General features: G+C 39.3%; 4 protein-coding genes and 2 long non-coding RNA genes across 17 annotated transcripts; 2 read left to right on the top strand and 4 right to left on the bottom strand.

Annotated features, from left to right (window-relative positions):
- Nucleotides 1-13,471: 13,471 nt before the first annotated feature.
- Nucleotides 13,472-21,116, bottom strand: PDP1 (pyruvate dehydrogenase phosphatase catalytic subunit 1). 4 transcript variants are annotated; one of them, XM_088177254.1, is made up of 3 exons: nt 20,950-21,116; nt 20,487-20,521; nt 13,472-17,405 (listed from the first exon to the last, which is right to left on the bottom strand). In XM_088177254.1, exons 2-3 carry the CDS (start codon nt 20,515-20,517, stop codon nt 15,754-15,756), a joined length of 1,683 nt encoding a protein of 560 aa, XP_088033380.1. In that variant the 5' UTR covers nt 20,518-20,521; nt 20,950-21,116; the 3' UTR covers nt 13,472-15,753. The 4 variants fall into 4 exon arrangements, with proteins under 4 accessions (XP_088033380.1, XP_088033386.1, XP_014744173.1 ...); XM_088177260.1 differs by having other exon boundaries at nt 21,049-21,072; XM_014888687.2 differs by lacking the exon at nt 20,487-20,521 and having other exon boundaries at nt 20,950-21,082.
- Nucleotides 21,117-21,299: 183 nt separating this feature from the next.
- Nucleotides 21,300-22,335, top strand: LOC148225535 (uncharacterized). Its single transcript, XR_015808000.1, has 2 exons — nt 21,300-21,395; nt 21,777-22,335. It is a non-coding gene; the product is annotated as an uncharacterized LOC148225535 (long non-coding RNA).
- LOC148225534 (uncharacterized) lies at nt 22,119-33,227 on the bottom strand. 3 transcript variants are annotated; one of them, XR_015807997.1, is made up of 3 exons: nt 32,549-33,227; nt 23,434-23,497; nt 22,119-22,414 (listed from the first exon to the last, which is right to left on the bottom strand). It is a non-coding gene; the product is annotated as an uncharacterized LOC148225534 (long non-coding RNA). The 3 variants fall into 3 exon arrangements; XR_015807995.1 differs by having other exon boundaries at nt 22,119-24,126; XR_015807996.1 differs by having other exon boundaries at nt 22,119-23,497.
- An 11,798-nt stretch (nt 33,228-45,025) lies between these two features.
- Nucleotides 45,026-77,406, bottom strand: TMEM67 (transmembrane protein 67). Of its 2 annotated transcripts, XM_014888679.2 has the most exons (28): nt 77,217-77,406; nt 75,223-75,311; nt 73,738-73,831; nt 72,179-72,278; nt 71,660-71,729; nt 71,479-71,553; nt 70,193-70,255; nt 67,713-67,867; nt 67,491-67,599; nt 65,866-65,952; nt 63,780-63,845; nt 60,805-60,961; nt 60,306-60,429; nt 59,364-59,469; nt 57,493-57,549; nt 57,299-57,397; nt 56,710-56,808; nt 56,289-56,375; nt 55,539-55,638; nt 55,283-55,422; nt 53,654-53,794; nt 53,104-53,184; nt 51,812-51,928; nt 50,498-50,614; nt 50,311-50,415; nt 49,844-49,946; nt 48,697-48,839; nt 45,026-48,246 (listed from the first exon to the last, which is right to left on the bottom strand). In XM_014888679.2, the coding sequence occupies exons 1-28, from the start codon at nt 77,404-77,406 to the stop codon at nt 48,166-48,168; spliced, it is 2,955 nt and encodes a 984-aa protein (XP_014744165.2). In that variant the 3' UTR covers nt 45,026-48,165. The 2 variants fall into 2 exon arrangements, with proteins under 2 accessions (XP_014744165.2, XP_088033330.1); XM_088177204.1 differs by lacking the exon at nt 45,026-48,246 and having other exon boundaries at nt 48,697-48,923; nt 77,217-77,293.
- Nucleotides 77,407-78,961: 1,555 nt separating this feature from the next.
- Nucleotides 78,962-85,399, top strand: RBM12B (RNA binding motif protein 12B). Of its 2 annotated transcripts, none has more exons than XM_088177221.1 (3): nt 78,962-79,139; nt 81,994-82,039; nt 82,734-85,399. In XM_088177221.1, exon 3 carries the CDS (start codon nt 82,762-82,764, stop codon nt 84,859-84,861), a length of 2,100 nt encoding a protein of 699 aa, XP_088033347.1. In that variant the 5' UTR covers nt 78,962-79,139; nt 81,994-82,039; nt 82,734-82,761; the 3' UTR covers nt 84,862-85,399. The 2 variants fall into 2 exon arrangements, with proteins under 2 accessions (XP_088033347.1, XP_014744152.1); XM_014888666.2 differs by having other exon boundaries at nt 79,007-79,135.
- Nucleotides 85,400-89,101: 3,702 nt separating this feature from the next.
- On the bottom strand, nt 89,102-109,793 carry CIBAR1 (CBY1 interacting BAR domain containing 1). 5 transcript variants are annotated; one of them, XM_088177231.1, is made up of 8 exons: nt 109,318-109,793; nt 107,286-107,520; nt 104,797-104,865; nt 99,677-99,778; nt 96,008-96,112; nt 95,384-95,497; nt 93,725-93,844; nt 89,102-89,907 (listed from the first exon to the last, which is right to left on the bottom strand). In XM_088177231.1, the coding sequence occupies exons 1-8, from the start codon at nt 109,347-109,349 to the stop codon at nt 89,794-89,796; spliced, it is 891 nt and encodes a 296-aa protein (XP_088033357.1). In that variant the 5' UTR covers nt 109,350-109,793; the 3' UTR covers nt 89,102-89,793. The 5 variants fall into 5 exon arrangements, with proteins under 5 accessions (XP_088033357.1, XP_088033364.1, XP_088033373.1 ...); XM_088177238.1 differs by having other exon boundaries at nt 89,102-89,904; XM_088177247.1 differs by lacking the exon at nt 93,725-93,844 and having other exon boundaries at nt 89,102-89,904.
- Between the last annotated feature and the right edge of the window lie 34,386 nt (nt 109,794-144,179).

Here is a 144,179-nt window from a genome sequence, read left to right as displayed (position 1 = left end):
TATGCCCACATGCCCATTAGGATATGAATAATAAGTATTCCAGTAAATGTTGGGTCCCCTACTTTTTGGTACTTTTCTATGAAACAGCTCTTCACACAGGAATGGAGAACATTGTTCTCTAAGACTTCAGGAGATGAGGTGAGTCCCAGGAGAAATCTGGAGGTGAGAGGTTTACTGAGTGTGGCAGATGAGGACTGTTCCTTTTGCCCTACCCAGCACAATTTTCAGATGCTGTCAGGGGATGTGACCAGAGCACTGTGAAAAATTATCTAAAGCCCAGAGTCACGGAGAGTCTGCTCAGTACTCCTGTGTAGCACTGCTCTGGGGCAGTAGCTATGTGAGAAATGGGAAAAGGATTAATTCTGATTCTTTAGAACAAGCCATTACAGATTCTGCTGGAAGGATGGGCACAGTTCACTAAAATGTGAATTATTGCAAATTAATGAAATTCAGTACAATACAAGGCTTCAAAAAATGCCAACAATAGTGTCAACACACTGGAATAAGCCAATCCTTGTATTAGCCTTTTAACATTTTAATACTATTATCCTTCAACTTCTGGGAAAAAAAAGATACTTGAAATAATAATAATGAAATATTCCTGGTTATTAAATAATGAGGGAATCCTCACTAATAGCAACTGCAGACATCAACTTTAATAACAATTAATAAAGTGTCAAACTAATACCCAGGCTATACTGGTGAACTGACTTCTCTTACTCAGGGTTTGAGCCAAGTTGTGGCACACCAAAGAAGGCTAACAGAAGCTTCAGACGACAGATGTGACTGAAATAGAACAGCCATTTCAAAATGTATAGTTAAAAACAGAAGAAAAGAATTCTTGAGAGGACTCTTGCCTGTACGAGTGATAATTTAAAATTATTAAGGCTATATTGGTGCCATAACAAAGGACTCTCAGGCATATTAGTGTACCAAGCAAATAGGGGTTTTTTTGAGGTATAAAAATGGCCTGTTTGAAACAAATTTCCTGCTTCAAAGCTTGCAATTTTCATTTTGGCATACCTTGCATCCTTCTTCTGCCTTTACTCTTTGCCATACATTATGTAATTCTTTTATTCTTTATTTTGTTTTGTTTCACTACAATTTTTGTCTCTTGGAACTGCTTTAACTGTAGAGACAGAAAACATCCTAGCTGCTATATTTATTAGGATCTCCTTACTATACATGAAAACTTAATCTTTAATTTGTTTTGAACTTGTCATGTGCCAAGAAGGATGGAAGAACTAACCAGAGCTGTCAGACCTGCCAGCCCTTTGTGAAATCTGCTGCATATCTAAGCTGCTAGGAGGTAGAAAATGAGAGTAAAATTAAGGCCCCACTCATTAGAGGCACAAGCCTTAGTCCTAGTGTCTTTGCAAAATGGCCATATTTACATTCAGTATTGAGTAACAAGGTTTCCAATAATTTCCTCTAAAAAGATGCTTTTAAACATAACAAAGTGTTTATATTTTAAAGATCATCCACTGAAGTAATGAGAGCAAAGGCTAAATAATGGAAAGAGGGACTTGAGAAGGCCATAGCTGTTCATGTGCGAGGAAAAACTCTGGGCACTAAGTACTCTATTTGCTGCTCTGTGAAATGGAAATATTTGACAATTCCAGTTTAAACCAAAGAAAATGCCTGGAGACAAAACCCTAACTATTTTTGCACTCTTTGATGTCAGCTGAAAAGCAAAGGCCAAGCAATCTCAATCTGTAAAGCTGAGCTGAATCTGGAGGGAGGCATTCTTGACTCATGAGTCATTTGGCTTATGCCATCCAGGGCACTTCCACTCAGGCTTGCAACAAGCATTATGACAGATGCAGGAAATAACAATCAGAATGCTCTTCAGATGGTGCTTTCCAGCATGGAGTCACAGGGAGAAAATTCAAACACTGCAGATACTTTTTCAAAATTCAAAGCAGAATGTGAATGCTACAACTCCCCCCTGACTTCAGTAACTGAGCCCTTCCTTCCAGGAGCCAAGGACCTGGAGGGCAGCACACTGGGCATCATGCAAACATCATGCAGCCTTTGTTTCAGAAAATGATGGGGGGTGTTCTGTTGCCATTGAGAGGCCAAGTTTTGGAATGTCCAGAAGGTTCACAGATACAACACTAGAACAAAGTGCTTCTTACACAGTTGTACCTCTCTGGCCTTACATTTAGTCCCTATCATTACATTAAACAAATCGTTTTCTTACCGTGAACCTGATTCCCATAAGGTACCAAGAGGAGGACTGAGTTTTGCTAACCATATTTAGCAACATAATATTTTTTAGATAGCTCAGGCCAGAAGTCCATTTAGTGCAAGACACTAGGAAAATGTGATTTACCAGAGGATCTACCCAGTTATAATGATCTCAATAAATTCCCTTTCCAAAGTCAGCTTCTATCACAGGGGAGTAGTATTTCTTTCTAGGCTGAGATCTGGGTTACAGAAGCTCAGACAAATTTTAGCACTAACAGTTCTGTTACGTATAGGACAATGATAGAATTAATATATCACAAATGTCAGGAACAAGTTCTCATAAAATATAGGACTAATCATAGAGACAAAACTTAAAGAAAAAAACACCTTGCCATGAAGTGGCTGTTCATGTCCTACATGGTGAGATGGGCCGGCAGGTTATAATTTCATGCTTATGCACTCAAATACTAATTTCTCTCCTAAATCAGTTCTGTCAGTTCAAGTATTTTTCAATTCTTTATCTTGCTAGTTCTTCTGAAACGGTTCAAGCTAATTTATTCTTCCTTTGAGGAACAGTATGCATATTGAATTTTAAAAGGTATCTTTCTGCCAGTCTTTCAGGAAGATAAATTTGCATTAATTACAGTACAGTGACATTAGATTCTGCAGGAAAGGTTCGTTTGGATTATTGACTGAACCAGGAATACAACTGCCAATAAATCCACACATCATATTTATATATTTACACAACCATTATTCTCACATTCAATTATCCTCTATCTTCTATACCATCTCCAAAGCCAACATAATAGTTTTTTGAGAAAGTTAAAGGAAATCCATAGTTTGCAGTCAAAAATAACTTGTCATTAAAGCAATGTACTTCTTAAGGTGCTCAAAATAGCTTTCACCTTTAAAAGTACGGAAGTCGTTCTAATTTCTAAATGCATTTATAAAATCTTGCAAGTACTTCATTTGTTTATGATATCATTATCTCTGTGACAATGACATAGACACAAAGATAATAACTGATTCATTTCTTCTTGACAAGACTGTTGACAGGTTAATTGTAAGAAACCCTTTCTTTTATAGTTCTTACTTTTATTTCCTTTCATGGCTGTTGAATATACTCTTTCCATATTACAAAGAACAAATTGGCTTATTTTCTTAAATACCTGTACAGAAAAAGCTTCACCTATCTGTATAGGATAGTTTTTCTGCACTCAGTAGCATGCATAGTAGATAATGATTCAGTCAGATCACTTAGATAGGTTTTTTAATTAAAATTCTCATAGTGTATTTCTCCTGTTATAACTCTAATAAAAATGGAAAATTACATCAGGAGTGTGGCCATCTTCACAGACATACGCAGTTATATCCCATGAGAAATTAAAATTACTGGTTTGGTGACTCCTCTGGTTGCTCTGGTGGCACTCCAGGACTCAGTAGGGTGAAGCTACAACACGAGGAAAGGGACATGAGAAGTCCCTGGACTGTGTTCCTGCTGCCAAGCAAGCTGACAGGAGCTGACAAACATACAAATAAAGCTGCAGTGCATGAAGCTTACAGGCCAGAGCCAGCACTTGTGACTGCTCACACTTCAGGCACTTCTGGTCACAGGGTACTTCGAAAGACATAGAAATGTCATTGCCTGTGTCTTGTCTAGAGGGAAAATCTGACCAAGGGCAAAACAAAGGAGGACTGTGGAGGCTATTCCCTGTATTGGATCTTGTCTAATCACCTGCATATTGTTTTCATAGAAGTTTTGTAACAAATCCCTGATTAACATGTTCACTAGAGAATAAAGACAATGCATAGACATACAGTTTTGCTTCCTCTTCTCCTTCTGTCTCAAAAGTAAACAGTGCTAAAGTGAAATGTAGTTGAATGACTGCTTTTTCCTCCCCTCTTTCCCAAGTGAGTGTGGATGTTACACTTGCCATTTGCCAAAGGAGCTACACAAACACCCCACCAGGACCAGAACCATCCTCCACTGCTTTTCCTGCCCAGGTAATCTCAGTGCTAAGTTACAAAGAGAAGCAGTGCTCCCTAAAGACACGACAAAAACCCCACCAGTTAATATAAAAGAAAGGGAGACTTTTTTTCTTAATTTCTGTAAAGAATGTGCCAGTTTCCTTTTAAGAGTTTGCCTTTCACAAATAACCAGTTTTAAATGAATGAAAATTCGAAAGGGTTATATTGAGAAAATCTCAGTGTTCATTTCAGGTGGATCTAATTTTATTTTGACTTTTCATAATTAGATGGAGAACATGTTTTGTGATTGGAAGTACGTATAACTCAGGGTCCTTGCCCTTGTCAAACCTGATGCTGTTGATTGAGCAGCTCCAGTTAATGTAAAATTAATTTCACATTAACTGAAGAGTGGTGGATAAACTTGCTGGTATCAGCCATTGCGCCTGGCAGCCATTGAGCCATGAGCTGCTGCTGTGAATAAAAGGCTGGCTGGGCTCCTCTGCAGAGCATCTTGCTTTGCACCACCTTGGTCTGGCTCTACAAAAACACCTCCAGAGCTCGTAACCACCACCCAACTCTCGGGCTGGCACAGGAACCTCCGGTGTGAAGTGCTGGCACACCACTGAAAGGCTCTTTGCATATTAATCGTTAATGATTTGAAGGCTCTTTGCATGCTAATCGTTAATGCCTTCTGTGCCTAAACTCAGGCAGCTGCAGGACTAGCTCTGCCCGGCCGTGTGCTACGAACATCACCCACAAGGAGGAGCCCCATCTACAAATAATTCATTAAAAGACGAGAGTTCTGCCTTAGCCTTACCCAGGCTAAACAGATTTGCGAAGAATCACTTCTTGATAGAAGAAACAGTGGGGTTCTTTTCAACTAAACTCCCATCAGAAAGAAGATTCACCAGATAGGGGATGTTTGCCTAATTACATTATCCCAACTTTTCCCAATTACAAGAAGAACAGATGTTTTGTGACTGGAAATGAATCCGGAGGGAAGGAACATTAAAAACAAGTGCCAACAACAAGAGTGTACAAAATCAATTTTTTTTTCCTTACACTTGATTAGTTACGATGCCAAGCACGTTTTGCCCAGGCAGAAAGCTATGATTAAGTGAAACTACTTCCCTGGGAACGACAGGATGATGCTGAAAGAAACACAGTAAAAGTTAGTAGAAAGATTTACATAGTAAAGTTCCTGCATGAATGTGCAACAGCAGTTTTCATTTTGAATTTTACTGTGCTTATTTCACTATAACCCACAAAGCTTTGCTTAACTGAACACTGTCTTTGTGACTAGCCTCATCCCTATCTTACAGCTACAACAATCTGGAGAGGAGTAGGAAGAGCAAATGTACAAACAGTTGTGCAGTTGTGACTTCTCTTGCTCGATTTTCAGGTGCACTGAGATTTCTGAGGGCTCTTTGAAGCCAAATGGGTGCGTGTGCATTCTGAGCCTGTATGGACATGGGCTTTTGAACTGTAATCCAAAGCCTGAGATTTGCAAATTAAGTGACTGTGTTTCAAAACTTGATCTTGAGCAACTTGCCTACAGTTATCCAGTCATGCATGGTAGAATAAGGAACAAAATCCATACTGGTCAAAGATCGATAAAATGCTGCCAGGTACCTCAAAAGCACAAGCAAGGATTTCTCTAGATTTCACTTGAGGAAGAATTTAATTCAAGATTTCTTTCATGTAGGTGGGTTTTAGATCAATTTTCAGCTCAGTCACTTTAAAAGCAGTGTGGTTCTTCCTTCCTGTTTGTACATTTATTTTACACACCCAGAATTCACAACAAGGCAAGCAGTTTCTCTCTTTTTTATCTGCTGCTATCTTGATTACTTTTCAGTTTAAGTCGTTGCCTACTTTGCAAAATAAAATTACCTGAGCTGTTTAGATTTCAGAAAAAAAAAGTCAGTAGTATTTTTTCCTGCATGATTCAGAAACAAGTACCTTCAACAGACTGTTTTAATAAAATCAGTTAAATGCTATTTATGCATTCTAACAAAACTCTGCCCTGCTATGATACTGGCTAGAAGGTCAACCCAGAAGGACCCAAGCAATCTGGGGGTTACTGGAGTGAGCAGTTGCTAACAAATGTGATCATAGATCTAATGGGGGCAAAACATACTGCTGGACTCCACACTTAAAATCAAGGAATACAACCAAGGAAGAACTCATCAGCGATGTGAAGGTGACAGGCAGCCTTTGCTACAGTGGCCATGAAATGGTGGTGGATCCCACAGAAAGGAAACAAGGAAAATAGCAGGATCAACCCTGGAGTTCAGAAGAGCAGGCTATGGTCTCTTAAGGTGTATGCTTGGAAAAATCCTGGGCAATGCATCCATAGAGAGAAGAGGGGACCAGAAGAGTCAGTCGAGTTTCAAGTATCACCTCCTCCAGCTTCAGAATTATCCATCTCAATGTGCAGGAAATCAGTCAAAGGCAGCAGGCAGCTGCAAATATGAGCAAGGAGAATCTGACAAAGCTCAAATAGAAAAAGGAATTGTTTTACAAGAGGTAGAAGCAAGGATGGATGAACTGCCAGGAATATAGAAATGCTGTCCAAACACACACGGGCAGGGTTAGAAAAGGCAAAACCCATCTGGAGTTGAGTCTGGTAAGGAATTGTGGACAGCAGCAAAGACATCTACAGGTATATCACCTGCAAAAGGAAGACAAGGGAAAATGTGGGCCTGCTGCTCAATGGGGTAGGGGACTTGGTAACAAGAAAGCTGAGGCACCTGTTTTAACTGGTAAGGCCAGCCTTCTGGAACCACATGCTTTCAAACACGTGAGAAAGTCTGGAGCAAAAGGAAGATCAAGTTAAGAAACATTTAATTTTAAAAAAGGCATATTAATATCCATGAGGCCTTATGGATGTATCCATGCCTCCTGACAATGCTGGCTGATATCACTGAGGTCACTCTCAATTATCTGTGAAAGATTATGGTGATCAGAAAAAGTTCCCAAACTGTAGAAAAGAGTGAATGTCACTCCTATCTTCAAGTAGGGCACAGGGAACTACAGGCTCATCACCCTCACCTCTGTCCTCTGGAAGGTGATGGAGCAAGCATTCCTGGAGAGCCCCTCCAAATAATTGAAGGACAAGCTTAGTGGGAGCAGCCAGTGTGGACTGTGTAACCACAGAGCCCTGTAATACAGCATTGCTAGCAATGGGCCATAAGCTTTGTGCTGAATTTGCAAGGCCTCAGGATAAGGAGTCTTCAGACTCACTTTATCCAAACTTCTCTTGACTTGCCTGATGCTTTACCTAAATTGGCTGAGCTGTGACAGCAATTTTGCTAACTGACCAGAAGGTTAAACAGGAGAGTTGAACTAGATCATGCCCAGAAGTTTCTGGCAACCCCTACTATTCTGTGAAAATTGTCTAATGAAATCCACCTAGAAATTGCCTCCCATTCAAGAAATGTAGAGAGCATTTTTTAAATTGACTTAAGAAAATTTCAAACCACAATTTTCTCCTTATTTTGACCTTCTCTTTTTTTGACTCAAGTGAAGGAATGGTAAATAGAGCTGATGCAACATGTTTGGGAGGAGTTTTAGTCTTATTCAAGTTCTTAATTGAAAAAATCGATTTAGTTTAACTGAAATTTTAAGGAAAAAAGATAACTAGAAAATAAGGAATATTTAGTATTGCTCTTCATTGCTTCTCTGAAGAGTAATTCAGCAAATTCATTTGTTTAAATTCTTGGCAATGTATTGAAGCATATGAAAATTAATACATTTTTTGACTCAAAGATGTCTTTTGCAGCCATTGTAACTTATGCTGCTGCTTAGTTTTCTCTTACAAATACATCTGCAAAAACCTGCTTCTTGAGTAGGTCTATTGATATTTTTTAAAATCAAGAGTAGATCACAACTGGTATCAATCTGCTCAAACATTATCTCTGCCCTTATAATTAACCACCAGATTTTCGGATTTCTACCCTTCTTTTACAAGAAAACGTTGAACTTCAAATGGAAATTTTGTTCTAGGTATGTTAGGCTTTTTGTTGGTTTTGTTTGCTTGATTTTCATCAAAATCAAGGATATTTTACTTCGTATTTTACAAACTTTCATCTAGACCAATAATGCTTTTATTGTCACGGTATATATAGAATTGCCCATGAAATTATTAGGCTTAAGATCCAAGTCAAGTTTTCTTTTTACTTTGGGTTTTGTTTTCTTACTATGTTTTGCTGTCAGGTGTGGCTGTATTACTGTCTCTGCTAGTAAAATACTCTAGAATGCAATTTTTGCTTAGTTCAGTTAGTAATAATTGATCAGTTTGCAATTGCAAAGTCGAAATGTATTTTACAGTTCTTCGTGGCAGGTTCTGCCCAAACAATCACACCATCAATACAGACATTCACTGTTCTACTAAACTGCCACCAGTGGAATATTATGGCAACTAAATTTATCTCAGAAGAAGTTTCTGGGAATGAGACACATCCAAAAAGTCCTATTTCTATCCTATGATAATAATTTTAGTTCTCTGCCTATGAAGCTGCCATGCATCATGTGATGCTCCCTGTTTTGCAAACAATTCAGTCATCTGATTATTTACTCCCCCCTTGGTAGTAGTTGACCCAGCTGCCTCTGATGGACTGGCAGGATCTCCAAATGCCTTGAGGATGTTCGATTTACAGACTGCACACAGACAGTCATTTGCATACTTGCAGCATTGTTCTTGGGTGAGGACAATTTAAGACAGACAAAATGTACTTTCTTCAGGATAGCAGCATTCACCTGAGGTATGGAGAACAAGAAAAACTTGTTGAACAAGGGAATGCCACAACGATTAGCATTCATTTGGGCAGCAACTGGTGGAATGCAGGAGAGCAAAACTTCCAGTTTGGCATTTTAACAACTGTGAAAATGTCAGCATGTAGTAGCTTTTAACTACGTTCTAAGCCAAACTCTTCGTGGTCTACACACAAAGCCCCAGGGCTCAAAAACCTCTGAAAAAACCCACACAGGCATCATTCAAATTAGAAGACTGACAGAAAAAGAAAATGAAATTACAAGTTCTCCTCATCTCCAATTTTCTTGCCTCCACTTCGTTTTTCCTGATCTTTTTTCCTTCATCCCCACTCACAGCTTTCTTTCTGTCTTCTATACTGAGGTGCCATTGCAATGTAAAAATCAGGAGAGTACTGTTTTGTAATGTGCACTGCCCTTGGATTTTAAAATTCCCTGCACCCGTACATTTGACTTTTCTCTGTTTTAATATTTGCACAGAAACAGTAAACATTTAAAAATCAGAATAGCAGCTGTTCTTTGTTCAGCTTTTGTTGTATTGTTTTGATTTGTTTTTTTTCCTTCAGCTTAGACATTTAGTAATTTCTGATCTCTTGATCTGCTGTTTGTTTTTCTGAGCAGGACCATGTCACCAGCCATAACTGATGCACGACTTTTCTCTTCACAGCCATCTCTGACATTATTGCGGTTCACTGTGCTGCCTTCTGCAGTTGTTTTATGACACGCACCTAAGTTTTCTTCCATGTTTGTAATTTCAGCTTTAAAGACACATTGTAACAGGTTTTTCCTCCCTTACATTTTCCTACTTTATACTGATTTTTTTTTAGGATTCACACTCTTGTATTTCTGTTTTGAAATACTCCACATTCTGTTGCATTTTTTAATCTGTCTCCTAACTTCCTATAACCATTTCAGTCACTGCTTCACAGCTTATGACAGGATTTCTATGTCTCTTCATTAGCTAGACAGACTTTGTATCACTTTTTTTAAGAGTTGGCTGCTGCAGCAAGTGAGTTTCCAAGCACTCTTCCTGTAGCTACCCTGGGAACACTTGATCACATATTAAAGGGACTTTTATGATTTTCTGACTTCAGAACTGAGCTTTTAATATCACTGCTGTGATATGCTTCAAATGCTCCTTTAAACTCCAGCAATGATAAATAAGACCCATAACACTCCAATAGTTCTATTTTGGTTATAGATTTGGTTATACAGGTTAACAAATAGAGCAGACATCAGAATTGTCTTTTATCAATTTAGTCATTATATATTTCAACTGTCTGAACTCTTGCTATACCTCAGGCAATTTTAATTCCCAAAATTTTGTATGATACAGCAGTTTTAAAGTGCAGTACAGCAGCTTAAATGCTTGCCACCTACCAACCTGGAGCCCCTATGTTATTTTTGGGCCCTAATCTTGTGTCACCTTCTCACTGCATTTTTCTGTCAGTTGGATTTTCACAACAGTCCCTTACATACTCTTCACTAAGTAGTAGACAGGAGCCTTTCTCAGCTGTAAGAAGTGTCTCTTACACATCGATTCTATAGAATATAGATTCTTTTCACCTGCTTGAACATGATTTGGTATGAAGTTACATAAACATGACCCAAATATAAAAAAGTTCCAAATACTAAAAATACAGTGTCTGTCAAAAATCTACACACATTTTATGCTTATCTGTCTTTCTGACATTGAGCTAGACAGCTTTCAGATTTAGTGTCAGTGTTTGCTAAGCAGTGAATGGTACTTGAGTGCTCATTTCTAGATCAGCCCCAGAAGACAGACACTGCTGCCAAGCCACCCACTGGAAGACTCTCCTGCCTTCTGTACTACTAACTCTAAGTTCAGGCTCTGTTTTTTCTTTAATTACTGGTATTTCAGCCTTTTACAAGCTAGACTATTTTGATTAAAAGGCATTGTCCCCACAGTTTTGGATATTTTACTTCTTTTTCATATAAAGGGGGACTATGTAAAGACCTGGATCATCTTTTCTGTAAAGATGTTCTTAGGGCTGAGCTTTGTAAAAGAATGAATAGAAGAACAGATTCCTCTGATCAGCTGTGTTGGAAGCTTTACAGATTCCTACTCCTGCAAGCAAGGAGTGCTGAACAGTGTTCCAAGTGCAGGCTTCCGAGGTTATGCCAAGGAAATTCTATGTTGCTCATTTAACTGTTGAACACTGGCAAGGCTCTGGAGCAGGGGAGATGAAGAGGGTCCTTGGTGTAACAGCAACACCTCGCAGTGCCCAGCAGTGACATCCTACACACCATCTGTGTAGGTCAACACAAAAGATGACACAGGAGCTTGAGCTGCACTTCCACATACCTTAAGAATCAAAGAGCAAGAACAAGCCCTTAGAATAGGGCTAATTACAGGAATATCAGGCACAAGACAAAAACCCCAAAGTAATTATGCAAAAAGTGGCAGCTGCAAAAACTTCAGGATTACTGTACCTCTGAAGATCCAGGAAAAAAAAAGCTTAAGATTTACCTCCAGAAAACACCTAAATGGTGTGGACAAGGTAACTAAGCTTCTGTTGTGCTCAATGGAGCAATTTTGAAAGACGCATTTCATTAATATACAGAGCTTTTGAATGAAACTATGCTTAATGCATGGCTGTGTGTCAGCTCATGGGTGCTTTCCTGTTAACATCAATGATCTCTCTATTTATTATGCACTTTTCCTGTCTTTCAGTATCATATGACACAACACATGATGTCCAAATAGACAGCCCTAACTGGATTATTTTTGCATTTAAGATGTGAGGCAATACATTAAAGGCTACTCTAAGTACATATTTTGGGTATTAAAATGGAACAGTTTATGATGCTATAAAAATAAATTGGTATTCACAAGTTTTATTATAGAGGATTTTCTATCTAGGAAATAAAACAAAGCCTATAAAGCAAGCTAATTTTTCTGTTCAGAGAAAGATTCACCATGAGGATAGTGAACAACCTGCTGCATAAAAGATCCCCTGAAATCTGTAAGTCTGATTACTTACTTATCCAGACTAGGAACCATAACAGATATATACTTTGCAGTTCATCTTTTTTTCCTTCAACACAGAAAGAGATGATATACGGAGAACAATCCTAAAACAATCTGGTACTAGGTGGTCCTTATTTTTTGAGCTAGAGAACATTCATTTTATTTGTTAAGTTCGGAAAAAAAAATTTTTTAAAAATCTAATTTCTTATTAATTACCACAAACAAAATAAAGTACCTGCTTGTCATAGTATATATGGAATGGCACCTGTATTTTCTTGTGCTGTTGTATGTAATCCTGGAAGGTTTCATGACTTATTAGGTGGGTCATCTGCAAGAAATGCAGCTTCAAAAGACTTGCACACTGATCAATACATGAGATAAGTTGTTTGGGGTTTTTTTGCCCTCAGACCTTGCAGAACAGATAGGAACAGACCATTTATGCATCTCAGATTGCTTTTCATTTTGCCACATAATGCTCCTGCCAACTTCTACTTGATTTGTGATCCAGTTATGGAAGTCAGATTATCCTTTCCCTCTACCCAGAAATTTATTTTTAATACTCACAAGCAGCAAATAAAACAGAAGGTGTAACCAGCATAGTAACAATTGCATTCCAAATAAAACCACCATATCATGGACTTGCCACCAAACCACCATGACACTGGTGTGAGCAATTAATACTGAAACCTGCCAAGGAAGCTTTTGAATACAGTTCTACATAAGCTTCAATTAGAAACAATACTCTTAGTACAACTGACATTGGTTGTGCTTCGGCATTCAGATGGATGGGATGCAAATACAACACACATACCACTGAACACAAAAGGAACAGATTAACGGAGCCTTAAGTTGGAAGTACAGATGATACATCTCCCACTCTTGCATAGTATTACTGTTGAACTGACACATTTACCTAGAACAGTTTTCAAGATTAAAGTGAATCTTGTGTTGACTGCCATGATTCAGCAATCCTTCATGGTTGAACCAAATAGATGCAGCTGTGAAATTCTTATTTGAAAAAGTAATCTCAGCATCACCCTTACATACACAGTATCTGTACTGTCCACAATGCAGCAGGTCTGGAAGACAAAGCCAAGGTGTCCTCAGCCTGTCCAACAAGAGCTGTTTCTGTTTAGTTCACCATCAGCTCGTTCTTGCCCCACTTTAGTCTGTACATATTTTAGACTGTTTATAAAATGCTGTATTGCTTGATACAGAGTACAATACACAGCTTTTTAAGATCTGAAATGCTGCTGCTTCCTCAGCAGCACTGATCCTGAAGGTACTCAAAAGGTGCTGGGAACTGAGACACATAGCACTATTAAAGGAAGGATCTGAGCTTTGCTGTCTGGGGGAGGCAGCACCAGCTTTCCTGATGCAGGGTGGCACTGAGCCTCACAGTGGCAGTGAAGCACTCAAGTTAAATTCTGTTTCCATTTATACTTTGCTTTCATTGGCCATCTGATGTAGTCATAACAGAGATCACACAAAAGAACAAAGTCCTAGCAGAACAGATACTACATTTGACATCAACTCAATACACATGGATTTCTGCATAATTGATCATTTATTGGAATCTGTTAAAAGATGTTTGTTCAGATCACCTGTTCAGCAGGCAGTTATGCTGCATCTGTTCACTGCATACATACTGCGCAAGTCTCCAAGCAATACATAAATATTGTCTGACCCCATACTTAAGCATCTTTACTACAAAAAACAGCTCCTCAATGAAAGTCGTATCCATGGGACCAATGTGCATTTCTTCTAGCTACGACTTGTACCAAATCCATATCAACAATCATAGGTTAAATACATCAATGCATGTTAATAGAGCTTTAACAGTAAAAAAAGTAAGAAAAGTTAAATACTGCAACAGCTGAGATACATACTGCATTTGAATGACAGAACATCGTCTATTGACCTAGTTAATGACACAGTCACCAAAACACAACATACAGAAGCAATGTCAACAGCCAGTACTTGTCTAAGCATTTTAGAGTTGCCCTTTTCCCTTCGAATAAAGAAGGGTTGGGTACATCTTGAACGTGAACTTAGTCATCATTAACCTTACAGCAATATTGATGCTGATAGTTAAGGTCAGGTAGAGACATACTAAAGCTGCAGGCCACTGAGTACACATAACATTTGTGAGTTTGAGGAGCCAATGCTTACTATAGGACAGGTTCATTGATAAACTAAGTGCACCCTATGTAACAGTAGCATTAATTGGCAAGACATATTTGGTAGAATATGCCACTTTAGAAACCTAGCATATTTCAGTTAATTGAGTAAAGTGTTGACTTAACTAGCTATGATGAGGGCTAGGGAGGTATTTTAACTGAAACACCTTGATAATGTGAAATAAGCTGACCTATCATTGTTCTCTAGAACACAGGAATAAAGTTAAATGTGTTCTCTCAATCATCAAGGACTAGTATTTCAGCAGGCATTTCAGTTTTTAACCTAAGGGCAGGTTAAAATAAATCCCTATACAATGCAACATACTTAAAATAGATGCAATGATGACCAATTAGCTGTCAGTCTCTTACCCTTACAAGCCCAACAATTTTGGCACACAAGTATAGCCAATCTTTTAAGCTCAAATTCAACCATTCCAAGCCACAGAAACCCATTTCAGAGACTGCTCTGTAATAGCATTCTAGACTGTAAAAACATGCATACACCAGCTGCCCAGAAACACACAACTAAAAGAAGTTGCTAGAAATAGCCACTGAACATACACATGCATGCCAGTGAGTTTCCCAATTAAAATGCTATTTACAAGCCATACTTAAATTTTTTTTGCAATTTGTAGTTTTTAACCCAACTTACACATATGAGTTCAAGTGAACAACATATAATGTGACCTTTTGAAATATCCAAAGTGAAAACGAGTGCAAGTTACAAAGCTACAAAGAGGTTAGCAATGATTTCCTGATCTTTTCAGGTGAAAAGTATTTACTAGATAAGCCAAGGAGAGGTGGAATCTATGGAGGACAGGAAGGAACCTTTAGGAAAGTAAACACAGCCTTAACCAACAATACTGACTTTTTGAAAAGTCTGAATTTCTTTATACTGAAAACTGAAGTCCCCCATGAAGCTATCTTGCTGCATGTTGTAATGTGTTATTGCCCTGCAAGTTGTGCAGAAACCTACAGTGAAGTATTAATGCACAAGAAATTTAGAAATTAGCGTGCATAAGATATGATTTAGCTGTAACAGAATCTCAGGTATTGATTATGGCTTAGACCTGCATTGAAAGTCAACACTTAGACAAATATCCTTATGTGAATGACATTGTCCATATGAAAGTGAGACAATTTTGTTACACTGAAGACTTTCTTGGTTAAAGAAGAAACAATAGACAATATATTCACAGATAACCATTGCAAGAATTAGCCCTGTAAAAAACTCAACAATACTTTTTACTTTTCCTTAAGTGTATATATATGCAGATATTTTATAAGCAAGCTGTCTCTTGAACAGCCAGATCTTTGATAGTTAATTCTTTACCCTACTTCCTCCCTCATCCAAATTTATCAAATTGAAGACATTGTTCTAGCAGCATTCCCGAAATCAATAGTGCAAAGTTGTTATAAAAAACTTTTCCCAAGCTAGGACATCCTCTTCAAGTTTTGTATTGGGTCAATAGCACTTCCCATGTTTTTAGAGCTCTGGGGAAAGGCAGGAACAATAGATATGCTGAATCTAACAAACGAACAATTATTTGCCAAAGGCTTTTTAAAATTTTATTTCTGGGTGGATTTTTTAAACTTGCTGCTCATACTGGCCCTTGTTACAACTTTGGCAACTAGTTCACTGCATTAAATTCACAATTCCTCATCTTGATATGCACCTATAACACGTGAATTGAACTGCACCACAATAATTGTAATGTCATCTCTATACATTCGAGCCAGCTCTTCTGGAAGACTAAGCATCTTGGACAGTCGCTCATGATCCACAGTTCCAAACTCATTGTTACCCACTGCATGACGTATCAGGTGAGTTGCTGCATTCTGATCTTCAAATACTGAAGAGATTTTTGCTCTCCTTTCTGTTAAGAGCCCATGCATCTGTCCCAAAGTTACCTTATAGCCACCAACAGCTATTGGTTGTTGGTGGTGAACACCTGTGAGGTACTCCCCCACAATTCTAGCCACATCTTGCCTGTGCATTGTCTCCCACAGCCCATCTGTGGCCAAAACCAGGAATTTATCCTGTGGCCTTAACTTGTGATGTATGACTTCTGGTTCAGCTGTGAGGTATGGGGGAGTGAAATAGTTTGGAGGAATAAACTTTGTATATTCATTGTCATTCAGCTGATCTGGGCCTGATTCTACTACTCTCTTCTGCAGTTCAATACTCCATTTAAACTTCACATCACCAAAAGCTCTGAAAGGCATCAAGAGACCCAAGAGACGATCTTGTTTCACAAGACTTTTCTCTTCAGATTTTGGATGCTCCATTTTCACACGTTCCACTTCACGTTCATTTTGTGCATTGTGGTCATAGGACAAATTAACTGCAGACCAAGATCCATCTTCTTCCTGAACACCAAGCATGGCTCTACTGTCACCTGTGTTTGCAATGTGCAAGTCGATACCATCCACATGGGCTACGCAGGCAGTTGCACCAGAAAACGCTACTCGCAGTACTAGGTAGTTGAGAAAAGAATTTGGATCTCCTACTTGAGCTTCCAAAGAAATATCATTATCAAGCCTCTTAAAGGCATTAATTAAAGCTTCTCTCACATCAGTAGTCTCTCCACTGTTGAGATCAATCAGCTCCTGCCAGTAAGTTCTTAGACTGTTGAAGTAAAGCTTGGAAGCCTCTTTGCTAAAATAATCATTGGGATGCTTGTGCCACTGTAAAATGGGCAACAGAGCTCTGCCACTCTCCACAGCATTTTCTATTTCAAGTAAAGTCTCATGAGGTAACAAAGAGACAGCAATGTAGTAAAACAGTCTTTCACTGACCGCTTGAGCACAAGCGCAGCCTGCGTGGCCATCAAACACACCCAGAAGCATCCCTCTTGTCTGCAAACAAGTGGCAGCACTCCTCCGGTCCTCTATTGGAGCATTAGCAGGCAACTGGTTGCTATCGAAGCCAAGAACAGAACTTACATTTTTGCCATCAAATTCTGGGACTTTGAAACTGTATTCATTTGCCTTCAGAATGCTGTTGACCTGTGGAGGGGTGAGGTAAAACCTCTGCGGAGTAGAAGCATAATCCCTTGTGTGAACAAACTGATTAAAGTGCTCCTTTGGCCTGTAAAGTGCCGCAAATTTCTTCTGCGGTGCATATCTGAAGTGACTGTGAGCAAAATGAGATGACAAACAACACAGATGTCTATGGTGGCAGTAACACACAGTACTGCCTATTCTGCTAATCTCGCAGTTACGAATCAATGGGAACAGATGAGCTGGTGCTGGCATGGCATCAGACAACAATGGCAGCCTGGAGCTTCGGACTGGAATTGCTGAAAGACAAGAGAATAACTATGCTTAGCGGGATAGCTAAGAGATTTTTTTTCCCCCCAGAATTCTGTGCTAAGATGTTCACAGCTCCTAACCAAGCTGCTTAGCATATGGAGTTCATAGCTTCAAAGGACTTGACAAAGAAAGGCATTGCAGGTGCTTGTTTATAGACACGAGTTGGGCTGTAACAAAAGAGCTGTACCATGCTTCAGCACAGATATTTTAGCTCTTAGACCCACTCATATAGCAGGAAGGAAATGAAAGTATCACACCCAGACAATCAATGAAGATTCAAACAACTTAGCACAATGGTTAGCATGGAGCAATCTACAGAACTGCCACAGGACTTTTACAGATATTTGCTTTCCTGATGATTTCACAGCTGACAGAGACAGATGTGGCACACAAGAAAGAAAACTCTTTCTATAGGGCTGAAAAAGAAAAAGCACCTAACAAGAAGACTCAAGAAACAACTCTGAGATGACATACAATGAAGATGGCTTAGACAGCAGAAACAAGAAGTAGGTGATAGAGAACTGATATTCTTTATGCAATCAGAAGTCAGTAGCAGGGTTTTCTTCTTTTCCCCGCTTTCACATGTAAAAGCTCAAACTTGTGTGACATATACAAAATAGCCACAGCAGTCTATGCAGCAATTTCCTAGCTTAAGATATAAGAGGTACAAGAGGTAGAAAGGAAATACAGCTTTCCAACAGCTATTCCATCCCGGTACATTTTAAGATTATAAAACACTTAAAGCTATTCAGTTGAAGGTCTATATGTGAATTGTTTGCTTCCATGACTAGAATAGAGGCTTTGCACTCTAAAGCTAATTCAATGTTAAGATAAACCACTAGTATCTGAGAAATATTCTATTGCTACTCACCGCATCTAAAAGCTTTCCTTATTTTTCACTTCTCTAAAGAAAGTATGCTAGCATACTCTTTCTTGTCCCCATTTACATACCAAATCACAACATTAGTTAGAGTGCCTCTCAAAAGCCTTATTCACTATGCCTCATTATCAGCAAGTCTTTTACAATGTAATACTTGAGAGACAATTCCAGAGTGTAAATGGAGTTAAGCTGTGCCTTGTGTGAAGTACACACATTTAAGGCAAATGCAATTTTCTCTTTTATGATCAAGTTTCATCGCAAAAGCTTTATGTCAGGAAAGACCATTAGAAGGCTTACTGAAGTCATCTATCAGCACTGCTAGATGTCAAATTGTTTTACTGAAGAAATGAACATTGCTGTGTTATGCAAGGTGCTTCAGTCATTAAATGGATTTTTTTTTTTAGCCAAGTAGGCATATCAGGTATTTCAGATGAAACTCAACCCCAATATGCAACAAGCCCTAATACTCGCTCTAAAGACTCATGCAATACAGGAGAAATTGCATTTTGCATCATCCCATTCCATTAGCTTTCCACAGCTTCAAGCCACGATTCTGGTCACCTGGGCCAGCTGAAAAGTGTCTGGAAATACATGAAGCTTCACCCCATTCTCCTTGTTTCAAGAAAGGAAAGCAAGTCATATTCTTCCCTCCAAGCTTGTTTGTTCTTTTTAAATAAACCAGAGTAGAGCTCATTTCTCTATTATATGACATATAAATGGTGAAAGCAGAGCAGAATTCATGTTGCTGTCAGTCTGCTGATTCCCCAGTATTAATGAGTGACTGTTGTATATCGACAAAAACTCTCCTAAGTCTCCCACTGGCAGCTGAAGATTGGAGATTTCTGTCGTGCAGGTACCAGGAAGAGCTTGGGCTGTAGTCCAGACATCCATGAGCAGTGAATTGGCTGAAGCTTCCAGATGCATACTCAATTTATGTCAGCCATTTGCGTCTCCAGGCCAGGCTGCACATGCACACAGCATGACAGCACTAGACTGCAACTCCAAATATAGATTTTAAATTCTATTCACTGCCTTCTAATTATATGGGAGCTATTTTGGTAACAGGTATGCATATTTCTTCACGTGACATTTAAAAGCAACAATTTTGCTTAAGGTTCTATGGATGTGCCTGGCCTACAGCAGCACCTCAGCTTCAGCACTAATCTTCCATTAGACTCCACCTGGATCAAGCTGTCCTGACTGCTCAGCATTTGTGTTCAGTGCTGACCCACAGTGGTGCCTCAACTGTTCTGACAGTTTTGTTGGTCCATGATGAAGCAAAAATACAAATGTATTGCTGCTGTAACAGTTCTGCAGTACCACCAGAAGATATTTTTATAGTTTTTAATCATTAGTTTATCAAACATCACATGAAATCCAAGAGGAAGTAGTAAGAAGTTGGCCTTACTTTTTCCATGGCTCATATAATTTACAGTAGATCTATGCCAGCTTAAGAGATCAGTCTGTTTCATATACCAGCTTCAATAATTCCAAGTTGATTAAACAAATGCCTAATTCCAAGTGCCCAAACCTGTACTGAAATTAAAGTCTCTCCCACTTACACCTAAAACACAGTTGCTCCAAATATAACCAGACACTCCAGCTGCCCTTAAAATAATTAAGATCCCAGGATTATAGTTGATCAAAAGATGGCAGAGAAGAAAGAAGCAGAAAGCAAGACTACTTGAAGTCTGCTTCAAGACTGATTGAATACAGTTCAATCAAGATTTGCCAAGATATTAAAATCAATCCAGTGTAAATACTTCTCCAAGCCCAGAGCAGTGTACAAGTGCTATTTTTCAGACTGCAAATATGACCAATAATGAGTCAGATGCTCAACTTATGGTTTTGCAGTACTACACTAAGAAAACAGAAAAATGTTCCACCTTTCCTTAAAAAAGGCTCGTTATAGCCATACCATTAGGGCTAATCGGCACTGCACAGACAGATTCCTCCAAAACAGTGTGCCAAAGACAGCCATGGCTTCAGGTAAAAACACTCACTCGGGTGCCTTTCCTACACCTGACAGAGCCAGCTGGAGAGAACGGGGAGGAGGAATAGGAAGCATTCAAGACAAGCAGCACCGTTAATCCTTCTCTCGGGCCTCAGACACAGCCCAGCCTAGCAGCCCCTTCCCCGGGTCCCATCCGACCCCCGAGCCCGTCGCCCCACGAAGGGAGATACATACCGATCCGCCTGGGCCCAGGACATACACACATTCTCCTGTCACAACATGAAGCCGCCAACATCCACAAAGCAGAAGCCCGGGGGGCGGGGGAAGAAGCAAGGCAGAGAGTTTGTTAGAGAAGACGTAGAGCTCCGGCACGGAGGTGGGACAGCAGACAGGAGGAGACACGCACACACAGCCCTTCGGCGGGCGCACGGCGCCGCTGCTGCCGCTCGCCCAGCGATGGGACCAGCTCGGCAGGGACCGCCCGAACCCGCCGCCCGCCCGGGTACCGAGCCCCGCCGGCCCCGCTCTCCCTTCCGGCAGGGTGAGGGGCAGGGCCCACTCTCGCTGCGCGCCGCCGGGGCGGACACCGCTGCCCGCTCAGGCGCTGCGCGGCCCCGACATGGCCGCCCCTCCCCAGCCGCCCGCCCGCCTCCGGCACGACCACCTCCTCCTCCCTCCGCCCGTCCTGGGCACAGACCTGGGCCTTTCCCGGGCGGCTCAGGGAGGCGGGGGAAGGACTGTGCGGCACAAGAAAGGAAGCAGGCCGATGGACAGGACCGCGCCACCGCAAACGCACCCGCAGCTCCAAAACCCCCCGACAGCCGCTGCCTCACGCCCGCGGCCGCCGCGCCTTTATAAAGGGCCCTGCGGCGCGCGGCGCGCCGCCCATTGGCTGCTGAGGAGGGCAAGGCGGGCACGTGACGCGGAGGCCGAGGGAGCGCGCGGGGGGCGGGGGAGGAGGGGGCGCTGCGTGCGCGCGCACCGCGCAGGGGCGGGAAGGCGCGGCGGCGGCGCGCGCTGTGTCCGCTCCCCCTCCCCCGGGGTGTCCGTGAGGGCAGGGACGGCCCCCGGCGGGCCCCTCTGCCACTCGGAAATGGGGCCGGGGGCCTTTCCCCTGAAATGATCCCGGAGTGTCTGTAACAGGTACAAAGCACGGTAACTCCGCAAGACACCGCTAACGCCTGGCCCCTGAGCCAGTGACCACGCTGCCCTGAGAAAGCCCCCCACACTCCTTTGGTCAAGAGTCAGAGTCACACAGCTTCTGACTATTTCGGAGACCGAATATGGGAAATATTTTTTGGTCTAAGTTTTGTGGGTGTGTTGGCATTGACTCTGAAATCCTTTTAAAGAGTGGTGCTTTTTGGTTTTTTTTTCTTTTCCTCTTGAAATGCTCTCGAGTTGACGTGCAGTCCCAAAGCATGTTAACTCCGCAAGAGACCACTGAATCTTGTACTGAAACGTGAGGGGTTTATGTTTTTTAAAAAATTATTATTAATTTTCCACGTGGTGTTTTGTCTCCTCCAGAATCCCTCCCGGCAAAGCAGGTTGCCGTGGAGTGCCAAAGAGCAGGGATCTGCGCCCTGACATCGCCACATTGCTGCCGTCACTGCCAGCAAGGAATGGTTTGAGGGCGAAGAAGGAGCAGCCCTTCCCTGGAAGGGCAGCACGTTCCTGCCGGTGCAGCAGCAGCAGCAGCAACAGCCTCCCCTTCCTCCTTTTTCTTCCCTCTCTTAGTTCCCATCTTGTCCCTGTTCCACATCTCTAGGGCAACGCTCAATTTTGCATGTCCTTTTCAGGTACTCTGATCCAGACTTACTCTTCATGTACATTTCTGAATGTTATAAGTGAAAATCAAAAGTCTCGATATTCAGCACAATTTAGATTGCTTTATTTGATATAGACAGAGCAAGCTGGGGAACGTGAGGGGTCACTGCCCACTCCACGCTCCACCGAACCCCGGCCTGCAGTCCCTTCTTATACTATGGTTCCTCCTTGTAATCAATAATTTTTTGTTTTTTTGCTGTCATAATTTTTCCAGGTAAGCAGTGGTGGTCGAATAAACATCTTTATACAAATTCACAAAGTCTTTGGCGATAGTCAGTTTCACAGATAACTGTCTGGTCCTTGTAGATAACCACCAGCGAAGTTCTGGAAGCCTAGTCCTTGAGATAGGCAACATTGATCAGAAAAAGGCAGGAAGAGCTATCAGAAAGTCTGATTTTGCAAGCTAGTAGTAGATACAACTTATTTGGAAAACATAACATCATATAACAAGGTGATTTAAAACAGAATGGTTTTATCATATAATTTCCTTTATCTAGTGTTCATGCTTCACTTCAGAGCTTAGTATTCTGGTTTATACAAACCCCAATACTTTTGTGATTAACACACATCTTTTATCTATTATCACAAGGATATGGAAAATATATAAATTCAACAGTATTTTAATTTCCTTGGTCATCTCTCTGTTTATAGATGCCTGTGCTCTCACACCTTAATATTTTTCAGGGTCCCCACTTTGCTCTGTGTTGTTGGCAGCAGATGTTAGCAAGCCTTGGGATGTTGCAATTAGCATTCCCTCAGCAGCTGTAACAAAACATAGATTTTTGACTATACTTATGTGTTTACTTGGTAGGATGTGTACAGCTGTGTACCAATACCAAGAGAAGAAAAAAAGGAAAATCTGGACTTAGTACCCAGAAGACTCAAGAGCTCTACTTGAAATTTTAAGAGTGTGGAAAGTACTGCTCTGTGACCTGCTGTGTGAAAACCAGCTAGAAAGATAAAATGATGCCATCCTTAGAAATGCAAGTCTTTCATGGTAATAGTTGAAAACACTGAGTATTAAAATTTTCATTTGGTATTCTGGGTGACTTTTGAGAAATTAATTTGTTTATCCAGAATGGTACGCCATCATCTTCTCTTTGAGGCTTATTTTAAAAGTGAAAAAAAAAATCTGAGACACCATTATACATTAAAAACTTCATTAAACAGCATGAAAAACAAATTATTTACATTCCTTTTAAACTGTAGCATATGGTTAAAAATAGATTGCTAGCATGTGCTGAAATAACAGCCATTTATGTAATTTTCTACTTGCAGCAAGAATGACTGTAAAGCCCCAAGTTTGGAAATTTTCTTGTAGACTGTGTAAAGGTGCACTATCAAGGTACCTTCTTACCTTGTCAGGAAGAAGAAGGCTGTGGGAAGACAGACCTCTGCCTGGGTGAATTTGAATCATCATTCTACGAGTAGATACATAGAAATGGATTAGGATGAAGTCATCACTGATCACCTCATATTACTCTATGTGAGGAGTTTGGAGTGGCTCCATGTATGACTTTCACAGAGAATGTTGCTAGAAATGTACTTCGAAAAAAAATTCCACAAAATAGTTAGCATTTAGCACTTTTGGTCTTCAGAACATCTTGTGCCCATTAGTTCAATTCTCTGTAATTTGCTGTGAAATTGAAAGGTTAGTGGTACAGCTCCCTGTTTATTGATTTAATTATCCCTTTCTTCCTGATTTAAGGCCACGAGAGGAGCTACTTTTAGAGCTGGTCTTGGAAGTTGTAGCTCTCTGTCTCACAGTATCCTGCTGATACATCTGAACATCAGACAAAATTCAAATTTTAAAATATTAAATGAGAAAAGACTCTGGCCTAAGCAGCCGCATGTAAATCCCACAAATTAAAGACAAAATGCTAAAATTTTGCTGACATTTTGCTCCTCAAGCTTATGTGAGTTTGCTGGTATGCTGCCAGAAGTTGAATGTTGCAATTTAACTGGAAAGTTAGATTTTTTTCCTTCTCTTCATCTTGCTGCTGCCATGACCTTTTTGTGCACTTTGAGCAACAGTCCATTTTTGCTGATTCTAAGGAACAAAAAAAATTCTAATTAATAAAACCATGTTGTTCCCCATTTAACATTTTACACCAGAGATTGATGGAAAAGCAATTACTTGTAACTATTTCAAGGTATGCAAAGTCTCCCTGTTTCCCTGGATGAAAGGATTATCAATGGAGTGTAACACGAGACATCAGTTCTTGTCTTAATGTGCCTGTTGCCAGCAGTGGCTAATTCTGCACTGCAGAACCAACAGGCAGCTATGCATTATCACTGCAGCTAAAGTGCTGCAATAGTTCCCATAACACACATTAAAAAAAAAAATACATTTCCAGAGAAACGCATTTCCAGAGAAACATTGTTACTGATGATCAAAATCCATTTTCATTTGAAATCAAGTGTTTGCAATAACTTTCTAGTTTAATAGGTTCTTGTGCCTGATGTATAAATATTTTATTGATTCATTTTTATTGACTCATTTTTACTGAAAGCTAGTTCAGGACCATCATATTTCACTTGTTTTTGACTTGATTCCTTTAATATTCTTATGATATCCTTGCACACAATGTTACAGAAATGCCATTTTGCTCCTATGCTTGTTGAAAAAAGCAGTTGCTCATAAAACCTGTCTTAAAACTGAATGCACAGATCAAACACTTCCCCTTGGCAGGCTGCCATACCAACCTGGAGCAGAGAAAAAGGGCAGAAGAGTCATATAAGTTTTGAGAGCAGAAAGAAAAGCCTAACAAGGGAGAAAATAAGGGAGACAAACAAACCAGGTATGGAATAAACAGAAAGGATTGGACAGGAGTAAACTGTGTTCTTTCCTTTTCCCGAGAGCATTACAGAAGCAATGACAGCAATCTAAGTATGCTGTTCCACAGAGCAGCAATTTATTTTTAGTGGAAATCAGGAGCATTATGTGGCAAAAATAAATGTGTCAGTAGAGCTCAGAGCAGATGGAGTATCTGCAAACAGCAGTGGCCTGTGCTCTTCAGTCTGCTTCAAAGGGAGAGTTTGGTTGTACATTCAAGTTTCCTGCTGCCCTCTCAGGGGGTGTTTGCTGTGGGTGGTGCATCTGTACTGCCTCAACACAGCTGGGTTCCTGAGTACAGTGAAGATTTCTGAAGTTTTACAATGAGGCCTGCAAAAGGTGATTTTTAAAGAATGCCTAAGAGTATTAACTTTAGAGTGAGCCAGCAGCACTGAGCCACATGATTCATCTCTCCCCTGCCCTTTCTAAAGGCAAGTCCAATGGCAAATCACAGACAATTGCTTTCAGTGGGTATTTTGCTGTCACTGTGGGATTCACGGATAGTTTAATTTATTTTGTCTCCCCTGGAGGCCCTTTGTATCTTCACTCTTAATTCCTTTCTGAAATGAAGCAATGAGTCTGACTCATTCAACAGTTCAGATCCAACTTCCTAGACTCAGAGAGTAATTGAAGTCAGACATGACCTGCTGAAACCAGGGCCACCTTCAAAGCTAGGTCAGGTTGTTCAGGGACTTGGTCAGTCCTTTGGCCATCTCTGAGGACTTAGGTTCTCCAGTCTACCTGGGCCCCAGTTCCAGTACTTCATCACTTTCATTTTGAAGATTTTTAATTTTTAGCTAATCAGAATCTTCCATGTTAAGCTTGCATCTGTTGTTTCTTGCCCCTCAGGACTTCTTTGTAGCATCCTATATGTTGATTCCCATCGCCTTAGCAGAGAATAAAATGCATTTTTCCATTTGGTAGTAGTTTTGCACTAGTTTGCACTCTTTGCCTGGGCTGGTTTTTCAGGGTCTGCTATTCAGTTTGGGGAATACAGCATTCTGACAGTTTGATGAAAGGAAATTACGTAGAAAAATAGGAAAAGGAAATTATGTAGAAAACTAATATTTTGGCCAGCTTCCAGAATGATACTTAGGACATTATCAGTGTCTCGCTATGAGAAAGTAGGTTCAGGATATCAGGAAGCTGGATCCAGCAATTACCTCAGTTCTGAAGGGTCTGATCGCTTTTCCAGCTATGGTTCATCATGTGCATTTTTCATATTTCTTTGTTATAGTCATTTTAAGATGTAACTACATTTGCAGTTATAATGGCTGCCATGCAAAAGATTCAATAGACTTCAGGGGAAATAGTGGAGGGGAATCTGCCTGCATTTTTCCATGCAGAGAATAGCTTATACTTTTCAACAGATAAAATATTGTTTACCTAATGCTGCTGGAACAATGATATCCTGAGTTCATTTTATCAGATATAATACCCTGAAATTACAGATTGCTCAGACGCTGGTAATTGAATAGAGAGTTTTGTCTTTACTTGAGGTCACTGGAGTCAAGAGATAGAAGCCAATGGATGGTCTGTAGAAACAGCTGGTTTGAATTGAGATCTTTCTATGCAAATGTGAGAGATGAATAATTTCTCCAGCAATGAGGAAGAGCAACCACTGCCAGCTACTTGATATTGTCTTTGCATGAGGGGGTACTTTGAAGCAAAAAGTAGTTACGGAAGATAAATCAAAATTTCCGTTTAAAACCAAGAGTAGGCTCTGAACCAATCTCTTAGATGTCTTGGGGTCCAGGCTTAAATCAGGTCACATTTTTGCTTATAACAAGGAAGTTTAGAAAGAATACCAAAATAACCTCCTTCTCATTCCTCTTTGCCTTTCTCACTTTAGCCTTACCTAAATGCTGGGAAAATAAGACCTTGTAGCCTTTAGGCTTTTTATTTGACGAAATGACCAAAAGAAAAAAACAAAAAGGCTTTTTTTTTTTTTCTGTAGAAAAAAGATGAGTTAGGTTACTGTTTTCCTTGGTTGATAAATAGACTTATTCTCTCAAGTGACCCCATCTACATAAATATTTACTGTTTGCTTTATACTATATGTTTTATTTCTATTTTTAAAGAACAAACCGAACACATATTTGTTCTAACTTTTTCCCTTTCCTGACTAATCCAGTATGCTGTTCTTCCAGGCAAGTGTCCTGAGCAGAAGGTTACAGAGTCTCATTTGCTGCCTCTGAGGCAAGGAGTGGTGGATTCCTGTGTGAGTGACCAGTCTTCACTGCATGGTAAGGGCATTGCCCTCGCCTCAGTTGACCTGCAGCCAGACAGTAACAGGACTCATCTGGAAAAAGAGGCAGTGTAGAATGAAGGTAACAATTATACCAGCCTTTTACAGTTAAAAGCTTTAGCCATTAGGCTGTTATATGGTAAGATAGGAACAAGCAGAAGGAGCAACACTGTGTCTTAAAAGTGGATCTGGAGCTTTGTTTATGGTTTTCAGGAGCTGGAGGCAGCCAACTCCTTCTGAGAGGTCCTGGCCCTCTCAGCACAGCAAAGCTGTGCTCCTGTGCCAGGCTTTTAATCAAAAGAGAAGGTCTGACTGTGATCATTTCCAACAGGCCTGTTTTAGGGGTGCCTTTCTTCTCCTGGGGAATTTTTTATAAGGACATTTAGAGATTCCCATTCTAATTTTGCCCTGCATTGGCACTGGGGTGCTTTCCTGGAATCTGGATTCCAGCCCAGGGCTGGAATTGGCTTGCAAGTCTGAATAACCTGCATATTCAGTTGCACAGCTCAATGATGTCCCTGTGGCAGGGGCCAGGGAGGTGGTGCAAGATCACATGTTCCCCCACAGACAGGCTGTGCCTCTGAGTAACCTCCATAAAGATCTAGGAGCATTGGGAGGACATTCAGTAAGCACAAGATGACTGCTACCCTGCTGCTTCTCAGGAGCTCAGGACACATGTTTCCTGCAAACCTTTTGGGCTTGCAAGTTAGCAGTCCAGGCACCTTATTCCTTCCCCATTATCATTTTACTCAGTGTGTTTGAAATGCCCTGGAGCAAGTCCAGATTGCAAGCTAAGTGATTTAGAGTAGTATTTTAAGAAGAAGGATTATTTATTCTATTAGTATTGACTTTAAACACTGGGGCTAAACACCAGCCACATCAGGCTGTTTCTTTGAAACTTCTTTGAACTTTGGATGCATCTCTGGAGCCTGCAGCCTTGTGTAACTGCAGAGGTTTGTTCATTTTGTCTGGATGTTATATAAGCTGTCTTTTATTTTCCTTTTGCTTGTGATCGTCTTATGTAGGCTGCCTTCTTAAATTTCAGGAACCCTAAGGCAGCCTGAGTCATGTGTATGAGACTCCTTTTTGCACTGTTGTGTAAGGTAGTGAATTGCAAAGGTCATGGGAATGAGTTATTTAAAACTGAAACATGCTGGGCTCTATCCAGCTCAGAATAGATGAGCTCAGAAAGGCATTTGCGTTTTAAATTACAGTTTGGGTTATCAAGGACTCATTCACCTAACTCACTATTTCAGTTTCTTTAGCAAACTGCTGTAGCACACAATATTTTTGTTTCTTTTAAATGTGTTGCTGATATAATCATGCATTCCCATGAGATAATGAATAAAATAGTTACTTTCAATACTAGAAAAAAAATGCATTCACAAGTATTATCATCATAGGCACAGTCTTCATGCTCATTCATTTTTGCTCACAGCAATTAACCTCCCTTACCATTTGAGCCCAATGGAAGACGTAAGATTCATGGTCAAAGTGCATGGAAGGGCTTTGATCTACCCAGTGATGTGGGTTGTGATGTGTCACTGTACCCTTGTATAAACTGGCTCAGTCATACCAATGCCATGCAGGTTAAAAGTACAAGAACAGATAACCCTGGAGTCTCTAGGGCAGATCACTATTTTTCTGTTCACTCTGTCTACTGTCTGGTTTAAGCCATCCAACTGTACCATCATGACCTTTCTTGCTTCTTATGTCATGTCCCCTCTGAGGCCCTCCCAAGTCACCACCCATAGAAAAGTGTTTCCAGCCATACTTTAAAGTGAAAGTGCTCTGAACTCTCCCAGAAGTACTTCTAAACTTGCATCATTTCACAGAGCTGTTCAGGGCATGACTCCACCAGCTGCTCAGCACGCTGATCAGGGCAGGCAGCAGTCTCTGGCATCAGGGAAGGGCATTGCAGTGGGCTAGGGGAGCAGGAGGGAATACAAAACCACACCTGGGAGTGATTTTTGTTGTCTCCATCAGCCTGTGGAGCTGTCCCAGCATCATTTTGGCCATTTGCAAAATTCATGTGTGCAATTCTAATTTACTTCCCTTTTCATGCAGCAAAATGTAATCAATTTGTGATCACAATTACTCTTCTTGAAAATAGTAAGAAAAAGCTATGTGATGAGAAAAAAATACATGAAATTGGTTTGGCATGAGGAAGCAGTTAAATGACTGATTACTGAAACCCAAACCAGTACAATCCACCTCCCCAAATATTGCACCAATATCACAAAATTAAGTAACAGCATGTCCTCAGATAGGCTTGCAATGCAGTGTACTGGTAAATTATACAGACAGAAAGTGGTTAAGCCAGAAATTGTGGAGTCATACATGTGCATGTACATGTAGGAAAGGGGAAAAAAAACCTAGTAAAAATAAAAGGCTAGAAATGCAGCACAGTAAACTGAGGGCACAGTAAACTGAGTTCAGGGACATGACACTGAAAAGAAGGAAAATACTGGGGCAAAGGACTTCCTGGAAAGGGCTTGAATGTAAACACAGGTGGGGTCTTGCTGTTCACCTGCTTTTTGCTGTGTTCAGAAAAACAGTAACTTTTTAAATACAGGAATTTTACATGTGAGTCTCTTGCATTATACCCAGCATCATGATTTAAGGTGATTGCTAGGATTAAATAGGAACAGCTAAAAGAAGAGCTGGAATAAGGGAGGACAGGGTCTATGAAGCATAAGGGTTTAAACATGTTAGCAAAGAAAAAAAAATCCCAATTATTTTCTTGTATTCAAGTCATTCTAATTAGTATTTGCATTTATCAGTGGGTAAGATATATGAGTAACAGGGTGGGGGATTTTTCTTGAATGCTGATAATGGATACCTTGCCCTGAGTCTAAAAGCAGTGCCTTAGATTAATCCAGGAAACCCTTCTTGAATCTGCCATCATATGAAGACTGGCAACAAGCTCACTCTCCCCAGAAAAGAGCTGTAAAACCAAGCAAGAGATATGTGCAAACAGAAAATCCGTTCACTTCTCTGACACTGCTCTTATCCTCTTGGACTATCTTGGGTCGAGCAGCTGGAAGACAGCATGTTCTGTAGGCAGACAGCTCCTGGCAGGCAGTCAGTACAGCTGCGAACACCACACTCTGTGCCAAACATGAGTCTGTAATTTCTCTCCAATGCTCAGCTTTTTGAGGATAGCATTTAGTCGTTTCCTGGGAAGACAAAGGGTGCCCATCAAAGCTAATGATACTTTACTTGCTCATGCGTTGCCATGTGGGAGGTGGCTATAAAGCACACTTGGAAAATGAGCACAACTGATTCAAAATTACAGCAACGGCGTTGATGCAGGAATTTGCTGCCAGGCAGTTCTCAGAATCCCTGCACCCTTTGTGAGACAAGGAGGCATTTTCTTCTGACTTACTTTTCTCAGCCATCTGAATAGGAGAGCAAATGTGCCTCAGGAGAAATAAGTGTGTTAGCTTTCATTAACTTTTAATTTGAAGTCTGCATAACTGAGTGAAACCACTGTAGTAATCTGGAAAGGGTATCTGAAAGCCCTGTTGAATCAGAGAGAATTCCTCCGTTCTCTCTGCAAAGTACGTATTTAAAAGGTGCTTTGTTCAGAGGCACAGTATCCCCGCCAGTACTTGCAAAGAACTCAAACAGTGGGAGCAAATCTAAAAAGTCATTTCAGGCTGCTGCAGCATTCTCCAGGCTTTAGTAAAGGTCAGTGTGTGTGTCCTTCAGCCATGTGGAGTTTTGATTAGCCAATCTGTGTCGTTGACAGCTCTGAACTGTTTCCAGACAGTGAAAATCAGGACTCCCAAGTGCACAAGAAGTGCACTCCCCGTGCCCAGCTTGTGCTCAAAGGCATGGGACTTGATGCACAGTGTTCAGGCTGTAATACATACTGCAGCAAGGCTCACACCCAAACATTCCAGTCATGTCAGTAAAGTTCAAAAATCTTGTTTTGCTGCCAGGTCTTTCTTAAAAAAAAAAAAAAAAGAATTCAAAGAAATTTGAAAAAAATGTTTCAGAGAAAACTTAAGGAAAGGTACTATAGCATAACTGAGTCTCTTCCCACATCTATTTTCCATGGTCATTTCTTAAGGCCATCTTTACAGCACTCACAGTGCAGACCATCATGTTTTCATGATTTCTTGCCTGCAGCAATTGTAATTCTGCCAAGTGCCTTGCCACCTTTACCTTTTGTTACTGTGGCCAAGCCTGTTTGATCTTGCTACCAAGGCCAAATCACCAGATGTAGTGTGATATTGAGAAGCCAGATATCTCTGACCCAGTTGGGATTCAGTGATGAGTCCTCCCAAAAATGTGCCCATCCCTGTGAACTAGAAATGCCTTCTTTGTTGTGTTCAAGCACCACTAACCAAAGTTGTGTGGCTATGGATTAGCTTAAGCGTTTGTCAAACACATATATGGTTCAGTTGCTCTACATGATGCATTGGTATAGTGAACGTTGAAATAAATACAGCTTCCAAAGCATTCTCTGCCTTCTCTTGGACATCAATAAGTAGCAAGCAAAAACTTATTCACTGGCTGTCTCAAACCAAACACCTCTATTAAGAAAGGTTTGGTTTTGATGTTTGAAAATTATTATTTTTCATCCTTTTGCTTTATTTTCTGTCGGTTACTTTCCATACCGGAAGAGTAGAGAAAAATGCTGTATGAAGCAGAGATGAAAAACAGGCTTGTGCCACACACCAGGGAGCAGCTGGTGGATGAAGCACTCCCTGACAGCCCGGAACATCAGGGGAGCTGGATGCAGAGAGGAAATGTGCTATATTGATCCATTTCTTCTGTTTTGTTTTGTTTTCTGTTAATACCAGACTACTCCTTTATTTGAGCTTACGTATGGGGAACACTCAGAACTGTGACAATGCAGCAAGCTGAGGCTGCTGACGCCAATGAAGGTGGGAGGAAAAAACACATATAGAAGTGAGAGAAGAATTTGGCCCAGTGCCCCCTTTTCACTTTTTACAACCCAGGAAAAGCAAAATAGTGTTGCTGACAGTATGAGCTTTTAACAGGAATTGCAAACAGGACATTGTATTAGAATTTATGTTAATACTTAATTTTGTATTTTTTTGCCTGTCCCTTGAAATGTATCTCCCTTAATGCTTGGCTACTCTGAAAAACCAAGTCCTGTAGTCACTATGAACAGGCAATGCAAAGGTAATGTCAAATGATTTCTTCAAATACAAATTTCTTTTTTAAAAAGTTTTAGTTTTGTAGAAGTTCATGTCTTTGAAACATTTGTAAGCTGGTGAGGTAGTGATTTATTCAAGCTTGCTAAGTGCAGCATTTTTCTATAGTCTCAGTCAAATACTGTGAATGAAGATTGCTATAGTTACAGCTGGGTTCAGAAACTGGCACTATGGTATTGTAATTCTGGTTTCTTACCTTGCTTCTCTTGCTCTGGTACAGTGGGAGACACATTTCCATCTCTGTAATTAGCTGTGGTGTGAAAGATCTTGCAAATTCATTTAAAAATGCTTGAGAAAATGTGAGATGAGGGACATTTTCCATTGTCTTGTTTTCCCCAAAATCAATGAGCAACATGGTACTTCCTGCACCCAGTCTGCATGCCTTGTGTGCATATCTTCAGTAGAGTCCTTGAAATCCAGTTTGGCATTTTTATGCGTTGCAAAAATATAAACCACTAAGTAAACAGTCAGTGCACTGACGGCTTCCTTTTATATAGGACATATTGCATGTAAAGACCTGCATTACGTTGGCATTTATTTTGACAAAAAAACAGAGGGCTCAACGTGACTGCAGCTAGCAGGTCTTAACACTGTGTGGTTTAGATAGGTCTCAGGATGGTGGCTTGTAAGCAGGAATAGTAAAGGACTTCACGGAATATCCTCTGAAAAGCAAATGCCTTCTCCCCAAGCTGAGCAGCAACAAGGTATGTCTTACTGTCAGAACAACTTGTCTCCCTGAACTGCTTTCCAGCACATCAAAAATGACACATGAATAATTGGCAGTGATTCAGGCGTTTTGTCAGGCTCCTGAGTCATTACAAAGCAGGCTGGGAGCTGGGTCGTACCGCCCTGCAGGTGAGGACTCTGGATTTGGCCGACGCCTCCCCTGCTCACGGGCCGAGCGGGGCAGCGGCTCAGCGATACAGCAGCGACAGTGCAGCCTCACTGCGCTCCCGCATTCCTCACCTGTAGCCCAGCCCCTTCCTTGTGCCGGCTCTCATGCTCCACAGACTCTTTGCCAGGACAACACGACTTCTAAAGCTAGAAATAGATTACTATTTTTTTTCCCTGCATTGTATACTGCTGGTTCAGTGAATTGAATCTGCCCATAGAGGAGGCAGGGGGTGGCTGGGCTGGGGCGAGGAGAGTCACTGAACTGGGGAGAAGGAAAGGAGAGCTAGGAAAGCAGGTCTGCTTGTTCTCTTGGCTCTTTTCCATAATCCAGCTGTGTCTTTTGATCTTAAAGGTATGTGTTACCATAGGATTTGTTAAATAATCAGCATCTCTTCTTTAATACAGTAGTGAGAATAAATATGCTTTATTCTCCTGAGATGATGGGTGGGAGGGAACACTCACAGCACAAGATGGGGTAGGGCCAACCTTTGTCCTGTGAATATTTTCCTGTAATTTTATTCCCAGACAGGATTATGCATGTATAATCTGTAATAAATAAAATACATGTAAGGCATGTATGTGCCTTACAGTAGAGATCCTCTGGTCATTTGGGACAAACCACCATGAACTGACATGAACAGAACTTTGTTTTGAATATTTGATACAATACTGGTAGAACTTCTAGGAAAACCAGCATTCACCATGCTTTAATATTATAATCGAGCTCTCTGAGCTTATACGCCCAGCCCATCTGCATAGTGGACATAATGAAATATGCATGTCATACCCATGGTGAAATAAATCTTCAGTTTGCTTGCTGCCTGTGATTGTGATGCCATATGCTTGGCTGAGCATTGCTCCTGATGATCACTGTGCAAGGATGCCTTACACTGGGGACTGAGTTCCTTCGTGAGTCACTGCAGGAGAACGCACGGTGGAAAAAACTCATTTCCCCAGTTACTCAGAGGTAAAATATTTTTGGATCCATGCCTGGTTTGTGCTAGGAATATTAAGGATGTTTTTGTTTTTCTGATAAAGTTCCATTAAGAGAGTGAGTGATCATTGCTCCAGTTAGCACAGAATTCTCTCAAACTGTAGCTGAGTTTTCCTTTCCAAATCAGTTACGTGGCTGTGTCTGAAATGTGCCTTGAAACAATATGGTTGGCTTCTGTGCTGAACACACAGGACTGCATTTACTCTTTCATCTTTGCTTTATCTTTAGTTCTCAATGGCAAACTGGCATTGAGCCCTCATCTGAAACATGGACCATAGCAAATCTATAATTTTTCAAGCTTTGATGCAGTAATTAGAAGATGAAAAATCATGTGATTTTTTTCTTGAAGCTCTGTTAAAATTATCCACATTCTTCAAAATTATGAGTAGAATTAAAGCTATGTTTTTAATCAAAATTAAAGCACTGGAAGGAGTGCCCAAATTTTCCTGTGGTGGAAATCTGATGAGGCCCATAGTGAAGTACTGCAGGAGATGGACGTCAGTCACTAAAGGCATGTTCAGTGCACAGGTGTCTGTGCAAGGTGTTGAGCAGCTCTCATGACAATTGGATGCGAGTGACTGAGTACAGAACTTGCTCTGCCAGCAGCAAACACAACAAAAGCAGACAACCAAAGAGAAAGTGATGAAGGACTGAGCAGTCTTTTGTCTCTGAGTTCAGTAAACCTATGCCATCAGGAAGGGGAAAGGACAGGCCAGTCCCCAAATCAGTGTTTGTCTTCCATTTATCAAATGTTAACCTCTTCTTAACATTTTATTTTTTTGCATAGGTTCTGTTTCTGAGGGAGTTACCTGGTTACAGAGGGCAATATTGTCATCTGAGCTGCCTGTGGTTCTGATGGTTTTTTGACCAAAAAAAGCACCATGCTGAGCAAGTGATGATTTCTGCTTGTTTCTGCTGAAGATACAATATTACAACCTTGAGGCAGGTGCTTTTAATGCACAAGGTGATCTGGTAATCAAGTAATTATAAGAAAAATAGGGTGATGCATGAGGCCATGATTTATTTGACATCAGAAGTCACCTCATAATCTCTGCTGCAGGCACCAAGCCTCGGTGACGACAATGGGGAAACCTTTTCTCTCCCCATCATCTTTCCTCACGTTCTCTTCTCTTGTTCCCTATGTCACTCGTTTTTACTTCTCTCATGCAAAAGAAATGGGATGTATTTAGTGCCTTTCCTCCAAACCTTGTGGAACTATAGGACACCTTCTCTGCTCTCAGCTTGGGTCTGATACCCTTTGCAGCTGGAGCTTCTTTATGCCCACCAGCACCATGTGAGGTTGAACCAGAGCTCTGGTGGAATGTGTGGATATCTAATATGGTTGTTAATGAGGAGTTCGAGCTGGTCCTTATAGCTAAGCAGATAGCCACAGGTAATAATCCATAAAGAGCAATGGAAGCACTTCAAGCTGTGAGGGAGGTTATTGTGTCTTTGGGGTCTGGGAAGTGTGTCTGTCAGAACTAGGTACCTGCATGTTTACAAAATGCCCTGAATGTCACCTTTAGCGTGAGCCCTGGGGACCAGTTTCCTCTGAGTCAAGGGTTGGAAAGGCATCCAAACAGCTCTGCACAGGTAAGACAATGAGGGCTGTGGACTTGTCTCCTTGCATGAAAGCCCTTGGACTGCACAGAGTAGCCTTTGCTCTCTCCAGCAGCATTAAATGACTCACCCAATCGGACATCCAGTCTTGCCCTGGGCCGGTGGAAGGAAACATGTATCCAGAAGAAGAGACTATCATAGCCAGAGCAGTGAGTCCCTTATTTGCCCTATCTCAGGATCTCATACAGGCAATTTCACTCTGGCATACATAAAGGAAGCAACACCTGTTATTAAAACACCTTGGAAATCATTGGCAAATAGCTCTTATAAACATCAAACAAAGGAGAGATAAGCACTTGGATAAAACAACAAATTGTATGCCCTCAATACCATGAAGGCAGCACTGAGGGAAATGTATTTTCCCATAAGAAATATACAGGAAAACCTGCAGATGCTTCAAGAAGTGTGAGGAAACGATGGAGAGTTAGAAAGTACAAGCATTCTCCTTTCTCAGGGGTGGGAGGACAGGTGGTGGGTCTGTTCCTCACAACAAAGGAGATGTTCAATATCAAAATGAAGTTTTGATAGTATGAAACCTGAATGGAGATCCTGGTTTTAATTGGTTTAGGGTTTGATGTTCCTATAAACTTCCTTTAGTCCAGGGATTTCATTCTGTGTTATTCAAGTCTTTGTCAATGTGTCGGGGCTCCTTGTTCCCTGGGCATTGGAACCTTTATGTCCTCTGTTGGATAGGATATCTTCCACGATGCCAGGCTCTGTCCTGTTCTGAAGGGACCTATAAGCTCTATTTGTGCTAGGCCTTTCCAGGCTTCTCATCCGTGGAAAATAAGAAGTCTGAAATATTAACAACCCTGTAGAGCTTGTGAGTCCTTGACAACTGTGCAGCTCAAGAAACCAGGAAGGAATGAGGCAGGTCCTGAAAAAAATCTGTTTCTTTTTTTTTTTTTTTTAAAGTTCATTAGAAACTGCTCTGCTGGTTCAAAGCCTGCTGAATTTGATGAACTGGCATTTCCTGATAAAAACCCGTTGTTTTGATGAAAATTCCTGCCAGCTGTAGGACGTCCATTATTGCCTGGTGAGCTGCAGTAACCAGTGGGAGCCAGGCCAGCAAACTCTAAGCCACCATATCCAGTGAGCATAGCCCTGCTCGTTCTGTGCTTGGCCAGGGTCCCCGAGCTGCCTTCACACCAGGCCAGCAGCAGAGGGGCGGTCTTACAGGCAGCCAGGTCTCACATCCCCTGCAGTGGGGATGGAAGGGCCTGGCCCTCCTCTCCTTTTGCTGTTGATACAATGGGGCTACCACAGCTCTGTCTCTCCAGAGCAGTTTCTAATTTGTTTATTGATGTTGACAAAAGCCCATTTTTACTTCTGTCAGCAGAGGTGATGTGGCTGTAAATGAACAGGCTGCTCTGCCTCCCTCATTATCAGCAAAATTGCCAGCTAAGCGCTAACTTCTGGACCCTCTGTGGCTGATACACGGAGCAGAGCAGCAAAACAAGTGGCCTATTTACATTTCACTGTGCTGGGGGTGAGAAAAAATGTGGTTTTAACCCCTGAATTGACTGAGTTTGTGGCCAGGGAATGTAAATATATGCAGGTGTCTATATGATCCCACAGTTTCATGGAAGTGTATTTCTGATCATAATTGATCTAAAATAACTGCGGCTTTGGTAAGGTCTAGCTATTTTGCCTCAATTCATACTTTCTGAATAAAACTCATAAGATATAGATGGGGATGCCAACAAGCTGATAACCCCGAAGTGATTTGCATGTTGTTCCATATAACAATATATATAACATATACATAAAAGACGGTTAAATCAGATTATTGTAGGCACAAAATTACAAAATGACTATTAACTTGAGATAATTACAAGGAGATTTGCTTTAATTAAGACTATACTTTCACGTTTATGCCTTTCCCCCCACAAGATCCTATTCCTATGTTTTTTGAAGTCCCTTTAATATACATTTTATGCTTTTGTTGGGCACTTAAATAACTCGAATGGAGTTCAGTGGGGAGATTGTCACAAGCAGATGTAGAAGGCTGTTCTTTTGGCTTTGGTCCCTCAGCAGCCAGCAGAAGGAGGGTCTGACACACAACAGATGAATGGGGTGGTCAGGGGAGGTCACAGTTTTGTTCACTTTGAAGAAGCCTCAGTGTTGAAACCCAGCTGGCAGCACTGGGATCACTGTTGGAAAGGCAGTGTTTAGGCTGGAACTTGTCCTTGTATGAGAACAGGCTGCACAGAGCGGGCCTGGGCCAGAGATCTCCAAGTGCTTGGCAGATATTTGATGGCAAAGCGGTGATGATACAACATTTGCAAAATATTTGGGAGTATTTTGGAGTGTTTCAACCACCATTCTCTGGGCATCCCCAACTCTCTGTGCTGCAGTTGCAACACAGAAATTTCCACACCAAAACCTTCAGCATTCAACCCAGGTATTTTTTGAAAACAGCAGCTAATTTCATCAAAAGGCATTTCTCCTATGTTCCCACATGTTTTTACGCTCTTCAGCTCAGTCCTCTCTATCCCAGGAAATAAAATAATATCCAGCATTGGTCCTGGATGGAGAATTTCCCTGGGCCAAGCGTGGTCCTGTAATTCCTTTCTGTCCAAGAAAAAGCTTGGCTTTGTCTGGCCTGGCTTCTGTCAGCAATCGAGTGTAACTGGACAGGATGGTGGTGGCCAGAGCTGCCTGGTTCTCAGTGCAGCCATTCCCAGTGGTCATTCCTGGCTCTGTGAAGAGACTGCAGGACGGTGGGACTGCCTGCTGTGTGACATAGAGAGACACTTGGATTCTTGCAGCATGGTGGTAGTCAGAGACGTAGTGTTTGGAATAGGCAGATGTGTAAGGTGAGGAAGTGTCCTTAGGATGAACGAGTGGACTTGTGAAGGGAAGGGAAGAGGAGTTTGGGGCGACAGCCAAGCAACCCCCAGCAACATGTCCAAGACCAGTGTGACAGCTGCTCCTTGTCCCTCGGGTGCCGGGCCAGCTGCCCAGAGCTTCTGCAGCTCCTCGTTCTGCAGCTGCGAGGAGTTTCCTTGCAGAGCAGAGCTCGGCCTGACAGCAGAGCTGCTGCTGCGCCATGGCTTTGATCCTAACGCGGCGCTTCCTTGTACAAAGGGTCCTGTCGGAGGCGGCTGGGTGGCGCAGGGCTCTGCGAGCCATGCTGCGGCTGCGCTGGGAGCGCAGCTGGGGAGAGGAAGGGATGCGGAAAACACCCTTCCTCCTTCAGCCTCCAGCTTGTGCGCGCACTTGTGCGCCTTTTGTCCCACGGCTTTACACGCTCCCAGAGATGCCCCTGCATGTATCGCCCCTTTCAGCTCTCTTCCGCGTTTTGGAGTGCAGCTCCCTGACCCAGGAGCTAGCCCAACTCCAGCAGGGCTCCAGCACTAGCACAACCTTCCAAAATCACTGCTTTGAAATGTGTCTCATTTAAACCTTCATGCTCAGGTACAGACGAAAGGGGAGTTACCAACTACTTTAATTCGAGCTTTTCCAGAGCCCCCCTTTTTTTCCTATGATGGACCCGTGCAGCCTTCCAGCAGAAATAATGAGCACAGATGGCTGCCTGAGGAGTGCCAACCCCTGCCACTGCCAGGAAGAACCTGCACTGAGAGGCCCCCTTTTCTCTCCAGGTTGTGAAAGGAATTTAAACTTTTCCAACAGGTTACCATCAAGACAATATTCTTAAATCAATACTGCTCTGGGACTGAGCAAACAAGAGAGAGGTTGTTTGAAACAATTCTATTCCAGGTTTGGCTTGAGTACAACCTTTTTATGTCTGTGTAAACCCAGAGAAAAATTGTGTTTAGTTGTGTAGTTCGTTGGGAGCATGAACACCTTCCCCTGCTCAGAAATTAACCCTAAAAATAATTACCTTGGGAGCAAACTCTGCAAGAGCCTGTGCTATGACACAGCAAGTGGGATCAGGCCACCAGTGGGATTTCAGCATGTGCTTGGTGGGCTTCTTTGAGAAAAACATTTCCAGCCAAAGCAAATGGGGTGATTTCCCTTTTCCTTTAGCTAAATCACTCCTTGGCAACAAAGGAGACATAGACCTGCAGTATCTCCAGATTTTGGACAGGTATATGAGCTTTGGAATATTTTATCATTGCTTACATCTCTCCTTTAAACTCTTAAGCAATGACTTGGGGCCAGGAAGGTCACTGATTCCTACCAACTCTTGAGTTAATGGTTACAAACACCTGGGGGTACCTTTTACCTGCCAGCATGACCACCCTGCTGGGAACCATTGGTTTTGTTTGCAGAGGTGGTTTGCAGGAAGAAAGTGCACTGTGGGATTACTCAGACCCACTGCTGGGAGCCTTACAAGACATTGCTCTCTGCTTGCCACCTTGCTGATGGCTCCAGTCCTCCCATAGTGTTTAATTTGGTGCATATAGCCTTCTGTACCATGGATCTCCTTTGCCTTTGTCATATGGAAAAGCTGGAAAATAGCTACTTCCTGGACTGTAGGCACTTTTCTCAAGAAATGCCTTTCTCATGTATTTGCTGGGACAGGGGGATCTGGTAATTCTAGCTAAGGTCTAAATGCAAAACCATGTGAGAAGGTGTCAGCACTGGGTGGTTGTCTCCACTGCATTGGCTCGGGACCCTCACTGTAGTCCCAGCTTGCCCCCATTGGGTGTGTGGATTGCTGGCAGCCAGGGATGGGATGGTCACCTGTGTTCAGCATTCACATTTACTGCATGCTCTCCTTGCAGCAAAGGGGCTGCAGAGAAGGAGCACACAAGAATGGGCTGCCTTATATTTCTTGCACAATGCCAAAGAATAGCAGAAAGAGCTTGTGATCCTTGGCTGGTGCTGTGCTTTGCTCATGTGTCTCTGGGGAAAACTGAAGCCTGCTGCCCCAGGTACTTCTTCCCAGACCTGACTCCTCCAGTTTTTCCTCCCTGGGCTCTAGAGGTGTTTATTTTGAAGCACAAGCATCCTCAGAGCTGGCTCATTATGCCATCCTTAAGCTGAGAGATTGACAAGGGGTATGAAGAGCAGGCAGGATTTTACTCTCCTGCATACATACAGGCAGAGAACGTGAAAACTTCCACTTCCTCTAATTATGCACTGGTTTCCAGTACAGCTTTTATAACTATGGATGGCATGGCAATCACTGGTGGGAGGTGAAGCTTTCTGAATGCTCTAACTTTTGCCCTTACCTACTGCATTCATTTCAAGCTTTCCCAGGTAAAGCAGGAGACAGAAGTCATTCCCCAGAGCAGGTAACTCCTTTCTTTTCTCCCATCTAGATACATTTAAATGTCTGCTACTTAATTGCATCATAAAGAATCCCAGCCTTTCCCTGGCAATGGTCGCTGAGAAGGCAGCGTTTCCCTTGATGACAAGGGGTGGGGAATCGGTGTGACTGTGCAGAGGAGCCAAGAGCCCTGAGTGGCCACCAAGAGAGGTTCCATTACCTCATGGTCTCTTCTGGCTTCGTGTCTGCTGAGCATAGGAAATGAATGTTATTATTTCAAAGAAGTGTGTCATCAAAGCATTTCTCTGCATTTATTCAGAATGTCAGAAATAACCTCTGGAGAGCAATGCTAGCTCTAAACAGCTAAAGAAATTGAGGAAATTGTGGTTTGCTCACAGTATTTGGGGTGAGGAAGCAAAACTTCCTCACTGATAGCAGCCAGCCTTTCCTTACAACCTGTATAACAGTGGTGTCACAGCTGCACATCTGCAGCTGCAAACCAGACAGCATCACTGTAGGATCCTGCTCTTCCTGTTGATAAACCAGATGGTCCTGATCCACAGGCCTCAGACCCAGTACTTTCCCATCATTTTTCCCATGCTCACAAATCCCAGATCCTCATCACAGCATCTGCAACCTTCAAAGGAATTCAATTGTATTGCATGGTGCTGGGGTTTCTGCAAATGCAAAGACAGGGTGTCATCTAAGAGAAATAATATGCAGCAAGATCAGTGTTAGCCACCAGTGAGCTGCAGCTGCCTGTGCAAGCCAGGCAGTCATATTCTCTCTTTCTCTCTCTTTTGTATTTTTTTTTTAATGAACTGTAACCATGTCTACACAGATGAATTTGTCAGGCTTTGCCTCCATCCTTATGAAAAGGTGTACCTCCCTGTCCATGTGGATTTCAGATGATGTGGGGAGAACCCAGAGTCTCATCAAATTCTGCACTGAGCTTTTGGGTGCCCCATGTCACAAAATTCACTGCATTGTAATCTCCACAGAAAGCAATCTGCATGTCCTGTCATGTGCCTGACCATGCAGTAATATTTTCCAGTGTTTGTAGAGAGAATAACTTGCACTACAAGGTACAGGAGAGTAATTTTGGTCTTTTCAACAGTAAGCTCAGCTCTTAATACCCACATACACAAAAAAAAAGAAAATGTTGCAAATGGGAAATGCAGCCTTTTCCTTCCCTGTCTCAAACCGTCAAAAAACCAGAAACTGGTTTCTGACTATATTCTTTTAGGAGAAATGAACACATGAGGGGTCCTTCTCCTGGCATTATTGCTGCTCTGACCTTCTAGGATAGTGCAATAAATACCAAGCTTTCAGCACAGCTGTTATTAAACAAAGATTTCAGTTTAACTCCTGAAATCCCTTTGACAATGTTTCTGGAGCTTGGCTCTCTGCAGGCCCAGGTGAGCCTGAAAAGGAAGAGGTGAGGAGAAGGGCTGGTGCAGGTGGGGCAGCAGCCTGCAGATGTGCCCCAAAGTCAGTACCCAGATCCATCTTCCAAGAGGCTGTGGAGGGGGGATGCTGCCCCAACAGCTCCATGAAGTGTGTAGAGGATTCAGAGGGAATTGTAGCAAGTGAAACTGCAACATTTATTCATCCCAGGTTGGCTGCCAGTGGTGGCAGGGCATGGATAGGAAGGAGAATCAGGCTCTGGGAGGTACTGAGCTGTTTGCTTGGGAGGTCACTTGGTGCAACTCTTCTTGTCCCAGAGATCAGGCAAAGCCAAAAGCAAATATCTCCATTCAGCATTTGCAGGAAGAACTGGAGATTTATTTCTTGTATGATTTGAAGGGGATTCTTTTCCTGCAGATGTGATGTTCACCCTGTGAACCAGGGTGAGGAGATTAAGGTGACCATGGGGTTACAGTTCATTTTATTCATTCCAGTTTCCTCCATTCTGCATGAGCCTTTCTGCTTTGCTGACACACAGAGCTGTAAAATGGAAATTTCATAATTCTGTAATAAAAGGCTCTTCTGTATAAAACCCAACCACTGAAATAAACCATCTAAATCTGTCTCTTAATTGCTGCAGGTTTTCAAGGAGTAACTGCTTTAGTGCTATGGCAAATACATTTCCTTCTCTCTGCTCAGACTCAGCTTCTGGTTTGATTCTATGAACACCACAGGTTGTGAGGAGATTGACAGGTGTGGGCTCAGCTTTCACAGATTAACACAAAAACAGTTCTGAACATTCAAAGGGAAATTTTCCGTGTCAGCTAATGCAGTTCTGCCTCTTGGCCTCTGCAGGGCTATTCCACAGATAAGCTTTGAACATCAAATATCTCCTCATTGACCCCAAGGGTTGCCTCACCTCTTCCCAGTTCCCAGACTTGGAGCTACTCCTGCTATGACTGAAGTCACAGGGGAAAACTAAAGGGGTGACAAGTCTCGAATAGCATCAGTAGGTTGGTAAAGCAGTCTGGAACAGAAAGGGATACAGATGGTCAGGCCTCTGGACCATCACAGCTTACTGAAGCTCTACCAGAGTAAAACGTAACTCAGCTTGCAGAGAGCCAAATGCATCTCCCAAGGAGTTTCCTGGGGATTGTCCCACAGGCTCCAGGACCCCTAGCCCAACCTGTGGATCTAGGTGCTCCCCATGGGCACTGCAGCCCAGACCTGCCTGCACACCTGTGCCCATGGAGGCTGGCACAGCTCGGCCACCCTGACTGCAGGATATCATCCACAGCCCTGCTCCCTTTGGCAGCCAGAGGTGGGCCAGCAAGGACTGTGATTTTCTCACGGGGGTCATATCTGTCTGCTGTGTCATGATAAGAGGCTGGGAAGGAAGGAAGGTGGTGTTCTGGGATGGAGATGTATGTAGGCAATAGAAGAGGCAAAGCTGGAGGAAGCCAGTGCTCAAAGAGCAGGGCTTTTTTTGAGGTGTCTTGGTTTCATTCCTTCTTTTAGACATGCATGGAAGTTGGGACTTCATGCTTTTAAACTGACTTTTAAGGCTATGTTTGGATTTTCATTCTTCTCACCAAAGAACCTGTGCTGCAACCCTGAGGCACACCTTGGCACTCAGTGATACTCAGCTCGGCAGCATTCTCCTGCTGAGGTCACATCTCTCCTCATTTGCCCAGTGAAGTGCAGAAAGGCAGCAGCTGTCCCAGCAGAGCCTGGGTGCCAGACCTGCAGGAAGGGAGGGGCAGGATCTGCATCTCAGTCGACAGTGATGGAGTGATGGAGGAGGTTGTGTCAGTCACTGCCTGAAGGCAGTGGCTTGGGGCACAGGAGAGTTGAACAGTGCTTTTAATTAGTGAAAATGTACAGGAGAAATGGGCATGATACTGGGTAGAGAAAAAACATTAGGGGAAAGTAGGTAGTGTTGAGGGAGACCAGTTTTGAGAGGTTTACCTTCTTCCACCATCCATTTACTTGTGATTTTCTTAGGAGTGTGTCACAATGTCACTGTCCCCTTCACCCACTGCTCAAACACTCGTGCTGAAAACAGGAAAAAACAAACCAAAACCCCTCGAGCTGGGCTTGGCTGACATGACTGTGTAGCAGCAGCTGATGGGAGGGTGGAAGCTGAGCACACTGTCAGCTCCAGTTCTCACCTCTGGTAGGGTTTACCTCAGTCACGCACCCACCCCTACCATTCAAATGAATGTTGGACTAAAAGGGCAAGTCCTCGCCACTAAATGAAATCTGTAAATTTTAACATATTTTTGAAGTTACTGTACCTTGTCTATACATACAAATTTTAATTATTTGTAGAAATAATTTTTTGGTATCTAACCTGGCAAAAACCAACTATCTCATTCCATTAGTTTTGGCTATCCAAAACCATACCCTCCATTGTTGCACAGGCTGCAAAACCCCTTTCTTATACTTGTTCTGACAGAGCTTCTCTGGGCTGTAGAGCCAGCAGCAGCCTCTGGCCCTACTCTCATGTGCATGGAAGAAGCAACATGATGTAGCTTTGGGTCAACTCAATTAATGACTAGAAAAAAACCCCCATCTCAAATCTTTGACATTTTTTTATTGCTCAGAGAAACAGACAGGAGACTGAAATGCCATGTGGGCAAACAGAACATTTAGAAACCTAAAAGACACTCATCACATGAACACGTTATACATGCATATTAATAAAAAAAATTAATCTGGAAATACAATCACGTGGGATATTTCTTGAACAAAGATCAAGCTTGATATTTCCTGAACAAATATCAAGGAATAGGGGAACAAAGCTCAGTCAACCTGTTCCAAGTTCATGGGACAGCAAGAGTAAAGAAAAGCTTCTATGAATTCTTGGAGCTTTTGACTCCTGTAATTATTTCCTAAATCATGTAGAGTGCCTATGTTAGCTATATTAACATTTTAGACAAATGATCTGGAAAAATAAAGCAAAACAGAGTAGTGTGTACACTGAGGAGAAAGAGAGAGCCAAGTGACTGAACTGTTTTGACAGGATGTTTTTAGATTAATTTATCATTTATCTGTTAAGAAGAGTTGCTTTTAGCAGTAGTTCTTGCAAAATGCAAGGTCATTAAAGCTTTCACGTGCCCTACTGTGCAGCAGATAATTAAAGGCATATCTAAAGCAAACTCAAAGCAGGAGTTTTGTATGGAGAGGTGTACCTGGTTAGCACAAGCACTGAGAACAGGGTACAGAGTGAGAGCCCACATACTGAAGTATCTTCATTTCTGCTGGTACTGAACTGATAAAAACTGAACTAATTGAAACCACAAATCTACAGATGGCACAACCATGTCTTCATTCTGCTTTCAGACATTCTCTGATTCACCCAAGTCTAGGGTCAGTTCAGGTATTCTGACCTGTTATAAATCTGACCACTCTGGTGAAGGTATGATTGAGGTGTGGTTCTGTTCCCTGTAAAAACTTCATGATCATGAACACATCGCCAGAATTCAGAGAGAACAAGTGTACCTGTGACCTCTTACAGTGATGTGCAGTTCTATTCACAGTTCTACTGGTCTAAAGACCAGTATTAGGGCACTTCACCAGGGTTACCCTTGGTCATTAATGGACCACAGCAAATCACTATACCCCTTTAATCACATCTGTTAGCTTGAGTAAATATGGTCACATCACAAAGATTTTACTTCCTCTCACACACTGACTTTGCAGTAGAACTGCAAAGTAAGGCCTATAAGGGCTTAAGTTTAGTTAATCTACGGAAAGATATCCACCAAATAAATACATGGACACCAGGTGAAGCTAACTTTGCCTTGTGAACGTCCTACTGCAGAATATTTTTCAGACAGCTCCTTAGCTTAATTTACAGTTTTGGCTCTCAGTAGATCACTGACAAGAAACCTCACAACTAATGAGGTCACACTGTCATGGTTCCCAGTGAAAATACGATTTTTGGCTATTTAAACAGATCCAGAACCTAATGGACACTTTAATTACTACATTCACCATAAATGCAACAATCTTAATTTTATTTATCCTGAACACTTCACTCCATTAGAAATTTTGTATGCACACATTTTCTGAGGCATAGTGTGCACCAACAAACTAAGAACTGTGTCCATAAGCAGACATGCATGGAAAGCATGAAATGGAAATGCCCATGCTAAACTGCACATTAATAAATGGATGTCCCACTGCAAATCAACTTTTCAGTTATCTCTCTGGTAACAGCCTTACTGGCAGGCACATTCTATCACTCAATACAACTGTACTGGACTAGGAAGTGACACAGGCTTTGCAAGACCAAAAGCAAATGCAGTGGAGCAATAGTGACTGAGATTTTATGTCCATTTTACTCTCAGTTTAGTATGATATGATGTGGTACCAACATGAGAACATGTTCCTCTTTATGAAGCCAAAAGCCATCTGACATGCAATGCTGCTTCAACTCAGATAAGCATGTCTGCACTGGAAATCTGCTGAGTTCAACTAATCATGTCCTCAGTCTCTGTTTCAGAATAAACATGAGATGATGTTGACTGATATTTTCCTTGTATTTTTGCTCGTTTAAGTCCCTTGTTGAATCATCTAAAGACAAGTAACAGCTATAAACCCAGCAAACATTGTTTAACCATTTACTGAAAAAACATTAAATATAAAAATGTAGGGAGACTTTTCAGTGATAAAAATGGGAGGTAGACACCTCAGTTTAAGGTGATTTGAAGGCCATTCACAATCTCCCTTGGCACTTGAGTAATTATTAACTCCTCTAAATTCCAAAATTATTATGATGGTAAAATGATTATGGTCTCTGTTATATCTAAAGATAATAAAATCAGAAAATTAAGTGACCATGAGCACCTGTGAAAACAATTCTAAAAAGGTTTAAAAAAATTGCTTCCATTTCACTTGTGTGGACAAGTGAACAGAATAATTACTGTTGTTTCCCTGAACATCCTGTATCACAAGATAGAAGATCAAGAACAAATCCCAAATGCTAATGACCATCTCCTCTGCTCTATCATGGTCTCTTTCTCTATATCACTGTAACATCACTGTACCTCAAATACATGTTTGGGATGTACTGTGTAGGCCACACCCCAAAAAACCAATGATAGACGCCAAGAGAAGAGACAGAATTATAAAATACTGTATAACAAAAGACAGAAATGTGAAAATTTCAAGTGAGAGTCACTATAAATAAGTGTTCTTTAAAAATTCCTCCTGAAACACTAACTTAATTCAGAACAAATCCTATGCTGTGTAAAATTTGACATATATTTGCTGAACATTACACCTCAAAATAACTTTAAAAAAAAAGAAATAAGATTTAAGGTATTTTCAGAGAATTTCAGAGTTGGCAGCCTCTCCTGTCAATCAGATGCTCAAATTGTTGCCTCAAAGTCAGTGGTCCATATCTTATCAAAAGCCATAAAATAATTTTTATCTTATTCTAATAATAACAACAACAATAAGTTTACTTCTCTCTTATTTGCATGTACCTTTCTTTTTAAAGGCCTATGGCTTAGTGTTCACAAATTAAAAAAAATATAAATACAGAAAAATAAAGCTTAATAGCACACAATATAAAAAATTACAAGCTTCAAACCCATTACATAGTTATTGTTGAAAAGTGCACTACAATTAATCTGCAGGTCAGAGATGCTTCAATCCTGTTCATATTTTCCATGATTAAATCCTTAACAGTTTTTCATCTTCTCAATTAAATGAGAAATCTTTGATCCACCAAGGTTTTGGATGCCAAATTCTTCTGTCCAAGTGTATTACGAATAAACCTAAATATCTAAGAATATTTTGGAAAACATGTATTAATGAAGAAATACATACACTAGTATGTTTCAGTATCTAACATAAAATGGTAAATTTAGATTATCTTTAAATCATAAAAAAGATGAATTGTGTGCTTAATTTCCTTTAGCATTTTAAAAACATTTTCCACTACATTTCCACCCTAAATTAGGATAGAATATGTGAGAATAATTTTAACAGATATTTGTGTTTTCTACTGAAAATTATTTGTAACCTCTACATTCAGGATCACTATGTCAACAAAATTAATTTCTCACAAGTCTATTTTACAAAACAAAATTAAAAAACTATTTTATAAAGTCTCAGTATAATCTTCTCTCACTGCACACTGCTAACTCACTACATTTATTATCTAGTTAAGTATTTAAACTGCTATACTGACTCTCATTTAAAAATATTAGTTTGTTCTTAAATTGAAATTTACCTCTTGTTGCAAATATGTTAGAATAGCTGCTAAAACAAAACTTTGGGAAGCTAAATCCACAACTGAGAAAAACAGGATATCAAAGATGAGCAGTGTTGTTTCATTGCCATAATAGAGAACATCACTAAAAGAGTGTCCTTCATCTATGGAAAGAGAACATTTTTTAAAAAATTAGTATTTCTGTGCGTTGCAAGTTTGTGGAGGTTCATCAGTCCGTGCTGAGGAAGCTGGTAAGAAAAAGGAAAATCAGAGATAGAGCAATTTATGACATTGTATGGCAACACAGAGACAGTCCTGTCATTCTATTGAAAAATAATACAGACTTTTCACTTATAAAATGGTATCATACTGATGAACAAAACAGGTAAAACCCATGTGTCACAGAGAACTCTATTTACTCTTGAAATCTCAATCAGATTAGTTTTAAAATTTGTTTTAAACGAAGAAGCAGATTTAACTTCCTTGTCACTGAAATTTTTAGTAACTATGAGCTCTGGTCTCAACTCAATAAAAGCATAAAAACATATGCTTAGTGCCTCATTTAGGAGGAGGTTCAGACCTCAGCATTATTTTTGTATAATGGTTCCCCAGAAAATGGGTCTTTTAAGACAAAATACCCAAAGAACTTTTTCATAGCCAAAGTACTCTAGATCATTTATCTACCTCTTTATTTTATCAAAAAGCACCACCTCTATAAAAGAATATGTAAACAATTACAGGAAACATATTATTTTCCCTCTTCCTACTTTTTCAAAAAATATTCAATACAAGTTTGATTGGAAACAGTGTATTTGCATGATAAACTGTGTATTTCAGTGCCATGGAATCCTGATTTATAGCTAAACTTCTGGGAACCATTGTAGTCTAGACTATCAAACAATGTATTTCTATCAATGCTTATGATTATGAATTTCATGTGCATATCTGTCACTTTCATCTGCCTTAAATAAAAAACATCACAGTCAAATGACAAATTATAAACAAGATTTCTGTAACCTAAAGAACTTCTCTTAAATACCTCCCTCACAAGCAGTCATTCAATGATCCCTCCTGCTGTAAAGTCCATTTTAGACCGTAAAACCTGGGAAAGAAATCTACACAGAAACCAGGATACTTAAAATAGTACAAATACCACATATATTTTTACCATTATAAAAAATACTTTTCTCTATTGGTTCCATGAACTCCATGCCAAGAAGTCGTTCAAGCAGCAACTTATCTTTAACAATATAATCCATTTCTTTATGAACCTGTAAGAAAAAGAAATACAACACTTCTTTTTTTAGGATTTCAAACCTGCTACAAAATGAAGTGCAGCTACTTAGACCTTTATGAATGAAGAAAACCCCACTGGTCTATTCCAAGACAAAAATAAGTACGTAATAAAAAAGGATTTGTCATTTTTAAATGCAGTCTGAGCTGCTGGACAGCACTCCAATTTTTTTTTTTTTTTTTTTTTTAATGCAGCACTGTTCTGGGTGACATAAAATCTTTAACAACAAAGCTTAAAGCACATATGCTTAAAGAGGAATTGCAGTCCTTTAGATTTACAATGTTTAGTCTGTACTTAGAATAAGTGTATTTTCCTTGATACAGTATTGTCAATATACGTACGTGATCAATAAAAGAACTGAGAAATTTGTTCATGGCATTGTAGGCCCTTGTGCTTTGTTCAAAAGTATTTGCAGATGAGTCCAAAAGCCTGGTAGGACCACGTTTCTGAAATACAACAAGACCAAGACTTTAACAGAAAAATTTCATATTTTAAATAACATTTAAAGAATACCAATATCTCACTTACTCTTGTTAAGGTTTCATGAATCCAGTCATAGTGCAGTCGCATTTTTCTTGAAATGGAAATCTGAAATGTCTGGCCATCTGTGTTTGGTAACAAACCTCTCTGACTACACAGATTTTCCTATACAATTAAAGCAATTGTAAATTAACATAATTAATGTCATTCATAGACCCAAAAATAGTCAAAAGCTTTTCATTTCCTCTCTTTCATGTATAGATAATACTTAATATCTCTAAATATTTGAATCTACTGCACTCTTCATCTACTGCAGCAAGATTTCCTTATGACATGAAATCCTGACCTCTGCTGTTGCAAAGTTGTATTTCTCGTCTCACCTGTGCTTGGCTCATTACCTTCTAATAATACATATTCTGATATTTATTCTGAAGACCTTTCTTTTAGGCTTATAATTTCTTCTATACTTGTCTTGCTTTTTTTGTTTCTTTGTTTTAGATTTCTGACTTTTTCCATGTGTTTTTCAGGTCACATTTAATAAATCTCAGAAACCCCAAGAAAAGAAAAAAATTGACATCTTCATGAGGAAAACCCCCTGTTTTCCCCAAAATGATACTAAAATAAGCAAGTAGGAAAAAATTGTAGGAACACCTAAGTCAAAAACATTATTGATAAGACTCTTCTGTATTTCAGTTTTTGAGATTTAATTTTCACATGGTTATGTTTTTTCTCTCCACTTAACACTGAAATAGCAATATCCTTATTTAAGGTACTTTCTTAGTTGTCCCTAAAAAGACGCAAGACATCATGAAATTTAATTCAGTGTCTGATCTTGTATTAGATATTTTATATTTGCCTGATCTTGCAGCAAAGATACAACATATGACAAACTAGAAAAAATACTTATGCAAATTAATTTCTATAAAGAATGGGTTGTATCACCATAGTAGAAGAGATGGAATAAAAGAATTGATTGGCAGATCACAGGTTTCTGTATTAGTGTTTTAGATCTGTCTCTTTATAAAAGCTTTTTGGTATGCACCTTTTTGAATGTGGCTGTGACCTTATGAAAGCTTAAATATTGAAAAGAAGGTTCTTAAATACATGAGAAAAACTTTTTAGGGAAAAAGGAATTTTACATCCTTGAAATGTGAAGAAGTAACAGGATGAAATATGAAGAAAAAGAAAGATGAAGAGCGAGTTAAAATAACTACTGGGTCATATATTTACATACCAACAACTGCTACCTTTAAGTAACATGGTTTAATGTAGTGCACAATTGCAGACCCTTAATGCAAAGGTGTGTGGTCTTTATATAAAATAAATAATTGAGCAGATATAAACTTGAATACTTTTACTTACTGCTTCTCTCTTGAGGTTCATATTCATTTCTTCCATATTGGTGTCTGCATGTCCATGCACTGAGCGACCATGAATATAATGACCAAAGCAGTTGTGTGACAAGAGAAACACTGAAATCTAAGAGATGGGGGAAGAGACAACACTTTATCAACAATTATCATTTTATTTTTGATCTTCTGAATTCATAGTGAAGTTCAGTCAAACCAAGCCAGCCCTGCTACAAATACAAAGTAGGCAGGTACTGAAAAAAAATTTAAAATAGGAGAAAAATATTTAGCAACTCTTTCACTAATTAGTTTTATCTATCAGTAAATAGAAGCATATACCAGCTTCAAGTTTAGTTTATCAACAGCAAGGATCTGCTGCTGCTTAATTCCCTTGAGCCAAGAAGTTAAAGCTATTAGATTTCATTTTGATTCAAAGTTTATTTCTGTGCTACATAATACATATGAATGATTCCAGCTGAACTCCTAAAAGACTGTATTTAACAGAACTTCATTCAGTACCATACAATGCTTGTATATCACATAAACTCCAAAATGAATTATTTTCTACAACCCAGGTACTACATGGGTGTTTCACAGAAGACAAATAACCATGGCTGGAAAGACTGATGAAAGAGGTAAATCAGTATTTTTAAGAAGTTCTGGACAAATGAGGTAATCCAATCTGTTCTGACTGCACTGTTCTTTGGTTAAAAAGGAATTCCTGCAGTACAAAGCTTCAAAACCCATATGTAAAGAAGAGAAAGTTCAATTGTGAATAGAGAAAATGGATGCAAAAGGTGGTAACTGTTAAGAGGGACAAATGAAGTTCAGCAGTTGAGGGACAGGCACAAGACAGGAGTAGAAACTGGACATTACGTATGTAATAAATAAATAAATAAAACCAAGACAACTTGCAAGTCAGAAGGACTAAAACACAAACCAGTATACAGAATAGCCGTAAATGGTTCCACAACTGATTTCTGTTATAACTTGTTATTTTTGAATTCTGTATCAGCCCATGTAACCAATTTAAACTAAAAAAACACGAAAAACAACCAAAAACCCTAAAAATCAGATGTCTAAAAGAATATATTGATACCTATGCTTCTGAAATAATTTTGCAATTAAAGTTTAACTGAAATCTTGCAGAGTTCACCAATAAAATGAGCTGAAGGAAACATCAGCTTTGGCCGTTAGCTAGTAATCTAAATGCAATGAATAAATATTATTTAATATTCTTATTACTATCTTATGTACTATTCTATTTAAACTGCCACACTACAAATGAGACAAAGAAATACTTACATTGCTCACACAACACAAATCAACGAATTGGCTTATCTTATCTTCAACAAATCTTTCATAAATCACAGCAAAAAATATAACCTGAAATAAATCAACAAATTTTCTTTTATTAGTTCATCAGATTTGATGTTATTAAGAAATTAATTTCACCACTTAACAGACCCAGAAAAAACAGACTTCTGTAGTGGCCACCACTGCACTGGACTTAATGAAATGGGATTGACATACTACTTCCTTTAAGAAGTAAAGTTGTAGTAAGAACCTGCTTTTTATTTTGAACTTGTCAGATGCTTCAAAGTTACTTAAAACAAAACAAAGTATTTGCATCAATTCACATCTTTGAGAGGATTAAAATTCTGATTCTAAAGTCAGATGTCTCGTATCTCAGAAGATTCATTTTGAGTCCCAAAGGTGTACTATGCTAAAACAGCTAACCATAACAGTTAAGAACATATCCTATGCTGTGATAAGCAGTTTGGACAGTCATTTATTCTAGCTTCCAAGAACCAGCCTCAACAGGATAATTCAGGATGTCACATGTTTCACATACTTGTAGGATGGCAATGGCTACCCAGAGTGCAGCAGACACACCAAATCTTAAAATACGGCTCCAAGGAGCTACATAGCTCTCACTGCTTCTTGTAAGACTGGAAGAAGCATCCATTAGAGCCAGGTTTGAAAATCCCACCACCTGAAGAGATAAAGAATGTCAATATAACAGCAGGTGAGAATGAACAATATTAACGAGGATCCTGTTGTTTCCCTCATAACAGGAAGTAAGAAAAAATAATGAAAAATGGACCTGGGAATAGTAGCCTGCTCACTATGATGGAGCTCAATTGTGTGATCCAGTGTTGTTACTAAGAAACATAATTAAAACATAACCTGTACATATATGGGTTGATACATAAATTAAAAGACATGCAGCTCAATCTCACAAAAAGTCAATATTGGTTTTTACTGAAAAACTCCAAAAGATTCTACTGCTGTACTGCATAGGGATATAACTTCTGCCAAATTTCAGTTCTTCAGCCCTATATATTCCAGTGTTAAAGCGAATTTTAATGTGTTTTGCAACTCTTAAAAGACTGATTTCTTTTGTTTGTATTGAATAGAAATATATTTTCCTCCACCACCTATTTTAAACAAAAAATCTAGAAAAAGTTCCAAAATAAAAAAGATGAGAGGAGAACTATGTGTTGAAACACTTAAAAGGTGAAAAATATGTGAAAATCTTTCAGAACAGAAGTTGCACCAAAATATACTTGTGGTGGGTTGACTGTTTCCTCATGTCCCAGTGCTTGTTACCTGGGACAAGAGACACCACTCACTACACTCTCCTTTCAGGTAGCTGCAGAGTGCAGTGAGAATAGGTGCTCTCTTTTCTTCCTCTCTTGTAATATTGCACTTCAGTTGGTCCTGGCCTGTATTTACCAACAGCAAAAATGCTCACATAGTGAATGAAGAAAGTTTCAGGACTTTCATTATTTAATTGAAAGGAAAAAAATTTAAAAGGACTATACAATTGAATAAAAAGTGTTAAAATATGTGTAAGAACCTCACAAAAACAACTATATGCCACACACTTTAAGAATACTTCCTTCCCAAAATAAAAAAAATTACTAAATTACAAAAGAAACAAAAAAAAGCTAAAGCACAGTTTCTGACATGTACTCAAGCTGTACTGCCATCAGGAACAGAACTGGCACATTTTATTTCCTGCATTATAAAAGGGCACTGCAGCAAATTAGCAGGAAGGAAGCTCTGTTCAGACAAATATGAAATCAGAAATAAAGCTGTAGACTATGGCATAAGGGTGCTAGTAGGCAAATAAAGAATCAAGTGGGTACACAGATTTATCAGTCTGTTAAGCCCTTTAAGGTAACTCATTACCTTAAAAAAGCCCAAACAAAACTAACAAAGATCTCTAAGGTAATTAAAGGTTGGATTTTTTTTAAGTCTTCCTTAATGAAATATTGCAATGACCTATACATACATATAAATTTTAAAATGCATTGAAATAATTATTTTACTAAATTACATGATTTCAAGTGAATTTAAAGGTGATTCACTATTACCACACAGAATGCAAGAATTAAACATCAGACCCTTATGTTACACTCTGGTTGTGAATTATAAATGATAATAATAATAGTAGTCATAATAATAGTAACACTACCTCCAGAAAAAAAAGAACAGCAAGCACTTGAAAGAGAGGATTTATTTTCCTAATTGTCTGAATTTCATTCCATTCATTTGCTATAAAGTATGTCCTCCATATGCTCACAGGCGCAGCAGCACTTTTAGTAACACCTTCACCTAAAAAGTACATACAGTAAAGTTCTAAAATTTAGTATGTGAGAGTAATATCTGAATTTCACCAAAGCTAGTTATACAAACAAGCAGAGTTTGTATACAAAACAAGCTTGAATTACCTTCAACTGCTTTAAGAACTTTGCCCTTAGGTCTTTCCCAGTCAATAAAGAAAATATCAATAGCAAGTTGTGAAACCAGCAAGTGTAAAAATTGCAGAGCCTAAGTGAGAAAAGTAAGGACAGAAACAGTATATACACAAAGATCGAGCAATAGTCACTGTGTGGATTATTCATTAAACATAACAATCAATATCTTGATTATACATGAAACTGCAACTTCATGACCAACTTTTGATAATTTTTTTGTTAGTTTAAAAGCTTGTAATAATGGTAAGTCATGTGACAATGTCCAAAATTATGAAGAAAATACAGCAAAGTAACAAATTTTAAAAACTGACTATTTCCCCATAACATACTAACCTGCACTCAGAATTCTACATATTTGAATGTAATTATTTCAACCTGTCTTTTTTCTAATCAGGAGCTCATGGCACTTAGATTATGCTTTAAATGGAAGCACTTGCTTTCTTGGCATGATGCTATTTTATTTGGGTTTCTTTACACCTTTATCCTTGAAAGAATTAATTTTCAGTCTTTCTCTTGTGACCTTCTTGAGACATTTATTTTCCTACAAAGACTCCACAAAATAAATTTCTATGGAAAAATGACTTAATTCTTAGAAAGTAACTATTAGGACATAACATCTACACACGAATAACTAGTAACTGTACAAGATATTTAAAAACAGGGCTACTGAAAATATACAGAAGCATGCTGTCATCTATTTTATGGTGAGGAAAGATTATTTACCTTTAAACTAAATGCACATGCTACGTATGTAACAAAATCTTCTTCTTGAGATGGAAGAGGTAAAAGGACAGATACAAACTGCTGAGCCTATAATGGAGAAGTTACATTGAAACAGTACACCTGGCACACATGACAACATAATAAATGCTTAAGTGTGAATAAATTTTTCCAGAAAATGATCAATGAATGTATAAAATATTTTAAGTGACTATTAATCAGACTGCAAGAACAACAAATCCTGAGGAAAAGAAACAGGTGAACACAAATTTAAAGCACACAAAACAGAATATTATTTAGAACTTGCCTCAATAGTCTGATAAGAAAAGAAAAAAAAAAGAGGAAAAAAGAAAATTAATGTCCATGTAAAAATAAATTTAATATTACTAGGCTTTCATACATCCAAATCTGGAAAAACACTTACTTTGAAGAATACAAGCCAATAAATCCCTGTGCCCAGTGTGATGATAAAGAAAACGTTGGCAAGGTCTCCAGCATAGAAGAGTAAGAACTTGAAAACTGTCTGCAAGTATAAAAACACGCTGTAGACATCTGTAAAGCTAATTAAGTAATGCATATGTCCATAATACATTCATATAAAATGTTATGTAGCTCACATAGGAAACTCTAGTGCTGAAAAGTATCCCTAAAGAAAAGCTTTCCACCGTGGTTATATATTTATGGTATAGTCACTAGCTGAAACTCCTACATGCTGGTCTTTGTTCAAACAATTAATCTGAAAACCAAGTCCACTCAACTGATCAGAATAGCCCTGAAAATATCTTTATTTTTAGAGCAGTATTTTCTGAATGACAATATCAGAATCAAAAAGAATGCAAAAAAACTACTTCCTCAAAGTGAGCCTAACTCTGGGGCACAGTTCTATTCAGCTAGGCTAGAAATTATTTCAGTTACCTTAAGAAAATGAATCGTTATAATCACAGGGAAGGACAGCAAAGTTGCCCTTAAAGAGAGGAAGAGATGTGCCATTTCAGTTTGCCAGCTGTTCATACCTGCAAGTCAATTATAGAGCTTCCTGTCCGCCTCTTCCAGCCTGCAGTCTTGAGAAGGGACCATAACACTGCCAGTCCACCCAACACACCCAGTGCAATCTGAACATAACCAAAAAATATTTGCAGATATTTTTAAAACACAAAAAATAGAAGCAAATCATTATATCAACAAATTAAAGGGAATTAGAACTTACATCAGTCTGAATCTGAGCCTCTGACTGATTCATCTCATAGCTGACTGCGAAAGAAACCTGAATATTAAAATACAAAAAGTCAATATGCATAGAAATTCTTTAGTGCTACAACCATTACGGACAGTGGTAATTTTCAGATTTAGTTGGTGGGAATTTGCATCTAGAGGTACTATACAAGTACCACACACATTTTTTTTACTGCATATGACCTGGTGTGCTCAGGTGCCAGGCTCAGTACCAGCAGGTACGATGCTACTCTTACTGCAGATTTTACCAGCAGCAATGCTGGGCATGGGTGCCTGCCATCTGCAAGCTACCGGCTATACCTATTTGTAATTCTTTCAAAGGTGCATGACTTTTTTCCTCCTGAAAGGAGACACTGAATGATTGATACATTCCCTTTTATCAGTGATTAAAGGTAACCTTGATGTAATCACATGCAAGATTATATGGTAAGTTTGCACAGCTCAGATACTGTTTTTTTCAACTTGAATGAAATAAAAACTGTTTTGCAGTATCAAAACTGTTCTCTCTAGCTTAAATTTAACCTAAGATATCTTTTGACTTTGGTCTGAAAGATTTGTACATGGAAGAGAAAATGTTTGGCTTGGTTTTATAATATTCTGGCCTGAGTCTTTGCCATTGCACAGCTAAATTTAATACAAGTAAGATAATAATTAGTATTGTTAATTAAGTTTAAAAGAAGTATCCCCTCCCCCCACCCTCCCAAACAATCTCTTCTTCCCTACACCTTGTCTTCACCAAATATTTGCTCCTGTCAGACCTCCTTCTATCACTGCACTTAGACATAAATCTAAATATCCTCAGTTACTACAAGCTCAGTGTTTACAGAAACTGGAAACAAAATTCAATGTATCTTTTTAGTTGCATAAAATTTGTTAAATTCAACAAGACATCCAAAACTGACAATACCCAAATAGATCTCACATAGATGCAAGGATGAAATATGACAGAAAATTGAGGAACTGAAAACAATTCCTCCTACCATCACCCTTTCGACGAATTATTTTGTAGATACAGTGCTGTCTCAGCAGTTAAATAAAGTAATCACTTAGGCAGGAAAAAAGTCTTGATTTTTCTGTCTTTCTAATTCTCTTGCTTTCATGCAACTAATATGGAACTCAAGGAATGCTTCTAGCACCACAAACTTATTCTAGCCAGATGTCTATTTGTACTGGAAGTCTGAACAGTTGAAGGTTGACAAGCAGAAAATGCTAGTATTAAATTTCTTTTATTCTACCATCCTAAGACCAACATTTTTACCTTTTAATGCAGTGTGATCTAACACACAAACAAGACAGGAGAATGGGACATCTGAGCTGCTGCCCAGGAAGGCAGGCAAAAGGGCAAGTAGGACATGCCCCTTCTGCATCTGCTACAGCAGGATTTGGTGGTTTTCAGTACAAAAAGATGAAACACTAAAAGATGTTTTAAATATATTACCAATATTTTAACTTAAACTACAGGTGACCTGAAATGTTTGTGCCATAACAACTTCCTCTTAATGCATTGTTCTAAATAAAAATACTAATTCCTTGAATAAATTGCTTGCAATGCTGCAATAAAGTCTTTTATCTGTTATTTTATGTGTGTATAATTTTATTTGAACTGTAGCCTAATTTAGTATTATAAAACCAACTTCAAATTCTAAGTGTTTTAAGTTTAAAAATACTGAAGATAAATTGAAAAGAGAATACTTTTAACTGATTTTTTAAAAAAGTTTTTGTGAAAACTTTTAACTTCAAAACTGATCAGAACTAGAAACTGCTTATTAGATTTTTATAACCCACTACCAAAATTGGAATTCCAATAGAACTAAAAGTATAATTAAGGTAGCACAAAGATCTCACCATCACATTCTGGGTTTCAGGGTTTTGGATAAGCACATCTGTGTAAGCAACCGTAATTAGAGGAGGGTAGATAGTTCCTCTCTGTGTATGGGATACCAGTCGAATACTGCAGAAATACAGAGTTATGATTTTTAATACAAAAAAACCAGATGAGTGCTTGGAAAGCAATCATTGAAACTTGTACTTATGAGAAAATGCTAAATGAATGGAACAACCTGATCAATAAAATGTGAATTTCTAACCCAATGACATGGCACTGCACATTTTAAATGCAACTGGAGTGTACAAAGGCATGTACAGCAATATATTAAAAAAATCATTGGAAGGATTGTTTACTTGTAAGAAAATTCCTGAATCAATTTTACATGTCTGCATGTTACAGGAGGACATCACATAAAGAAGGAGAAAAAAAGTTTCTTCCAAAATACATTCCAACTGAGATGAGCAATTAGTAATGACCCTAACAGGCAGTCTCACAATTTTAGTTAAATGACTACAAGCCAATTCTGGACTGTATAACAGGCAACAGGTTGTAAAAATACTGCAGAAAAGAATATGATGTATGAAATAATATCCTTGTATAGTCAGCAACACACACATTAAAAAAAGAATTAACAGAGGAGTTTTTTGGTCCTTCTAGAAAACACCTGCTTTTAAGAGGTGACTGAATACCTGCTAACTTGCATTATGCAAACATGGCCTGGTCCTTCTACCTGGAAGGGAATCATGGTGATTTTAATTCCCACAAGTCAATGTTGTTTTCTTTCACTCATCAGAACCACCTATGGAATTCATGTCATTTCCAAATATGCAATGGAAAAAGCAGCACATATTACATATTAGACATATTAGAAAATAATTAACAAAACAGCTTTAAGACAATAAAATGCAGATTGTACAACTTTGGCTTTATTTTCTATATACTATATAAGAGTTCATCACCTTATTGTTATTTCACTAGCAATCCGAATTACCCTTGGTGGTTTTTCCAAGTCATTCTCTTTTCCACTCAGTGCATCCACCAAAAAAAATCGACGAGTCAAAAGCCAGTTGTTCATATTATTGTCTAGGCAAAAACATGACAGTTTCACTCACACATTATTCAACACACAAAAAGAATGAAATGTACTAGAAACAACACATGTAATTGTATAACACATAGCAACTACTAAAATTGTTTATTTTCAACTTTTACAAATATATAATGAAAAGAGATTATTTTATTTCTGCATATTACTGATTGGAATGGTGTATGCAACCAAAGCCTGCACTTAAACTATCAGAACTCGCCCACAAATACCAAATTTTTAAAATAGAAACAAGTTATGGTGTGTTGTGGTATCTTTAAACACAACACAGTAATAGTAATTAATATAGATTACTTCTATTTGAAGTTTTCAGATTGTTTAAATTCATAGAGATGTTACAATTACCATCTTACCTTGATTAACAAACTTTTCATTGTATTGAAGATTCAAATTTAAAACTGGCACAGCCCAAAGATGTTGCTGTCCATTGCCACCATTATATTCAAGGAACAGGTCATAAAAGACTGGATTAGCAAAATCCAATAAAATCTTAGAAACTGAAATTTTGCACTACAAGAAAAAATGTGAAAATAAAAAGATCACTTTAACCATTTTGTTATTTTTGGATTCCTTCCCTACAAAATTATTGTGGAATCTGTCCCACTTCTTCACAAAAGAGAGAATCACAGAATCATCAAGGTCCTGCATGAACCTCCATTTCTCCAGGCTAAACACTCTCAGCTCCCTTAGCTGCTCTCATAGGACTTGTGTTCCAGACTGCTCCCCAGCTCCATTGCCCTTCTCTCCATGCTCCAGCTCCTCAATGCCCTTTTTAAGTGACAGGCCCAAAATTGGACACAACACTCATGGTGCGGCAAAGGACAATCCCTGCCCTGGTCCTGCTGGCCACAAAATCCCTGGTACAGGCCAGGATGCCATTGGCCTTGGCCACCTGGGCACACACTAGCTCATGTTTGGCCAGCTGGCTGTCAACCAGAAATCCCAGGTCTTCTGCTGGGCAGCTTTCCAGCCACTCTTCCCTAAGCCTGAGCATGGAATGACATGGTTGTGACCCCACGTGCAGGACCTGGCACTCAGCCTTGTTATCTCACACCGCTGGCATTGGCCCATGGATCCAGACTGTCCAGATCGCCCTGCAGAGCCTTCCTGCTCTCCAGCAGATCAACACTCCCACCCAATCTGGTGTCATCTGCAAACTTGCTGAGGGTCAACTTGATCCACTTGTCGAGATCACTGATAAAGATGTTAAACAGGACCAGCTTAGTACTGAGCCCTGGGGAACCCCACCAGTGACCAGCTGGATTTAGTTCCATTCACCACTCTCTGGGCCTGACATCAGCCATTTTTTCACCACATGAAGACTGCACCTGTCCAAGCCATGAGCAGAGAGTTCCTTGGGAAATTGTGTCAAATGCTTTACTGAAGTACTGATAGACAAGGTATTCCAGTTATTACAAGCAATTACAAAGTACTTATGATTTTATGCAAACTTCATGGAAATGATTGTAATTAACTAGAATGACTAATGTGGAAAAACGAAGCTCTTAAAATTTTGCAACAGATTTGAAAAAAATATCCTAGCAAACCTCACAAACCTAAAATTTGAAACAGTGTAAACATTAAAGTCAAGAAGCATAAATGCTGAAGTCATGGAGTACTGAATCTGGTTCTGGGCCCACCAGTACAAGAGAGAAACTAAGCTACTTGATAGAGACCACAGGCCACTATGGTGAGGAAGAGACTGAAGCATCTCTGCTATGAAGGAGAGCTGAGACTCTTTTGCCTGGAGGTAAGAACGCTCAGGGGATCTTATCCATGTGTACAAATATTGTATAAGGGAGGGTGTATGAGACAGACCAGGCTCTGTCCAGCAGTGCCCAGTGACAAGACCAGAGGTAATGGGCATAAACTGCAACAGGAGGTTCCCTCTGAGCATCAGAAGACAGGTTTTCACTGACATAGGTTGCCCAGGGAGGCTGTGGAGTCTCATTCCCTGGAGATAAAAACCCATGTGAATATGGTCCTAGGCAATCTGCTCTACATGGCCCTGCTTGTCTTGTGGACAATATAGCCTCCTGGGCTCCCTGGCTACCTCAACCACTCTGTGATTGTGTGAAGAAATTAGATGTGAAAAAAGGTAACATTTTGCAAATGTGAACATGCATCTTTAAATACTCATATAATTTGTCAACCATATTTTCTCCAAAACATGGACAAAAAATAATGCATACAATGGATGAAAATTATATTAAACAATACTCAGTAAGTTACTGATGTAGTTATTCAAACTCAGCAATATTAATTGCTATTAATACTCAACAACAGGTAATACAGACTCAATATGAAATACTCAAGATTTAAAAAAAAAAAGCCCCATACTCAACTAGTTCAATGATCCTAAACAGAACATGTTTTCATTCTGTCTGAAATAGTGGAATATGGATTAAACAACATTAAATAATATGGAAGAGTAAAAATATTTAATAAAGATTTGTCAATGTTATTTGGTAAATTTCCCAGACCAAGCTTTGACAGCTATTAATATCAAGACTTTCAAACCACCTAAATAGCAGCCAGACTTACATTTTTACACTTCAACATAATGTGAGGAATGGTTTTCAATATTAGATGAGTTAATAAACAGTATTAATATATAGGTACGAGATGCTGTACACATATATGGAGTTTTATAAGGATGTTTCTTTCTCCACTCCCTTGCCAAAGAGTTTACCACCTTCCCATATAATATATTAAGTGACAAAAATTAATGAAGCTTTATAATTGGCAGAACCATTTCTGTGGCAGATATAATTTAGTGTTCTATTCCCTCTTCCTTTCCTGGTGTTTAGTAAAGTTTTATTTCATAGTTAAGACAGCTAAAGAATCTCTTTCCTCTGATGAGTCATCTGTTCAATTAAAATACGTTTTTTCAATCTCTTTACTGAATTCACTAAAATCAGAGCATATAATAAAGAGTAAATGGGAATAATATTCAGGCATGGCATGACTGGATTTGCCTTCTTTCCATATGAAAACTGGCCAAAGATGGCAGTAGGAAAATTAGGAGATATGATACAAAGCATAAGGCTGTCATAATTCAGGCACTGTGTTCTTTCACTGCTAAGTCAGCAACCTCACAAATACAAATGCCAGTTTAATTTATTGTGATTATGTTATGTAGTAAACAAGTTTTGTGATGTAGTTCAATAATTTTAAAAAACCCACACTTATTTCACTCAATTTCCCAAGAAAGAACTCCATGTTGCAGCTTATGCCTAAACTTCAAACGTTCTTCAATATGCACTGAATAACTAATGATAAGGCAGCTTAATTCAAAATTCAAAATAGCATTTTATATCTTACTTACACTTTGTTGGTAAGTTGTTCCAAAAACATAAGCTGCATTCAATTTAGTTTGGGTGTCAGGACAAAGCTGAACAAAACATAGTTATAATTAAGTTAATTCAAAGGTACAGTTTTCTCATATGAAAAAATATTTACAAGCACTTATGTATTCAGAGTTCTCACAAAATATATTTTGTTCTATTTTTTAATAAGAGAAGGATTTTTTTTTTTAATTTTAAACACAATTAATTATTTCACTGATATTGATGTTCTTAAAATACTGGTTTAGCTTATTCATACTTGCATAGTATTTTTCAGTTCCATCACTGAAATCTGTGGACAGCAGCATCCAAATAGGCAAGAATAATCTTTCTCTGGACTGAATGTTCAATGCACTGTGTTGCCTCAAACTCAATCAGTGATTTCTGCTAAATTCAAGAGTCCCATAAGAAGTCCACATTCATAAAGCCCTGTCTCTGTTAAGCTGGCATGCTCAGAGAATCAAAGTTCTAGCAAGTAACAGATATTTTTCTTTTTTTTAATACACACTTATATTTTCAGCAGAGAACAGCAGATTCAGCTAAATCCAGAAAAAAATGGTCCAAAGTCTAACTAAATGAACATATAATTTAGTAGAGGGCAGAGCCATTTTCCCAAAATGAGAATCAAGTCCAAATTTCCATAAAACACAGTTTTATTACTGTGAAACTGAAATTCTGGGAATTGCTACAATTATGTATTGAGACCACTTCAGCACTGTGATGCCTCATCATCATGCACAATCTAATACATTAAAGGAGGCTTTGAAAGGAAAAGCTATTCCTTTCCCATTGGCCCTTGATAGCTGTTAAAAGCTTTGCCTAGAAAACAAATGTGCCCCAATAAACCTAAACTTATATGTCAGAATATGTAATTTTCTATGCATTATAACTGCCTTAGTAATCTGTTCTCTTAAACACTAGTTTTCCTTAAAACTGGAGATACAGACACAAGATGGCTCATCTTGAGGCAATAACAAAATAAATCCTGAATGTCAGCTGCTCTTTGTAGACACTGAAATGTTTGAAGTGATGTGCTCCAGCAGAAAAGGAACCAACAATTCCCAATTGTTCTTGCAAGTGCTCCTATTGTTGTCTGCCTAGGGAAATACTGAGAGTGTGTAGAACACCACTGGACTGCTAAACAAATTCTATTCTGTAACACTTTGCAGTTGCCAATTGTTCTCCCGATTGACTAATTGCTATTGCCCTTTCTAATTGCAGCTTACTTGCATTTTTCACAGCCTAACTACACAGCGTGGTATTGCTGAAGTGGAACCTCTGTGTCCCAGAAATCTGAGGGTGTAGTGTCCAAGGGTATTTCCAGCCAGTATTCCCCCTTTCTATGTAAAGTCCCCACCTTATTTATAACTTTCTGTTATAAATACTTAAAGTATAAAAAGTTAATGTAAATAGTTTATGTGTAAAGCATAATAGTTAATGTATAAAAAGTTATTTACAACTTTCTATTATGAAAGTGGTACATGCTAATCATAATGTTCATTTTATATTTAAAACCAAAAGAAATAAGCAAGCAAAAAAATTCCCAAGACAACGCAAAGAAAATGGTGTAGATCAGCTCTCCTACCTCCCTTGACAGTGACATAACCACTGATGTGATTGTCACTCCCATGATGTGTACAAATAGGTGACAGCATCTAATTAGGGACATACTCATAGCATCATCTATAAACACATGTGGACAAAGGGCTAAAGAATACACTTTTCTCGATAAGAAAAAGAGGTTTAATAAGAAACTACACACATGAGCAACTATGCTGAATGGAAGACAGAGATAGCTGGTTTGAAATGACTAACACCATTTTTCAGAGCTCCCCAATATGCCAAATTTATACTGGTCCAAAGGATGAAGGCAGTGTTGATGAATTTATACTTCTGATTTTGTAGAGATCATCACGAGCAAGAATAGAGGGCCATTTTCCCTAATCTAGATCTACAGTTATGAACTATCATTAGTGTAATAACCAAACTCTTGGCTTTTGTATTAATTTGGCTAAAGGCACTCAGAACATTGTGTTATCAAGGAAAGAAAACTAAAATCAAACATACCTGTAAGACACCTCCTTCCAAACTTTGCCACTTAAGAAAGTTTCCTGCTGCATCAAATGAAGCTGCAATAAATTTCAGCTTTACATCCTGTTGATGAAAAAAACATAAAGACCAATGAAACTGCTCTGAAGTGGACATACACATTTTAGAGACTGGTAACTAATTGTTTGATATTTCCTAAAACTTTCAGTGCAATCCTTTGCTTTTTTTCCCTTTTGATTTTGTTTTTAATCTTGGGTTTGGTAGTTTACTTTTTTTAAAAAACATACCATTCTTCTACAGCTTCACTGGTGACATGGAAAAAATTCCAAAGGAACTTCTACACATGTAGACATGCCCAAAACCAATCAGAAACCTATGCAGATTTCTAATGTATACTATGCTTGAATCTAGAGGGCTTCCACGACTTTCAGTGTTAGCAGGAATAACAAGCATTTTAATTAATAAAACAACTGCTACATTGCAACACTGTTTAATTTAAAACATAGCCTTGTAGGATATGGCTGGAAAAGGCTACTATTTTATTTCTGAGTCAATAAGAAAACTCTAGATAAATTTGGCAGTATAACTGACAAACAGGTTATCACTAGTACTATTTTCCTTGATTAGCTGAACTGGAATAACCTATTCCAGTTATTCTATTTTTACAATTAATTTGGAAAAATAAATCACTTTGCTGTTTGATTTGCTATATGATTTCTTCATAAAACTGTGCCAATTAACAAACTACTTAAGCAGATTTCCCTCCCAGAGATGGATATCTGGCTTTGTTAACATTAAAATTATTTTTCTCACCTCTTTTTTTTCCCCTAATTCACTGCAGTAAGACGAAAAGGCTGGAGTAATACACTAAATCCATCTCTGATACAGTCAGCTTGTAGAGATTTGTATCAGAAATATTACAAATATATCGAGTAGGGGGAGAAATGTGTGTGTAAGCAACAGAAAGTGTTAAACACCACAGAACAGTGATGAAGAACCCTGTTCCCAGTTACAGAGCTGATGGGCTATTATAAAACCTGGCACAGACAACTTGTCAGCAAAAGACTCTGCACTTTGGGACACCAGGAGGGTGGCAGATAAGATACAGCATATCACATATACCCCTCTTTTTTGCATTAGTTCACCACGAAATCTGACAAAGGGATGTACATATTTTAAATATACAGTAAAGACAAAGACCAACTTTGCCACACATTTATGAAGATGGAAGTAAAAAAGACTCTGAAGCAAAAGACAGTGTCAAAACAACTATGAACTCCTAAGGTGTCTAAAAGGTTTGTCAAATTACTAGTTTACCACTGCCAATCCAGATCCCTGGGGACACAATGAACACTTAAAAGCTGGCATCATTTGTTCCCTGTGCCCTGGACAGACCACACAGGCAAGCATATCTTGGCCTGATGAGAATGTAGGTAGGAGAGTGTAAGCAAAGGAAGTGACCAGACATTAGTTTACATAAATATCACCTTCCTCTTCCATAAGGTCTCACACTGACTTTTGTTACACTAACAACCTAAAATCTACCTTTCGTAAAGTCACATCTATAATAAATCTAAACCTTTTTATGTGATTATGTCCCCTTCCTAATGTATGCTTCCCTATGTCTACTGCCCAACACCTACCTTATCTGTTCCCTTAAAAGTGAAGGTTGTAGGAAAATGATTTTTCTCAAGCACTTGGGATGCTAATCCTGGTTGGTCACCGTAATACAGCCATGGAAGATTATGCCTCCTGAAAAGAATTACAATATTTTTTTCTAAAGAAATATAATATTTTTAATCAAAGAACATTTAGAATAATAATTCCCAAATTATTTACCAGAAGTTATGGAAAAGGCAACTTACCAGTAGGGTATTGAATGAATGATGCCTACCCTTGCTGTATTGAGAAAAATATACTGAAACAAACCACAGGCATCAGTACTTGAAGAACTAAATGAATTCATATTCATCACACACATATTTCCAAGAGCTTGGCATGCTGTTATATTAGAGTACAACTGCAGTGGAGAAACACAAGAAAACAGAAAAAAAGTATTTAATTACCCCTCTCTTTTGTGAGGCAGTCATTAAATGAATGTTATGTTTAAGAAGCCACTCCTAAACCTCTGTTTTCGCTTGAAAGTAATTTCATTTTGTCAACACCTAGTATTATCTCCCACGTATTCAGGTACCATATTTTTATAGCTCTGCAGAGGGCAGCATGAAATCAATACTCTCACTTTTTCAGCTTATTTTAATTGCATCTGCTAGATGGTAAAAAGTGATAGAAATGTCAAAATCTGCACTTAGAAAACAAAGTTAAGAATCAAAATGTTTAATATCACTTAGACTGTATGGCAAACATGACTCCTTCAAAGACCTCAGACTGACAACTACTGATGCATGTAGTGTGTTTTCTCTTCAGTTTTATGTAACTTGTTCAATTTTGGTAAAGACACCAGTGCCAAGTGATATGCAGAGGTGACACGTGGCATCTGTGTGCAGGGGTCACTGAACTGGTATTTTCTTGCCACCTCCTTACTCCCATTTGTGTGGGTCAGACCAGCAGCTGCTCATCACATCCAGGCAGCACCTCTGAATGGCTGAGCAGGGTGAGGCAGACAAACAGGATACACTGATGTCAGTGACAAAGAATGGGACCAGTGGGAGAATACATCTTAGAGTTGTGTTTATGAGATGGTGATAGGAGCAGCTGCAAAGGTGATCTGGGAAAATTCTGAACATAAGTCTGCTGAAATACTGACTGAGAGGACACCTACCAGCCTGGGAACATGGCTGGGAATCTGAAACATCCTTGAGAAGTGCAGCTGGGTACCTGAACTTCAGAGACTTCCTGAGATACCATCAATAAGCACAAACCCAAGGATTTGTAACAGCAACCTATCATCTGGAAAGATGAAAAAGAGTCTAGAAGAGGGTTAGGGTTTAGAAGAGGGAAAAACATTCCAAAAGAGTATGTAGGAATAGGCAGCCGCTATTGATGGCTGTACATGAAAGAGTAGAAAAAGTCTGGAATAAACTAAAACTAGCCTGAGATATAAAATGTTGTCATCTATTGGCTGCTCCAGGTGGTGCGGTCCTACACCACCTTATGTCTCCCGGATATAAAAATTACTTTTTACCCAAAATGGAGAGTCAATCTGTCTCTGCCTCTGTCTCTCAATCTCTGCACACAGAGAAGGTCCCCTACACAAACTTTTCCATGAGCTCTCCTAGGCAAGTTACCAGACTGTGGCCAGTGATGCCTGACTGCCTCCATATTCTGCAATGTCGATCATCTTTGAAGTGAAACTTCATCTGTCATCAGTTAAGGCCCCACTCCTGGGAGTGGTTTCTTGAGTACTGTACTGGTACTATTTGGAATAATACACACACCTATGGGTAATTCATCATAAGCGCATTTGCTGCTTTCCAGTGACCATTTTGTAGCAACTCATTGAAATGTATCCCGGCTGCTGCCATCGCCTGCTGCTACCACTGGAGTACATAAATACACTTGCTTTACTAATCATAACTGTACTCACTTTACCAGTAATAATTTGCAGTAATCTGTACTAAAAAGTGTAGGAAATAAAGACTCCATGTAATCATGTATTATGGAATCCTGTATTATGAAATCCTGCAAATCCATATTGTGATCTTTAGAGAGTTCTAGACCAGGCAACCCTTTGGGCTGTGACAGATAGGGACAAAAAGTAGAACCTGAGAAGTTAAAATCTGATCTTCAGGAGAGCAAAGCAGAAGAAAAATTAGAATGTGCGATGACAGAGTTGGTAAAAGGGAAGCAAAGGCACATGCCCTTCACAAATGTCTGTGATTCTGTTGCTGCAGCCACTCTTTCCCCCATAGTTACTGTTACCCAGAGCAACATAATAGTAAATAACACTTGCATACAGAAAGCAAAGCAAAGCTAGAAAGGGTGGTTCCATGGTTATGAATAACTGAATATCAACTAAGAAGTAAAGAGCAGGTGCCAGTAAATACTGGATATGTAAGAGGTTAATTTTCTGAGCGATCCCTTACTGGATATGATCATTTATATCCAAATATATGGGGAGTAGGTCACATACTACTGAATATTGAAGAATTTCTTCTTTAATACCACTCATCTTGTCAAAATTCCAACACTGTAGACTTGCATTAAATTGACTAGCCCTCAGTATTTCTTAGCATTCTTTTTCTATAATTATTTCTTTTCTATTCTCATCTCAAAATAAAATTCTTTAAAAATAAGCAAGGTAGCTTCCAAAAATAATGGTGGTATGCTTTTATAGAGTACCATTCTGTATAAAAAATAAACTGCAAATATTAATGAAACTCACCCAACAGGCAAAGGCTGAGGACTGCAGGTTTTTCAGAAACCATGCGGATGTCAGTGTTATACCCTGTAAACAAGGAACTTTTTCACTGTCTTTGTTCACAACAACTCATCCATAATGTAACAGTCTGGAAAACTATGTCAGCTAGAAGATGCTACTTATTTTTTTGTAAGAGCTTTCTGTCCTTTGAAAATATCTCAGTCTAATAATATCAGTTCAAAACACAACCATAATGCAATAATTTCTTTCACTTCATTAAATTAGACAAAGTACACAGGACAAGAGCTGAAATATTTAAGCTTTGAATATGGATTCTGTGACACAGAAGTTTTCTTTACCACACAAGGGAAGTACTAACAACTTCAGTGGTAAGATGTTGACTTGATGGAAAATCTAACTCAGGACCAAATTTGCCAAAGTAATTACTTCACAACCTCCTTTATATAACTACTCACATTTGAACTACACATAGCATTCATACATACTGTAAGTAACTGAAAAGACATATTTTCAATAAAATATTACTTAGAAGATGGCACTATCACAGAGCAAACCAATGTTTCATATCAGAAAAACCAAAGACTGCTTTTGACTTTCTTTCAAGTGGTAGCTTTTAATATCAATTCATTTAGGAGAAAAGTACAGCTCTTAGCCACAAAGCATTTCCTGAATTCAGAACTACTTGGAAAATGGTCCTAACTTTGAGCAGATTTCAAAATTAAGGAAAGTTCACTAGATAGAACCATAAAAACCCTTTCAGTCTTCCCAACAGAACATATTTTCATTCATTAGCCAATTCAAGGAATTCAGCAATTTCATACACAGTCTCAAACCTTACAGGTGCCCATTTTTCTCTATAAGCTCTTAAGATCAAGCAGTACATTCAAGCCTTGTATCTTTTTTCAAATGTTTCACACAAATAGAAAATTTTAATAGTAAAAAAGTCCAGAGGCACTCATGGACTCTTTAGTGGGTTTTTGTGATACAAGAGTAGGTTTTAAATGCACACAATTAATAAAAAAGGCCACCTACTACTTGTTTTGCTACTAAAGTCATGTAAATTACTTCCCTTTTTCAGTTTCCAAGAGGGCATGAATTTTTAAACGCTCACTCCATTAGAACAATGCTTGCTTGGTGTCCATACCTACACTCTATTTTGATGCATATGACCTTACAATCACTGGGATCAGACAAAAACGTACCACCTTTGCTTTCCACGAACAGGAATTTGAAATACTTACTGAAAGTAATGAGAAAGTTTAAAAGCGTTTTAGAATAAGTACACTTACTAGCTGTGCAAAACGAACAACTGCAACTCCCTTTGGGGGTAAGCCTTCACGAGCCAAGAAACACAACCCCCCAGTCTGAAAGAAATAAAAAAATAAAAAAAAATTGGATAAGATATTGATACACTTGTCAAATAACTTTTCTTTTTCTGAGCTTCAATACAATAACCATTGTTCTACTTACTAGAATGTTTGGGTTGTTGCAGTCACAAGAGTTGCTTACTTGGATGAATGTCTTTTCACATCTTACACACCTATGGATCACAAACGTGAAGAATGCACTTAAAATGTAGTTAAGCACGAAATTTAGTCCTCAGTGAAAGCTGATTACATAGCATGCCCGGGAACAGCATCAGCAACTTCACTAGTTTGAATTGATATACAAAAGTTATTACTGATTTGTTTCCACTATCAGTGAAGTAGAAAATAAATAATTAATTATCAGAATAAGAATTCTGTTCTGCTTCCAGTCCAAAGCCTGCTTTTTAGTCACCCTAAAGCAAGACAAAAAACCCCAAGCTGCTGGGCATATGATGATTTCAGTTTGCACGAAACACGGTGAGTTTGATACAGGGTTGAGGATTTCCAATTCCTTACCTTCAAAACTGTCATCCCAAAGATACAGTCTGTTCCTCAGGAATATTACATTTAAACTAGCATGACACATTCAAATTTATCATGACAAAAGGCAAAGAGCACCCACCTGCTTCCTGATGCATCTGAGGCAGAGAATGACTGCTCACTGCCATTACAATGGATGCACAATGCTTCATTAAGCAAAACACCATCGATGCTTCTTTCCACTAAGTAGAAAAGAAAAGCAGCTTCGATTAAACTGCCTGATGCAAAGTGTCACAAAAGTTAAGTGTGAAAAAATTCAGCATCTGTGCAGATCTATAATAAATTCCAAGAGTCTATTTTGAAAAAATCAAGAGCACACCATGCAAGTAACAACCACCATAAATGCACATTCACGTATGTATGTATGCACTGCTTATAGCTGTGCACATGCAGTTTGGTTTTAAATGAGAAATGCAACATTTTATGCCTAGTTTGGGCGTTCCTCTGTTATTTATTCCGAATAAGATTCAAACAAAGGCCTCACTGCAAAGCAAAAATTCAAAACAGCAAGTTTGCAAATTACTGGGGAAAAAAACTACATTTCATCTGAAATGATTCACGGAAATGTCACAATTTCCAAGTTTCAAAACTGCATCTTCCACCAGCTATATCATCTGGCAAGAGATTTCAAATCTAATTATTAAAAAAAAAATTAAAAGCAAGGAGAATCAAGAACATACAGTACTAAAGTTTTTCCTGCATGTCAAATTATGGAATCAGCTTTGCTCTCAATATTTTACCATAAAGGCCCAAAATGTATTTCGTAACCCTCCTAAAGTTTAAGGTAGAAGACTGGTATTCAGAATTTTCCAGATTCCTAGGAAAATTTTAAATTATTGATCTGGAAAACAGCGATTCTCCAATATAATATGCTGGAAATGTAACCAAAGTGGACATTTGTAATACTTATTCAGAGAATTACAGGCATTCCATGTCCTTGAAAATAAGGAAAATTAGAAGTTCCAAGAGCTTTTATGTTTTACATTACTGATGAAAACTATACTTTGCTCTTACATTTCTACTACGCAAAATAAGCAAAAATCCATTTAACACAAACACTAAATTTAACATTATTTTTCTGTCTACTGAAAATCCTCTGGAACTACTAGACAGCATCAAGTAAGAAGCACAGACACAGGGAAGCACAGGTATAGAGAAGCACATCTCAGAAAGTCACTGGTACAGGTGTCTCAGGGAGGCATGAAATCCACTGACACTATTGCACAGCCATTTGTTTGGTTTGCTCAGCCTATTTCCTTCCACTTAGTCATGTAAGTATAAGTCCTTTACTGCTCTTTACGCTTCAAAACATTGTAATGTTTTAATAGTTTATACTGGCATTGTTTTTATTCCAACCTTAATGACTCTATCCATTGTCAAAGAGCTTCATGGAAGTGATACACCAGTATTCATTTCTGGAATGTTTGCATAACAGTTTTTATTGCAATGAGCAATGGTACAGATTTATCTATTATCTTTCAGAAACAATGATTAAGATCAAGAGCAATGTTGAATTTTTACATTAGATATGAAAACATAAGTACATTTTTTTCTTATCTAACAGAAAAGCATATCTTAAATATGCATATACAAATATGTAAAACAAGTGCTATCATCTCATAATTGGCATATATTTTTTACCTAGTATTTCATTATTGAGACATTTACAATTTCCTTTTGAAGTCAGGCCTTTGGGACAAGTAATACAATTCCATCCATCTTGAGTAACTCCGCTCTAAAATAAAACATAAAACTATTAAAATTTTCAAAAACATAGACATCACCCACTATCTGTGAGGAATGCCTTATCCAGCCATTAGTTACTAGAAAATAAAGCATCGATAAGATTCATGAAGCTTTTAAATATAAAAAAGGCTAAGCAATCTGGCAAAAGTTATTTCTAGCAGACACACAAAAAAGTTAAGCTCTTCCTAACATGTTAGCTTACATCCTTCAGGGAAAATTAAAAGTAGAATGTTTAAAAAGAGAGACTTTGAATAAACATAATAATGCATACATAGACATTTTGTATATAAATTGCATATTGCAATTGCATATAAATACACAGAAGTAATGGAAATGGAAGAGTTCTAAGTGAAGCAGCTTACATAATTGTTAGGAATTTTGTACCCAGCCAGATAGTTCACATCCACACTTACTTTATACTATGAAGTAACAACTACAGATAAAAAACACTGAGGAAAATGAAGATAACTGCTCATCCTCAAGTGCTATTGATGTTACTCCCTTCTCCACTATCATCATTTTATCTTTGCAAAAGCCTTGGCAGTAGATCAAAGGCAAATGCCGCCATTGCAGAAAAGAGGAAAAAACAGGAAAAGATCACAACACTAAATGATATGTGCCAAAGTCTTCGTCTAACATAGCAAGAAGATGGAAAGAAAAGGGAAATTACCTACATAGCCCATTAGCCACTGAACACCTAACTCAGGCAAGTAAGCTGCTCTCCTGAGAGTTCTTCTATAGTTATGGAAGGGACAGAAGTATTCAGGAGGGCTTCACCCTCAAAAATTGGAGGAAAGCTGGAAAAATACACTTCTTTGCTTACTATAGTGGAAAAAATCTGGCTAAGCTTGGTGTCTCTGGATCAACGCTGAGACTATGACACAGAATTATAGCTTAGTTTGTCAAGGAAGGTCAGAAGAACTGATCAAACTATAATTATAATTAAAGTAACATAGTAGGAGCAGCTCATTTTGAAGTAAGAAGATGAAATATCGTGGATTATGAAGATACAGCCTAAATATTACAATAATAGTATTTACATAAATAATCAGTTAAGATACCTATGAGCTGAAAAGCTCCTTTAACATTGTACAGAGTTGTGTTCTCTGGGCAAGGACTACACAGAGAAAAAAAGGAGTGGAAGGAAGCTAAACACTTTAAAAAATTATTTTGACTGTGGTATCAAATTTGCAATTAAAAAAGCCTGAAAAGTAATAGAAATAGACAATTCTAAATTTCCAAACAAAGACTATTACACAAAAATATTTTTAATAAATAAAAAATAACTTGCAGTCAGGATAAAATTTAAAATTTAAAAGCCCATAGTGGTTATGATTAGCATTTTATCATTATGGCAAACATGAAACATTCAATACTTACCATATTTTCTGGGCATTTTTCACAAGTAACAGAGAACCCACCATTACCAGAAACCATCCTGTATCCTGGCTCACATACACAGGAACTACCTAAAGAAAACAAAACAAATCTACTTTTAATCTATATAAAACTGACTGGTTGTAACAGAATACTAAGAACACCTACTATTGTTCTCAAGAGATCATGATGGATTATTAGACAGACACATAAAACACTTGAGTGAGATGTGAATGAAATCTTGCTTTTTAAGAAATTCCCATTTTACACTTTGCACACAGATATTTTAGGAGACTATTGCAAGGCTGACTGATCTACCAGGGTGGAACATGGACCCAGAGCTCGTATTTTGTGTTTTTTTTAATTAAACCGAATTTTACCTGTTGTTCTGTAATAGATAAAATCTCTCCATCTAAATCTTACCACAGCCCTTCCTCTCTACAACACCAGCACTATATGTCTGTATATAGGTTTTATTTTTTCAATTTGAAGTCAGTCCTAAAACCAAAATGTGTTTTTATGAAAAGGTTTTTCGAAATATAATGGATGTATGAAAAGCTGTTTTAAACTCAAGGCTTTTAAAATTGTGCATGGGGATCAAGGTTTATATTGAATGGTTTTCAATGAGGGAACAGAACATATTTAACACTTTGTATGAAATGAAACACTATTTTCATGGCACAGTATAACGCCCATCTGCTAGTGCTCAACAACTTTTTTTTATAAACTTTTCCTATCTCAGTGTTATGAACATCTCTCTGTGCTTTTACACACATACCACAAATCAAAATTGATTACATCTACTAATAAACTGTTTTTATCATTTAAACTTATTGAACTGTGCAGGCAAAAATAATGTCAAATTGTGTGGAAAGTTTTATAACCTTAAAGTATATTTTAACAAGACTAGCCATACAGAAACATTTGTCAAAGTGATCAACCATTTCTACTTAATTCTAAAGAAGAAAAAGCCTAATTGTATTCGATCAGTGAAAAGTTCAAGTTGTGACACTCAGTGACAAAACTTGAAAGCAGAATCCAGACTGATGAGCTAGCCATGGAGTGTATGGGCGGTCTCAAGTGGAATTCAGTCAAGATGCAAACAGCACTGAGTGGCACCTACCTACACTGCTCCAGTCAGATCTGCAGGAGGAAATAAACCCTTGACCTGCCCTTGCAATTTTCCTCTCCCTGAAGCCCTTTTTTAGAGGCAGAATCAGCCTAAAAGAGAGTTATGGATCTAGACACCCACATTATCAGGGGATCTGAAAACAAATAATGTATTTTCTTCCAGTTAGTGAACTATGGGATTAGTCTTTAGGGCACTGTGGTGATGGTGAAAAAGCGAGCAGCTTTCACGCAGCAGCTGTGAACACAGCCCTCCACATCACTGCTTCTGACTGAAGTACCACTTCTGAAGAGAGATGTTGTTGGGTCTTAGTCTCACATTTATACACACAACAGGGAACTCTCACTCTGTTGGACTGTGTATTTATAAAAGATGGACCCTTTAATAACTCCTTATGCCCTAAAGAATGCAGTCAACTATCTGTATTTTAGTGTTGCTAGGCTGTGTGGTATCTGCTCCAAGTTCCAGCACGGGACTGGGACTAGCATAGGCACAGCCTGAGGCTCTCAGACACTTGGTATCTCAGCCATTCAAATTTGACAAAGAGTTTCAAGTCACAGAGGTGTTCAAGAACATAAATTCAGGGTCCTGTGGAATTTGAGAGATGAAAATGCAAATATAATGCTCGAGGAAAGAAAGGTTATTAGAAAAAGGTTGAAAGTAATTTCTCTGAGCTATATGTCAGATACATCACGGCTGTGCTGGGGCCTCCTAGGTCTTTGCGGAATCCTGGCCCTTTTGTGGACGTTCCCCGACCTGCCCGAGGGCACCTGTTTTATCAAACACCTTGAGCCCGACTGCGCATCTCCCGCTGCTGGGGGCGGATTCCGCGCAGAACCGCCCGAGCCCCGCCTCCCCCATGGCTCACCGCCGGCGCTCTGCCGCTGGTGGGCCCCGCAGGGCGCGCAGGCCAAGCGGGAGCTGTCGAAGTAGCGGTCGGCGCCGCAGTCTGCGGGGCGCTGGAGCGGGACGGAGAAGCCGCGGGCGGGGGGCAGCGCCGCCGACACCGCCATGAGCAGCGCGGCGGCGGCGGCGGCCCCGCGGCCCCGCGTCGCCATGGCTACCGCGCGCCCTGCCCGCGCACGCTGATTGGCCAGAGCCGCTCGGTACGGCGAGCGCCGGGGGCCCGTCGCCTCAGCACGCGAACGCGTCTGCGGGGCGGGCCGGGAGAGGGAGGACAAGCCCGAGTTTAGGTATTTGGTCTACAGAGAGTTTTGTTCGTCTTGTGCGGGACCAGGAGCGAGAAACGAGAGGACACCGAGGCCCGGTTTGCACTTTCTGGTACTTCGTCTCTAGAAATGATGCACAGTGTATCATATAAATGTAACACACATTTTAATTTCTCCCCAGAGAGGAAACTATTAACAAGGTGAGAGAACACAAAATACCTAGAGCGGTGGATGCTCAGCAAAGTTACTCCCCTTTACGTTTTACACCTTTGTCACACTCTTGTTCACATTCTACAGAGTGGGTCCAGTTGGAGGGGACCACAGTGGGTGATCTGGTCCAATCTCCCTGCTCAACCAGGGTGTACCAGAGCAGAGGATTGCTACCACAGATTTATTGAGTATTTCCAGTGAGGAGGACTCCACAGCCTCTCTGGGCAGCCTGCTCCAGTGAATCTGCACAGTAAAGTTCTTCATGCTTAGATGGAACTTTCTGTGCATGTTTCTGCCTGTTGCCTTTTGTCTCATTTCCTCAGATGTTACCAAAACTTTGCAGGACACCGTATCCGGGACTTCAGTTTTTTCTCATTGTCCCTCTCCTGCATGCTAATTGTCTAGCTATTATGATTTTCGTCATCAGCATGTTTTATTTCTGACTGGATTTATTTTGTTGGCTCAACAACTGTTAAAAGGATGAGTTGATGTTTTCAAGTCGAATTATTTGTCCCCAGGCTCAAGTTCATGTAAATCTGACTGTGTAAAGATGTAACTTTTTACCGGTGCGCTTGATTTGTGGAAACCTCCACCTTGTACCCCGCACAGAATAAACAATGTCTTTTTTCTAAACAAGACTCTGTCTGTGTTGAGAGAGCTCCTAAAAGTCGGCAGCATTGCTAGGTGAAGCTACCATAAATAGTACAGGTTTTTTTTTTTTCCTAAGAAAATGGAGCAGATAACTATTGGATATGCATAGAAAGACAGGGGAGAATACGTAAAGACAAGGAAGGCAGGTAGGATAAACATTTGGTTAAATATAGCTCGCTTGCACAACCAAAGTACTCTGCCTCTGCCCTTCCCTTTACTTAATCTTGAACCTTTCCTTCTTCTCTTCCATTCCTCCATTCCTGCCTTCTTCGTCTCTCACAATCCAGGCTTGAGCCAGCCCGGCACTCCGTTAGAAATCGGGGCTGGGTGTAGGAAAAGCAGCGGTGAGTGGTGCCTGAGGCGGGGCACGCGCCGGCACCGAAGGGAATGAGTTTGACGGCAGCGCCCAGCGCGACAGGGGCGCTCGGTCACCGATCTCTGTACACAGATCTATCACCGTGCAGGTCTATCGCTCTGCCTATTTATAATCACACACATCTACCATTACATGGCTCCCTCAGATCTACTTAGACAGGGACCGCAGAGCCGCCTCAGGGCAGGCAGTGCCCGCGGCGCAGGGGGCGGGGTCACGGGGCCTGCGCCCCGCCCACAGGACGCGCGCGCAGGCCGGGGCTCGCGGGCCGGAAGCGCTCGAGCAGCGCAGCTTCCCCTCAGCGTTGGGGGGGGGCAGTGGAGGCGGCGCCATCTTGGCGGAGCCGTGCCGGGAGCTGCGGGACCCGTCCGAGCGGCGTGTCCGGTGGGTGCGTGGATGGATGGATGGCGTGAGGGACAGAGCACGCCTCCCCAGGGTGCAGCGTGTGGCCGAGGGCGGCGCGGAGTTTGCCGGTTCTCGGTTGCCCGATCCTCGCGGAACCGCTGCGCGGCCACTCCGCGTGCCCCGGCCTCCTGGTGTCCCTGGGCTTCTTATTCCCCTTCCCCGCTCCCGGTGCCTCCCTCAGCCCTGTCCCGGTGTCGGGAAGCAGACGGGCTTCTTGGTGGGGGCAGAGCACCAGCGGCTCTGGCGGGCCGCAGCGCGTGTGGCCCCTCGCCCCGTCCCCCTCGCCCGTTCCCTGCCCCGTGCCCGTGGCGAGTCCCTCCAGCTGGTCCCGGCGGAGCGACCTGCTCGGAAGCGGCTCCGTGCTACATTCGACCGTGTAGCGGGCCCAGCTGCAGAGCTCACTCATGTTTTCCTTCAGCACTGTGAAAACTGCTATTCGCAGCAGCCTGCTTCCTCTGTTAAGGCTTATTTTGAAGAATAGAATAAGAAACCTTCCCCTGTTCCGCTGGTTATTCTATACTAGTCCAGTTTCGTAGTTGGGGTGTTTATGTGGGTGTTCTTTCTAGCTTGCAGTCTGTAATCTTTCAGTGTTACGAGAAAAATACTAGTCTAGTGCAGACTTAGTTTCCTACTGTGTTTACAAGTTGTGGATTATTTTAATGGCTTTAATGTTTGAAATTTGTCGAGGTTGTGGAAGAATAGGTATTGTACTGTTTTCTAGCCAATTTTGCTCATATATAAAATTTCATAAAACTGTGTACACGTCTGTGCTTTTAAGTTGTGGCATTAAGTTTATTTATTCTCCAAATCCTTGCTCTCTGAAGTCCTTGTTCAGTTAATGAATTGCTCTTACTTTTCATGACAAGTCAACTCTTTTTGTTTATGGACTTCAAATTTTTGGATAGCTTGTCTGTGCTTTCTACCCATGTGTCATTGTTTACTATACAGTCAGTAAGAGCTATTATTTGAACTTCCATTTGTTTATGGACTTCTTAGAGATCACATTATAATCTGGAATCACTGTGGCTGGTTTTCACCACTGAACGTTGTGTATTGTATCCCTGGTGCATCATGGAAAACTTGCTGTTTATCACCGAAGAATTATGGAGGAGAGCTCTTGTGAATGATGTTTAAAAATTGGGATAAGAAAGCGGAGTTGTGAATCCAGAAGTACTACAGATTAAATACATCATGAAGTAGCAGGGCAGCGGATTTACTTTTTCAAGACACGAAGGTGCTGAATGAAAATTCTGCCCTTGAATTCTTCATGCTTTTTGGCACTGCCATTGCATCTGTTGAGAAGACACGTTGTAAAGTGTTCTGGGTCTGGCTGGGATGGAGTTAAACGTTCTTCACAGCAGCCCATACAGTTCAGTTTGGATTTGTGGCTAAAGGAATGTTGACAACACATCGATGTTTTGGCTGTGGCTGAACAGCACTTGCACAGTATCAAGGCTTTATCTATTTTTCCTACTCTGTTCCTCCTGTGAGTGTGCTCAGAATAGGTGAGAAGCTGGGAGGGAACATGACTGAGACAGCTGACCCAGACTCACCAAAGGGATATTCTGAGACATGTAACATCCTGCTGGGCAACAAAAACTGAGGTAGAGGAAGAAGTATTTTGATGATTTTGGTTTCTTTGGGGGGATTTTTTCTTGGCTCCCAAGGTAGTTGTTATTTGGAGGAAGGCTGGACATCAGCCTGTGGGAGTTGGTGAGTGATTTCCTGTTTTTTCTTTTCATGGATGAAACTGTCTTTATCTTGACCCACAAGTTTTCTGACTTTGTTCTTTCCCATCCTGCTGATGGGGATGAGGAGTGAACAGTCGCTGTGTGGGTGCTTGGCAGCTGGCTGGAGTCGACTCACAACAAAAGTATAGAGAACAGATGGTCTTTGGTGAAGTTTCTAAATGGGCAGTTGTTTTCTGTTTGTTATGATTACGGAGTACTGGTGCTGAAGTGACGTGGAGTCCATTAGTGACAGAATCTGGGCTTTGCTCTTTTGCTAAGTTCAGGTGGAGTGAGTTATGGTTATTGATAGAGAACTCGTCATTAGGATCTAGTACTTTATAAAGCAAGGTATGTAGGAGGAGTGTTCTCGAATGCTCAGTATTGGGCTGTTGGTGTTTGTTTTAAAGGGATGCAGTTTGCTGCAGAGGCTTGTGTTTGTTCTGAGAATCTTGTGCTATTTATTGTGTGATGTTAGAAAATGTTGAGAATCAGGGTCTGTTAAGTCAGTGTATTCAAACTTTTCTTGTTCTTATGTTTGGAAGGCAGTAGAGTAAGGATATAGGGAGAATACTGAAGTTGACTTTGTAAATCCAGGTACTTCTGAAGTTTCTCCGTGCTGGATATTTTTGCTCTTTCATTTGATGGTCTTCACTGTGTACGTTAAGTGGAGTGCTGGACTGGTGGGTAGCATACTCTTGTTGTGAAGTTTGAAACCAGGTGGATTTCAGAAGAATGGATGTGTCATGTAATCCTGAGATGGACCTAAGAATCTTTCAAGAACTCAGTTGAGAACTGTTCCCTCGATATACTTGTCAGTCTGTTTCATTGCAACAGTTCAGTGTGGCACAACTGATGACCAAGTAATCCCATCGTATTTTCATCGTTTCCAGAAGTCAACATAAATTTTGAATTTCTTTTGCTTCTAAAATGGAAACAAAGATGCAGTGCGTGGCATCTTGGAACATGGAAGGAGTTCTTCACATGGGTTCATAACATGCTTGGCGTTAGTATTAGCCACTGCAGTGGATGGGCTGCAGCAGTGTAGCACAGTGTGTAAAGCAAAGTACAGGTATCAGCCATTAATTATGTTTCGTTTTCTTTCCACAGTTAAGTTGATTTTACAGAATTTATCAGGTCTCCAAAGCAGAAACAGGTAAGCTGCCAAAAGCTTAACACTTCTCACTGAGTATTGTGACAAGATCATACACAGCCTTTTTTCCTCACAGAGTTGTGGCTGGCAACTAGGATGTGCTTGTGGCCGCTGCAGTTAATACTCTGACTACGCCAAAGACACAACGTTTTTGAATGCTGAGAAAACATACATTATTGAACAGAACTGATGACTGGGTAGAGCAACTTGTCAAAATATTAAAGTCATCACTGTTTGTGAATTACTTCATTTTCCAGTGACACATTTTGAAGTGACATATTTTCCTTTCTCCTTTTATCAGTTAGTGTCCTGTTCAAAAGTAAACTGGATTTTTTTTTGTTCTTAGGAGTAGGCAGAGATCTCTGGCATATAGTAACTATGCTGTGAAAGACCTGAGGTGTTCTTTAGGTATTGTGGATGGTGAGGAGTGACTTAGGTGGATTTTGTTGCCTTTAGTGTAGGGAATACTGATAGATTTGTGCACGTGTGCTGGTGGAGTAGCTAATTGTTCTGACTAATCAACATTCAGTGAATTGTGTTTTAATCTTGTTCTCGTGAACTTGTGGTTTTTTTGATACCTTCTCTCTTGATGAGACAAGGGCATTCATTAAAAAGGCTCTAGCTTCTTAAGTGATAAGATACTGTAAAATAGCTGAGTACTAAAGACGTGCTATCATGTGTACCTTTTTGTCTGCAGGTGATTTTTGCTGTGGGTTGAGCTCAGCATGGCTGTAGTCATCCGTTTACAGGGGCTTCCTGTTGTTGCGGGTCCTCCAGATATTCGTCGTTTCTTCTTGGGATTGAATATTCCTGATGGAGGTGTGCATATTATTGGAGGAGAGATTGGGGAGGCTTTTATTATATTTGCAACAGATGAAGATGCACGGCGTGCCATGAGCTGTTCGGGAGGGTTTATCAAGGACTCGCGCATAGAGCTCTTTCTCAGCAGCAAGGCAGAGATGCAGAGTACCATAGAAATGAGCCGGAAACGATTTGACCGTGGGGGACGAGAAACTATGTCTGGCTCTAGAAGAACAGGTACTAATGGTTCTAGTACATCAAATGTTGGAGATATACCACATTTAGTTACAGCTTCTCCTAAAGGAATGAGAAAACCTAGTTATGGGCCACCAAATCGCCTGGAGGCTGGTTTCCATACCAACGGCACAAGATATGGTGATATGGGTATACCTAAGTCAAACTATCAGATAAGAAAGGATTCTCACCCGTTTAACCCAGATGATCGTTACTTATTTCTACGTGGTATACCTTACTCTGCAACAGAAGTTGAAGTACGCGGTTTCCTTTCGGGGATACGTGTGGATGGAGTGATTCTGATAAAGCACCGCAATGGTTTAAACAATGGCGATTGCTTGGTAAAATGTGCTACACCTGGTGATGCCTTAGAAGGACTTAAACGTCACAGACAATACATGGGTCAGAGGTTTATAGAAATTAGTCCAACTACAGAGGAACGGTGGATTGAATGCGGTGGGAGGATAGACATGCCAGATGAAATGGATCACTTTCTGTGCGAAGACCATTCTCCAAGAAGTTCAGGCTACATGCATTCAAGGAAGCATTCTCGTTCAAGATCACCAAGGAGACAAAGAACGCATTCTCGTTCATCTCCCAGCCAGGAATATTACATACACTTAAGAAATCTATCTTTTAATGTGGAGAAGAGAGATTTGAGAGATTTTTTTCCTGATCTAGATATACACAGCAAACAGATCAAGATTCTAACAGATAAGCATCAGAAAAGGACTAGAGATGCTTTTGTGGTGTTAAGGAATGAGAGAGAATATCAGGCTGCTTTGGAATGTCATAGAAAGGTTCTTCTCAATCGTCCTGTGTACATTTTTCCAATTTCAAGAAAGTCAATGTTGAAAATAATTGACTCTTGTGAGAGGAAAAGATCACTGGACAGAGATCACTTTGGACAGGTCATATCAGAAAAAAGTTATCGAGAAGGTCATTCTAGCCCTAAGACTTGTGTTTATGTAAGGAATTTTCCATTTGATGTTTCAAAAATTGAAGTGCAAAAGTTCTTTTCAAGATTTGATGTTGACGAAGATGATATTTACTTGCTCTATGATGAAAAAGGAGTTGGACTGGGAGAAGCACTAGTGAAGTTTAAATCTGAAGAACAAGCTATGAAAGCAGAAAATTTAAATCGTCAAACATTTTTGGGAACAGAAGTATTAATAAGACTTATATCTCAAGATCAGATGCAGAAGTTTGGGGTACCTGCACCATTATCTGCACCAAATGAAATGCACGGTCATTCACATCCATATGACAGAGTTGACCTGTCCCGTCCAGTTGGTTCACCATCTGGGCCACCACAAGGGCCACCCATGCATTCATTTGGTCCCCCTGGGAACTTCAGGCATCATTCTGAATTTAGACATCCCTCTGAGGACTTCATGTGCCCTCCTAAGGATTTTAGGGGTCCACCACCCCTCATGGATTTTGGTGGTGACAGTGAACCTTTTGGCAGAATGGAGTTTGGGAATAATAAAATGGGAAATTTTCCTGAAGGAAGATTTATGCCAGATCAAAATTTCAGTGGTGGTTCTGAACGTGTTGTTCCTATTCTATTGAAAAATTTACCTTTTAAAGCTACTCCTAATGAGATTCTGGATTTTTTCTATGGCTACAGAGTGATACCAGAGTCAGTTTCTGTGCAGTACAATGAACAAGGATTACCTTCTGGTGATGCCATCGTTGCTATGACAAACTATGAGGAAGCTATGGCTGCTATTAATGAACTGAATGATAGGCCTATTGGTCCACGGAAAGTTAAGTTGAGTTTGCTGTAGAGGAAAAGATGCTCTAATAACACATTCTAGGTTTGACAGTATTGACAGTTATTTTAACTTTTAATTACTGGAAGATGGAAAACACTTTCCATCAACGGTTGTAAATAATACCCAGTTAAGTTTTTTAGCTCTTGGTTGAAATACCTTTAGGACATTGAATGTCATACATCAAAGTATAAAAGGATGGAGTTGTAATGCTTTGGGTTTTGTTTAGTGGTTTTTTTTTGTTGTTTTTTTTTTTAGATTAATTTCAGCCTTATGTCTTTGCATCAAATAAAAACGTAAGTGCTGGCTGACTGACCACACAAACGGTTCAAATAAAAAATTTTCAGTGCTACCTGCATTAGTAAATGACATTTCTTACTGAGGTTAGCTTAATAAAATTTTAAAAATTACTGATTTTTTTTTTTTTCTTTTTGTGTAAACTTTTCAGGTTTTATTCGGTTTCATGTTTGCAGGCATTCCTGTTTAAGAGCTTCCTGTTCTCATTAGCTGGCTTTGCAACTTTTTTAAAATAAAAAGGAAATTGCCATTTAAATGTGTGTCTTATATTTAAAACTTGTATAGTTAATGATCTCAACTATTATGCTCAGCAGATCTGGGTCTTGGTGAGAATGATGCTGGCTGCTTCATCTGGAAAGAGTGAACTGGTAGTTTTATCAACAAAGCAAAGGATGGGTAGTTTACAGAGATTGCAGAGGCTGTATTCATCAGTTAGGCTTTTTTCTCACTAGAGTGAGGCAGAAAATGAATGTTGGAATTAGATCAAGAATTCTGACTTCAGTGGTTTTGTTTTATCTTCACATGCTGCGTAATATGAATACTAACTGGCTAATGATGTCTGGATGCATTCCAGGTCAACTCTGATTAGTTTTAACTAACATCTGTCACTGGCAACCAAGCTGACAACCAACTATGTTATTTTCTTACATAATAAAATAAATGCTTATGTCAGCATTTAGAACGTGTTGTTTTCATTGGTTTGTTACCAGCACATTTAAATTTCAGGAAGAAATAAAAGGTAGCTTGGAAAAGTTGTGTCCTCAAAATTAAGGCTTAGTAGGAAACTTTGATTGTGTAGGGAAGGACTTTCATTGTCATTGCAACTGTGCGAGATAGTATCTGTAGTACTAAAGGATTAAGTCTCAGTCCCCTCGAACTGAGACAACAAAGTTGCAACTCGGCAGTGAAAGCTTCTAACCTTTGCTTGTTCAATACCCAGAATTCCTATACCCATGAAGTAGGGAGGTCTCTATTCCAATCCCCTCCTCAAAGCAAGTTTTGGCTAGAGTGGGCTATTTAAGGCCTTGTCCTTTGCATCTTTAATAGGTTTAAGGGCAGCTGTCTGGGCAGCCTTTCCAGTGAATGATCACTCCTCACTAGAGGTCAAGCCTTGATTACTTTATGTGAAGTCATCATTGTCATTGCAGAACTTCCACGCCAGCTGTTTGGTACAAGCAAACAAAACGAGTAGAATATTTTGTCCTGTTATATTTAAAAGCTTAGTGTAGCTTTATATCTTCTGCATATTATTTGTTCTGTGTTTTAAGTGCCAAGAAAAAAGCTTTTTGAATGATAATGTAAGGTCTGTATATGTAGATTCCTCTGAGCAAAGAAAGAAAATGGCCAAGTTTTCAAATTCTGAAAACTTGGCATACTGTTTTTTGCTTTCTGGTAGGAATTAGCTATAGAATCATACAATTTTGAATCCTCCTCTGAAGTTAAAAGGAAAGAAAACCCAATAATTTTGTGCTTTATTTAATTGCTATTGTAAAAGAGATCAAGGAGCCAGAAGATGTTGCAGGGAAAATAAAAACATGAGAACTCTCAAACTTCCTGACCATCATGTTGAAAACCTCATTGTTACTATTTTTGTAAGCTAATACCTTTACTACTAAGCTGTGTTGAAAATGTGAATAAAACTAACCTCTCCAGTTAATCAGTTTTAGATGATTTGTTGATTTTAAAGCACTTCTAGTTACTACACAATAGATTTCAAACTTGGAGGCTGGAAAGGTAAGAGTTTAGTAGGTTGTTTTGCCAGTAAAGTGTGAGGTTATCATTTAGAAAAAAAATCTGTTTTCAGAAAAGGTTAAAAGTAATTGCTGATAAGATGCCATTAATTTTTCAGATGGTAAACTTTTTCCCCCTTAGTGACCATATAAAAAGTATCATAAAGCTTGTAATGGCAGAGGTCATAATTAAGGCACTACAAAATGGTCTTTTGTTTGCCATGTAGCTAATTTGTATTTAATTTAAAGACAGATTAGATTTTATGACTACCTTAGGTTAATCTGAAATGTTTGATTGAGAGACAAAAAAATATTTTTTCAAGGTCTATAAAGAGATATATTTCAAAGTATGTACAGATGCACTGAAGCATAGGAAACTGGGGAAGGGATGCCAGTACATCAGTTAAATAATATGGTTAATGGGACAGTTGGACAGTTGGTTCTTAGTTTATAGCTGTTGTGTGGCTGATTGGGGTCTATGTGTGTCCATGTGCCTCTCTTCCCCCTGGCTCTCCAGACTAGGCATTGTATTCTGATTCTGCCTGAATAGATGGTACAGGTGCATGGTGTGATGACAACATTTCCTGATAATAATAGGGTTTTATAACAACAGATGTTTAGCGGTTTGGAGGCACTGTATTTCTAGTACAAAGGACAAATCAGAAACTGTCTAATTACATGGCTTGAAATACGGTTCTTTCTTTTTAAGTACCATCCATATAGTAAGGAGTAACAAATGAAATGCTGGTTTGTGATACTGATATAAAACGTGGCAAGTTTCCTTATTTATGCCTTCTCTGAAGTTCCTTTTGCTACTATTGTCCAAAAGTTCTGGTGTAAAAGAGGGAAGTTTCTGTTGTGAAAAACTAGAAATAGTGATTACCTAGGAAAGCAGCTTGAGGCATTTAGGGAAGGTCTAACAGGACAGTCTGATGAGCACCCTTAATCCCAGAGGAATGCGCCCGCTTGTTCCACAGAGAGGCAAAATAGTCTAGCTAAGGATGGATACAAGCCTGCATCATCTAAGTGCCAGTAATAAAAAATACAAATGAGTGAATGGAATAACTGCAAGTCAGTCTTGCAGTATGCACTTGTACCATGAGAAGTTTTTTTGCACAAGTATCTTTAGGTAATACTTAATTCTTGACTAACATCCTGAATTGTTATTCTGGCTGTGAAGTATTTTAAACAGGGACTTCTCACCTGTAGTTTCGAGGTCACAATTTTGTGCAACATGCAAAGTTAAGACATCATGCATGCAGGACAAAGATGCCCAAGACTGTACTTCTTTTCTGGAAGTTTTTCTGTGATTCCTGAAGTTGACTTTTTTGTGACATACGGAGAAAGAATTTTATGCTTGTGAACTGCATAATCTTTTAGGAGGCAATTAATCCAAACAAAACTGCCTTTTTTTCAGAATTGCTTTCTTAAGGCATAGTACACAAATACTTGCTATTTGTATCTGTGTATATTATATAAAAACCTGAAATTGTTATGAAGTTAGCCATCTGTTTTGGAGATGGACTACTTCATTGCGTGTGAAATGGTAATATGGTGATCACCAGAATTCTGATGTGATACAGCTGTTTGTTGAAGTGCCTTAGTTGCTGAAATAGACGGGAATTAATTACGTAGATACTTGGTTTTTTTTTAAGTTTTGCTCACTGGTATTTACTCCTTGCCAGCAGTAATTCAATAATTTAATATCAATGGTATGTAATGCTGGTGTAAAATTATTTTCTGGGTTTAAACCAGAACCCTATATTGTGAACTTTTCACTTATTTTCATCACATTAATTTTTGGCAAAACCTGTTTTTTCATATGTCAAACCAGGTATGCATTGCATACTTTGCAATAGTGGACAAAAATAGCATCAGTTTTATAAATGCACTTGGTTTATTTCTCCGACTGAAAGAAGATTTTGTTGTAACTTTGTTTTCTCAGTCACAAGTTTAAATTCTTCTGCATTTGTTCTTTAGCAGATACTAAAGCTGGAGGTGAACAGTGTGCTAACATCTTTGTGGCAGACAACCATACACTGTTAAAAAATGAACACATGTAACCTCTATCTCCAAACAGGATAAGAAATTACATTCAAAATGTGTAATTTCTTGTATGTTTGATGGAACCAGTAACTGAACTGTTACTGGTTCAAAGTGTTATGTTTGAACTATGTGTAGCATGTCAACTAATATAATAAACATTAACTACATAAAATATCCACTAGTTTTATCATGAAGGCACTTTTATTTAAAAGCAGAGCAGCAGATTGAACATAAGATACTGGGCCAGGTCCTTATCTGTGACTGTTCTTTCTGTATGCATAAAGGAATCAAAAGTCATCTGTACCTGATGAAAGCCTGAGGAAAATGAAAATAAAAGTACATCTCACCCTGCCTTCTGCCATCCAGTGTGGAAAGCAAAATGAAATATTAACAGGTTGTTGCTGCAAACAGTTTCTTAACTACTAAAGTTACTTTAGGATGTATAAACCCAATTATAACAGTTACAGCTAGAGCACTTAATAAATTCATGAGGTGTATAGCTAGAGAGGTAATATATTGGCAAGTAACAAGAAAACAATGTAACTGCTTGAAAGCTTAGTGCAGTTTTTGGACACTTTATCACTTAAGTTTAAGCAAATGTGATTACAATATAACATCTATGCAAATATAATACAGGCATCTATTTAAATATTTACTTTTCTAGCTACTGAAATTGTCCACTTTCAGTGGATTTTTTTTCCATTCTTTGAAACCAGTCATTTGTTGTCTGGCACTCTAGAATCAGTGCTGATTCCTGCTTCTGCTGGAATTCTAAATATATAGCCCCAGTGAAATTTTAGATCCAACATACAAAAGCCTTTAGGTAAAGGTTGTTTTTTTCCTTAATTAAAAAAACCCTCTTAGAACAGCTTTGTTATCTCACTTCCTTAGTAGCATCAAATTCCTCCTCCTCATCCTCCTCTTCATCATCGTCATCTTCCTCCTCGTCCTCTTCTTCATCTCTTCTTAGCATTCTGCGGGAAATCTGCTTGAACAAAAATCCAACAAAAAGATATCAACTGTTTGTTCTCTGCAAACAATAATTCTCCATTGGTAATTTCAGTCTAAATGTTTGTAGGGTTTTCATTGAGGGGAGGGAGTAAGTTGTTTATTTATTAACGCTTCATAACATACATACCAATGGAAAGATACATGACACAGAATAAAAATACTATAATTTTTAAAAGCTAAAATCCATGTCGTCCATGACAACTATTACAGGACAGGGGAAATGGAATTTTTACCCAATTGATGCTAAAAATCAACAAGATGCAAACCAGTTTTTTCCTGGGTTGGCTGTTGAAACAGCAGGCTGAAGATGAGTATTAGGACTTAATCTTATCTTGAAAACATCAGACTTCTTCAGTTAAAAGCTCGAAACCATGGTGCTCTAAGCCTTTTACTTTTTTTCCCCCAAGAATTAATTATACAAACTTAGTAAGAGTTTGATTCATAGATGAACTTCTTTCCCTGCCCATCAGTGCCTGCCTTTTGAGTGACTCCTTTTTGCTTCATCAAACATTAAAAACAAGTGCCAGCTGCCAAGCTTTCATCTCATTTGACAGATTCTGCAGTCTGTACTTTTTTTAATGAGGGCTCAATCTAATTCCTATTGAAGATAGATTCTTCACAGACAATGCAACATTTACAATTTAAAGAAGGATATATGTTTTTTTTTTCTTTCCCAATGAGAAAGAGAGCATTGAAGACAGTTATCCAAGTCATCTGGAATGCTTTTGAAAAATTTTTTCAAGTTCAGTAGTTCTCTAAGGGCATCTGCAGCTCTAATTTTGGTTATATTTTCTGTGTCTTGTCACATACAATCATATAATAAAAAACTTCTGTACTGGAGACAGAGCTTTCCTTTTTTTTAAGCAGCCCCCCATTTTAGAAGTCCTTAAATGCTCATTATTAAATTGACTTCTGAGATGTTATAATTCATCCAGCCATGTATGTTATGTAAGTTTTTGTGTGTGTGCACGAAGCAAATTGTAGTCATTGAACTTCTAAAAGCAGAAAAATCCTTAGTCTTGCTGATGCTCACAAAGTGCATAATTTAGCTCGAAGCAAATACTTGCTTACAAATTCCTAAAAAAACAGAAGATGGAGTTAATCATTGGGTGAAGCTGGGTTAACTTGTGTTGAAATGTCTAAAGCAGCAGTCTCATTCTGTGAAAGAAGAAAAAGACAATGGCAATTTGTAACTGGAGTTTAAGGAACGATGCAGATCGAGCCTGTTAAGGTGAAATGAATTCCATTGGGATAGACTAATCTTCTAACTTTTATTTTCTAGTTCAGAGCACCTGAAATTCTTCAGCAGAACTTGCATCATATTTCTGAAGAAAAGATCCCCCCATTTCCCCTTTCCTGAAATAAGAAGTGTTTTGGCTTTATGGCTTTTTTTCTGCTCACTACTCAAACACATCTGACCATGCAGCAATTAACTAAATAGCATATTAAATATTACTGGTGGTGCTAAGATGACTATCCCTAAGAAACAAACTGAGAAAAGAAATTATGCAGTTTAAATCAAGTTATTCTGCCAAAGAACTAAAATATACCAGTATTGAAATTTAATTTTTCATAACTTAATGCAAAAAAAGAATATGATAATTTTTGACTGTAAATAATTTTATGTAAAAACTATCAGTTGCATGTAGGTGATGACTGTCCTTGCTTAAGCACTTCAGCTCCATGTTTCACTGCAGATGCTACTACAGAAGCATGGCAATTCACGTCTTAATGTTGGAACATTCAGATGCAGACATTTTCAATAATGGTTAAAATGATACTTTGCTGTTCTACAGAGTGTCAGTGCAAAAGTTTGTTATATTTAATGCATGTAGATAAGACCTGTGTAATTAAGTTTGATTTAAAATATCTGCAAAATACCATGCTATAGTTCTAAAATATAAGATATACCAATCTGAACTGGTAAACCAAAATGTTGAGGATAAGTTGCCAAGTGAAGTGTTGTAAAATGAAGGACATAGCTCTTTGTGAGAAAATGAATCAAGCTCAAGGAGTACTTTAGATTTTTAAGATAAAGATAATACAGAAAGTTAGTCCACAGAGCCAGAAATAAATTCAAAGATGGTATGTGTTAAATCCTCTGAAAAGACCTGAATTGTGTTACTGGCACGCTTTATTCTACCTGGTATGCAGGTATGCAGTGACTTCCCACATTGTCCCCCACCTACAGGTTAGTGTTTGTGTGTGTCTGTCTGTCCTCCCCTGCCCCACAGACTTGGGCCATGTGATTCTGTGAACTTCTCCCCACATTATTTCTACTGCTCTACATTGGAAATTGCAAAGTACTGCATTACAGACAGTAACGAATTACTGTGTAGCAGGAAACTAGATTGGTCAAAAATTTCTGAGTGAAAGATCCACAGAAAAGATGAAACAAGTCATCTGAAAGTTTTTCTGAATACAGCATTTTTTCCCATGAGATGTTTGGTGGTTCCAAAGATTAGAGGCCTTAGTGTAATTCAGCACCATGCTATTTACAGAATTGGGAAGGGCTGCCCTTTCTTCACTGCCCTATGGTGACTGCATTAGTAGGGTGTTCCACCCCTTTTTTCTGCCATATGATCCTCCTCTGCAGACACAATGCACAGCCAAGTAAGATGACCTTATTTTGAATTGCATTGCAGCTTCCCTCTACGTCTAGATGACTTCCTGTTCTTTTCAGCTAAGTGAGAGGTTATGAGAACACTAACACCCAAGGTTATAATTAAGAGAGCAGTCTAGGAAATGACAAAGGTTAACTTGCAAGTTAGTCAAAATGGAGTTCCACTTCACCTCTGGGAGAAATCAGTGTACATAGTCTCAGTTTTCTCTTGTTTTGTGTTGTTTCTATTTTCTGAAGTATCTTGAACATGAAATTTGCTGGAGTGATAGGACTGGCAAGTTCGTCAAGGTAGTACTTCATGCACTAAATCACTAGGTTGTATCTCTTCAGATGACACAACTGATACTTTCAACAGCAGAACAGCTCAACTGTAATAACTGATCTCTGCCCTGTTGAGAGCAGAGAAGGTGTGAAGTGTATGAAGTCAAGAAAGGTTTTCCTTACTACAATATCAATTCATGATTCTATTCAAAGAAGAAAAGTAAGACGTACATTTCAAATGAGGATTTGTCTTTAACTGAAGCACTGGTAAGAATCATTGTAGTTACAGGATTACAGTTGCAATAAATTAAAAATAATTTAGCCATTTTACAGTGTCTGCAAGTTTACTGCTGTAAACAAGTGTCAAAGATATTTACAAGGTACTTGGTCCAAAAAGAGTGGCACTGTCTTCAACTGTTTCACTCATTTTTATCATCCTTTTCCTCACCTGCTGTGAATTTTCAGAGTATAAAAGGAGAGGCCTGTTGGTCACGGGTTTGCTCTTCTGCTAGAAGGTATCACTAGTCTGGATTAGGATCTGGTAGAGAGGCCACACTAGAATCTGAATACTAGAAATATGCAAGTATTTAAAGAATGCCACTACTCTTTCAAATAAGCTCCTAGATCTCTTCTCTGCAAGATGCTACAGTTTGTTGATGGAAGACCAAGTATTGATGGAAATGGCGCTTGTCATAAGTAAGCAACACAGCTTTAAAAGCTGAGGGTTTTTTCCCATCAATGATAAGGCTGCATTATCAAGAGCTTAATTTGATATTTATAGCATTCAAAGTTTCTTTACATTTCTGATGATCCTGAACTGAGTAAAGACAGTAGATCCATGTGCATTAACTAAAAGATTATCTTAAGCAGAGGTTTAATATCCTGTTTTAGTATGTAATTTTTTTCTTACCTGTGCTGTTCTCAGTGAAGATTTTGAGGAGCCAGTTCTTTGCAAGGGGGACTTGGAATTTGCACGAACTATGTCTAAGCGAGACTGATAGTCTGGTGGATAAAGTGAGCTCCGAAAAACCTAATCAAATGGAGAAAGCTGTGACTTAGATGCTTGCAAGCTAAGACTCACCAAGACTGAAGCTTGCAGAAATGCAGCACTGGACAATGAAACCTAATCTAGAGATACACATCAGCTGTATTTGGATTGATCGCTTTTAGCTGAAACAAGTCCTTGCTTAACCTGAGACACATCAACATAGTTACGTGGTCAAGGTAAACAAACATTCTTCAGAAGTTTGGGGGCATTTACACAGGGAAAACTGCAATGGTTTCCCACCAACATCTGTAGCTGAGTTTCAGGCTAAGCTAGAAGTATGAACCCCAGCAACTCCTTCAGGCTCTCCATTTCTTGCAGAGATGAACTCACCCCCTTCACAAGCAAATCCCTGCTGTCAGTCACAACTACATCAGAAAAATGTTACTTGCAATGTACAGGAGATGTACAACTCAAGAAAAATTTGGGAAACCTCTTAGCATACATCCATTATATTTTAAAGTGTAACATATATTTTAGAGTTATTTCAATAACTAATAAAGCTATTTGTGTAAGACTTTAAGTCAAAGAGAAGGTATATTATGGTCAGTATTTTAATGAAAAGTAAATGTCCAGTTAACAGGACATGTAAAATGAGATTATGAATTTGGTTGTGAAAGACAAAGTACTGACTTAAAGGAGATTTCTGAATTGGTGGCATGCGACATTATAATTGTGAAACTAAAATAGTACAAAATTTCCATGACATAGTTTAAATGAAGTAAAATTACCAAGTAGTCTCAAATATGACTGTCACTGAAGACTCATGGTTAGTCTTGTGCTAACTTGTTCTGAGCTATGCCACAGACAAAATAAAATTATGACTGGTAGGATATACAAAAAAGACTGAAAATTATCCAGCTTTTTTGACAAACCAAACATATATATACAACACATATTTCAATGATACGAAGTTTAAAGGCCCAACATCTAGAAGAACGGCAAGAATTAATAAAGGACTGAAAAGCATATCTTGGGAAAGAGAGACTATAATTCAAGTAGAAAAGAAAGGGGTGACTTGAAGCTGGTTACTGCCACGAGGAGAAACACCAATGTAGTAAATAACAAATGTCTCTTAATTCTAGAACAGCCTAATAAAAGTGATAAGAAGATGAAAACAAGCAAACAAAATTCAGGTAAAAGATCTTTAATGCAGTAATTAGTCTCTACATCATCTTATCACAGCAGTGTAAGATTTTTTCTAAGTGCATCTTCAGAGCAAGACTCACTGTAGAAGTGTTCTTTAAAATCTGTGTTAGCTGAGCTTGGAGTGGCAGGTAATTCTATGAGTCTCTTTTCTGTGTTTTGTGGGAAAGATTAGATTGCCACTGCAGCTACTCTCTGAGATTATAAACCTGCATGCTCTTGCTGAAGAAGTGCAAAAAAAAGGCTCAGTATACATGAGTTTGTTCTGGGAACCTGCAATATTTGTTGCATTTTTCTGTGTAGGACATGTGTAGCCCAACTGTGAAAACTGTTTTCATGTAGGAAGTAAACAGAAAAGCAAATCTCAATCACTCTTACCTCCAAATCTTCATTTTCATCAATATTTTGGATATTTTGGTAGGCAGCAGTATATATCTCTAAAGCTTTCCCATGGAACAACATTTCAATAGTTATAAATTCAGAAAATATGTTCTGAAAGCAAATGAAAGGAAAGGTTTTTCTTAATGCCGTAAAGTATATTTGCACTTCAAAAAATTACTCTATTCTGTGTTTGGTATTTATATGATACAAATAATGACATGATACTTAGTACTTTTAAGTTGTCAGACTGAATTTTAGAAATTAAACAAATGCTGGCTGGGCTATCACTTATGCATGATAATAAATAATATAATACGCATGATAATTAATAATACTATATTATTTTAATAATAAATTCCACATAAATACTTCAAAAGTAAAGAGGAAACCTATTAGGAATAACATGCCTTACAGAAAAGTCACTTGATAATCTCCAATAAGTATTCACAAGATGGAGTCATTCAGAAGTTTTGCTATTTTGAAGACAGATCTGTAATTTACAATTCTGTGAAACATTCATAAACACCATGACAGTTGCATTTCAGTGAATACAGAATGTTGCTAATCTTGCCCCTACCTATAGTAATTTTATTATGCAAGATGAAATATGAGCACACATACTTTTATGTCCCTTATCTTCTGTTTCTCAAAATTATCAATGGTTTCCTCTAAGTGCCGAGTTGTTCGAGTAGCATCCAGTGTCGCTCTCTGCAGTTCATTTTCAGCCTGGTAAAGTAACACAAAGGTGAAATTAGTCTTGCATTTGGTACAAAGCTATTTGCTGTAATTGCCATGAGAACATTTAAGTCTGAGTTTCCAAAACAATACATATCTGTGTTACAGTATTTGAAATCTGTAGCTCAATGAACCTATAAAGATGCCTTCTACATTGTTGTGACTTTGATGTAAAACATGAAAAATGACAAGCTGCAGCCAGTCAGGAAAGTCCCTCTGCTCTGATTTGTTTTCTGTAATAATCATGTGATAGTTTTACTGAGCCAGCCCTGACACCCCATTGACAACACAGTGACTGGGTTTATGTACTTAACCCAGCACAGGCCAGAGCGGTGGGTGAGCAGGAAAGATCAACCTTTGTTTTCTACTGCAGATCAACCTGTTGGGTGCAGAAAGAATCTTTTCCAGTATAGTGTGCTAAACCTCATCTTACTAAGATTTTACAAATTATTTAAATACACAATTATAGCAGAAGCTGGAACTTCTTAATGTACTTATCCTGTAAAAATCTCAGTCTTGCAGGCTAGAGTTACTATACTTTTTTAGATTCAAATGCATTTCAGGCATTTTATGTTTTTAATATTTTTGTATTATTAAAACATCTTCAACAGGGCACTGGGAAGGGGACACATCAATCAATTCTTAACACATAAATACGAAGTGTTTCTTATTTTGTTACTACAAAAATCATTTTAGATAGCTATTTTAATTAGATATAATTATGAATTTTATGGAAAGTTCATTACCATTTAATGAAAGAGATTGAAACTATTCTGATTAAGTAAAGTCTGCGAACTGTGTACTATGACAAATTAACAATGTACAGTTATAAGAGCTTGCACTTGAAATATACAAGATTTGGGTCTAAACTTCTGTTGTTTTCCATACATTATTGGTCAAACATCATACACTAGTGATACTTACAAGCTCAGTCAGTATTATCACAAATCTATTTTGTCATAAGATTTGAAAGTAGTATATGGATCAAGTACTCTAGCCTATGATCAATTTGTAGGGCTCTTCCCATTACTACAAAATTGCAACTTAAGAGAGGACTTTTTTCTTTAATGGAAAAAGACACCACAGGTTCAGTTCCTGTGATCTAGATTTTAGTGTTACACATATAGAAACCTAAGGCATAAAGCATGCTCTATTCACTTCTTTTATTGTAATCTCCTAATCATTGTTTCAAATTGATAATTGTGTAAAATATCTCCTTTCAAAAACAGCCTAAAATCATAGACACAATTCTGCCATTACGAGGCAAACAAAATAAATAATGATTTTTAGTAGTACAAAAAGTCACGTTTCATCTCTCTTTCTTGATTTTGCTCAAACCACAGGAGGGAAGAACAGAGATTTTGTGTATTTTCAATTTCTTCAATCAGTCACTCTGTAAGTGATGGCAGCTATTATGCATACACAGCCCTTAGACATACAAATACCGTATTTTATTTCTATGATAATCAAATACATCTCCTCAATACATCTTAGATTGGACATAATTTGTGCACATATGCTTTGAGAGAGGAATTCTGGTTGTTTTAGAGTTAAGTGTCTAAAGTCGCAGAGCCTGCATAATTTGGACAACAGCAGTTTGGTATTTTCTCTTCTGAACACTCACCTGTGACTGGAAATATTCGTAAAGGAAAAAATGGCAATGTAACAATCAATATTCAATGGACATGTTCATTTTCACTTCTACTTTTAATATACCGTGAAGTATTTACCTTTGTTGTTTCAAAACATCTGTATATTTAATGCTATTATTATGTTGTCTGAAGCTTCTGGCTGTAAGATGTACAGTTTTTTAGAGCTTTACTAGAATTCAAGTATCCAGGCCAAAACATTTCAGAAGAGCTGTTTGTTTTGGACTGAGAGTTTGGTTATTTATTTTTAAAACAATAAAATAAAAAGCAGGCAACCTACAGTTTAGCAGACTTCTTCAGGAAAAAAAAAATCTATTTTGATTTACAGATGTATATTTTTATATTTTTAAAAATCCAGTAATGTTTTCTTTTAAAAGTTGTGCTAACACCCCTTTTGTAAAATGGGAGTGAGTACAGATCCTTTGCTACCTGTGGCCAAAGTTGTGCACTGCTGCAACGTGACAGTTGCTCAAGAATAAGAGAACCCCTGCAGGAGCCCAGCTGCTGTGCTCTAATGTGGGAAAGCCTCTCTCAGACCTGAAAGCTGACCTGCACACAGCCTCAAAAGCAAATGAACACATTCCTGCTCCTAATACCTTTTTATGCGTTTTGTGTCAATCACTTTAAAATGCAAATAGGCAGCCTTTGGTGCCTTTGCCATGTGCAGAATCGGACTGTACTGAGATTTTATAACTCTTCAGGGAAAGCCTTAAGTACAGAAAACGTGTTACAAGAATCTGAGTCACAGAAGAGTATTTGGGAGAAGCTTAGAAAAGAAACAAGAAGAAATGAACTAGGTGTCAGTGACATACCCATGAAATGAAATGGGAATTAGCTTGAGGGAGAAAAATGGGACCAGTCTCCCTTTGGGGAAAACAGGTTATTGTTATAATTTGCTCCCTAAATTCCAACAAAAGAGAACTTTGCAACACAGCTCAAGTTCTAACCCTGTGGCTGACACACATCTGTCTTTATTACACGGGGAATTCTAATTAGTCATGACTTGATTTAACTGATTTGATTAATATTAAATAGAAATTCTCTGACAAAGACAAAAATAAAATGTATTTCTTCTGTGTTTGACCAACAGAGCCATTTTCACTCTTCCTAGAGTCTCATGCCCCAGTCATTAGAAAGCTCCTGAAGATTCTGAAATAGAGTTGATAAAATCCAACAACGAATAGGACTGCTTAATTCCGAAGTCCAACACTAAAATGTAACAAAAAGTAAACATCACATCATGAACTTAGCTCCTGTATCATAATATGTAAACATAAAAAGACTGACGTAGGATTGCCTTAATCCCATTTATTTTGCCATTCTTTAGATTCTGATTGCTTCAGAATTTGAAACTTTGATGAGATTTTAATGGAAATTCTAATTCAGTTTGATGGAGGCTTAATCTTTCCTGCTGTGATACAGAATAGTATACTGGGGTGGGTGACTGGTCTTTGGAAAGGCAGAGTAGTCTAACTGACTGTTCTACTAACAGAATAACAACTTATCCTTTCATGCAGCTGGAGAAAACTCATATCCCCATCTAGGTACCAGGAAGCACAATTACCAAAATGGCAGGGAGAAAAACAATAGAACAATAAATTCACAGAAATAAAAAAAAAAAAATTGTCTGATTACACTTTCTTTCAAAAACTTCCAAATTCCTAGATGTAATCTATGCCTACCTCTCTTGCATAAACATATCAAATAATTTCTAGTTTCTTTTCAATTCAAAAGTGAGTAACTACTATTCTGTAGCAGCTGTAACTCTTCATGAAGTTTAAGAAAAGATTCAGCATTGGAAACAGTCCCTCTAAGGAGCATTACTGTTTTTCTACTACTTCGTAAACATAACAGTTCCCAAGGAATTTTAGAAATGTTTCTTATAGTGACTAGAAATGCAGGATACAATAATGTGTAGATCTGATGGATTCCGCTGGCGTGTCTTTTCCAGTTGAGATAATTGCTTGGCTTCTCGGTTCTTTGCTGTTAAAGTTGCTTTAAGATCATCCTGGAAATAAAATGTTTTAGACATGTTTGAAATACATCTAGGATAATACAAAATATGCTCTCCTTTATACATGCATTGCCTAGAAAACATGGAAAAACTTCTGCTTTGAATAGAAACAGATTTTAGTGATCTTTTAATTGATCCTCTGAAAGAGAAGTCAGTGGAGACTGTAAGAGTTTAGGACCTTGTGCAACTCCCTGTAGCACATGCTATAATTGAAAATGTGGGGAAGGAAAGAAAAAGATTCACAGCTTTACATGAAAAGTATAGCAGATGGTCACAAGCTGAGATTCCCAAAGCATTAAGAAGGCAGACTCATTCCTGACTTAGCAATAGAATAAATGTACTTAGAAATAAAAGCAGCATCAAATAAAGTGGTGTCATTAAAAAAAAAATAAACCAGAAAGCAGGCAGCAGTCAGTACCAAGGAGAAGTTCTGAAGAAAATGTAATTGCTGTCACCTGTCCACTGCCAACTGCAGTCACTGCTGGCAGTGGAGCTGCTGAAGGGGCTGGAGCAGAAGTCTGAGTGGCTGAGGGAGCTGGGAGTGTTCAGCCTGGAGGAGGCTCAGGGGGAACATTATCACTCTCTACAGCTCCCTGAAAGGAGGCTGTAGCCAGGTGGGGGTCAGTCTCTTCTCCCAGGCAACCAGTGACGGGATGAGGAAATATAAGCTGCACCAGGGGAGGTTTAGATGAAATATTAGGAAATTTTTTTCTACTGGAGGGGTGGTCAGGCATTGGAATAGGCTTCCCAGGGAACCGATGGAATCACCATTCCAGAAGTGTTCAAAAAAGCTGTTGATACGGCACTTGGGGACAGAGTTTATTGGTGAATGTGGTGGTGCTGGGCTAATGGTTGGACTTAATGATCAGAGAGGTCTTTTTCAGCCTAAACAATTCTATGCTACAAGGTACCACAGGAATTCTATGGCTGAAAGGGTTAAACTGCATATTTATATATATGCACTTAGTAAAGTGTTTAAAACCATTTGAAACAAAATACATCCAAATAATGATGTAGCTGGAGAAGATAAAACAACTGATCTAGGAAAGGCAGAAACTATTGCTAACTGTGTTTGCTCCATTTCCAAAGGAGAAGTAGTATGTACTTCTAGGAAGACCTGTGACAATTTAAGAATGTTCATCTACCAGTTTTCTCAAATTTTTGTTCATGCTATAAAACTTTGTTTTGCAAACTGTTTGACATTCATGGAATGTAAGATTATCAGTCAAGTATTTATCATTCCACTGATGCTGGTATGAAAAAGGTAATTAATTTTGATGGTTCCGGTTGAAAGGAGCAGTAGTTTAGAACAAGAAGAAGTACAGTCTAAAGTCTAACAAAATCTGAGGCAGGATTGGGCAAATGACATTTTACTTCCCATTTATTTTCCATTCCAGATTGAAGTTAGAGCTATTAGAAACTACCATATGGGGAAGTTGTCTGTGCTCCTTGCTTGGATTTCACAATTTTAATGCTTGTATGTCTCCACCACTCAGAAGGATATGCAACTATGTCTTTCCGGAAGTTTTGTGATCCTGTGACCAGATTATTACTCAGTGTCAAGCAGAGGATTGCCAAGTCTCACAGTGCTGTGTGTTCCTTTAATAACAAGGCTGCTTGTCATGAGATCAGGGTCAAAACAGGCAGTTTCTTTCTTGTTTCTATCCTTGCTGTCTGTATGTCCTTGTATATAACTGTCATTTTGCTTCATCTCTAGGGACACAAGAGTGGCATCTGATAATAAAAACTACTTCATCTTCAGCCCATCAAAGCTGATTTTACTGCTGTTCTTCCAGAAGGGAATTTACACCACCTTTAAGGTCAAAGACTACTGAAAAGGCCTTCTGCTTTTATGAAAACCATGTGGCTACAAGAAAAGAAATAACAGAATTTTTTTCCAGTTTTAATTTTTAAAGGTGAAGAAAGAGAAAAGGATGTATTTATTTTTGAAACAACAAAGTTTTCTATCTAATGGTCACAGCTGCAAGTTTAGTGCTATTTAATGACTGAGCCCTGTTAACAGCACTGACTTTCTAGGCCCATTTAAAAGTCAATCAGATTTAACACTGTGGCTTGGAATGGTTCTGACTTTCATGCAAAATGTACTTGAGGACGCAAAGTTCTAGAGTTAGCACTATTAAATCCAGTATTTTATTTCTAGCACATAGTGACTTTAAAAATACCTACAGGGACTGAACTGTTCCCTCCTCTACCTCAGTTTTCTGTAGCAACAGCCTCCATGAAACAGACTTCTAGCCAAAGTGTGACAAAGAAATAGTGCCGTAGTGGTGAAGCTGTGTACAAGCTTTGGATGTACAAAAGTATGATTCAGTTACATACGTATTTTGTCCAATAAAAGACTGCAGAAAAAAAACCCGATAAAAATATTAAAAAGCTGGGGGAAAATGCAATTTATGGTGAAAGAATCAAGGTGTACATTACCTAACAGAAAAAAAGATTAAAAATTTGTTTTACTAGTATCTAAATACGTTCAACCAGAAAAAAACCCAGAGCATTACAGAGCTCTTTCATCTCAGTGGAGCATATAACAAGATTAGGTGAAGTCTTTCATCTAAAACAAAACACCACAAACATCAACTAACCACTAACTACTACCAACAGTCCTACATTCACCTCCAGTGTCTTTAGACCAAGCTTTGACATGTTTTTGGAAAACATGCTTTGGTTACACTCAAGGAAAAGTAGAATGGAATAGGCAATGAGATAAAAGATACAAAGAATATAGAATTATTCCTAGTCCCTCTAGATTTTAACTATGAATTCAAGTCACGCTTAAGAACTCTGGCTGCCCATTTATTTTCAAATCATACAGAAGTACAGCTACAGTTCATCCACCAGACAATGAGCTGGCAGAGCCTCATCACTGTACTGTTACCTGCTTTAGTCAGTGAAGTTATTAAAGCAAATCAATCCTTTCTTCTGCTCGTGGATCACCTTGGTTTTATGATGTCCTGTTACACGTGAAGAAAAGGAACCAGGAACAGAGTTGCCAAAAAGCAGAAAAGTGAAGATTGATATACAGAACAATGAAACAGAAAGAAATCCTCATACCCTACATTTAAGCTGTGTTACAGGACAAGAATATTGTTTTTGCTTTCACTGAAGCTATTCAGCATCATAAACCAGAACAATGAATGAAACAATTTTACTGCATTAGCAGATAAAGGACAACACTACTCTGACTTACCTGGGCCTCTATAAAGCATTTAGTAGCACAGGACACTGATGACTTATACCACAGAAAAAGCAACAGTTGTTTTTAGATAAAGCCCAGAAATACTGCTGTGTACTTCCTGGAACAGATCCAGTAAGCAAGCAGCAGTGAGAACATCCCCTTTATAGAAAGTAGCTATAATGAAAAATCATACTCTGCATGATTTTACTTAGTGAGCTAAAGCAGTCCTAGAATTAGCAGCTTGTGCTAGATTTACATGAGTGACAAAATTTGCTTTGTCACTAAATATGTCCAGTGATTACAGATGATAACTGAAGACCAGGTAGTTGAAGTTTTAACCAAGGTTTATGGTCAATGTGCAATGGGGAAAAAAACCCCCACATTTATTAACCATGGCCTACATATTTAGTGAACTCTATCTTAGTTCAAAGGTAAACTGGTAGAATAGTTGATCCCATTTACAGTTTAAAAATGCTCTTGTGCTCCTCACTGTAGTTAAAATAAACATTATGCAATGCTTTCTGACATTCTGCAAGGCAAAGACCACAGGAAATTCGATTCACTGTTGCAAGCAATGAGTTGGTTTCAGTTGCTTCTGTCCTCAGCATTACTGGCTATCAGTGGCAGTGCACCTCAAGGCAGTCTCTTCAATGCATTGGAAGCCCCAGGCACTGCTGTAATGTTTTGTGTCTCCTCAGCAACTTGTCTTCCACCCTCAACATTTATACCCTACAAAGTACCCAGTTCTAGATCTCACAGAGTTTCAGAGTGACCATTAAGATACCAGGTTTCAAACTCTATAGTCTACAGCTCTGCTAAGGATTACCACGGGTACTCCTATTCAAGTGCAGGATGCATTTCCTTCACAACCATTCCTCTAACCACTAAGTTAGGTAACGTGCAGTAAGTTCCAAACACTATTTGGTTCTTTACCATATGGAAAAAAAAACACAACAAAGACATAGGAAAACTACTTGCTTGAGATGCAGTGCCACAATCTACTCAAATTAATAATGATGAACACACTGCAAGATTTTTGTAAAATACCATCCGACAATAATAATAATTTAAGTTTTTGATTTATCTAGATTATGATACAGACATATACATCATTTACAGATTTGAGATTTCAGGATTAAGGTAATCTCTATATAAGATTCAAGTATTTACTTGATACTTTTAGTATCTGATGATTAAAAATTACTTGCTCAGGTTTATCCTTCTTGGAGGAAAGAAACTCATAGACATTTTAAGGGAATATTTCAAACCCCTATAAACATTGTTTTGAAAATATAGTGAATGAAGAGAGCTCAGATTTTTGTGTATCTTCAGGTCATCATGGTGACTTAACAGAGAGGGATTTAGGCCACTACCTACTTACCAGGTTTAAAAGTGTTTTCTAAGTTATGAACTTTCATGTAGAACATAGTTCTGAGTTAGAAAAGCTGTTAAAGGCAGCATATTGATGACTAAGAGCCAAATTAGAAGTAGTCGTAGTAATAATAGTATCATCACCATCATCATCAAAATAAAACAATATAAATTATTTATAAATAAAGTCCTGAATTTACACTATCCAGGAAGTTTCATACTCTTCTGACCATTTGCTTGTGCTCAAAGAGCCTCAATATCCTTGTCTTCACATCAAAGCTCTTTCCTCCAACATATATAGCTTCAGTTCAGATGTCTAACTGCATAATTAAGTTAAACTGATAACTGAAATATGAAAAATCAGAACCCTTTTCCCCATAAAAAAAAAATTTTCAACTGAGTGGCCAAGACATGTACCTTGTTAGAAAACACATGTTCAACCTACCCTTTTAAGTTTCACTATGGTCCCATAACATTTCAGAGGTTCCACAACCTTGGCTTCCAGCCTGTCAACCTATAAAAAGAAACCACAACGTTGCTAAAATCATCCATGTCCATGGTGTGCAGAAATGGGAAATAATTAATTTAACAGTGACTCATCTTATTATGAAATAAATCCATATATGCTGAAAAATATATTAGGGTTTTTTAAAATTTTGTAAAAACTACAGTCAAGTATATTAACCAAGAAGGAATTTGTCTTCTGAAGAGCTCAAGCTGATTTCTAGTGGAATTCCTATTTTTAAAATTAGATCAGGATAAATGAAACATGGAAAATTATGAATACATCAAACTGAGTACTAAATACATTCAAACCTTCATCTTGGAGTTCTCTAGCTTCCTATCTAAAGATCAGTGTATTTGCTCTACACTCACTGATAGGTGATAGCAATCTGTGCTATCAAATATACTGTACAAAATGGAACACTTCTTAAAAATAATGGAAACAGCATCACTGGTACTGAGTGCACTAAAAATACCAATAAGAGAGTATGTAAAATGCATAAATGCTCTCACAGATGAGTGGATCTGAATTTTTGTTTCAGTTCTCCTAGTCAGAAAAACAGCTACATATGGTCAGATAGGCAATAGGATAAGACCTGCTTGTCAAATCTGACAAAACTGAGTGGCCCCAGCGTAATCTGCCAATGACTTTTGGACCATGAGTGAGTCCAGTGGCCCATGGCTGTTACATCCAGATTAGAAAAAGGTGCATACTCTACTGGGAAGGGACAGTTCCCAGCAGTCAGCCAAAATCTATGCCAGCTGAGCAAACACTTCTCCTTGATACCATCTACCAGTGCACTGTCAAACAATTTCACTTGAACTGCCAATAGAATAGAAAGGAATAGGACAGTAAGGCTCTAAACAACACACGTTACAGATGTACCAAATAACCTGCCCATCTTACTTACTTACCCTACCACATGTTGTGGTACCTCACACCTCAGTATTTATATATCTAGCACTGCAGCTAAAGACCAGAAACTGATAATTCTTATGAGCTTATTTTCTCTTGCCCACTTTGTCAGCACACAGGAAAACTGTTAAGTGACTTGATGCCCAGAAGAAACAAAGCTGAGATAATGTATTTTGTTTTCAGGAGCAAAGGAAAACTTGATTTGAAGGCTAAAAGCTTCTGTTTTCCTTTGCTGCTTCTGCCTTTTTCTTTCACTGGGCAATGTTGGTTTACAGACAGACATGGTAGGAGGATGTAGGACAAATGTCAGTTTTTAAAAAAAACAGATTTAAAATAAAGAAAAGCAAAACTCAAGTTGTTACATATGTACCTCAAAATTACAGGTTCACAGTTTAATGATAAAAACAGAGAGATCGTGTAGTCCGAGTTCACATTCACCTTTGGCCACAATGTAAATTTAATAGCAGAGGATAATTTGCTATTACATTGACTGTAGCATAAGGACCTACACGTAGCTTAGCTGGAATCAGATGTATAAGAGCTTATGGAAAAATAAAAATTGCACACGCCCTAAGGTTTCTTATTGCTTCTTAAAAATCCCTCCCTAAACAGATTGTTAAAGATTCACACATTTTCCTTGTATTTCAAGCTCTCTGCTTCCCATATTAACTACTTCTAAAAGGTCTTTTTTTCCACTTTGTTATTATGAACTTGCAATGCTCTCCAAAATAAAAAAGTCCTATCAAAAGACATAAATAATGTCAACTACTTCAGTCTCTTTTTTGAATTATAGTGGGTCTTAGCTGTTCAAAATAAAAATGGGAATTTTCTATATTAAAAGAATAGATACATACTCCTAAAACTAGTTTGAGTACATGTGAATGAATTTTTTTTATCTCAGTATTTGGAATTCTGCATCGTAAGTTACAGTTTGACTGGCACCACACATAAATGTGTAAGTGGCATAAACACCTTTCTTTACACTCTCATTCATCTAGCAGAAATGTGACTATACAGTCACATATGGTCCAAATCAGGTTTGTACTTTTAATGTTGAACTACAAACTTATGAAATCTCCAGTGGTCCCTGACAGTATCTCTTCAATACTATTTCTGATAATGCTCAGCAAAAGAAAAATGACTGATTTTGCATCAGCTGCTGCTAGACAACTCAAGTCACACAATTAAAAACGAACACTTTACTAACCATAAATCATAATCTAAAGTCTAAGATCAATTTAAAAAACTCGCTCTTTCTCAAGTACTTTAAGTGTTCATAGGTATAGTTTTGCTGACTTCAACAGGACTAGTTTCCAGCAGTTTTCCCCGAAGTGATCAGGAGGGCAAATGAAGAATGCTTTGACAGCCTGCCCTGCTCAGACATTAATATATTTTAGACGTGTTTTCTCCTGTTTCTCTTCTGATTGCAGAGTATATGATTTCCCTTTTAATCACAGATAAGTAACTGAAAAGTTCAGATGGCAAACACAACATGTACAGCTTTAATTTTGTACCTCTGCCTGGCGATAATCCTGAAGTCTGGAAAATTCATCTGCAAAGTTTTTCAGTCCAACTTTTAAGTTTGGTGTCTCTGTAGCTGCATATGCATATATTTCATTTACTAGAAGATCTGCTTTGTCTCGTAGTCTGGCAGTTTTACGTACATATCCAGCAAATATTTGGCACAATTCACCAAAATGTTTTTCCACATTTGAAACAGCATCTTGCATTTGTCTAGTCTGATTGTCCCTGGATACCAAAGAAAAATAAGTGAAAAATAAGAAGGGCAGAAATGTTTACAACAAGTACAAAAGAAAAACTACATAATTATATATTAATAATTTGGATATCTCATTTCAGTGGTAAACAGAAATTTATTCTGCAAAAGAGAATGTTTTAACTGATGTAATATATGCATATTTATGAATGAATAACAAACAAACAAAAAAGCTGATTTACACTTTAAAATCCAACAGATGAAAACCCAAACCACAAAAATCTGCTTGGAAGTTTTCCTCCTGCATTTAAGCAAAAGCTCACTATTACTAATGGTATTAATTACTAATGCAGCGGTAGCAGCTGCAGTCTCAAACAAGACTTCTGCAAGACCAGCCCTTCCTGCAACAGGCTGCAATCTCAACAAGGCAAGGCAATGACTGGAGAAATTAGGCAGTAGAGGACAAACTGGTGAAGGTATTAAATGTTCTTTAAATTTCAAACAGTTACCAAACTGCACTACAGATGACAAATACCACAGAGAATTAAAGAGAAAAGTGAATGGACACAAGAAGTGAAAACTCTAATACCACTGAAAGGACATTCATCACACTAATAAATTACTTGCTTTTAAACTACACAAATCTAATTAATTTATTTGATCCATTGCCTGTATGTTTCATTATTAATGATTTAGATAAATCATTCCAGTAACTCACATATTTCACTTTGTATTTTGCTTTTATATTCCTTTTTATTTGATGGTCATGTGAACTCATGCCAGTTGTTGATCTGAGTGAATCAGGTGTAAGACAATTCAGCTAACAGAACCTGCCAGATGCCGGGTCCTAAGAACTCTCTAGGGTCTAACACAAGACCCTAGCATTCCCTGCAAGAGAATTCACTCCTACCACTATCTTGACAAAGGACAGAAACAAAAACTTCCTTCATATCCTTAAGCTATCCCAATACTGCTGACCAATATTTAAATACTGACTTTGTATCAGGATACAGAAAAATTTGAAGAAATTTGGTACTTTGAGACTAAACAACAATACAATCAATTTAAATGAGGAATTTACTTAGGAAAAGTATTTCACGCCAAAGTTCTGCCTTGGGCAAAACCCCAGTTGGGTTGCTTCATGGCAAGCTGTCTGGAAGACTGTTTAAAAGAGATTCCGTTAAGGTTTAAAAAAAACAAACAAGGAAGTTATTCAGTCCTCCACGACATGCGGGAGCACAGAACCACTTGAATAGGCATGGTTTCACCAGGTGAGTAGGCAAGTAAGAATTTCATTAAGTACTAATAAAGCTGCTTTTCAAAATTATACCACTGGATAAGATCCTCAGTAAAAGGTCTATATTTCCAATTCTTTTGAAAGATCTTCGTGTCAGAAAGTGTTTCCCCCCCGGAGAAAGACGTAATCACCTACTTTACAATTCAGATCTTACAGTACACCCATGCAACTAATATTTAATTTTGGGATGCGAAACACTACGTTTTCTTATAGGGGGGTGTAAAAGTTTTCATTCCCCCCTCATTATCGCGAACGCTTAGAATTGTCTACAGAAGTATTCACGAGCGATCCAAACAAACATGGGCAGTACATCTTTACTCCATCCCTGCATAGCACACCAGGCCTGGAAAAGTTTTGCGGCCTTAGCCGGAGGAAGGCAGAGGCGGCCCCATCTCCCAGGGAGGCAGATGCGCTGCGAAGGGCCGGGCCCGCACCGCTCCCCGACCCCGCGCCGGCCCCGGGCACGCCGCTCGGAGCGGGGCCTCCTCCCCCGCCGCAGCCCGGGGCTGCCCCGGCCCTCCGCGCCCCGTACCTGGCGTCCAGCCCGCGGCCCAGCAGCATCATGGTGGCGATCGCGGCGGCCGGCGGGAAGCAGGGAAGCAGGGAAGGAGGGAAGCAGGGAAGAAGGGAAGGAGGGCGGCGCTCCGCGTGCGCTCGGTTTCCATGGACACCCGGCCGGCCCCGCCCCCGGCCTGCGGGACGGCTGCGGCAGCTCCGCGGCCGGAGGCGCCGCGGGGAGAGCGCGCAGTGCCAGAAAACAGCAATCAGTGCGGCTGGGAAGGAGCGCTGAGATAGATCATCGAGTCCAGCCTCTGACCAAACACCACCGTGTCAGCCGGAACATGGCACTGAGTCCAGTCTTTCCTTAAACGCCTCCAGGGACGGCCTCTCCACCACCTCCCTGGGCAGCCCGTTCCAGTGTCTAATCACCCCATCTGTGAATAAATTCCTTCTTATGCCCAACCTAAACCTCCTCTGATGCGGCTTAAGACTATGTCTTCCTGTTCTATCGCTTGTTACCCGGTAGAAGAGGCGGACCCTTGTCTGGCTGCAGCCTCCTTTCGGGGAGCTGTCCACAGCCCGTAAAGTCCCCTGAGCCACCTTTGCTCCAGGATAAATAAACACCTCCAGCTCCCTCAGCCGCTCCTCACAGCACTTGTGCTCCAGACCCTTCCCCAGCTCCATCGCCCTTCTCTGGACACGCTCCAGAACCCCTCGATGTCCTTCCTGAATTGAGGGGCCCAGAACTGGACACAGCACTCAAGGTGTCACCTCACCAGGGCCCAGTACAGGGGGACAATCCCTGCCCTGGTCCTGCTGGCCACACTATTGCTGATCCAGGCCAGGATGCCACTGGCCTTTTTAGCCATCTGGGCATGAACTGGATCATATCCAGCCACTGTCAGCCAGCACCCAGGTCCATCCCCACGGGGCAGCTTCTCAGCCACTCTTCCCCCAGCCTGTAGCGCTGCAGGGGGTTGTTGTGACCCAAATGCAGGACCTGGCATTTTGCTTTGTTTAACTTCATACAATTAGTCTTGGCCCATTGATCCAGCCTGTCCAGGTCCCTCTGCAGATCCTTTCAACACTCCTGCCCAACTTACTGCCATCTGCAAATTTATTATGAGTGCATTTGATTCCCTCATCCAGATCATCAATAAAGATACTGGCTAGGACTGAGACCAGTACTGATCTCTGGGGACACAAGTAGTGACTGGTGCTCCCCTTGGTCTGTTCAAGGATAAGTGCACTTGTCAAGGCCTGGGCTGGTACAGGAGCAGAAAGCCAGAAAGCTTAAGCCTCTCTCAAAAATTACCACAGGAAAAAAAATCAAGAAAGCCAACTTCTCTTCACCTAAGGGAGAGCTGTCAAGGTGGGGCAGCCACGGGAAAAATCCCATGGAGCACTGGGAAAGATCTTAGAAAAAAAAAGAACAAAACAAAACCAAATGAAGGCAAAAACATGAAAAAAACCCTAACCCCTCTCTGTAGTGGTAATGTATTGGGAATGTGGCTTCAGGGATGTGTGGCCATGATCCTGTCAGAGTCCCTGCACATGCCATATGTGACTAATGCAGAACAGACTCTTAAAGGAGGAGAGTGGGAATTGTGGGACTTGGACAACTGTCAACATGCTGGCACAAAAATATGTGGCAACAACTTCATGCAGATAACAAACTTTAATTTGCAACTACAACCAATGCCCAAAAGTAATGAACAAGGTGCTCCCATGGCATTTAATAGGTTGCAGGTTTGGTGTACCCATTGGGATTATGTTACTACACAAAATATACGTGTGCACACACATACACACACACTCACACACAACGAGGCCTCTCACTCAAGGGCACCCAGAAGATCTAAAGGTCAAAGGATCACTCAGGGATATCTAGTACAAAAATAATCACTGCTGTGAGAGAGAGTGGTGAGGGACACTCAGTCTGGGGAAGTCTCCTTGGGTGGAGATGATGGTGCAGAAATGTCTCTGCCCTGTTGGCTGGGGATCCTTTCTGTGGACCAAGGTATTCTGCCCTCTTCCTATTCCCACCTTGGCTTGTGAAAAGTTGTTTGTCGCCATGTCTTAGCCAGGGAGAATGTGAGTGCTTCTACCACACATGTGTGAAAATAATTTTATAGGCTTACATGAGCATGTGAATAGAAACTGATTTAGTTAAAATTTGATTTTTAAGTTTTCATCTTGGTTTTTCTCTTGAAAGTAGATAATTCACATCAATGAAAGCTTTAATTCACATAAAGCAGAATATTCTTCAATAATGAGGATCTAATTAGTGGTTTGCACCAACTTAAGCTAAAACAAAATGCTGCCAATTTTTCTTAAGGCAAGTTTGTGAAATCAGTGGTAAAACTCACCCCAAAGGTTTGCAGTCGTTAAGGACTTGGCAGACTTATATGTCTATATGGAAAATGTCTTTCAGAGATGCAAGGGTGAGAGGGCAGCTGTCACCTGGAAGTCTTAATTTCTCAATTGCAGGCCTGAGAGGAGAGGCTTCAATGTTTATTTGTTGATTCTACACAGTATTAATAATCTAATAAATCAGCTAAATGACCTGGTAAACATCACTATTATTACTGTGCAATCCTGTATTTCCCCACACTGTAGCAAGATCCAAGTTTATCACTCGGATCTTATTCATTACACACAACTACCACTGAATTACAACTCTATCACCCCTCTCTTGACTGCATCACACTGCTGGTTATCAGGGTGCAGTGCAATCTGTCTCTGGGTGGACTTTTTGAGGGAGACTTTTGCCCCAAATTATCCTTCTGTTATGTAGTTTCTACTGTTTGCATGTTCTTTATGTGGCACACTTTCTGAGACATGCCATTTCATTTTGTTGCTTCCTTCACCTCTGTTTACATCCTAAGCACTTTATACTGTATGCAGGCAATTGACATACCAGAGCAAAGCTTATCCTGTTAATTTATTTTTCCCTACTGTTTTTGTGCTTAGATAGCATCCTGTTCTCAAGTGCTTAATTACAAGTCATTGGCCTTGATATGTTTTGTGGACAATCTCCTGGTCTCCTGAGGTAGTCTTGTCTCTTCACAAAGACCTGTATTCCTGAAGGACCTCTCACTCACAAATTTTAAGAGCTCTGGAAGTTAAAAACATCTATTCTGCTACTTAGGACGTGTTTGGACTTCATCACCCAGGAATGGTCAAGCAAACCAAGTTCCAGAATACCCAGAAATTCTTAATAAACAGCAGAATGGTGTTACATGAGATGCCAAACAAACAGCAAAAAGAAGTGAAATTCTATTTGCTTCAAATTATGGGTCAATGAGAAACAGAGATTGCCACTTAATGAGAGGCTAAAAGACTGAAAATAAGGAAAAGTTACTTAAAGTTCAAAAGGTACTTGTCATTGGAGTAAGTCATGAAAGAGGTCATCCTCAGTTATTGCAAACTAATTCTACTTCAGTTCTGAAGTATAGTACTTGGCATAGACATAAAAAAGCTTAATTTGTATGTGCTGATTTCACACATGGTTTCACTTAATAGTTCTTGATATGATGCTGTAGATATCCTTGGAATATATGGCCCACCAGCTCCAGCTGCACACAGAAAGTTGAAAATAATGTCATGAGGGTCTGTTGAAATTTTGAGTCATCAGAGTGTACAAGAGCACAAGCTGCATAAATCATGGAGTGGAAAAATATTTTTGTACTATGATTTAGAAATAATTACAGAGAATTATGTTGAAAGTAATGCCAAATTTCCTGCTCATTACCTCTAAGTAAGTTTCCAGAATAACATACTAAAGATGATCTTATAAATGACAAATTCTGCAGATAAGAAAGCTCTGAAATATCCAGTTGACAGTGTTTTCCAATATTCCTCAAGAGGATAGCAACAGACTCCTCCTGACTTAAATTAGCTTGAGTAAATTCCCTGTACTTGTTTATTGAACAACAGTATGTAACTCCAGCAGTGTTCAGCAGCAGTGAAGAATTGCCTGTCATTACTGTGTAGAAAAAACAGAGCATGCATAAGTCTGTGGAAACTTCAGGAACACTAATTGGGATAGAATTTCTTCCATCATATTTAGGGAATGCCTTAGCCGTTAGTAAGGTAAAACCATATTTCTGGGTTGGAATTTCATCAATGAGTGTGTTCTAGATATATGTAAAATACCAACAGAATGTTCAGTCAACTTTTTTGTTAGCTGATGTTAATTTATATGGTATACTAATTACAGAGTGATCCATACAGGTCCAGAGATGCACTGTGGTTGATTAAGTCTGTATGTAGTTGATGAGCTGCCTATATATTCATGTTACTACTTCTTTTTTCACAGTGAATTTACAACTTTAGAATATTTCTTTTGCAATCTTTAAACTTTTTATATAACATTTCATTTTTCTATTCACCTATGCTATCAAGTCTTATTATATGTATTGAAAGGCAATCACTGTAGACCTTGAATATCAAACAACATAATTTTAGCAGAGAAGTTTAGCTCCTAGCAGATTGGGCATTACTTAGATTTAATAATTTCAAGTGTTTTCTCCTTCTGCAACCGTTTCCCTCTCTGTGCTATTTCACTTCTTTGGGTCTGCAGTTCCCTTTCTTAATGCAGGAACTAGACCACCTCATTCCTAGCTCTGTGTTTTCTCAGGAGCAAGAGGCAGCTTTTGAGAAACATCCTTCTCTGATGCACAAGTCTCCAATACCAAGTTTCAGATATCTTAATTAAAAATCAGTTAGTTTGTTAGAGAAAAAATTGTCAACATAATTAGAAAAAGAGTAAAACATTGTTTCCTCAGGCTAATACCCGCAGGCCAGTATAACCTTCTGTCATCCATTTTGTCGGTATTGGTGAAAGCATAGCAGCCTCTTGATGATTTATGCATTTGCCTGTTTTCTTACTTCTGCAACAGAGCTTTAGCTGCTGTCAGAGGCAGGACGCTGGACTAGCAGGGTCTTTGTTCAGCGCAGGCAGTCATGTTTTTAAGGTGTTATTTTTTTTAAATAAACAAAGAGGAGTTCCTTGGTTCCTTGTTTACCTCTGTGTAAGTATTTCTGCTCCTGTGATTCTCTTTATGCAAACTGCGTTCAAAGGTGAAATGCAAAATATGTCTGGAACATGCTGCTGTACAAGTTTTTTTATGTGTCTTGGTTTCAGTGATTTGTCAGACAGTAAGGTTTTGTTCAGTGTTACTGCCACCTTTTTCTACCATGTAAACTTTCAGACTTGTTTTTCCCAAACTCTTACTTATGTTGTAGGACCCTGAGTCCTTGTCTTGCTTCCCCAGCCTGACTAGTCCATGCTGTTCCTGGTTTATCATTAAGACCCACTGCTCAAATATGGACAGATTAAGATGTTCTTTGTTGACACTGGTTTATGATATTTGATGCTCTATTTCAGGCAATCATATTTGTTGTGATGCTAGACCATGAGCTCAGTAATGTTTGGTGAGTACTGATTCATATTCCAGGAAAGGAATTGGAAAACATCTGTTTTTTGGATTCACTGTCTACGTGATTCTGAATGTTCTTATTCATTAGTATCAACAAATGGTGCTCCAGTTTTTGTTTGTTGCACTGTAGAAATCCAAGATTAGGCTCTCAGGATGCTTCACCTGAAGCCTGCTCATGTTCCTGAAATGTGTGGGCACATTGTGAACATTGCCTAAGACAAAGGGCCTGTGCCAATTTACTTCTTGGAAAGACAGGGCAGAGGAGACTTTTGGAAAGAGACTATTACCACACATCTCCAGGGAAATCTTTAGTAAAAAGCAAAGTATTTATTTGAACTTAGTGTATAGATGGTGAGGAAAAGAAGTTTTGGATAGCAGGTCTGCTACTCTTTCTGCAGCAGTGTCTCTCCTTTTTTCAGTGGCAGTAGCACTGTCACAGCCTGCTCAGCCTTCCAGGGCTCTGACTGATGAAGGTAGGCAGTGGAGCCAGGCTGTTTTGCCATTCCCCTCAGGCTAGTGCCAGAAGCAATCTAATCTGCCTTTTGTTTTCAGATAACTGTGTTAATAAACACATTAATTAAATAGACACTCTTATTATTAACATAGTACATAATTTTAATTAGTAAATAGTCTTTTTACAGACATACTTTATTATTGAAATGAGTAGAGTCAACAAGAACAAGCAAGTCAGAATTATTCACTTTCAATTTGGTATTTATTAAACTGCCAAACTGGTGGCAAGTCACTTGGCTGTCTGAAAAGTAGAGCAGAGAGTAGAGAGTTCTTTGATTGCCCCTTCAACAGGGAATTTGTCCTAGGTCCTTCACAGATGAAGTGAGTGAGGTTGGAAGAGTGATGATGTAGATGGAGGTCATGTATTTGAACCAGGTATCTCCAGCATGTGCCAGGTGCTCTATGCCTTTGATGGAAGGTTCTTCATGTCTTCTACACCAGACTTATGCTGGAAGTCGTGGCAGAATTCCTGAAGGATGTTTATAATGCTCTCCAAGAATGAGATCATAGAGCATGTTTCTAAATTTCTTTTCACGTAAGCAACTTCTTCCCAGAAACCCCAGCAAGTGGCAGGGGTTGTCTTATACCCTTGCTGTAATTCCTGGCTCAGTAGGGGTAGAGGCTGCCCACCTCTGGGCTGTGTGCCTGGATGGATCTTGTGGGCCTCTTGCTGAGCCACTGTGGCTGAAATAATGCAAAGGCATGAAATAGCCCTCACGAGTGCTCTTATGGCATGGAACTGAGGCTATATATGTCCTGAGATGTGGTTTATGAGATATTTGCAAACCTTCCTACAATAATGCTGAAGGATGGTGGAGAATGCAGGGAGTTGATGGCAGAGCAAATGGGCATGGCAACCCAGAGCAGTTTCAGCCAACTGGCTTTTGTGATCATTCCCTGGAGAAAATTGTTCCCAGCATTATGCTTTTACTTTGTCTGAGAGAGAAAAATTTGCAACTGACAAACATAGAGTAGTGATAAGACAGATAAGCAGTACTTGGATTTGTCTCGTGGCCCTATGACATTTAACGGTGTATATATACCCAAAGAATCAGTTATACACACAGGGTCTTTTCCAGGTACACCTGGGATCTCTCTGCAGGCTTCCTGTAAATCTGAACTGCAGATCTGGTCTTTTGATCAACCTTGATTTTGCTCTCAGAAGATTATAAGTATTTTATAAGATTTCAAAAGGAAGTTTGTATCAGTTTCATTTAAGTCCATGACAGTTCTGTCATTAGCAGTAGGGATCAAATTTTTTCCTTAGAGAATTCTTTTCCTCTTTTTGCAATGGTAATATTCCATTCCTGGTAAATGTCTGTACCAGGAATATTTTCTGCAACTGAACAGTTAGCCTAGAGTGAGGCCATGCTGAAGACACTGCTATGCGATAACAGCTACCACTTGGTGGCATCCACACCATACTTTATTTGGCTGAAAACTCCACAGCCAGCAATCTGAGAAAACTTTGGGAGTACCTGGCTTGACATTCACTCCTTAAAGGTGTTTAAAAGAGTTAACCTTACACTGGTCTGGATTGGTCAGGGCCTGACATGCATGACCCACCTTCTGTTTGTATTTTAGTGGGGGAGCACACATCGTTATTGACCTTGCAGTTGACTCAAATAATCTAAGTGATTAAACTCTATCTTGCTGCCATTCTTTGGAAGACTGTTCAACTATTTTTTCTTCACAGGAAAAATGCTTAAGCTCTTGGACCCTTGATCTTGACCTTGCTGCTTACCTTACCTGAGTTTAAAATAATGTTTGATTTCAGACAAGTCAATTAGAAGCAACAATAGCATAGATCTGGTTAAGGGGAGAGTGTACTTAGAAAGAATTCTTGAATCTTTGATTTACACTTCAAAGGAAAAAATATTCAGACTCAGTCAGGAAAATGAGAAACATTGGCATTGCTAAAGAATGTTTATTAGGAGATATAAGCAACTACCGATTCACTTTAGTTAAATTTTGACATTTAAACGAGACATCACAAATATATTTCACCTGCCAAAATCTTAATTTGAAGGTCTATGTCTGTCTCTGAAACTACATATAGCACAACAGTCGCATTCAGTTTGAATCTTATGAGTACCTAACCTCAGATTCAAAGTTGCAGGCCTGTCCTGCTTGTATTTGTTGTCAAAGTTCTGAGAAGAGAAGCAAACACAGGGTTAATGGTTGGACTTGACAGGTTGGAAAGGTGTTTTCCAATGTAAACAGTTCGGTGATTCCAAGACAAAATTTTTTTTAAAATGGCTGCTAATTATGAATTGATTTTTGGTTGCTTAGTGCATATATCCTTAAGTGGGCAATTTTTCTGATAGTCAGGTGTAAGGAGAATCAAGAACTTTTCAGCTGTTCAAGACTTGGTCTGCAAGTCCTTTGTCCCTTCAGGGAACATAATATAGCAATGAGCATAGTGTGAGATATAACTTAATGGCATTTGGCTGCTTGCAAAATGGTACTAGAACAATATTTCTATTTCTACATATTTCACACATGAAATCCACTTGTGATGGAAGTGAAATAATACATAAATGAATAAATAAAAATCTAAGAAAACCGTATACTTGTAACTTGTAATCTAATTGCATTACACAATGATAATTGAATGGTATCTTTACATTTGAGTGCTATTCATTCATTGCTTTCATGCTTGGATTGTTTGACCTCTTGGAGTTGAAGTGAGAAGGTTTGGGGGTTTTCTTTTCTTTTCTTTTCTTTTCTTTTCTTTTCTTTTCTTTTCTTTTCTTTTCTTTTCTTTTCTTTTCTTTTCTTTTCTTTTCTTTTCTTTTCTTTTCTTTTCTTTTCTTTTCTTTTCTTTTCTTTTCTTTTTCCTTTTAAAATGAATTTAATTCCTAATTGTCATTCATTGGGGAGTTTATGGAAATCAGGCACTTCCGAGTAGTTTTTAGCCTTTTCCCCCTCTACTAATAAAACCAAAATAAAATTGGAAAAAAATTCAAAGCACTTGATAAATAATCATTTTTAATAGATGAGATTGCTGCTACTTTTGGAGGCACTAAAGATTTATCAATCAATTGAAACTCACTGACTTATTTTGTGGTTCTTTCTTCCTAACCTGATGAATCTCCCATTCCTCTCAGTGTCCTGTATCAGTGTGGTGAGGATTGGGCTTTAAATAAGGCACTCATTATTCTATTCTGTTAATTTTCGGTTTTATTAAGCAGAATAAAGCAATAATCTGAATTAATTTCTTCTTGAAAGTTTGATAATACCAGGAGCAATACATGTTACATGCTTCAAACAGAATAACCAGTGATGTTATCAAACTACTGAATTTAGAGAACACTTCAAAATTCTCAGTACTTTGTAGTTCCTCACATCCCTCTAGTCCTTTGACATTGCTCGTCATTATTGTAGGGTGTGTTTTTAAAATTACAGTGAGAAGGCCTGTATTGAAGTAAACTGAAGTGTGTCAGCCTGCTTCTAGAGGGCAGCAAATGACTGTGTTTTAGCCACAGGAGAAACAAAAAGTCACGTACGGGTCTGCCAGCAAAACCAAAGGCACAATCCAGCATCTTGTAGTCAATAGGAAAACTTCTCACAGTCTTTGATGGGAGCGAGATCAGGTCCCTGGTGCTTCCCTTGCTTTCTTCCCACCCCCATTTTTAAAGTGGATAAATAGTGTGCATAAAATGCATTGTGTTCCTGTTACAAATTTTAAGTTTTTTAAACTATGAACTATGGATGCAAACATTATGGTTTTTATTAACATTCTAAGGCTACAGTTCATGAGATATAAAAAGTACATGACACAAATGTAATAATATTTATATAAATATGAGCTCATTGGGGGTTTTATCTGTTTTGTTTTGTGGTATTTAAAGGAATGTGAATGATTTTTTTGCTCTGTCCACACATGGTAGAGAACTGTGGGAGGTGCTCCTTCTTTTGGAAAAAAAATCCACCACTAATACATTCACAAGTGTTGTTTAATACAATCAAAAGAAAGAAAGAAATATTGCAAATAAAATTTTTATTTTAAATGTATTTCACTTTTATTTACATAGGTTTGCATAGCATAGGTTTTTCTATAGCCGTCCTTATCACAGCCCTGATATGTTCACAAAAGCATGTAACAATGCAGTGTAACCTAAATGGTGAAGAATTAACTAAACATCTCATAATTACTATATTTGTCTCAGTCAGTGATCTATCTCCACAGAAGCTGTTCTAACTTTGTAGTCCCCAGGATCCCTTCCTCTTCCTTCCCCCCCCCCCCCCCCCCCCAGAAAACTTACACAATTTCTTATCAAAATTTCATTAGGTGAATTTGTGCAGAACTAGAGGTATGGGAACAGGTCAGATAGCAATTTCTTTAGAGGGCCTGCTTTGACTCTTTATCTCTTTGGCTCTTTGCTTAGAGTGAGCTGAAGTTTTGTACTCCATATACCTGGAGGACAACCTAGCTCCAGATATAAACTGATGAAAATGCTGAGCTTCTCTAATGGGTGATTTATTCCTCACGACCAGCTATGAATGTAGAAGGCTGAAGCCAGCCACAGTTCTGTACATTCTGCTCATGCAAGCTCTGTGTTGTTGGCTGGGAACATGAGTTGTACATCCTCTAGACTGGAGGGCATTTTTACCAAGTATCAGATATCAGAAATATATCAGTGTAACAGAACCAGGCTCTGGTGTCATCTCAGTGCTATGCAGGTCAGGAAAGGGATTGTTCCAATAGAGATGGAGAAACTCTCTTTCAGGTAAGAAGGATCCCAGAGCATTAGATGGGATGCCTCTGGTTGAGGGAGAGCCACAGTGGATCGTGTTTGCACCACTCTTGCCCGTGGTGACCTTTTTGGGGAGAGTTGGCTCCCTTGAGGGCGCTCAGAGTCCAGAGCTGTGGCAGAAGGATGTGTGTGGTAAAAGACTTCTCTTCTGGAGTCCAATGAAGCCTGCAGCTATTATTTTTTCGTCTCAGAGATAGCCCTTGCTTCTTTCACTAGTGAATGATTCTTGTGGCAATCCTGGTGCAAATTAGGTCTCATTTCAGTTGCATTTTAAAACATTGCACTGCAACTGCCTTTTCCAGGTCTGCATTAGTTTTTGCTCTGTTTCCAGTGCTGGTCTTGGGTATCTGTGTCTGAAACCATTTACAGTTCTGATTCAATTTTCTAATAGAAAAGTCTAAAGAGTGACTCACACCAGAGTTTCGATTTTTCTTTTCAATGGTTATGAATAAAACATAGCATAAAGGAAAAAAAAGCTTTTGTTGTCTACTTCTGAGGGTACAAAGGAAACATAGAATATTCTGTGTGACTTAGTGCCTGAAAAAATCACAGCAAGGCTTCTAGAAAAGTCAAGAGGTGAAATACTTTAGCTAGATATGATATCTTTGAGATGCCTCAAACTGTAGAATTCTGTAGAAACTGTAGGGCACTGTAGAATCTTACACCCATAAAAAGAGACGTTTTGTTCTCCAAAGTTTAGATTTAGTTTTTGGCAGTTTGCATATCTAGAAATGATGATGTTAGCAGTCACATACTTATTTCTCAGAATAGAATAGTTATTCATTACTCATTTCTGAAATATTTGCACAGATACTGGCCCACAGCATACTGTAGTTTAGGCTACTAAGTGTATTACTTCTTGCCTGCTGACTTCTCCAGCATATGGAACTTTATTTTGTTGGCCACAGAAATGTTCTATAGCCTTGCAGTAGCTTCGAGTGTGGTTCATGGCTTTCAACTTTAATTATGCTTAATAACAAAATACATATACAACAAATAACATTTCCCATATTTAAAGTGTGGTTCTACTCTGAAATATGATGATTTAAAGATAATTCAACAAATAAGTTCCTTGTGCTAGTCAAATCATAACTTACTACTAATAACAATAAATTTCCATATCTGCCTTTCCCTTATGTAGTGGTTTGAAGCTGGCCAGACTCCAGACACTCACCAAAGCCTCTCTATCACTCCCCTCCACAGCTGGACAGGGGAGAGAAAATATAACGAAGGATTCATGAGCTGAGATAAGGACTGGAAGAGATCACTCACCAAATACCAAAACCAGACTGGAATTAGAGATATTAATTGAATTTATTACCAACAAAACCAGAGCAGGATAATGAAAAGTAAAGTAAGACCTTAAAAACACCTTCCCCTCATCTCCCCCATCTTTACCAGCTCTGTCTCCTCCCCACAGCGGTGCAGGGAGACAGGGAATGGGGGTTATGGTCAGTTCATCACCTGTGGTTTCTCCTGCTGCTCAGGGAGAGGAGCCCTTCCCCTGCTCCACTGTGGAGTTTCTCCCGTGGGAGACACTTCCCTGTGAACTTCTCTGATGTGGCTCCATCTCATGAACAACAGCTCTCTGCAAGCTGCTGCAATGTGGATCCATCCCATGGGCATCAGTCCCCCTCAAACTGCAGCAGTGTGGGTCACTCTCTCACGGGCTGCAGTCCTTCAACGACAGGCTGCTCCAGTGTAGGCTCCTCTCTCCACGCTCCCACAAGGTCACAGCCTCCTCCAGGCCTCCACCCTTTCTGCTGTGGGTCTTCTTCATGGGTTGCAGGTGGATATCTGCACCCCCATGGACCTCCAGGGGCTGCAGGGGAATCCCAGCTCCAATGCCTGGAGCATCTCCTCCCCCTTCTTCTATAGTGACTTCAGTGTCTGCAGAGTTGTTCCTCTCACACGTTCTCACTCTGCTCTTCTCTGGCCTCAATTACAACTGTGCAGCAACTTGGGATTTTTTTCTTCATAAATATGTTATTGCAGAGGTGTTACCACCATTTCTAAATGGCCCAGCCTTTACCAGTGGCATGTACATCTTTGGAGCTACCAGGGATTGGTTCTGACAGACAAAGAGGAAGGTTTTAGCAGCTTCTCATAGAAGCCTCCTCTGTAGGTCTCTGGCTACCAAAGCTTGGCCATGCAAACCAAATACACCATAGCAGGGCAGAACCAGCAGAGCTGATGCCCATACTGGTACTCTGCCCTTGAACCTCCATGCAGAAATGCATCTGGTGTATTCAAGGGTGAGTACACTGCCCTGTGGCAGCTCTGTGAACTCTTCCCTTATTATAAAGATCCTTTTAGGATCTCTGCCTCCACCCAGCTGAGTTTTTTATACAGTTATTATTGGTTAAGCTATCAGAAAAGTCTTGAATAGACCTCAGTAAATGACTCAGTCTTTTGTTCACATTTCAGCAAGGACATCAATGAGAATCAATAAAAATAATTTAAAAATCTGCAGATTGCTGACACTTTTTTCTTTCTCATGCTGTAGACAGACGATTATGCTGAGGTAAGGTTTTTGTTTTGTTTTGTTTTCTTTCATTTAGATAGAGGATTTTGTTGTCAGCCCTTTTAAACTAGCCATGCTTTCATTTTGATAGAGAAGAGGACAAGTAAGCCAGCCTGGCAGGCACAAGCTCAAACACAAAGCGATCGGGAAGTAAAGGACTGAGATAACAAAAGAAAAGTTGAGACTTAGCTTAGAGCTGTCAATACCCTCTTAGTACATATCTTACCTTGTATCAGGGCATAAATATGCTGTGGGCACAAGAGACAGCAGGGCTGTGTGCTGCCCTGGGAGCTGGAGGTGCAGCCAGGGATGGGGAGGTTGGTGCTGGCTCCGGGAGCCATCCAGGCGCAGTGTGCTGGCTGGGGGCTCATGGATGAGCTGGTGTCTCTGCACAGCAGTGCTCTGTGCACAGGACAGCTCACCTGGAGTTCCCTGCAACAGGTTCCCTTCTTTCAACATGAGATGGCTTAATTTTCCTACAGAGAAATGGTTACAAACAGTTTCCAGCATTTTGCACAAAACCGACAAAAAGCAGGAATTTGGTCCTTTTACTTTAATAATCTTGGCCACTTTTACGAGCCAATAAAAAACCCCAAACCACCTCAGACTAACAGTAGTGAAATAAGCAAAATAAGCCTTTGTTGCTGCTCTGAATATCCTAAAAAAACATCCAATATCTCACTCAGAGCACATGTGGAGGCAGTCTTACTGTACAATAACATGAACTGCCATAAACTCATCTCAGTACATGCTGGAATTAAAAATTCACACATGCCAAACACACACACACACACACACACACACAACACACACAAATAAATGTTAACCCTTTAACTTAATCAGAAAGTAATTGAAAATGGAGATTTCTTCTTTCTTAACTATATTGAAAAAACTTTATTTTAAATGGTCTACCAGTTTTCATTTAAAATTCTCCTGGAGACAGTGATATTGGATGAAGAATTCATGCTACACTTTTTTCTACAGCTTTCTCAGTATACCAGTCTCTGGTTTGTTGTATGAGTCAGGTAAAAGTTGATTTGAAAAGTAGCACTAAGCAGGGCAACTGTTGTTTAAACTTTTGTTTCAGAGATCGAGGCAGCCCAAAGAAACTAATTTTTTTGCCAAAACCTAAACTCAAAGATCAGAAGAAAACGCCATACCCTAAAAATTATTTCATAAATGATTTTCCTTGTGTCCCTCTCCAAGGTTGCAATAAAGCTCACACAGAAAAATGATTATTCATTGACCATTTTTATCCTCTAAAAGATTGCATTAACGCTGGCCTCTCTGCAGTTATAAACTTAGATCAGACTCTGGCACTCCAGAATACCCCTGGAAAGGTGTGCTAATGGCTTTGTGAGTAGGGATGTTCAAGGCTTGGAGCTGTAGTGCCAGACTGGGCCTGGCCACTGTGGGATCACGTTCTTCCTGCAGAGTTTGTCATCCTGGCTGCACAGCTGCCAGCTAGGGAGCCCTTGGGCCCCTCACCTTCTTGCTGTGATACCGAATATTCAACCCCAACACTTTCCAGGTGGAAAGGAGGAATGGGACGCTCGGTTCAGTGAAGGCAATCATGGAATGTGCCTCTTCAGGCTTGCTGTAGCTTATGCAGAAATTTTGCAGTTAATCACAGTGGATTGCCAGATACAAGGCAAAAGCAGGTCTGAAAAGTTTCAGCGTGGCTTCAAATCAAACACACAGAAATTTTTCCTAACATCTATAAAAATAAAATGCCTTAAGGGTGAACAAAAATGCACAATATAATTTATGTTCACTTCCAAAGCTTTAGTAAGGACAATGACAAATTAGTGTTGTTTTCTAAGGTTCTCCTTGCTAAAATGATAGATCCTGGTACAGCAGATATTCTGTCTGTTAACAATATATTATATCCTTTTTTCACTTGAGAAAATGAAGACTTTTGAAATAGGCGTGTGTTTATTTTGGACTCAAATAATGGAAATATTAAAATGTTTCCCATAATTGTTTTTAGCTACATAATTTAAAGCAGAATCACCTACCATATGCATGATTATTTTCAAGACTTTAATAATACCCCATTACTAGTGTCTCCAGCTCTAAGAGACTCCAGCTTTGAGAGACTCCAGCTTTGAACTTTGATAATGCATCATCTTGATATTGTACCATTCATAACAGATAATGCTGAAGGAGAGTGTATACAACTTAATGAAAAATGAAAAAGTTATTTGTTTTCAACTAATTGTATTGTTCCTGTACTACATAATACATGAAAAAAAGTAATAGCTATGTTATTATTTCTTCTTGAGGTTGTGTGCAGACACTGCATCCTGTCTGTCAAAAAGCTTAAAAATTTCAAGGGACATTTAATGTTGTCAGCCTTGAAGATGAGAAAATAATGAAGCATGTCCCCACAAGGTGGTTAATTCTATATTGTTAATTTGAAAGAAACTTAAAATGTTCCTTATATCATATAAATTTCTCTTAGGTGTGAACTGCACAACTGCAATTTTATATTCTACCAGGAAAATGAAAATATAGAAAATGCAGAAATATTTCCAGTGACAGTTTACAATGTGTTAGAAGATTTCTATGGATACACTTTTAAAATTAAAACAGTTTGGGTTTGTGTGTGCTGAAGCTTAAAACACAATTTGTTAATTGAATGGTGAATTACCACAAAAAGCTTGTGACAATTTTTGGCCATAGGCATTTGTGCATAAAGCATGCTTCACAGAAAAAGAGGAGAAAAATGGAAAGTGATGGTGAAAAGAATGCTGGTATTTTAGTAAATTATGAGCATGGTTGGAAAACTAGTGGGCCTGAGGGATTCAGCTGAGTGTTTGGTCTTGTTTTGGAAGTTAGAAAGTCCCTTCTTATCTCTAGTATGGCAGCAGGAGGATACATTCCTGGTGCAAACATACTTGGACAGTTTGCATAAATTTGCTGAAGACTTACTGTGCTAAAGGTGAACTTCAATTAAATTTTTTTTTTGTTTTATATGCAAAAAGGTCTAAGAAATGATTAGAAAACCAAAAGAGAGTGAACGATAATACAAATGTTAAATATAATTTAAATAATAAAATGACATTTTATCATTTATTGTTAATTTAACCTTTTATTTCATAGTAACAGGAATGCATACTTAAAAGGAAAGTGAATGATATGCTAAAATTAACCACATTTTAATAATATTTGCTTCACAGTATTGTTTCTTATATTTTAAAAGAGCTAATACTGGTTTATTTGGTTGGGTGGTGGTTTTTTTAGCATCTCTGTTCATAAGTTCTTGTTTTTTCTTCTAAAAATTCAGTAACTTATTTCAGGGCAACAGCAAATAAAAGTAGAGAGGACACTTGCCTGACTAATTAAATTATAGTAAATTAGACTAATTGTACTGATTTTGCTAGAGAAAATGCAAACAGAGCTAAACAGGATTTTCTCTTCTGTCAACCTTGTTCTCTCTGAGTAGAAGCTTGATATTTTTACTCAGGTTTTGAATCAAACTAACTGCTTGACTATATGACCACTTACAGATATCTGTCTTTGTGGATGGAAAGTGACTTCAATGAGAAAGTGCAATGAAGTGCTGGTGAGTTGGGCTGTAATGGGGCAGGGGGCTTGGATAGGAAAGAGAGGTTAAAGTCTTGGTTGGATGTAGAGGTCTGGAGGCATTGGAGAGTTCCAGTAAGCAGCTTGGTCCTTGGTGAACCCTGTACTGTGCAAGGCTGGGAAAATTCCACAGTTGCCTTTCAGTCAAGGAATCACCTGATACTTCTTTTTATCTTCTGCTCCATGCCCAGTCAGTCACCACCTTTCTCAGAGCGTTCATTAATCTGTGCCACCTTCCTGAGAAGGTTCATGAAGCTGTGCAGCACAAGGCTGAGCCCAGCTGGCCGGGGATGCAGCACAGCTTGGTCCAGCAGCCTGTGGGGATCCTCTTGGTCCCTTCAAGGTCCATGGCTAGGCTCAGAGTGCTGCACCTTCTGAGCCTTTGTGCATGGATGGAGAGGCACACCTGTGAATATTGTTCTCACTAGTTATAAGCTGTCTGTGCTGGCACAAATCAAAGTCAAGACCTCGTGGGCAGCCGCTGGATTTGCATCACCCGAGGGAAGTTCAGGGCAGGCACGCTTGTGGTTACTGTGCTAGAAAAAAGAGACAGAAAGGACAGTGACACACATGGACCTCTTTAGGGAAAAAAGGCCAACTTTATTGAATGGACAGCCCGTATTTAAAGCAAATTATGTGCAGCTAGGACAGGACAGTAGCTCATTGGACAATTGGGAAAAACATCCATGGGACAGTACCTCAGGAGGTATCCCACGGGAAAGACACCAGGTGTTAATCTTTACTATGAATTCCACTCTATTTTTCACTATATTATCACCCTGGGAGATTTCCTCCCTAACTGAAGCTGCAGTCAGCTTGTCAGCCTGGGAATGGACCTGAGAGTCAGGAGAAATTCAGGCCTGAAAAGGAATTTCCATGCTGTAATTCCCCAGCTCTCTAAATGTGTGTGTCCACACATTCTGGGTGGCAAAAGGAAGCTGATGTCTGAAATCACAGCTGAAAGCGTGCAGGAAAATACATTCAGCTCCTTGGAACTCTTTTGAAGGCAGCAGGGTGAAGGACAACTTTCAAATTGCAAGCTGACATTTTGCTTTCCATTGAGTTTCTGGCGTATCACTGGTGTTGGTCACAGTTTTGCAGCAGTGAGAAGGTGTGGCCAGAGACCCCACACCTGAGCTTGTCTCCCTGGAGACTGGGCATCCTACTGAGGAACACAGGTCCTGTGAGATGCAGTGTCTGTAGCAGGATTTTAAGTTTGCAGGAAACCCCCAAGGCTTTTATGAGATGCAGGTAGAGCAGCAGGCCTGGTTGCTACTAGTGACAGAATCAGGCCTTTATGTGGTTAATAGTATGCTCTGGGCAGCTTTAGTAATCTGTTGAGAGAAATTTTGGCTTCTTTTGAAAAATCAAAGTGATCATTAACTTACACTGAGCTGACACCAGAAATGAGTCAGAAAGGATCTTGATCTGAAAGCTTCCCTGTAGGGCACGTACATGCATCCTCAAGCTTTTCTCTTCTTTCCCTAGGAGGGCTTGCCCTCATCCAGTTCATAACTCTTTGACTTTCTGCCTGATATTGGTAACTTTTGAAAAGTTGCCAAGGGGCAGAATTATCTAATTCACAGGAACATTTGCACGTTCTCCAAAACCCCATTTTATTTCTCAAAAAGAAAGATCTTTATAAAATCTCATAGGAGAGTGATCATCATTTCCTGCTCAGACCATGGGGAAAGAGACAATTGAAGCACTTAGCCTCTTCATAATCATGATTTGTCATACTGTCTGGAATCTTTTGTTGAAGTGGATGAATGAAGCAATACTGAATAAATAAAAATTTGAGGATAGGGCTTTCAAATCTGGATTAATCTATTCATGTTCACACTTCATAGACTTTAACCAATATGCTAGGCCAATATTTGCTTCCCCACATTTCTGTAGGATTGCTGTATATAGTAATAACCCATGGAAAAGGCTGAAAAAATTATGAGGCCATTTTCCAGTGGAAATTATTTTGCTGCAATGATTATTAACAGGAAGGAGAGCAAAATGGATCAAATAAATTGCTGGTTTCTCCCATAAATGCCAGTGTTACTTCTTCTAACATCATCAGGAGCTGTAAGGAATAAAAGTTATATTTGAAGACCCTCCTTGGTTTCCAGAATAAGCACTGTGGCATGAGGGGAGGGATGGTTCCTGCTTCGTGCTTCTCTCCATATTTGACCTGTGAAATATTTGGATGAAAAATGAACTTTGCAGGCAATATGAAAACAAATAATAGAAAGGCAGGACTTCACCTTTTATTTTAGTTTGTGAGCTGGTAGAACCAGATCTTTGATTCTTCCTGTGTAAATGGCCTCTCAGCTTCCTGGGAAGGGATAGTCTGCAGTTCACTGTCTCATTTCCTTGGAAGGAAGGACCTGAGCTGTATCACCACAGGAGAGCTTCTCTCCTCACGATGTCCTGCTTGTCAGTATCTGTGAGCAGATGTCAGAGGCTCTCCCCAGGGTGGGCAGGCTTACTGCTCCTTCCTTTCACCAGAAAATACTTCCCAACACTGTTTCTGCATGTGTGTGCACGTCTTGTCTCTAAACTCTCCCAAGAGCTATTAAAAAGCAGTTAAACAAAGTTCTCCAGCTGAGACCAAACAGATCTGTTGCTGAATAGAATTCTATAGCATTGCTTTCCCAGACAGAAAGACAGGAACAACTTAAGGGCAGATACAGACAACAGTAACTTTTCAGATTGAATAGATCTATAGCCCTAAAGCTAAAAATATCCATATTTTGAATCTTTTGTATCTTTGTGCAATCTTTTATGGGAGTGTTTTTCCACTCATTATTAATTCCTGGAATTTTAGAGGTTTATTATTTGCTGAGGCCTCTTTATGAGACCAGTACCTCCAGCAGAAACCAGATTGGTTGCTAAACAGCACAAAGTTTTGGTTGTTATGACAGAAAAAAGGGACAAGGTGCCAGGCTGTCCCCAGCTGGAAAAGGTGGTTGGTCTTGGGAATCATTCAAGTCAGTCTGCACGATCTGGGAGAGACTAAGCAATTTTTAATAACTGACTGAACATTAAATCCTCCTGTAGCAACTCACTGCCCTCTTTCTTCTGGTTCTGGTCTTCAATTTCTGATGTAAATTTATTCATGGCCGTTTGCGTTGGTGTTTTGCTTTGATTTATATAGCTCTTTCCAGCCTTGATGTTGCACCTTTTGTATTCCTAGAGAGAAATTGTATCTCATCTGAGACTTTCTTTCACTGGGTTAATAACCTGAGCTCTTTGACTCTTCCTCATCCCTCTGCTCTCACCACTCCCTCCCTCCAATAGTTCTATTAGACCATTCCAGCATTGTCCCTATTTTTTGTGGAAATTGGTCACCAAGCTGATGAGCAGCATTCCAAATTAAAATTTACTGTTGACAGTACTGCCAATGGCAGTAATGACAATCCTCTTTTTGCATTACCCAGTTAATCCTAAATTGCATGATTTGTCATGACAAAATCACCTCCAGTGTTGACACCTTTGCTTAGCATGAGCCATATAATCAGTTAAAAAACCCTATTTTTTTTAATCTCTGGGTATTAGTAAACCAACTGGTAACAAAATGTCTTGTTATTAGCCCCAAAGGGCAGTAATTCACATTTATTACTATACTTGCTATTCTCATTCCTGCCTATCAGGCCTCCAGGATGCCCAAGAGTATTATGGGCACATCATAATAAAATACAAGACGTGGTCATTGTCATGAGAAATCTGTAAACTTATTCAAAACGTGACACTATGTAATGGTATCAAAACTGAAAGAATCTTACATTAGATATTAGGGAAAAAATTCTTTACTGAGAGGGTGGTGAGGCACTGGAACTGATTGCCCAGAAAATTGTGGATGCCCCATCCCTGGAGGTGCTCAAGGCCAGGCTGGATGGAGCTCTGAGTGACCTGGTCTAGTGGAAGGTGTCCCTGCCCATGGCAGAAGGGTTGGAACTATGTGATCTTTAAGGTCCTTTCCAATACAAACCATTCTATGAATTTATGACTGAGGCTGAGGTAAATAAATAAGCTCACAGCGTAGCTCAGAAAGACTAATGCATGGCATGATGGGATTAATAATTTTAAATTTCATTGCTAAACCAAATAGAATTTTTTATTGATGTGAAGCAGCAAACATAGCTGATGGAATGTTGGAAATCATCAGAAAGGGTATTCAGAATAAGGCAGGGGATTCTGAATGCTATTCTGGTCTCTGCATATCAAGGACAGTGTGGAGAAAGTACAAACACAGCTAAGATGATTAAGAGGATAGAGAAGTTTCCTTATGAGGAGAACCTAGAAAGGCTGATACATTTCAAACAGGAGACAAGAAGGTTGGGGTTATGGTGTGATCAAACTTTTGGAAATTGTGGAGATATTGGATACGCTGAAAGCAGAACAGCTTTTTAGCAAATTTCTTGATATTAGTTGTATGGGGAGCTTGGTGAAGCCAGTAGGGGACTAATTTAAAATATGAGACAATATTGTTTTTACTTCAAAGACAGAGAATTGCTGAATTTAGCTACTACAGAAGTCTGTGTACACAGTGTCAGCAGACTCAAAATAGATTAGTTTGTGGACATCAGGTCCAATTAGATCAAATGACTTAGAACCATATAAACTCAAATTATGAACAGCTACAAATACAGAGGATCCATAACTTCTGTGGGTTACCTGGTCCACTGCTTAACTACCCCTGCAGTGAAAGAGATCTTTCTAATCTTTAATGGAAATTTTGCACGTTTCAGCTTGTGTCTGGTGCCTCTGATTACATGACTGTGCACCTCTGAGAAGAAAGTGACTCCATCTCCTCAGTACTCCTCCATCAGGTAGCTAAAGACAGCAGTACAATGCTCCAGTGAGCCTTCTTTCTGCAGGTAGAACAAATTCAGGTTTCTCATCCTGTCTTTATACCAGCTCCCAACCGTACTGATGGCTCTTCATTGGTCTTGCTGGAGTGTGTCCATGTTTTTCCATTGTTTATTTCAAAGACACGTGTTAATTTGAAGTAATAGTATTTTGAACAGATGTCTTCCTTTTTAAAGGAACTTTTATACTTTTAGTGTAAAAGTATACTAAAGGTCCTTTTTTAAACTTTTATAAAACTCATCTCAAGGAGTTTTTCAATCTGAGAGGTGCTAATATCATATTCATCCCCAGCTCTGAAGTGTATGACATCTGGTCACTGATATTGCTGATCCTACAATTTGGGTTTTCAACTTGAGAGCGCTATAACCCTCCAAATATTCAAAGAGACATTTGCAAAAATCTTCTTCTTCCACCTTCTAGAAATAATATCATAAACATTGTAAAAATTCATGAAGTTTAAAGGGCAGGAGGGTCTAATCTCTGCATAAGGGACAGGATGAAAGCCACATATTCCAGAATTTCAATGAGAATTCCTCAGCTGACTTAAGCTGGCTGTTCCAGTAATGGTAAAGTTCCAGGTGTTATCTGCATCTCCTGTAGAGACTTTCCATCTTTTATTTCTGAGGTAGAAATCCATTTTGTAGCTTGAACAATGAAGCTAGCAATACCTCAGGGATTAAGGCTGCAATAATGATGGTGGAGTCAGCCCACTGAAGAAAAAATCATTTAATTGTCCTGTGATATCTAAAAGCCAAATGTAGTTTCTAAGGTGCATATCTGTATTGTACATACCTAAAAGAATGTAGCAACTTACAGGTTTTTCTCCCTGCAAACCAGCAATAAAATTCAGATATCTGCTGTGTATCGATTTACTCCACTGCTCCTAGACTGAATTGGGTAATAGCTTGCCATTAGCTCGCAGTTCATCATCTTGTGGCATCTAATCAATAGATCAAGTGGTAGTTGCAGTTAATCTTATTTCTACATATCAATGTACAGATCAGCACAGACTTTTGTTTGTTTCTCTTCATCCTCTTCAAGACTGATCCAGGAATTCCCATTCTTGAATCAAGATGGATCGAAAAACCTACTGCATTCCTTCCTTCCCCTTCTGTATTTTCCCTATAATGAGACTTGAGCAATTCACATCACTATCTAAACTCAAATTTAATCTTATTCTAAATTTAGACACTCAATCTTCTCTTCCATCCTTTATAGCTTTACACCTTTCAGACATATCATCAGCTCTTTCTGTACCTGACTGGACTTGGTTTCCTCTGTCCAGCTCTTTCCTGGAGCCCCCTTTTAGTTTCCCACAAACCTTTACTTGGGCAGTTTCTTTGCCCTTCCTTTCATGAAAAGAGCAGACTTTGTCTTATAATAATTTTTGTTCTGGACTGCTTTTTGATGTTCCTCACTTTCTGGTGAGATACCTGTACACAGACTCATAGAATGGTTTGGGTTAGAAGGGACCTTAAAGAACATCTAGTTGCAGCCCCCTTGACATGGGCAGGGGCACCTTCCCCTAGACCAGGTTGCTCAGAGCCCCCAGACCTGGCCTTCAATGCTTTCAGGGATGGCACATGCACAGCTTCTCTGGTCAGCCTCACCACACTCACAGTAATGAATTTTCATGGAACAGATCCTCTTAGAAGCTGTGCTAAGGCACACAGAGAGCAGGGAGGTGACTCGAGCCATCCATCATAGCTTCACCAAGGGCAAGTCCTGCCTGACCAAACTACTGGCCCTCTATGAATGGGGTGACTACATCAGTGGACAAGGGGAGGGTTACACAGATGTCATTTATCTGGATGTGTGTTATTAATGACGTAGACAAAGAGATCAAGTGCAGCCTCAGCAAACTTGCAGATGACACCAAGCTGAGTGGTGTGGTTGACACATCTGAAGGATGGGATGCCATCCAGAGGGACCTGAACAAGCTCTAGAAGTGGGTCCATGGGAATCTCATGGAGTTTAACAAGACTAAGAGCAAGGTGCTGGGGATGAACAGATGGACAGCAGCCCTGCTGAGAAGGACTTGGGGCTGCTGGTGGGTGAGAGGTTGGATATACCTGGCAATGTGCTCTTGCAGCCCAGAAAGGCAAACGTGTCCTGGGCTGCAGCAGAAGAGGTACGTGCATGAGGTCGAGGGAGGGGATTCTGCCTCACCTGCTGGTGAGACCTCACTTGGACTGCTGCATCCAGCTCTGGGGTACTCAGCACAGGAAAGACATTGATCATTGCTGTTGGAGCCCACCAAGATGATTGGAGGGATGGAGCACCTCTCCTTTGAGGAAAGGCTGAGAGAATTGGGATTTTTCAACCTGGATAAGAGACAGATTATCAGTCGACTTAATTCCATCCTTCTAATAAAAGAAGCCTACAGGAAAGACAGAGAGGGATTTTTTGCAAGAACATATAGTGATAGGGCAAGGGGAAATATCTCATATGGTCCAATAATTTTGTTTATTTTTCTAATGCTGTGTGTAAATCAATTGGTGCATGTGGCACAGCAGCATCCCTGCAGTCACAGTCCCCTGAAGGTTCAGGTCATGGGTAGCTCTGACTCGTGTTCTGCTTTTCACTCCAGGGAAAACAGGCAATGTCAGGGTGAAGGAGCTGGTGTGTGTGCCTGCCTTTTGCCTAAGTCCAGATTTCTAGAGTACATATTACAGCCCAAGGAGATTGGAAGTGCTCCAAGGTGCCCCAGCTTGGACACAGCCTAAAAGACAAGAACACTCAAAGATTTTGTTATTTTGTTTTCATTACTTATCTATATTTGGACCCAATTCAGACAAAAATAGAAAAAAACCCCTCAAGGCATTTGTGTTACCTGCTTTGCAAGGTACTGCTTTTAGTAAAAATACATTCAGATGTATTACACAAGGCAAAAAAATAATGCTCTTAGAAATAACTGTAAGTCCTCTTTTTGAGAATATAAATAAAAATAGAAACAAATAAAAATTAAAACAAAGACCTACCTGATCTAAATTTGACATTTATGAGCCATTGGCTTTAGATGCACATTTGACAGGTCTGTATGGATCCATCAGAAAAAAACCCTCCTTTACTCTAGAGGAATAGAGACTCAAACGTATTATAAGAGAGTGTGTGAGTCACATGAAATGGCACTTAGACCCACAAATGAGTAGTGTGGGCAAATTAACTGAGGATCTGTGGCACAAGTTACAAAATGACAGCGACAAAAAAAGGATGAGATGGGAAGGATGCAGTGAAAAGAAGGAACTAAACAGCAATGGCTGTGCTTGCTTTGGGTGGGCTGGTAGCTGGTGGGAAAAATAATGGATACAGCTGGATAAATTACTGAGTTTTGGATGAATTTTGCAGCTGAGGTGGTGACATAAATTACTTGTCATCACGGCTATTTTCCTTCATTTATAACCTGGTCACCCATCCATCTCCAAACATCATTTTCTTTATAGTGTAAACTTCTGAAATTGTGCCCCTCCAAACTGGGGAAGTCATTGGAACAATAAAGAAAATATAGAGTTCTTTCAAGAACTAATAGTTTTGTTATCTTGTGTGAGTCAGCTTGTGTGGGAGTTGAAGAGCTTTGTAGCACATTTGTTAACTCTGTGTGGCTAGTAAAGTTTAGTGTTTAAATGAATGCCTGTGAAAGTTGTCTCATACAACTAAATCAATTTATTTTAAGTCTTTGCAACAAATCTGTTCTTACAATCTCTTTGGTATTGGGTTAAATTCCTCAGTGTAAAATGAATTGCATATCAGATTTTGCACATTATGAAAGCTGTACCCACAGTGTTTCCAGGCTTGAGAATATTAATTGGTGGAATTTAAAGAGGAATACAGATGGCAAGCCTATTAATAAGTGATGGGAAGGGAAGTACACACCAATTCTTAGAAAAATATTGTATGTGGAGTGTATGGTGAAGTTTAAGATAAGCAGGATTTTCATCCCCAAAGAATTTTTATATATATTTGCAAATTAGACCTAATATATATGTAATACAAAATGATAACTCTGCAGCGGGTTGATGTTGCTCACTTCTAGTGAAAAATAGAAATATTCTTATTAAAGAATATTAAACAACTGGCAGAGTGAACATCTCTTGGCTGAGTATAGAGAAAAAAAAACCCCAAATACAGCATCTCTCTATGCAGTGTAACACTGTGAAGAGGCAGTCCTGTAACATCCAAACATGTGCTCTCAGAGCTCAGTGCAGAAGTGCACGTGCTTTGCAAGGATTTACAGGCTGTGACAGACAGTGCAACATTTTATAAGAATATTGTGAGTGCCAGGACCACTGACCAACCTAATGCTGCTGCTGCTGCTGCAGTCCTACCTGGTGGTAATCTTAGTCATGGTTGGGGTGCATGTGGATGAGAAGCTGATAGCAGAATGACACTCAGTGAAGTCTGCTTTGGAGTACAATAAGTATGTGTAGTCTAAAAAAAGTAAAAAGCTGCTGTGCTACTGAGGTGATGTGAGTATGAGCAGAGCTCCTGGCACCACAGCCTCAAGAGAAGAGCACCTGTGGGTCACTTGGTGTCCACCTGCATTGCTCTCCATGCACTGCTGAGAACTCTTTAGGGTTATGCAGTGACTTTTACTTCTGTGACACAGACAACAGTAAGGACTTGAGTTTAGCTGCTTAAAAAGAAGCCTTTCCTTACTGAAATGTCCTGCAGAAGTTAATCTGTGAAATGGAATTTATAAATTCAAACTAGTGAAATAGTAGTTTTATAAAAGTGGTTCTTAACTTTCCATCAATAACTTGGATTATTGGAAGGGGCAGAAGCCTCCTCAGCAATTTCCCTGACAACACAAAGCTGGGAGGAGTGGCTGATACCTCAGAGTTCTGTGCAGCCCTTCAGAATGACCCTGACAGGCTGGAGGCATGGGCAGAGAAGAACCATGTGAAATTCAACAGAGGTGAATGCAGGGTCCTGCACCTGGGGAGGAATTACCTGCAGCAGTACAGGATGGGGGTGCCCTGCTGGAAAACAGCTCTGCAGAGAAGAACCTGAAGGATAGCAAGCCCTCCATAAACCAGTGGTGCCCTTGTGGCCAATAAGGCCAAAGGTATCCTGGGGTGCATTAGGAAGAGCATTGGCAGCAGGTTCAGGGAGGTGATCCTGCCCCTCTACTCAGCCCTAGTGAGGCCACATCTGGAGTTCTGTGTCCAGTTCTGGGCTCCACAGGACAAGAGAGACTGGAGTGGCTCCAGAGAAGAGCTACAAAGATGATGAGGGGACTGGATTATCTCTCTTATGAGGAAAGGCTGAGGGAGCTGGGCCTGTTCAGCCTCAAGAGGAGACCTCACCAATGTCCACCAGTCCCTGAAGGGAGGGAGTCCAGAGGATGGACCAGGCTCTGCTCAGTGGTGCTGGGCAATAGGACAAGGGGCAATGGGCAGAAACTGATGCACAGGAAGTTCCACCTGAACATAAGAACTTCTTTACTGTGCAAGTGACCAAGCACTGGAACAGGCTGCCCAGAGAGTCTGTGAAGTCTCCCTCACTGGACATAGTCAAGAATGGTCTGGACAAAGTCCTGTGCCATGTGCTCTGGGATGGCCCTGCTTGAGCAGGGAGGTTGGATCAGATGACCCACTGTGGTCCTTTCCCATCTGACCATTCAGTGATTTTGTGAAATTTTGGTGTTGGCTTGAGTGGGAGGAAGCTGATGGGTGGAAAGAAGGCTGGAGAGAAAACACCCTTCATGCTATGAAATTTCAGAAAAATAGATAAGTTAAATTTGATATATACTTCTGTCATCATGAATGCCAGTGTGTAAATTTCCCTGTATATTATAAATGTAGAACATTTCTTACAACACTTAAGTTACCAAGCTCCCCTTGGCATAACTTCAGTCTAAATTTTACTCATTTTCTTCACGGGTTTAAAATCTCTTGATCAAATCCAAATCACCTTTTTAAGACTCTGGGATAATCCTTCAGGAATACTTTCAGTAGTTCAGGGCTTTAGTTTGTGCTGCTTTATGATCAGTCTTTTGTATTTCCTGTACCTAATTATGCATTTTAATGAAGCTTGCCTCTATAACTTTCATCTCCCATAGAGATGATAATTTTCACTTAGAATAATTTTAGAATTCTTTCAGATGATTAGTACTCTTTAGAATATATAATTTTTTTACTCTGGCAGTTGGAAAGATCATATTAGTAATTTATGACTGTTCTAGGCTCAAAACCTACCTGAGTTTAACCAAGCCAATTTTAGGTCACACTGTGGGAATCTACTTACAAATATCCTTTCACGTTGACTGAATCTTGGGTTGGATTGATAGATATCAGCACAAACAAAGAGATGCAACCTGAGTTTAAGTGGATTGGACAGCATTGGCAGTACATGTTTGCAGTGATTCCCCTGTATTGGTTTGTACATCAGTTTAAGTTTTACTACTGGAATGGGCTTCAGGACCTTCAGGTTTTTCCATTTTACACAGAGAAGAAGCTGAGCTTCCAGCAGCAGTAAGTGTGGTTCATATGGATGTCACCACCCACAGTCTCCCCTGACTAAGGTGGATGGTCCCACGGTACCAGGGGAAAAAAGTCGGGGCAGCGAGCAGGTCGGGGGGGTGTGGTGGTGGCTGGGTGTGATGGTGGCTGGGTGTGATGGGCTGCTTATTTGTACAGGCACAGAGAAGACTGGAAATTACTGCATGAAAACACAGCCAGCTTTAGAAATCTCCCATGATTTTTGACTAAGAGCTGTTTCCAGCTCTATCAGTGTTTCCAAATATTTCTAATATTTGCCTTGTGGGCAGAGATAGAAGTATGACTTTGATGGCAGGCACAAGGTGGTGCCATGGCCTATCCTTTACTGTCCTTGGTCATGCAGGTAGAGGGGGATGTTACCACCTGAAGTCCTCTTCAGCCAGGTGGGGAGCTGAAAGTGGGGGTGATTGTAGGGAACATTCCTTAATTGAGAATCCATGTGTTTGTTGGGGAGGGCTGGAACAGCTGGAAGTGTTGACACAGACCCTTTGTAATCCTTCTGGGATTGTCATCCTTGAAATGAATTTTCATAATTGGAAGACATATGAATAACATAAATAAAAGGTGGTGATTTACCTTGCTTGTCTTCCTTTTTTTTTCCCCCTGGAGTTTTATACTATAGTTGTGAGCCATCTCTGTTAGTAGTTGGTCAGTAGTCTGTTCTAATGAATTATTAATAACTGGTTTTTAATTATTGCTTGAAAAAATCTTTTATAATGAAAGCACCGAGGATGAGCTTTATTCATAAGATTGCTTTTTTTTTTTTTTTTTCATTTTTCTGTGAAGATATCTTTACTTTGCTTGCTTAAGGAAATAAGAATGTGGTAATGTGGTAATGGGCATATACATATATGTGAACTACGTTTGTGAAGGCGTATGAATTCTTGGTGCTAGGCACTACCTTAGTGCCTTAATTTTTGTCTGACCGATTTCTACAACATTTAATGAAGGGATAGAAGCCTTACAGTCACTGTGTTCTTAAACATTCTGTGAAAAAATAGAAATCCTTAGATTTCTAGAGGAAAGAAGCCTTTTTAAGGACCTTGCCAAAGGGAAGTCTGCTGTCTTTAAGAGACATCAAAGAATCCCAGTGGAAGGCTTCCCTCTTAAGATGTAAACCAGTAGGGTGTCTTGGCTCTACTGCAGAGAAAAATTCTTGTTTACTCTATTTGGATAACTTCCATCCCTTCTTCAAGTCAGGAGACAATTTTTTAGTTAATTGTAATGCTAACTTTAAGGGGAAATGATTTTTTTGTGTGTGTGTGTGTTTCATTTTGGACAATGCATAAGTCTAAGTATAAATGGCAAATCTACTTCTTTCTCTTCAAAAGTGTAGCTGAATTAACAGGTGTTGTGTTAATATAATTTATTATGGAGAAAGACCCCTCAGCCCAACTTGTGTCAATAATAGAGGCTGCATAGTGTTGCTGTCTCCTCTCATAAAAGCAAGGGGAGAATGGATGGAACACAACAGTCAATGTTCTCAGTTACCAAAGTGGAAATCCAGTCACTCAGCAGTCATGCTGGACTGCCTGAGAGAAAAATTTCAAATGACAAGAGGACATCTGAATGTGATCTGATCTATGGGAAGAACTCCTAAAACTATGTCACTATCTCACTACCCTTCTTCTACTGATTACTAATAATGGGAGAGGATGCAGGTTACACTTAAATATCAGCCATGAAATATGATTGCTTTAGAGAAGACATACCTGAACCATCTTTACCTTAGGTACCATATACATAGGTGCTATATGTAACAACCAGTTGCTGAGAAGGGCCCAGCTTCTGACTTAGAGAAATAATCTGATTCACAGAAGCTGTTGAATCCTATTAATGAGGTGCAGCCTCTCAGTCCTTCCAGTTTATTTCTAGCACAACTGTCAATACAAAAAAATTCATGTTGCAGGAATAAGAGTAATTTGGTAACTTTTGACTGCAAAGAAAAGTCTCAGAGAAAGTGGAAGCAGCTTGGGACTTACCAAGGTGGATGTATAATATTTACAGATGGAGGCTGGAATGAAGTCTTGAAGGAGGCCCAAACAGATCAACTCATTTAACAATGCCTAGTTAAGTTTGGAACAGCTCCAAAGATGGAGGATCCATAAACCTTTAGGGTCCAGTATTTGATGGCCCTTGTAGTAGAAGAGGTTATCCTCATATTTAATGGGAATTTTGTATGTTACAACTTGTGTCTGCTGCCTTTGTTCACCTCTCTGTTCACCTCTGCTGCAGCTGTCTTCTGCATCTCCTTTGTACTCTCCCATCAGATAGGTGAAGATAGCAGTAAAATGCTCCACTGTGCCTCTGTCCAGGCAGATTGAAGTCAGGTTTCTCAGCCTGTTCTCATGTATCTTGTGCTCCAGCCCTGACCATATTGACTGTCCTTTACTGGCCTTGCTTACTATGTCCATGTTTTTCTTGGACTGGCAACACCTCCTGGATGCAGCCTTATTAGTGCTAAATGGAGGAAGAACCACTTGATTCAACCTGCTGGCTACACTCCTGTTAGAGCAGACTAATGTGTTGATGGTGTTCATTGTACAGCTTACCAAAACACCAAAGTCCTTTTTGGCAAATCTTCCTTTTTCTTATCACTTTTTTTATTTACCCAGATTGTACTATTGCTCAGTATTGTTACATCTACATTGAAAGATTTGGCATTTGTTCTATGCACTTCATAAGATTCCTGCCAGACCTGTTCTCAAAGCAGTTGGAGTCTCTGCATAGCAGCTCTGCCTGCAGCATATTAACTGCTCCACTCAGTTTGATAATCTCTGCATTTACTGAGAGTCTTCTGGGTCTTTCATGAGCAGTGCTGGCCCCAGTACCAATCTCTGAGGGATGACACTGGTAATGAGCTGCTGGCTGGGCTTTGTACCTCCAATCACAACCCTTTTGGCCTGGTGATCCAGACTATTTTCTCTTCATCATCTGTGTATTCAGCCAATATCTCACCAACTTGGCCACAGATGACCATAAGAGGAAGACCTTGGTAAAATCATTGTACAAATTATCCTGCTGCTTTCTTCTTGCCTATTGTGCCAACCATTTCACCTTACAAAGCTATCATGTTGGTCAGGCAGAATTTGCCTTTGGTAAATCCATGCCAACTGTTTCTAATCATGTTCCTTTTTTCCATGTTTTTAACATATGTTTACATGTTTGAATTGTTTCCTTGTGCTGTCTGGAGTACATACTAATTAAAGTCTCATTTTTTCTCCCAGTTTAAAGGGATATAGTGAATCACTCTATGGAGACAATAGCAAAAAACCAAGAAACTTTTAAGTATATCAAGAACAGCAAACCCAGAAAGGAAGTGATGGTTTTTGCCAGCTTTTGAAGAATAACAAATGGTTATGACAGATACACAGGCTGCCAAAAACCTGAATAATTTCTTTATATAGGTCCCCTCTTCAGAAGGTGTTGGGGAGTTCACTACATTGATCTTACCTGTATCAGGTAAAGATGGAATAGCAACAAGGAGCAATTTTTCAAAGGCAGTGGCAAAATGCCTCCAGGACTCTGGGGGAGCACCCAGGAAATGCCAAGACACCTGGTAATGAGGATATGGTTAATGCTTCCTGCAATAACACATGACCTGGATTGAAACTGCAACTGATTAAAACTACCACATTATGAAAGAGAATAGTAGCAAATTTGGGGATGATTCTAGAAAGGTCAATAAAACTTCTAATAGTTAAACTGGATGAAATAGCTAGAAATAGTTATAAAGCATCCAGATGACATCATATGACAGAGCATGAATGACAGTTATATAAAGGAAAATCTTACATCTGTAGAGCTAGAGTATTTTAAATACTTCAACAGAAAAATAGATAAGTAGAATTCATAGCCATCATTTTCTTGGATTTTAAAAGGCATTGATATCTGTTGAAATACTGAAGAAGTGAAGAATTATTAGTGATGAGTTAGTGTAACTAGATTTAAACAATAAAAAGCTAAATTTAAATTAATCTATAATTTATTTTAAGTTGGTAGACTACAGGCCAAGTAGCCTGTAGCCAGCACTGACATAATCGTTTTATGGTTGAACCCTCCCTCCTCCCCCTCTCCTTAGGAACAAGAGTAGCTGCTGCCATTGCATTATCTAAGGCTCCATAAGCAAAACAGGAGATAAGGAAAGCAAAAAAAAAGCCTCCTTGGAAAGATAAAGAAAGGAATGCAACAGCTCAGGGAGGGAAAGTGACTGCTGAGGTAAGATGAGGCATTACCAGCTTTAAACAAAGAACTGGAAAAAATTGTAAAAGGTGAACAGAACAGAGGAGTTGTGGATGCTTTGAACTTGTGAATGCTTTGAACTTTAAGGAGTTGAATCTGCATGATCTCTGCTGTAGAGCATCTCCAGTCTCATGACTCACAGGACATCTGGCCAGCAGACTGGTGAGTTTATTAACAAGGGCTACATATCACTGCTTAGCTCTGCATAGTTGTGTATGTTCCAGTAAAGCTTGTCTGTTAGAGGATGGACTCTTTTATCTCAGCTCTTGATTGCCCTCTACTCACATTTATCACTCTGGCATCAGATTTGGCATTTCTGGGTGGGCTTGAAAGTTAAGTGAAAGAGAAAGATAGGCTCCCAGGAAGGACCAGGGGTTTGAAGGATCACTGTTTCCTTCTCTGACTGCAGGGAAGGTGGAAATGCCAAGATAACTTTGTTTTGAAACAGGAGCAGTTATCTCCTCATACATTACTATAAAATAGATTGGAAATAACTGGAAGTTAGCAATTCATGCTTCAAAGATTTATGCCTCCCACCTAGTCAGCTATGGCATGCAAAGAGGCACCTGTGACACACCTGGTGATGCATCTGCTGTCAGGAAAGGCTTCTAAGAGTCACATCAAACCCTGGGATAACCAAGAGGCCACTGCCTCAGCTGAACAAAGTGGAGGAGGTCAGGATCTGTCTCCATCGCTGTCTCTGTCTTTGATTTCTTAGTAGATGAAGAAAAAGCAATGTAAGGCTATGAGGGCTTCCTGCCCAAACCAAAATCACAGAAACTACTCTTTTTGGATGGTACTGTAAAAGTAACACAGCCAAAAAGTTAGAGGGTATGTTGGTTGGTTTTTAGGTGCCCCAGATTACGATGGAGGGGGAACACCTCACATAGGGTGTATGTGATGGGGACTGTAAGTATTGGCAAAATGATCCAGGAAAAGTTCCTGTTTCTTTATGTTCAGGTTGGCAGATGGCAGCATTAAAAGACCAGCCACTGCTAGGATCCTGTTTCAGACTGTGTAGTGAGGCACCAGCTCTTTTTCTGCAGGAAAAGGGCATGCAGTCAGCAAATAGCACACCTCCTTCAGCTTCAGCGTTCAAGGCTGGAGGCCTTTAAGAGATGTCCTGCTCCATCATCTCGAGGAAGGACACGGAGTTTTGGCAAGATAGTATTGCCAACACCAGATCTAACTCTCTCTGTTTTAGTGGGATAGCTAGTGAGATGGAAAGTGGTATGGTGTCACAAGCATATAGACTTAGATAAAATCTCGACAGTGCCTAAACACACAAATCAGGTTGTTAACATGTGCTAACCCTCAGGGAAATTCAGGAATGAATAAAACTTTGAGAATATTGTGAAGTGGTGCCTGATGGTCTGAGATAAGTGAAGATGTAGCGATGTGTGTTAGGAATATAACATTTATGAGCACCAGTTACATGCAAAAGCAATAAACTCACAAGAGAATGTCTAGACTATAGAGCAGGTTGTGAAATGGACCCTTCTTATCCCAAACTTATAATATTTTCACCAATTGACTGAAGTATTTCCAACTTACAGGAAGAGAGCCAGCACAGCTGCTCAGACAACGAAAGGACAGATGTTTCTTTGACAGAAGCTGGCTATGACTTGGGCCTGTATGTCACAGAAAAAATTATAAATGATTGTGTCTGGCATTAGGGTTTGCACAAAGGCTTTGCATTGCTGGACATCCCCAGGGAGAACTGCTGAATGCTGAGGATGGCTCTGAAAGAGGTTGTAAAACAGCAGGGAAAGGGAAAAGGAAAGTCTGAGAAATGAATCTCCCAATAATCCTAATGCTGGAATGAGGAACTACTGCATCTCCTGGAATAGAAGAGACTTGAGGATGCTCCATTTGTGATTAGGAGCGTGGCTGCCAAATAAATTACAACCATATGGCCCAACAGACAGATGGATTCAAGGCATGTTAAAGACAGTGTCAGCTACACACCACCAGGTAGCCGAGCATACATTAGAAGCAAATGTTCAAAGATGGATAAAGTAGCATGCTTGTTGCACCTGGCAGAATGAAATATGGGAGACTGAGTAACAGAGAGTCAAAGGAAAAAAAACACATGCTGACACTTCAGGGGATGAGACTTCTTAGGAGTGTCAAGTAGGCCAGCCCCACCAGCTAAATCTAAAAAGGAGAAGAAAGGTCAGAAAAACATGTTCTATTTCTCAAATTGAAATGCATGGAAAAGATCATGAAGCTAAGGATTTGATTTTCATTCTGCAGAAAAATCAAAATGTAGCCTTACTGAGACAGAGAAAATCATAAATATCACAGCATCTCTGGCCTTGTTTGAGTGCAAGTACTTTCAAATTTTTGATTTCAGGGTTTCTCCTGGCTGCTGGTGCATGTATAGCACTGAGGATACAATGCACCTGACAAAACTAACACACCTGTGAGAAGTTTAACAGGAAATGTAATAGTTCCCA

Source organism: Sturnus vulgaris, chromosome 1, assembly GCF_052056855.1.
Source record: "Sturnus vulgaris isolate bStuVul1 chromosome 1, bStuVul1.hap1, whole genome shotgun sequence".
NCBI lineage: Eukaryota > Metazoa > Chordata > Aves > Passeriformes > Sturnidae > Sturnus > Sturnus vulgaris.
Note: the sequence above shows the minus strand (reverse complement) of the source record. Positions and strands in the feature narration are given on the sequence as shown.

Bases quoted from the DNA above. Each gene is read 5' to 3' on its own strand.
- PDP1 (XM_014888686.2), bottom strand. From the start codon at position 20,547: ATGTTGGCGGCTTCATGTTGTGACAGGAGAATGTGTGTATGTCCTGGG. The intron at 17,406-20,486 runs GTATGTATCTCC...CTTGTCTTTCAG, and splicing joins TCCTGGGCCCAGGCGGATCG to CAATTCCAGTCCGAAGCTCC.
- RBM12B (XM_088177221.1), top strand. From the start codon at position 82,762: ATGGCTGTAGTCATCCGTTTACAGGGGCTTCCTGTTGTTGCGGGTCCT.
- TMEM67 (XM_014888679.2), bottom strand. From the start codon at position 77,406: ATGGCGACGCGGGGCCGCGGGGCCGCCGCCGCCGCCGCGCTGCTCATG. The intron at 60,430-60,804 runs GTAAGATGGTAA...GTTTTTGCCTAG, and splicing joins TGAAAAGTTTGTTAATCAAG to ACAATAATATGAACAACTGG. The intron at 48,247-48,696 runs GTAAATTTCAAT...AAATATTCTTAG, and splicing joins TAACATATTTGCAACAAGAG to ATATTTAGGTTTATTCGTAA.
- CIBAR1 (XM_088177231.1), bottom strand. From the start codon at position 109,349: ATGATGCTGCTGGGCCGCGGGCTGGACGCCAG. The intron at 96,113-99,676 runs GTATCCTGCATT...TTACTTTACCAG, and splicing joins CATCAGATCTACACATTATT to GCTGAAAATGAACTGCAGAG. The intron at 95,498-96,007 runs GTATGTGTGCTC...ATTTGCTTTCAG, and splicing joins AGAAGATAAGGGACATAAAA to AACATATTTTCTGAATTTAT.